This window comes from Panicum virgatum, chromosome 1N, assembly GCF_016808335.1.
Source record: "Panicum virgatum strain AP13 chromosome 1N, P.virgatum_v5, whole genome shotgun sequence".
Taxonomy (NCBI): Eukaryota; Viridiplantae; Streptophyta; class Magnoliopsida; order Poales; family Poaceae; genus Panicum; species Panicum virgatum.
In genome coordinates this window covers 34,980,957-35,125,135 of record NC_053145.1, presented here as the reverse complement: position 1 = coordinate 35,125,135, position 144,179 = coordinate 34,980,957, and the positions used below count along the sequence as shown (strand labels likewise).

The 144,179-nt window shown below is 44.5% G+C and overlaps 4 protein-coding genes, 2 long non-coding RNA genes, 1 other non-coding gene and 1 pseudogene across 11 annotated transcripts; 5 read left to right on the top strand and 3 right to left on the bottom strand.

The window, feature by feature from the left end:
- The first annotated feature begins 4,023 nt into the window (after window positions 1-4,023).
- Window positions 4,024-10,326, top strand: LOC120653472 (annotated as a pseudogene).
- Window positions 10,327-33,618: 23,292 nt separating this feature from the next.
- Window positions 33,619-37,473, top strand: LOC120655690 (gamma-glutamylcyclotransferase 2-2-like). The gene is made up of 9 exons (XM_039933633.1): window positions 33,619-34,256; window positions 34,541-34,679; window positions 34,808-34,884; window positions 36,259-36,315; window positions 36,419-36,475; window positions 36,547-36,587; window positions 36,663-36,734; window positions 36,835-36,914; window positions 37,094-37,473. The coding sequence occupies exons 1-9, from the start codon at window positions 34,023-34,025 to the stop codon at window positions 37,255-37,257; spliced, it is 921 nt and encodes a 306-aa protein (XP_039789567.1). The 5' UTR covers window positions 33,619-34,022; the 3' UTR covers window positions 37,258-37,473.
- A 16,511-nt stretch (window positions 37,474-53,984) lies between these two features.
- On the top strand, window positions 53,985-75,059 carry LOC120655689 (protein Rf1, mitochondrial-like). Its single transcript, XM_039933632.1, has 3 exons — window positions 53,985-54,119; window positions 55,090-55,093; window positions 73,129-75,059. Exon 3 carries the CDS (start codon window positions 73,803-73,805, stop codon window positions 74,727-74,729), a length of 927 nt encoding a protein of 308 aa, XP_039789566.1. The 5' UTR covers window positions 53,985-54,119; window positions 55,090-55,093; window positions 73,129-73,802; the 3' UTR covers window positions 74,730-75,059.
- A 480-nt stretch (window positions 75,060-75,539) lies between these two features.
- Window positions 75,540-76,598, bottom strand: LOC120654060. The gene is made up of 3 exons (XR_005666962.1): window positions 76,504-76,598; window positions 76,360-76,434; window positions 75,540-76,277 (listed from the first exon to the last, which is right to left on the bottom strand). It is a non-coding gene; the product is annotated as an uncharacterized LOC120654060 (long non-coding RNA).
- A 2,700-nt stretch (window positions 76,599-79,298) lies between these two features.
- On the top strand, window positions 79,299-88,496 carry LOC120655687 (oligoribonuclease-like). Of its 5 annotated transcripts, none has more exons than XM_039933627.1 (9): window positions 79,299-81,955; window positions 82,357-82,485; window positions 83,008-83,118; window positions 83,747-83,823; window positions 84,499-84,580; window positions 84,679-84,734; window positions 85,514-85,600; window positions 87,618-87,708; window positions 87,988-88,496. In XM_039933627.1, the coding sequence occupies exons 1-9, from the start codon at window positions 81,913-81,915 to the stop codon at window positions 88,107-88,109; spliced, it is 798 nt and encodes a 265-aa protein (XP_039789561.1). In that variant the 5' UTR covers window positions 79,299-81,912; the 3' UTR covers window positions 88,110-88,496. The 5 variants fall into 5 exon arrangements, with proteins under 5 accessions (XP_039789561.1, XP_039789564.1, XP_039789562.1 ...); XM_039933630.1 differs by having other exon boundaries at window positions 82,323-82,485; XM_039933628.1 differs by having other exon boundaries at window positions 82,034-82,485.
- A 6,210-nt stretch (window positions 88,497-94,706) lies between these two features.
- Window positions 94,707-100,017, bottom strand: LOC120655686 (7-dehydrocholesterol reductase-like). The gene is made up of 13 exons (XM_039933626.1): window positions 99,647-100,017; window positions 99,280-99,505; window positions 98,823-98,878; window positions 98,106-98,208; window positions 97,954-98,019; window positions 97,755-97,868; window positions 97,467-97,593; window positions 96,246-96,346; window positions 95,872-95,997; window positions 95,720-95,784; window positions 95,540-95,621; window positions 95,383-95,465; window positions 94,707-95,177 (listed from the first exon to the last, which is right to left on the bottom strand). The coding sequence occupies exons 1-13, from the start codon at window positions 99,787-99,789 to the stop codon at window positions 95,111-95,113; spliced, it is 1,359 nt and encodes a 452-aa protein (XP_039789560.1). The 5' UTR covers window positions 99,790-100,017; the 3' UTR covers window positions 94,707-95,110.
- Window positions 100,018-101,039: 1,022 nt separating this feature from the next.
- LOC120655685 lies at window positions 101,040-103,778 on the bottom strand. The gene is made up of 3 exons (XR_005667692.1): window positions 103,397-103,778; window positions 101,778-101,842; window positions 101,040-101,675 (listed from the first exon to the last, which is right to left on the bottom strand). It is a non-coding gene; the product is annotated as an uncharacterized LOC120655685 (long non-coding RNA).
- An 8,692-nt stretch (window positions 103,779-112,470) lies between these two features.
- On the top strand, window positions 112,471-112,577 carry LOC120657777. Its single transcript, XR_005668315.1, has one exon. It is a non-coding gene; the product is annotated as a small nucleolar RNA R71 (small nucleolar RNA).
- Window positions 112,578-144,179: the final 31,602 nt, after the last annotated feature.

Here is a 144,179-nt window from a genome sequence, read left to right as displayed (position 1 = left end):
GCAGCGGGACTGCTCACAGGCGTGAAATATTCTAGAGTAAGGGATAGTGCATGGATGTACCTTACCTCCCCTGTAACTACTTGTATAGCAATAGGACTAGTTGATGTACAAGAAAACTATCCGACCTCATTGGAGTAGGACTCTAGTAGTGCTCGGCTAGGACTTTCTATGTAACCTTGTCCCCCAAGACTATATAAGGGCGGGCAGGGACCCCACCACAAACATCTTGACACCTAAGCCAATACAAACAACCACACCGAAGGTAGGGTATTATGCTTCAGCGGCCTGAACCTGTCTAAATCTTTGTGTTCCTTGCAGCATCGCGTTCTGATCTCGGTGAGTCCCTGCATACAATCAATCTCCTCGGGGTATACCTCGGAGAGCTTGGCAGTTAAACACCAACAGCTGGCGCGCCAGGTAGGGGAGCTCGCCAATGATCATTGGAAGAACCCGATGGCATCCTTCAAGTTTGACCTCCCTGCGATTGATGCAGGAACCCCACCATTGTCTTTAGCTCATGGGTCTGCATCGCCGACGGGTCTGGCGGTTTTGACAGCTACTTGACCAACACCATGAACTCGGAGGCACCTCATCATGAACAATTCGACAGAATTGTTTCCACCAAGTTCTTGTTCCCTGAACTCACCATCAAGATCAAAAGGTTGTCCCTCTCGGACACGTCTTCGACTCACCTTCTGCCACATGGAATAGATTCAATATACTCCGAGTTCTTTGGTCCCTAGACACCATTGGGACTACAAAATGTGTCTGCATTGTTTCTAACAATCAAGCGCTGCAAAATCAACGCAAGGATCGCAGACTTGGAAGCCACCGCTCGCCGAGAGGCACCTATCTTCGACTCCTACCCCGACTTGGATGACGAATTCGATCCAAAACTTGCCAACTGTCCGAGATTAACCATCATTGCTACCTTTCAAGGCCGTTTCGTGTACTGCTAGGGCTCTGAGCTCGCCAAACTACTCAACAACGCTCGTCTTGTCGTCTGTCTCCATGATTTACCTTACCAACCGGGCAGACCTCTTTCCCCTATCGAGGAGGAAGGAGTAGGCGACAATGTTTTGGTTGATTACAGAACCACTTATGACTCATCACCTGATCGTCAGGTGTATGTCTTGATTCATGGAGAAAATAGCAACCTCGGTTCTCAGGCCTTAAGTGTTGACAGTCCTTAAGTGTCATATCTGACCGTCAACTCTGGCAAAGAACAATGCCAAAACAAACACCAAACTAGAGAGAGGAGTTAAATACTAATCATTTCCACAAGTTTTGGTGAATGACCATTTTCAGGAGACGGTGTCTTCATACGGAGGGAAACCATGCTCAAATGAAGCCAACAATACATTTCAGAGCATGCTACACGAGGATGAGAATTAGAGGGCCCACATCCAGAAGCAAAATACAAGCCAACAATGGGAGCCCAAGAGAAAATACACTTTCGACAAAACCAAAAGCAGACACAAGGATCCAAGGGCCAAATGACATGCTTAACCCACTTAACATTTGGGAAACACCCAAAAGCCAACACAGGAAGCCCACACGGAGTCCACAGACTGAAGATGGAGCCAGACGGCCTCAGAAAAGGGTCGGTCAAACCCCTGGGTCACCTGACCCGTACTGGGCCCAATCAGGCCATCTTTCTCCTGCAAACTCCCACCGCGTCCCCTACGCCAGCTCCAGATGGTACCACCTCGAAAGTTCACCCAAGGATCCACTCTTGGAGGGCTATATAAGGAGGAGGAGAGCCCCCAATTCAACACACAACAAGAGGGGAGGAAGAGCTCCACTCCAATGCTTAGGCCTAGTACTTAGAAAATAGGTAGAGGGTGAGGGGTAGTTTAGAGGGGCGCCGGCCTGTCGGTGCTCTTGTCCGGCCTTGTACCTCGACAGATGCTTCCTTTCTTAAGTATTCGTGATCTTCTATGGTAGCTAGTCTTTTAGTAAAATAAGTTTTATCCTTTATTTGCTTGCGGGGTCATCGTCCGTCCTCGTGATGGGTGCTCTAGTCTGATGGCTCGAGTCATGGACGGAGTCAGGGCTAGAGTAGTAATCGTTAGCATAGATGTGGTATCTAGGCTAGAGGTTACCTTTGTTTGCATACCTTCTCCACGGTCTGTCGGGGTAGGTGGCAGGTGGTGACAGCCCTGTCCGTCCCTTGTAGTCCCCCACGTGAGGGTTGGGTGTAGAGCTAATAGCCGGATACTCTTGGTAGACCAAGAGTAAGCCGGTGCCCGAAGTAAGCAAGTGGAGGTAGAACCTATTTTTACTAGAGCTCTAAGCCATAGGAATCATTTCCACCCTTGCCTACCTACCTCTTGTTTGTCCTTGGACGAACCAGTTAGAATGCTAGTACCTCCGTTCCCCATGGAAATACGATACCCTTGAATACTCATGGGTGAAGTGCTACAACGGTATCTCCGTACGCTTGCGGATTATTCTGTGAACATTAAGAAATACCAACAAGCATTTCTGGCGCCGTTGCCGGGGAATGATTGACGTATTGCCTTTGAATCTAGTTCGTCCTTGTATACTTTCAAAATAAAAAAATGTTTTATTTTTCTTTAGCTCTACCTTCAACCCTACTACCCATTCAAGTCTCGTATCTTTTTGCTTTTCTTATCTCTACCTCTACCCCCGCTACCCTTGGAAGGTTATCCTTGTACACACCTTCCGCCCCTTGGGGTGAGTCTTTAGAGCCATCCTCTCTGGACTTAGTTCCTCATTCGGCTAAGAGATTCACCCTCACGCCTTACCGATCGAATCGAGTGAAATAAATTCACATTCATATTCTCGATTATCGATCGATGTCAATCAAATCAAGTGAATCAAAGTTCATTTCTTAATCCTTGATTTTGATTGATGCCCAATAAAAGTTATGTTCACCCTTCTTATGAAATGAACTTCTACTGGAAGCTTAGGATGGATTGCTTTGCCACCACGTTCATCTTTGATGAAATGCAAAGCTTTCTACCTAATGAAGGGATGAGTTGAAAGAAATTCATTTCCCTCATGACCCAAAGTCGGAATTGTTCATTTGGCCCACAGAGTTACACATCCTCTTTCACTACGGGGCCATGAACATTCTTGAGTTGCTCTATCCGGAGATCAAGCCACTCACTCCATGAGCATGAAGTTCCATTCTGCCTCATCACAAAAGCCATGCTCATCCTTTGATATCTCCGAGACCTTTCTTCTTTTGTGCCAAGTCGCTGCGAGTCTTATGATCATCTCAGGGTTTCCTACCATATATGCCCTTTAGGATGGTTGTTTGTTGTTATTCTTATCATAATATCTTTGCATGGCTCATAGTTGTATTTGTGCAGTAACCTTGCAGCCTAAGCATCGATAAACAAAAAAAAAGGTGGTGGTGAAGCTCGGAACTACACCACCATTGATGGCTGCAGGAGGAACCACCATGGTCGAGCTTGCAACCATAAACAAAGCACTGCCGAGAGATAGTCCGGAGTAACTTAACAAAAAAAACTTTCTCCTAAACAAAAGAAAAGTAAGCATATGTTTTTAAGCGTAGTATGCACCTTCGGGTATTCTTGGTTCTAACCATTTCAGGTTAAGATTAAGAGGAGCCGGGGGCATACGATGCCCGAGAACAGGGGGACTGCACCAATTGTAAACTTTGATGCTCTTTGGAGTTAGAACACACTCAAAAGGAGACCTCGATATTGCACACTTGACTTTTACACAAAAGTACAAGTGTGGGGGAATTTGCTGAGGGTCACGCTACAAGTTCCAGCCATAAGGAGTATCTTTGTTTCAAGATGGTGTCAGCTCTAGCTTGCTTGACAAAAAAGAGAGGTGAAAAAAAGGGGAGAAAGACAGAAAAAAAGAAAGAGAGAGAGAGAGAGAGAGAGAGAGAGAGAGCCAATCTTCACATAAAAATCCAATCCTGGCTCCAGGTCGCTTCACCCTAGCAGCTCTACGCATATAAGAGGAATTGCTCATCTTCCTTTCCAGGACTTTGCTGCTCATCAACAACCTCACGTGACCATGCCACCACCGCAGCAACTTCAAAACTTCTATCCACATATGCTGTCGGTGAGAATACTCAGGTACGTGAAATGGTAAGACAATATTCACAAATCATTTACTCATGATCATCTCAATATGAACTTGGCTTGATTATTTTGCATGCTTCCTTTTTCTATGCTTGTTTTGCTTGGGTTTGAGTGTATGGTCGACATACACTCAAAGGCTCTTTAAATTAAGCATGGTGCTTAGGTTAAAAAGTCTTCTTTAATCAAATTAGACACGGTGTCGAGTTTGATTAATGAGCCATCAGAGTTAATACAATCATAGAGTCTGGATGCATATCTTTTGCGGACTGACCCCTACAGAAAAATTTCAAATAAGACGGGTAACTCCTCAAGCTAAATTGATACTGAAGATAAATCAAGGCAAAGGATACACTTCAACAAAATTTGCACAACATACAAAGGAGGCACATGTTAGATTTCAAGGGTTCACCGTAAGTATTTTGTGAAAATGCCTCTTTATTTCGTGCAGTTTTCATCACTACCTTGCTTGAGTTTTAATAAAAGATAAATTGGTGAACAATAAAAAAACTTTTAGTTCAAAAAAACTCTCTCAGAAAAAATAATAAATAAATAAATAAAAAGGTGGCAAACATTTTGGGATCCATGCTAATTGAACCCTTTTGAATTTGGTTTTTCTTAACCATGGATGTGAACAACAAATCCAAAAAAAAGAGTTCTTTCAGCATCCCTAGAAAATTTGTTGTCCACTAACCTTTTGCAGGGAAGAAAATAAACAACCAAAAAGCAGCACACAGAACTCCAATTCCACCACAATGCTCCTTGGTCCTATGAGAAGATAGATGCACGAGGAACCAAGCTAAACAAATGTAAAGCTTTGCTTCATGTATATGAAGCTTAGCTCTTCCACATTTGTCCATTTCTTGGAGAGTTCTTTCAGGTACGTATCCCACACACCTCGTGCATCCTTGCCTCATGTGTCCACCCTGCTAAGTTACCCATCATGTTTAGTTTGCCATAAAATTGAAAATGAAAAAGGGGAATAAAACAATATAAAATAAAACTAATGTAAAATAAAACTAATAATAAACAAATTAGTGCTCCAAACATTAACATGATTTGATTCAATAAAGTTTAGACTCCCCAGTGTTCAAAACTAGCAGAGTCCTTTCTTGTTTCCACTTTTGTTTTTCTTTTGAATAAAGGCAGGTACAGGAATAAGTGTGGGGGAGATCTCTCAAAATCACCACTTGCAAACTTGTTCGAGATCTCTCCCCCAAACATATGCACAACATCGACAATCCAACACGCCAAAGAGCAGGACAGAAGGAATCCAAGGAGGGATGGCCAAACCCTTGGTTCGACCAAACCACCTCTAATTTCCTTCAGCTTCTCTTCTTCCCCTTCAACGATGGTATGTGCAACTCATCCCTCACAAACTCCTTCAAGGTCGCTAAGTTCTTGAGATTAAGCAAATTTCTTTGTTGATCACTAAGGCTAAACTCATTGATCCTTGCCAATACACTTTTGCACTCCATGTGCTTCCATTAATAATCTTGCGTACTCTTTATTCCTTGCTTTCTTTCTAGTTCTTGTGAACATATATCTTCATAGGGACTCCATGCTATCTAAGTAATTGACTAATGTGATATGATTGGATGAATGGAACCATGCTCTTCCTTGCAAAGTACTTGGGATTTCTTTTTTAAAAAAAATCATCAATAGCTTGTCTCCTCAAAATAATGAAAATTCCTACCAAAGCCAAAGTTAAATTTTCCTGCTCAAATCTTCATATGCAGTTTGACTTTGCTTTGAGTTCTATCAAATTTTATGACCCTTCTTAGAGACTTGTCATTCTCACATGATCAAGATCACATACACGTCCACTAACGTGCTATACTTCTACACTGGAAGATAACAAACATTATCATCCGCCTACATAATAAAACTCCATGACATACCATGACTCTTTCTGTCTAAAGTGACCATCAAGGATGTTAGCTATGCAAAAAGAAATAAAAGATGCATACCCAAAGAAGGTATGCCACGTGCTCGAAAAGCATGTCAAAAAATGAGAAAGATGCCACATGCCCGCAAAGCATGTCAAAAAAAAGAAAAGAAAAGAGAAAGATAGTCCACATCCATGGAAAATAAAGAAGAGAGAGGGGTCATGCAAAGGAGTTCATCCACCCTCCACCAAAAATTCCCACACACTTGCACACCTTGATCAGATTATATGACTCGTTTCTGCTTGGATCTTGTTTTTTACTTAACAATATAAGCAAAGCAAACATGCATCTTTACTCCTGCCCTGAGCTCCACATAAGCCAGATTAGATGATAGAAGAAAAGAAGGCAACAACTTTGCCTTGGTGAGGATCCAAAACAAAAAGAGTGATTAGAGAGAATAATTTGAGGAGCAAGACTATTCTTTCTGTTAAACAAATAAAATAAAAACCCAAGTTCCAAGAAGGAAGAGATAGGAACCTGAATTATGTATAGTTCCATTCTTCAATTATCCAAGAAAGCATGGTAGCCACTCAAAAGTTCACAGAATTTGGGAGAAGTTTGGAATAACTTGTATGCAGGTTTCATAAAAAAGAGTTGCATCCACCTTAGTCCTTCAACCTTTACTCGAGGACGAGCAAAGGAGTAAGTGTGGGGGTGTTGTTGATGGTCCTTAAGTGTCATATCTGACCGTTAACTCTGGCAAAAAACAATGCCAAAACAAACACCAAACTAGAGATAGGAGTTTAATACTAATCATTTTCACAAGTTTTGGTGAATGACCGTTTTCAGGAGAATACCAACACAAATATACGACGATGAGCTCTCAGTAAATACTCCTCGAGGTGAATCTCAAAACGACAAAGATGCCCAACATCTGAGGAATCGTCGATGCAACATTCGCAGAAGGAACGTCACTGCGTGAGCACAGCGTGCTCTTGGACCTCCAATTGGCCCTCGCAACCTACAACACGATTTTGATGCAGCGGGTGGTCTTGCTTTCCACCACCCAATAGTCATCCTAGCGGAAGCAGCGCTACTGGGGTAGAATTTACTATTCACACCGGAGATTCGTCGAATGCAGCGCCTCACTAGGCAAGCTCTACACCAGATCGACAGGCAAAACCCGATCCCTTCAGGATCCCGAAACAACCACACCCTAGCAAGGCAGAGGGGTGATCAAGAGGCTAATCAGCTACCACATCCACTTCACCGCTAGCAGCCAAGATTCCATGACAAAAGCTACCACTCAGGCCCTCCAAGGGATCGGGATCATGGTCGCGGTAACTTTTGCGATGCACACGAAATCATCAACGCTCGACATGACGGCCTCCCGGTGGATGAGACAGATCATTTCCCAGCTTACAGTCAAAACATCAACTACGCATAGTACCTACATGGATTCAACCTTGCCAATATGCATAACCTAAAGAAATATGATGGTAAGCAAGACCCTCGCGAATGGCTTCGTATTTACTCAACTGCTATTGAGGTTGCAGGTGGAACGAACTCTACAAAGGTGATCTACTTCCCAATGGCCCTGGAATCAGCACCCCTCACATGGCTCGAAAGTTTAAAACGCGACTCGATCCACTCATGGGAGGACTTGAAGAAGCTGTTCGTCGACAACTTCCAAGGGTCCATCCATCGGCCAGCTACCCGCCATGGCCTGCATCTATGCAAATAGGAGAGTGGCGAAGCCTTGAGGTCATACCTTACGAGATTCTTCGACATGCGCTCCACCATCGCCAACATCGTCAACAACAACAACATCGACTGCTTCCACAACAGCCTTTCCACTCAGCAACTCTATCGCGACTTCGGAAGAAACCGACCTCGATCGGTTATGGCCCTCCACGACATGATGTTGGAGTGGGCCGACCAAGAAGAGCAAGAGTGCATCAGTTAAACTGGTGCAGTGAAGATTGCTAACTTTGATTCCTTTCTGCACAATGTAATGCATCGGTGCTTGGTTGTCGATTAAACCGGTGCAGGGTCATCGAAAGAACCGGTGCTACAAATTTTTCCAGCATTGACTGATTTAGTCTGTCAATTGCATCCGTCAAAATTCTCCTTGCTTTGCTTCATTTCTTCATGGGTCTTTTCATACTTGACCATTTGAGTGGCTTACATTGCATCCTTGAAACCTAACAAACATCTTCAAAGTATATCTTAGCAAAATGTTAGTCTCATGATCATGTTATCACTCAATCACCAAAATCACAAACAATGACCTAATGTGTCATGTTCCTTACACTCAGCCATTTGCCATGTCATCAATCCGAGGGTAAGAAAGAAAGGCGGGCGCACCCAACTGAGAGAAGGAACAAGAGCCAAGTCTCCCTTGTTGAACATGAAGCAGCCAAGCCACGGCAAATGGCTTGGCCAGGATTCCTACAGCTAACTAAGAAGGAGCACAACACACAATTACATTTTATCTGGGAAGATCGTCATAGGCTCATACAGTATTGGAGTCTGTCCAATCTATAACTCTTATAAAAAAAGCCACTACAATCCATTAATGCTATTTCTCTAGCACGTGGTGCAACCACATCACCTTGATATTTTTTAACCACTCGATCTTTGATCCAACAGTCCATCTATGTGTGTGTGGCATTCTCTGAATCCTTTCAGCCGTTTACAAGCCACGGGTGTACAGCAATTTTCAGAAAAAAAAAATAATGCACCGTTCGTTTTCACGACGCCCAGCCTCCCTCTATCATTCTGGCATGATCTTTTCACTTCCCCTCCATAGTTGTTACTTCTCTTGCAGGCCCCATCTTCAATTTAGAGGGCTCTTATATATCACCGTAGTGGGATCTTCGTGTACCATCCATAGGCAGCCGACGCCCGGCTACACGATCGCTAGTGTCTACCCTTGCTGACCCTACGCGGCCATTTTTGGAACGGAGGAAGTACATATGAAAGGGACAACCATACGTACAAGCTATTTTCAGTGGAGAGGACTCCAAGACCACCAATGAAATTAAGTTAACTTTATTACAAATCATTTTTATTTATTAAAAAATTAATATTTTTATTCCATAGATAACTCAGTCTGTATTGTGGCAGTTATCTCTTAATTCAAGTAAAATTAAAAAACTTAATAAATAAATAAATTCACATTTGTGTCCAAAATATGTAAAACATTTCTCCTTAAAAGACTGCATCCAACAATAATTACTACAAATTAACCAAACATGTCCTGTATTATTTCTCTCAACATGCAAGCTAGCTACCACATCATATAGAAACTCATTATATCAAACACCACACCACCATCCACTAGGATCATCTATTTGTGTTCCACCAATTTTCCGTGAATGTTGTCATGCAATCACCTTAGTGTTTCTATTTTCAATTTTTGCCTTAAAATTTTGAGGCCTTTTACAATGCTTGGAAACGCTTCCTAACTTCTCTCGACGCTTCCCAATGCCTACTCAAAATAGCTATTTTGGTTAATTTTATTCATCCAAGGGCAGTATGGTCATTGCATATCTTGACCCACTCAGTCACCCGCCCGGTCACCCCACGCAAACAGCAGCCACCGCCGCCGCGCCCTCGCCCTCTGCCTTGCGCACCGCCCTGCCCTCGCTCTGCTTCGCACAGTCGCACGCCGCCGCCGCTCTGCCCTCTTAGCAGCTGACATGCATGCGTGAGCAGGTACGAGACGCAGCAGATCCTGCCGGACGGCCGCTCCATCGTGCTCGGCGGCCGGCGCGCGTTCAGCTACGAGTTCGTCCCGGCGGAGGGCCAGAAGAACGCCCAGGCCAACAACCTGCAGCTACTCCGTGACACCATTGACGACGTCGAGAACAACCTGTACCCGTTCGTCCACCTCCTGATCGACGGCACTCTGTTCATCTTTGCCAATGACCGCTCCGTTGTGCTCGACTGCCGGACCGGCCAGGTCGTCCGCGACCTCCCGGCCCTCCCTAGTGCGGGCACGAACTACCCCGCCTCCGGCATGTCCGCGCTCCTTCCCTGACCTCCGCCGCGATGACATGCTCAGCCCCGAGGTCATCATCTGCGACGGCACCCCCAAGAACGCCTTCAAGTTCGGCGAGACCAACATTTTCATCGCCGCTCTTCGAGACTACGCGCGCATCAACCCGCTCAAGCCCGGCGCCCGGTGGGCGACCGACCAGATGCCCGTGGCCCGCACCATGGGCGACCTGCTCATTCTGCCCACCGGCGATCCTCTCATCCTCAACGGCGCCGCCAAGGGCTGCTCCGGCTGGGGCTTTGGTCGGCCGCCGGTGCTGACATCGCTCCTCTACTCGCCGCGGTAGCCGCGGGGCTCGCGCTCTATAATTGTGAATTTAGTGTAATACCCTTGATTGAAAATATAACTACGGAAAAAATTGCTATGAATTTTTAATCTTCTTTACTTTGGAAGCATTGTGAGGTGTTCGGAGGCATTACGGAACATATGGGCCCACCGACCATAGACACATAAAATATCTCCGGACGCCTCCTCATTGGCGCCTCCCAACACCTACCTTATATTGGACCCACAAATCATAGACACATGAAATACCTCCGAACGCCTCCCCAAACATTGTAAAATCTTTCTAAAATTTTACTTAAAAAATTCCGCAGCAACGCGCGGGGTATCACCTAGTTACTAATGTCCAACATAGCAATGGCACCCATAAACTATTCATCATGCATGACACTTGGTTCTTCTCAACTTTTTGTTATTAGTTAAAAATCTTATCACGTTTATCATCGTTTGTGGGCGCGCTTTACTGGTTATAATAAACTTAAAGCCATATGGTCGTATACCAGAAATAAAAGCAAGGCATCTGATGCTTTCGCGCACTTGTTACCTACCAGAAATAAACCAGGCCGATATTGTTAATGCCTGCACGCGACCAGCGCGCTTGCGCTGGATTGCATCGGCGAGTATGCATGCCAGTGTTAAGGTGAAGAATGAGATGGGTTGCATCGGGTTGGTAAATCGTTAGTATGCTGATTTGGCGCCAATCATTATCCAGGGCATTAAAAACTTCTGCAACTTCTTGCTGGGTAAATCGTTTAATGTTTGACAGCGTTGCATGGTTGGAGCTAGTATGCTCGAGGACAACAAACAAGATTAATAAAGGAATAGGATAAGGATTTGCTACGTGAATAATGAGTTGATTGGGATAAACTGAGGAGGTGTTGATCTAAGTGTTAATATACAAGAGTGCTAAGTTTTAGGACTAGTTCATCCAAACAGAAGTGTTAATAGGGTAGGCTAAAGTTTAATAAAAGTATGAGTAGTGTTAATATAGGTGTTAGAACTCAACTTTAGCTCATCCAAATAGGGCTTGAAGCCCATAGTAGTCAGGGCGTGTTCTTTCATAATGATGTTATATATGATTTCTTTAGCAAGCACTATGCTTTTGATACCATGTTATTAAAGTTCTCGAGGAGATCTGTCACCCATACACATGAGCAATTGAAAACTCTTTATTAATTAAATACCTTCTCTACCTTTGGAGGGCCGTACAGGCAAATTGGGAGGCCCGTGCGAAACTATGAACTGGACCCTAGTGCCTAGCAAAATCCGGAAGATAGAAGTACAGACATCGCGACTTGCGTCGTGTCTGGCGAGCGGCGATGGCGGAAGCGGAAATGATCACGCGGCGGTACGCAGATTGGATCGAAAGACAACGATAGAGTAGCACGTTTCCTCTTCTGTGACATATTTGGATCACAGTTTGCTTTATATTAGACCAAAATACAACTAAAACAAAGACTATTGTATAATTATACCTAGTATACTAGGTATATTTCGGGGGGGGGCTAAAATTTGGGGGGCCTGGGCTGTCGCACGGGCCTGACCTTTGCTATATCATGCTCTAATAATTTCTGACCATCGAATCGGGACTTCTTGCATTGGAGTAAATTCCACTTTAACCCCCCCCCCCCCCCCCCCAAAAATTATGACCGAGTTTGTCTCTCTTTTTTTCCCGAAGACTGTTGGACCTGCTGTTCTTTTCTTTTTAATATATAACAAGTAGAGGACACAAGTAGAGGACCTATACCCATCCTATTTTATTAAAACATAGTTTGGAAAACCCTCTGGATTCAAAAACCAGACAACTAAACTCTCAAACTTTATAAAACCGGACAACTCAAAGTGCTTTATGGAGTACTCCCTCCGTCCTGCTTTAAGTTTCACTAGGAAAGCGCGCCTGGGAGAGGAATCCCAGGCCATGTTTGGTTAAGGGTCACATCACAATTTCATAAAAAGACGAATGTCCGCATGGAGTACTAAATGAAGTCTATTTGCAAAACTTTTTCAGGGATGAATGTAACTTTTCGAGACGAATCTAATAACTCAAGTTTCAACATGATTGGCTACAGTGATGCTACAGTGACCGCGCTCAATTATTCACTAATCTTACGGTCAAAGGCCTCATTAGTTAGAGTAACTGCTACAGTACCATAGTTGTGGAGATAATTTTGTAATTAGACTTTATTTAATACCCTTAATTGGTGGTCAAAGTACCAAAAAGTTTTCATGAAAACTAGAACATTGCGCGGCGTTGCCGCGCAGAAATATGCCTTCGAGTTCAGTTTTATTTTAAAAAATTGAACTACAAAAAGTCCGGGGGGATTTTTGTAAAATTGGTAGACTGCGGGGGTTATTTGGTAAATTTGGCGTCGACGGAGTACCGATCGATTACTGAAAAGTTCAAGGGGTTTTTCATAAAATTGATGGACTTCAGAATCATTTTAACAAAGTCTAGGGTTTTTTTTACAAAATTCATGGAGTACGGCACGATTACTAAAAGTTCAGGGTTTTTTTGTAAAGTAAGGCTCTACGAAGTCCGAGGGGTTTTCCATTAAATTGATGGACTTCGTGTTCATTTTAATAAAGCTCGGGGTTTTTTTACAAAATTTACGTCCCTATCTATTTCTGACCGTCGGATCGCGATCCGACGGCCAATATTTTCGGAGCTGACGTGTCCCATCTCCCTGGCCGCGAGCGCGACCAGGGTTTAGTATTGAAAGATGATGTCTGTTTGCAAAACCTTTTCAGGGATGAGTGTAATTTTTCGACACGAATCTAATAACTCAAATTTCATCATGATTGGCTACAGTGACGCTACAGTGACCGCGCTCAATTATTCACTAATCGTACGGTCAAAGGCCTCATTAGTTAGAGTAACTGCTACAGTACTATAGTTGTGGAGATAATTTTGTAATTAGACTTTATTTAATACCCTTAATTGGTGGTCAAAGTACCAAAAAGTTTTCATGAAAATGTTTTCACGAGTAAACCAAACATGGCCCCAGTTTCTGGGCGACAGTTAAATCAGGACTGAGGAGTAGTTTGGGTACACCCCCGCCCCCCCCCCCCCCCCCCCCAAAAAAAAAAAACTATACATCGCGCCCATCACAGCGACCTCATCCGTCACTTGAAGGGAATACCTGGTGGGCCGCTGCATTAAGTTAGCCGAACAACCTATTACAGCCATACTCCTACATGCATATCCGCACCACCCTTCTCCATTGCCTGCACCATGTCTGACAAGCTCAATTGAATTTCTATACACTCCATCATGCTGCACGTGCTAAGAAGTGAGTACTCCTCTGTGACGTTATATGCTATCTGATGGCATGCATGCAAAGCTAGTGCAGTTTTTCTATCTTCTCTTTCGGACTTTTTTCTTTCCGTTTTTTCTCTTTCAGTTTCTTACTTTTTTCCCCTATTTCTCTCCTTTTCTCTTTTTATATAGATTCTTTAATAGATTTTTTTTACTATTTCCCTTCAAATTAATGCAACAAGATAAGACCACATATGAATATATTTATTTTTATTTTTTATTTATTATTTATTTTCTTCTTATGTTTATTTCTCTTGTCCTTTTCTTCTCTTTCATATTTCTTTCCTTCTATTTTTATTTTTCCTTTCTTTTTCCAATCCTTGGTATTTATTTATTTATTCTCTATACATAATATTTATTTAAATTTATAATTTAATTTTTATAATGTATATTAGCCATACTTTTTTAATTATATAATCATATGTTAAGAGACTTCTACTTACCTGTACTATACTATAAACTGTTAGCTCACTTTTAAGAGCGAGTCATGCTCAATGTATAGTAATTTATTTGTATTGTACACTCATAAGTTAGGGTGTGAAATGATTTATTTTCTTTATATGCTAACTTGTTCAGAACGTGTATGTATGTACTATGTTTATAAAAATAAATTTACATTATAGATGCATTTGTCTTCATGTAAAATTATATATCTATGTGTAATTAATGAATTCGTAATGACTAACTCATTTGTTGGTGATATGCATTTTTGTTATTTATCCTATACAATCAAATGTTCACGATGTTTAATATTTTGTTCGTAACATATTATTATTTGTTCGTCATGTTTAGTTTTTTGTTCGTAGAAAATAATTATTTGTTTGTGTTGTTAAAATATTTATTCCCTGTAGTATAAATTAATTATTTAGTACAAAAAATATTTCTAAAAAATATTGTGCAAAGATAGGCAAGTGTGTTCTTGTTTTGAAGATCTTGTCATAAGAAAGATAATGGTGTAATTGGAATTTAATTTGAATGTTTATCTTCAGATTTATAGATTTTTTTTAGTTTAAAACCCTCTGCATGTGGCTGATGTATCAATTTTTGTCTCCACTTGCATGCGTGTATGTATTATTCTCTTTCCCTCGGTGAAGAACTACTCATGATGCTAATTTTTCGATCAAATTTGTGAGTCTGTGAATCTATTAGATATAACAATTACTAATAGGCCTAATGTGAGGCCCAAAATAACGATCGCACCATGCATCTCTTTCAGGTGATGTGCACCCGTGAACCCGTCACCTGAAGCCATCTATAGTCGCCACCCCGCCCCCCCGCACCCACCCACCCACCCACCTGTCATGACGTCCTGTCTCTTTCTCTTTCTTCTCGACCATGGTAACCGCGCTCCGGTCAAACCAAGCTCTTGCACCGGAAACCATGCTTGGAACCTCATTGACGAAGAGCGAGTCGTGCTGTAGGCACTCATCCAGGAACCTGCACACCCACACAAAAGCGCCCACCGCCCATCACAAGTAGCGGCGCAGACGAGCGAATACGGTTACAAGGCAGTGCGGTGGCTGGAGTTCCCCTTCTCGTGGTCGGGAAGCAGCGCAGAATGGACATGGAATGACGCAGGAAGCCGGGATGTGGAGGAGCAGTTGGGGCGGCAATGCATGGGTGAGCAGAGTTGGACATAGGTGGTGGGAGGTGGACGCATTTTTGCTCTCGGTGAGGGGCTGGGCTTGGCCATGGTGGAGAAGGGAGATGAAGAGAGAAGATGTAGGTGATGATGATTTGGGACCAGTTGTAAGTGAGAGAGGGAAAAGCCACGCACAGCAAAAACCACTTCATGAATCATTTTGGATTAGGGGATAATTTGTCCGGTTTTCAAGTGTTAGAGAGCATAGTTGTCTGGGTTTTGAGTTCAAGGAAGGCCGGTTTTTCAAACTTGGTCATAAACTTAGGAGGTAAATGGACTTTACCCTTTGCGTTTTAAGTTATCTTACCCCTGTCATTTAGGGATGTAAATGGTACGTATATTTTCTAACCGACCAACAGACCGAGAGGGGTCGATATTGATTCGGATATTATTTACAAATATCCGAATACTTTTTGGATATTCGATATAAATTCGAATCCTTTATTCGGATATCGGATTTAGATACTGTATGGGCAATATCCGTCAAATATCGTATATCCGGTTAGATAATCCGGATAGGTGATCCAGATATTAAATTTGAATAGTTTATAATATATATTTTTTAATAAAAATTAATTTAAACTCTTAAAATTTATAACTAATTCATTTCAAATAAGAAAAATATAAAATTAGTACAAAAAGTTTTCTAAAAATATAATCTACCGCTAGTCTAATTTACAATACAAAATATATGTTGAATTTTTTCCAAAAAATTATAGAAAATTCATTTCAAATAAAAAAAGTATAAAATTAACACCAAAAAATTTCTAAAAATATAATCTACCTATTGCCACTCTATAGAAGTTGAATCTTATTTATTCTTATTTTAGTTGAAGAACTAAAGTCAAATTTTAGCAATAATTTGACGTTCCATTTTAATAAAAACTCAATACTGTATATTAATTTGAACTCTAGCAATAAATTAATATCTCCTACATATTTATGCATGTAATAAATTAGAATGTCAATGTTGTGTAATTGAGTTCCTAAACTGGTATGTCATCTATTGTTAATTTAGTTAATCAATTATGATTTTAGTTCAAATGTAGCCTCCAAAATAGATGAATCCATTTGAGTGCTTCAAGTATCATCAATGCAACAAGTTAAAGTATCAAAATAAAAAATGCAACAAGTTCTAATATCGTATAACTGAGTGTTTCCAATCTAAGCTATGCAACAAGTTAGAATGTCATGTATATAATCAAATCTCTCTCATCTATGTAATCATTGGAAAAGTTGTTCATTAATTTCTTTCGTTAAGTATAATCTAATTAGAATTTGGAATCTTACAATGTTGAGTGTTGCAACATGTGCCCGGCATGATCCGCATCCGATTCACTCCGTATTCAATACACATCTATTCGTATTCGTAACTAAAGCAATTTGGATCCTTATTTGTATCCGAGACTATCCATCTTCGAGTCCGAATCCGATAAACATGGAAACAAATACAATATCGACAATATTCATCTGTATCCATCTTCGAATCCGAATCCAATAAAAAACATGGAAACAAATATAATATCGACAATATTCATCTGTATCCAATCTATTTACATCCCTACTGCCATTGCACGCATGCTCTGTATTAAGTATAATATTTTTCACTTTACTCTTGGACGGTTAGCACCAATTTAAATGCAAGATACATACTACAAAATGTTTTTTTCCGAAACATAGTGGAAACCCAGACAATCACATATGCATATGCCAGCTATTACAAAGGATGCACATGCTATCCTGATGAGCAGCTCCGGGAGACTTATAATCATCTGGTACATCTTCAGATTGCAAAGTCAACACAGTTTTTTCAGAGTCAATGCCTCCACATCGCCTAAATAACATGCTCATTTGTTCTATAAACATAAGAAAATTGAGCGCTTATGTTGAATTTAGGCCTTGAACCCGGATGAGTACATCAGTTCAACAAAATATCTAACAAAAAATCTAACCAAACAAGTTGCACTCACTCTATTTTTTTTTCTTGCCTTTCATTGGTACTGCATGTACTTTTTCTGAATCTTTTGCAAGTTGGTTAAGTTATTATTGTATTGAATCCTTCTATGGATAAAGATCTTATTAAAAGGAAAAAGTCTAAATTACTCTCCTTATCCATAGGCAAAGTCTGGATAACCTCCTAAACTACTGCCCCCCCCCCCACCCCACTATGCTATTCAGTTCATTTTACCCTATAATAAAATTTGTTTTTTTTGTTTCTTTATACACAAGTTGAATTTTGATTCTAAATTTTGCAGGATAGTAGTGGATATCACAATGAATATTTTAAAAAATTGTTAGAATTTTTTCATTGTTATTTTTCATGTAATTTTGAACTCCAATGATTAATTTATTATTAATTATCCTAAACTATCAAAATAATAATAAAAAATTATGATGTATTTTTTCTAATTATGATGTGTACTATCATCTTGTAAAATTGGTGTAATTTGAACCAAAGGGCATAGTTTGAGAGGTAAAATGAACCAAACGATAGTTTAGATGGTTATCTAGACTTAAGCTATAGTTGAGGAGAGTAATTTAGACTTTTTTATTAAAATATATAAATAAGATTATGTGCATCAATTGTATAATTAGTGATCTAGCACTGGTCTGATTTTCCGATAGGTTTATAATTTTGATTGTTGGAGACTCGACATTACCGATCCGGGCTTCTAATCAGACACGATTCGATGTTTTGGAACCTTTACACCGCTGCTCCATTGGTTATCATCCAAGCACAACAGATTGATCTCGCCAAGAAGGTTTTTCCTGCAAGCGAATCGAAGACACGAGTCGAACAACTTTTTTCTCATTTCATTAACAACCTGGGTCGAGCTAGGTCGCGAGTTGCTCACGAGCTAACCGAGTTAGAGGGACCAAGAGAGCCAAGCTGAAACAGCCCAATCCTCTTAACCTCCAAATTACTTTTCGGCTAAAGTTTTAAGCTACAACTCATGTATTTACTGTTGACTCCTGTTTTATGATTTTGTTATTGTGTCATTGAAGTCTGGTAATTAGAATAAATATAATTAGAAAAATGCTCACCGGTTGCAGTTTGTGCATGCTTGATATATGGTGGATTTTGAAAGTTTGGAACTTTATAATTGCTTTACCTTGGATATTTCAAATATGTTAAGGTGATAATTCTAAATTTACATCTAGCTCGCAAGTCTAACGAGCTAGCTCGAACTATTAACGAGCCAAGCCGAGCCGAGCTGCTATTTTTACTTGTTTTGTTAACAATTAGTGGCAACAAGAACGTGTCATTAATTAGTGTCAACAATAAGTCACTTTTGGCATTTCAACGTTTCACAACTATGTGATTTTCCTGCACGTTGCAAAGGTAATTTGAGGAATAACTTCCATACATTTGTTGCTCCTGGTATTGATTCCCCTAGTTCTGCGGGTTTTCGTGGCAAGACATGGATCGTGTTCTACAATAACTCAAAGTAGTTCAGTCAATTTGCTAGGACGGAAAAACTAGCAGGTGACCTGCTGTAGGGGACAAAAGGCTGTAGATTTCCCTCGATATGTCCTAGACAATCAGTTTGGGGAAAGCCAACCTAGAGCAATAATTTTCACTGCTCTTTCAATCGAGAGTTCGAGACAAACGAAAAAATACTGGGTGGGAAATTCGAAGGAGAACAAAAACGAAAACAGTAGGTTACTACTTCGAGACCTACTATGTGGGCTGCCAAACTAGCCCATGCAGCCATCGACTCCGGCCCTTTTTCCAGTGGTGCGGTGCGGCGGTCTTGGAGCTGCCACCGCCTCGCCGCTTCTGTTCTTGTCCTTGGCGTCTTTTTCTTTTTTTATATTTAAAAAAATAAAATTTCAAAAATATATGTCCATTTTGAAAATTTTCGAAAATACCGGGGTATATTTTAGGTCCTGTCGCCCCCATAGGGCGACCGGGTATATTTTTGAAATTTTCCGAAACAGACATATATTTTTGAAATTTTAATTTTTTTAAATATAAAAAAGAAAAAAGCGCTTGTCCTTGCTATGGGCTAGCCAAAAGCAGTTCAACCAGGAGGGCCAAAATCGTCGATCATATACGTCTTTCCAAATATTTTTTTTCTTCATCAATTTCAATATTTAAGATTCGTACAATTATGTACAATCTTTGAATCAATAAACTCAAACCCAAACCCTCACTCTCTCTCACCTGCTCCTCCCATGACCCCGCCGCCACCCCCAACACCAGCCCGTGCTGCACCGCCGCGACCCTTCCATGCCCTCACCGCCACCTCTCCTGCACTTGGCCGGCCGGCGCGCCCCGCATCTCTGTTGCCGCCCATGTTGACCCTACGCCCTGCCGCCGACGGCCGGCGCCGGATAAGGTGGTGGGAAAAACTATTGAGATTCAACATTCTCAAAATATTGGTCAACATTTTCAACATACTGATTTAATATTTTTCAACATTCTTGGGTTTTGGTGGACTTTATAGGTTAGTTACTAACCATCTTTCACAAGATATATAGGAGCCCCGACCCAAAATACTATGCTAAAAAAAGAAGATTAGGCTGATTCTTAGGAGCTTTTGCATTGGTCATGGCAGCCATAACAGAGCCGGAAATGTTGGAAGCATTGGCATGTAGGGAAGGGTTATCCCTGGCCAGCGATCTCTTGCTACACTGCACCTGTCTGGCACGCGATTGTGCGAATGTGGTTCGCGGTAGCCGGTATCCATGAAGAAGCTTTAGGACCATATGGTCATGTTGTTAAGGAGATCAAAGAAGGATGGCAGGCTTCCAGAAGTGCGAGATCATCCATGAAGAGAGGAAGATGAATGTTGATGCTCATATACTAGTGAGGAAATAACAAAATGACCTACAGTTTAGAACCAAGAAGACGGTATATTAGATCAATCAGCTTTGCTCACTACGTGCATATTGTTAGATTCTTTAGAGAAAATAATGATTTATTCCGGCATCCAAAATATGAGGGCTACCCGCATTTCAAAACTAAAACCTTGTACTCCCTCCATACTTAAAAAAAGTCATTTTGGATAAGGTTTGGACCAAATATTGAGAATATAAATCATAAATAACTTTTAAGTTGTTGATCGAGTTTCAAAATATAAAAACCATATGAATAGATTTGTCTTGAAAAATATTTTCATAAAAAAATATAAATATATCACTTTGCAATAAATACTTTTATAAAATAAGAAGTCAAACTTATGCTTTGAAGACCATGTCGCTGTCCAAAATGACTTTCTTTTTGAGTACGGAGGGAGTATTTTGTGTTTTTGCCAATAATTAGTCCTACATAACATAAATATTTTTATAAATTAATATAATTAGATCGACATTTAGAATCAGTTTTCATATGTTTATTATTTTTTTGCTATTATAAGCTGTTGACGCAAAAATCAACACACTGGAATCCGAAGGCAATTGTTCGCCAAGCTTCGGAAAGTAAACCAAGCGTGCCTGTCAATTTGACCTGCAATTGACAAGGGAACAGGGTAAACGTTAAATTCGAGGGCTTATCAGCTAGATTTCCGAAGATCCCTCACAGGTCGTATCGACAAGCACTGCCGATACAGAGAGCGACAAATTGGCTAGATCAGCCAATTTAAACCAGACGATCAGCTAGGTCAGCCGATGTGCGCAAGGAGCGGTATAAAGGCTACGAATATGTAACCTAAACAATGTTATTAGACAAACACTTGGAATAGATCTAATAGGCTATATAATGTTTTGAATAAATTAATACGATAAGCGGCCGATCAAAAGTATTCCAAGCTGGATAGATATCGATAAGAGCTAAAACAATAGGTAAACCCTATAGAGCTAGTAGATATCGATAAATTGTGAATAAATCTAGACGAGAAAACGAAAGAAATATCTAAACCAAAGGAAATATTAAAATACATGGACTTTAATTTCCCTTCCGTAGAGTTCTTGCCATGAGGCTCTCTGTCCGAGACACATGTGCGTGACTAATCTGGACTCCTTCAGTACTCCACGCATGAGAACCTTCCCTCAATAAAATAATCCGGCCATGATGCTAATCACAACTTTCTTTATTCTAACCATCTTTCCTGGCTTTCACGTGTAAATCCCAACTAGAAAATCTTTGATTCCATCGGCAATGGCCTGTTGTCCATCGGGCTTCCTTTACTTCATCGGCTGATTTCTTTCAAATAAAACATTTTATCCTTTTATTTTGATCGGCCTGCTCCCGTGATGATATCAGCCCTGTAAATTTCGGCCGATAGCCAATGGCCCTTTCTTTATTCGGATCATACCTGATTGCCTCTTTGGACAGTCCAAACTTGTCAATCCTCAACATGCATATCTGCTCGCATGTGTCCCTGCCGATATATGCAAATAGCCAACGATCTCCATACTTCAGAATACATCGGATTTAGTGACAAAATCTGGTATCAACATAGGCCCCCCAGTTCCGTAGTATGAAGGACTCATGCTTCGAAATTTTGTAAATCCATTACCTCAATCCGTATGATCGCCTTGTGGACTGAACACCTCGGCTTTTTTGATGCCGTTCTTTCATAGCCGATGTCTTTCTTTAAGTTCCTTATCAATTTTTAAAGCCAACTTGAATAATCACGTCAACCTCAGTGGTCCTGCTAAATAACTTGGGTCTTTAAAAGATTTTTTTTAAATTAAAATAAAACTTTGCTCCTCAAATGACTCTCTCACATCGCTCAATATGTATGATTCCTCACCAAGGCATTGGTCGCCTCTTTCTTCCCTATTTTTAATATGGCTTTTTGGTGGAGCTCAAGGTAGGGGATGAAGAGGAAACATACTTGTACTACATATATTGCAAAGTCAAAAACCAGATCCAATAGAGAAAACAAGTCATACAATCAGATCAAGATATGCATGTGTGTGGAATTTTTCTGGATGGAACTCGCACTCGTTTCTGCATGACTTTATTTTTTTATTTTGGAATATGGGCTATCTCTCTACTTTTTTTCCTTTTCCCATGCTTCTAGGCACAGACACTTTTTTTTGCATAGCCCATATCTTTTTGCAGGATGAATATGATGAGTCATGTCAAAGGGATGGAACATTTTTTTATGTGGATGGGAGGCATGTTCTTGCTAACTTCCAACCTAGAAGCCAGCTCAGGAATATGATGAGTCATGTCAAAGGGATGGAACATTTTTTATGTGGATGGGAGGCATGTTCTTGCTAACTTCCAACCTAGAAGCCAGCACCTGAGCGGCAAGGTAGGTGAATCTAGATAAAACAACAGAGATGGAAGTCAACATCTAGAATACCTAGCAATGGAAATATTTGTGGAGTGTACGTGATCTTGATCTTAAAGTATAAAATGAATCTCACAAGGGCCACAAACAATTTGACAATACTCAATGCAAGAACAAGTAGCATATGTGTAAGGTTTTCAAAGATATTAACATATGGCTCTAGTAGGAATTTTATGTCACTGAGGAGTTAAGCTAATTTATTTTTTTACAAAATAAAATCCCTAAGTATTTTTGCAGTAAGAAGTAAGGTTTCTTTGATCATACCAGCATCGGCAACGGTGCAGCAGCATCATAGTCTTGTGATCGTTAGTTCTTACTGCTCGACAGTCATCGGCTGCGGTATAACTAGAGCACTGACTGATCATCGGCTTCTTGTATCCGTTGGCTGATGTCTGAACCCTGGGCTCCTTCTTGAGTTGTAATCACTGACCCTGATCTTCGTACAACATGGTTGGTTAGCCAAGTGACGAGCGTTGGTTCATCAGGCGATCCTGTCGTCCCACCCGAGCCGGGTTAGAGTAAGCAACCAGCCACAATGCCTCTCGCTTCGTGCAGTGCACGTACGTGCCATTACACAAGTAGTGATTTGCATATATTGGACTCCAACCTTGTAGCTATCGCAAATCATATTTTCATCGGCTACATGGATCATTCAGGATGAGCCGATGAATAGAGACTCCAAAAGTTAATTAGCCGATTGCCTCGCCTACTGCATCATTGGCTTTTCTTTCTGTTTCATCAGGAGACCCTCATTTGATAAGGACAAAGTTATCTTCAATGGGCGGTCATCATGTTATTCTCCGGTGCTGATCCGATCAAAAATAATCTTTTCCATCCTTTTTTATGACATGCATGATACTTTTGCACAGTCCGGACCAAACAAAACATGCCGTATCTGTAGCTTCCTGACTTCACCGCATTAGCCAATAATAAGAGACTTTCACCGGTAGCTGATCAATCAGTTAATGTATAGTTCTTCAACGGATGTCAACCAGGATACCGTCCAATTTGCTCATGACAAATTATCTCATATGACCAAATCCAGCCAATGAAATCTAACTGACGAAGATGCCACTCAGCTCGTTACCAACTCTGCTAGCCATCCCTCGAGCCGGCTTCAGCTTTACAGTGTGGGGTTGTACTCCCGCGGTCACCACTAACCCATCGAATAGCCATGCTGTCGCTTTGCTACTTTCTGATGATAATGACCGATGGAGAGAAATAAACCATGGCCTGAATGAACCCACCAGCTTCACACCTTGACTTTTGATTACCAACAGTCAGCGCCAATTATTCCGGCCTAATTCAAAGATATCACCAACATCCGACAAGCCGATATACCAAGAGGACGTACAAAGAAAATATGCTTCGACAACCCAGATGCAGAATCATTGGCTGATACTCTACTCATTCACGGGCGACTCATGGCAGGTCCTTATACAGTTGTCGAATAATCCCACACTGCTGATCACCCGGCTCCATAGCGGTGTCTACACATAGCAGCCGACTGAGCCATCAGCTATCCAATTTCATCGTGATGGCTCTAGCTAGCTATATATTTCTTGAAAACAATGGCATATAATTGTCTACATCGGCTGTCTCTATGGGACATATTCCCAAAGTGCAAATAGCCAATGGATCAGTACTAACTGGCACCTCTTCAGATTATTGCAGAAGTACTAGCTGCACATATAACTGCTCACTGTTGTGAACGCTGCCAATGTCCTCAAAGCCGATAGTTCTCTTTTAGCTTTCTCTCAGAAAATCCAATTATCCATCTATATCGGCTAATACACTTTTCACCTTGCTTTTTAAAGTACATCACGTACATGTAGCCTTCTCTTGACTTCCAGCATTTGATATGCATTTGTAACTTAATTAATTCTCCAAAAATAAAATCATGCAGCCCTCATCGCTGGAGGTTCCATTAACAGTAGCCGATGAGATTATCCAACAACTGTCGTGTTCTTCTGCATATTTCTCATCGGCTTTCCATATTCAAAACTGATGATCCGACAGCTCTACCGCTCTGGGGAACAAGACACGCAAGGGGTGAATATCTCAGCTTGCATGCAAATTTTCTGGAGGGATTAACTCACACGTGCCGATGTAGTCTGTCTCCTCGCATGCAAGTCATTTATTATTTCTCCAACCATACGACGCATGTATTTTTTTCATCCCACGTGCCTGCTTACTGGTTTGCTGGGCACCCTGAGCCTGGTCATAATCAACTTCAGCCTACTCCCCTCTTGACCATGCAGTCTGAATCTTCCTTGTCATCTTCACCTCGATCATTATGTGCATCTTCGTGATCTGCGGGAAGGACGAAAACCATTTTTACTTTAGCCGATCGAATATACCCATCACCGGCTTTTGTCTGACCAACTATAACGGGAAGGGAGGCCACAATATTTCTCCGGGTGGAGCATAGAGGTCACCCTTCGACTTTTATCACTTGGCCCAATCCGTCACCATACACCATAATCAATACCATGCAGATGGCATGTAACCAAACAGCAACGACTTTTTCTGAGATTCTTCAATTCAACATGATGCACCTAGACTTGCTGATATGTGCATGCAAAGCCCTCTATTTCTAATATAACCAGCCAATGCCTGATCACCACATACGCTCCGTCAGGTTAAGGAGCAAACAGTTCATAGTTTTGGGGCCATGATCTTGATTCTTGAATCTTCAGGTTAGCAGCTGATGCTAGATGCTTTCATCCAGTATACATGTTTGTGTATGTCTTCTGATTTCTTTCCCTGGATTTCTTCTTTGCAAAAGAGATCGACAGCTCTTCACTTGTATGGGAGTCAGACTCATCAATCTTTCTCTTATATATATTTATTTCGGCAGCCACCCAAAATATTACGCATGCACACTATTGACCAACTCCTTGCTATCGGCCATCAGTTATATATTTGCTTGTGTCAAGCCGATAACAAAGTAATGACACCTTGCACTTGGTGTAGATCAGAAAATCATGTAACATCTTCCTTGCTATCCAGCAAACCATCGGCTTTATGGTAACTCCTGCCAATCAACTTCCATTGGTGTCCTTGGCCCAAACACTTGGTTCTTGTAATGTAGCTGTTTTCTAGACCAATAGCATCGAACCGACCATATGTGTAGCCTGCTAACATATAGGATATGATAAAATATTCTGGCAAGACTACTAATGACAATATGTTCCACCGTGGAACCGATAGATAGATGTATCGTCTATCTCGTAATAAATGTTCGTACATCGTTCTTGAATATCTGCACCATGGTGAATCTTCTACAGAGATTGCATCGGCTAATGCCCAAACTGGATCATCGGCTGCATATCATTGGCCAGAGAATTATATGTCTTTTGTTAACGATCAATCCTTTACAGCTGAAAACATGACAGTCGATGAACTAGTCCAACAACTTCATCGGCCCATCTTATTATCTGTAGCAGAAACTCAAACAGCTGGCTTGTCATATAATATATTTTTTTGTAGCAGTAGTCGACATACCAACAACTGAAGCCCATGTTGCCGATTTGATTAAACAAACGAATCTGAATTCAGTTCATGGGCTGATGATCACTGCTACACTCGTAGCTTCGTCCACCTAGATCCCATAAACTTAAGTAGATCAGCGAATATGATGGCCAATACTCTTGCCGGTATCACTATATTGGCCTTCCCAGTCGAAATAATATATTTACCCAAATTTTCTCCAACACGCCGATACACACTCCCATGCTGCCTGCATTCTTTATTATATCGGCTATTTTCTCCCTGAAAATATTCATATCTATAATCACCACTTGGTTCATCAATGGGTATTTTGTTCAGGTCTTTTAAAACCAACGAATCAGGATGAATCTCTTTATTCCCAACCCTAACCAATTTTTGTTTAATGGCCAATTCTTCTGCAGAGGACCTTTCAAAATCTAGCTTTTCTTCATGCCGGTCTTGTCTTACTGGTTCTTTGGCCAACAATTGCACCCTAGAGTCGGTAGATTTCAACTCTTCAGACTTTTCAGAGATTAAAAATTCAGAGGGAGCCTCCTCATCCTCGACATTGGCTGAGATTTTATCTTCAATATTGTCATCCTCTGATTTTCTAGACATTCCAGAAGCCAATACCTCATACTTAGACTCCCCGTCCTGGCTGTCGGTGTTCCGACCCGAGGGGCCTGAATCCCAACTAGTAAATGCTGCGTGTTTCCTCGTCCCAGATGATGATGCAAGAGGCAACACAGTAACGCACAATTTATCCTGGTTCCGGCCGTGGGGCCGTACGTCCAGCAGAGGGGGTGTGCGAGGGCACTGTATTATCTTGCACCCGGGGTGCTTGCAGTAGGGGATACAAGCGGGGCGAGAGTGGGAGGAAAGCTCCCAAGTCTCTGCTAGAAGTGGAGTTAGTTGAGATGAGTACTCAATCGTGCTGAAAGTTCTGAAAGGGGAAGTTCAGGGAGCCTGCTTCCACCCTTCGATTGGAGAGATCCGTCCCCCCCTTACAAAAGGAAGCCCATCCTCTCCTTTTATAGTTGTAAGGAGAGGCGGTGTACATGAGTGTAGGGGCGCGGAAGTCGTCGTTCTCCCTTGAATCGCGGGGTACAGTGGTCGAACACTGTAGAAAGTGTACTGTGGGAAGGCGGCGCGTGTCGCTGTCGTCCTGGATTTTCGTCCTTGGTCCCGTGGAGATGGCGGCGGCCGTCCTGTAGTGTACCAGTGGTAGTAATGGCGTGGGACGGTCCCGGACCCCCTGGCCGGAGTGCGGGTGTGCACACTAGAAGGTCCGGGGGCGCGTGGAAGTCCCGGACCCCACAAGAGGGAGGCCCGGGGTCCCGCCCGCGCATGCGGAGTGCCCCTCTCGGAAGGGCACGTGACATCGCCAGACCCCTTCCCCAGGGGGAGGTGTGTTCGGATGGTTGATGTCGGCGTGACAATAACGGGGGCGGCGCCAACTTGTCTTGTACCGCGTTGAATGCTCCACAGTGCTGCTACAGCGGCTGGGGTGGCAGAGCGGTGACCGGGGTCAGTGGACGGGACGCCGGTCACATCCACTGCGGGAGTGGCAGTCTGACGCCGCCCGTCCTTTGAGCCGTGGCGGAGTAGCTGGCCTTTAATGCCTTTGTACGGCGGTCGGTTGGGCGGCGGGGCCATTTGTCTCTTGTGCCGAGAGATGGCCTCGAGCGAGGCGGAGATTGGCCACCCGCTCGAGGGCAGGTCCGCTGTCCTCGAGCGAGGCGGAGATTGGCCACCCGCTCGAGGGCAGGTCCGCTGCCCTCGAGCGAGGCGGAAATGCGATTGCGCGGTCGAGGGTCCCGAGGGGAGCCCTCGAGCAAGGCGGAGATGAGTGACCCGCCTGAGGGTAGATCCGCTACCCTCGAGCGGGGCGGAGTTTGTTTGGTGGGCCTGAGAGGGGCCCTCGAGCGAGGCGGAGATTGGCCACCTGCCCGAGGGGGATGTGGCTGGGCCACATGCTGGACTTCTTTGAGTCCTTTCCTTTCCTCTGAGGGAGAAATAGGCCGTGGGCCTTCGTGGGCCCAGTTGCCTTAACATATGTTTGTGTTTTTGAAAGTGGTTTTAGTACTACAATTAGGGTGTCCCTAATTGTGGCACCCGACAGTAGCCCCCGAGGCTTTGGTCGAGTCAAGGGATTCGGCCAAAGGGTATTTCGGCGATTTCTCCTTCGATGTGATCGGAGACTGCCGTGCCCCCGCCAGGCGCTCCTGGGCGCCGGCCCCGCGGATGTGACAACTCGTCAGACGGGGTAGTGCGCCTGCGGGCAGGGTGCTCGAGGCGCGTGCCCTTTTGTTTGTTTGTTTGAAGGACGAAACGTGTCCACGCACTGAGGGGGGCCAGGGCGACGGTGGCACCCGCTGCTTGGCAGCTGGTGCTTCCGTCGTGCTGTCCCGTACGTAGGGCCTTGGCCCCAGCGTTCCTGGTTGCTTTACGGCGCGCCGTTCGAGGGCATCCGGCCCGGGCCGATGCTGCACCGCTTAGCATCCGGGGGCTCAGCTCCGCTTTATTTCGTTCGGTCGTGTCTCGATGCAGGGACCGAGGATATCTTTCGCTCGTGGTGCGCTGTGTCGTCACGGGCGATACAAGCCACCGCTCTTCAACAGGCTTGAAGCTTTACGCCTGGCGCAGCTATAAATAGGGATCGTGGGGTTCCCTTTCCTCTCCAACCTCCCAGCCCTTTCTTCCAGCATTGCCCAATTCTTGTAATGTTTCCTTTGCCTTTTTGTGACCGCCCCCCAGATGGGGTGGCCTGGCTTTTTTAGGCTTTTGGTGCTAGAAGAATGCTTGCGAGCGGTTGGAGAAGACCGGAGTGGGCGTGCGCACCATCCCTCAGCTTCAGTGGGATCAGCGGAAGAGCATTGGGCCCGTGGGGTCCTGCTCCTGCAATGTCCCCTAGCCTGAAGGGGGATGGAGACGCCTGACCGGGGCGCTGGCGCCAGGTCCGGCGGCTGTTTTTCGCATCGTCCCCCCCGGCGACAAGGTTGCTCTCGGGGAGACGGTGCGGAGGGCGCTGTCCGCCAGCTTGACCCCCCGCGTGGTCTTCGGTGGAGGAGACGCTAGAAGAAGGCTTGCGAGGAGAGCGTCCCGCTGGACCCGTGAGGTCTGGGGGCCGCTTCTCGCATCCCTAGCAGCCTCGCCGCTGCGTCAGCTAGGGGCTTGGTGCCTTTCTTCGTCGCTCGCTCCTCCCCAAGACAGGGAAAATTGCCACATAGGTGGCAAGGTGTTTGTATCTTTCGATGGCTTCGCGCCGGTGACCCTTTGTAATCTTTGCTTGCATTTGAACAATAAAGTTCCCTTTCTCCTCTGCGGGGAGGATTACCGAGGGTATAGGGGTGTATATAGAGTCACGACCCTCGAATATGTGTGAAGTCACCTTCGCGGGGGCGCGTCAGCGCACCCGCGGGTGTAGCCCCCGAGGCCTTGGAGGAGAGTTTGTGCTCGTCCAAGGGCTATAAACGTTGTCCCGCTGGGTAGCTCTACTGGGATGGCCGTCCAGCGTCTTTTTCAGCCGGCATCGGCACTTTTTCAGCCGGCCCCGGCACTCTTAGTGCTGGTACGGCGATCTGGCGTTCACCTTTAGCTGTTAGGGGGACGTACGCTAATAGCGGTGGGTTCGGTTTACGCGTGGAGCTTCATAAGTGATGGTTGTCGATTTATTCGAGGGTGTGGTTTTGAACCATGGTGTGCGAGGAGCCCCCCGAGCCCGGGCCCATGTGAAGGCGACAATTAGGGACACCCTAATTGTGGTACCCGACACTGGCTGTTCGCAATATACTGCTGATGGATTATTGGCTCCGATTGTTGCATAATCGGCTGACAACTATCTGGTTGAAGTTGTTGCACGATCGGATATTGTACAATTGGCGACTCTACAATCAGCTGTTGCACACTTAATTGTTGAAGTTGACAAGTCGTATGACAAACCGACGTCTGTGGCAGATAATAATTTGATTGTAGTGGAATGGCCATCAACGGTTGATAACTCATCGGCTGATAAGCCGATGCCTGTGGTTGGTAACCGTCTAACTATTGTGGTTGATAACTCATCAGTGAAGGGGTCAACATCTGTAGCTGATAGCTTGTTGGCTGTTCTAACCGATAAACCATCGGCCATGGTTGCTGAATCACAGATTGTGGCTGTTGAACTGTTAGCTATGGTTGCTGACAGGCCATCGGCTGCGGAGCCGATGCATAATACTGATAATCGCTTGTCTAAGCCGATATTTGATGCTGAAAAACCATCGGCTGTGAGATGTGATAATCGAACTGATGAACAATTTTACCAGCATCCGCACGTTTGACTGTATTATTCGCCGTATTCGCTAGGCTGTTAGTCCAGTTGATCATTGCTTGTTTCATAGCTTGCTCGAACATCTCCGTTGGGAAACTCATGATGATATCGTCGGGTCCACCGAGCGTGCCAAAAGATGTGTTGACGCAAAAATCAACACACTGGAATCCGAAGGCAATTGTTCGCCAAGTTTCAGAAAGTAAACCAAGCGTGCCAATCAATTTGATCTGTAATTGACAAGGAAATAGGGTAAACATTAAATTCGAGGGTTATCGGCTGGATTTCCGAATATCCCTCACAGGCCGAATTGGCAAGCACTGCCGATATAGAGAGCGACAAATCGGCTAGATCAGCCGATTTCAACCAGACGATCAGCTAGGTCAGCCGATGTGCGCAAGGAGCGGTATAAAGGCTACGAATGTGTAACCTAAATAATGCTATACACATGGAATAGATCTAATCGGCTATATAATGATTCGAATAAATTAATACGATAAGCGGCCGATCAAAAGTATTTCAAGCTGGATAGATATCGATAAAAGCTAAAACAACAGGTAAAACTTATAGAGCTAGCAGATATCGATAAATTGTGAATAAATCTAGACGAGAAAACAGCGATGCGCCAGAGATCAAAGCCTAGATAATATTCAATAAATTTTGAATAGATCTGAACGAAGCAACAGCGATACGCCCGGAAGCTAAAGCTCAGATTTACTCGATAAAAGAAAATTTACCAGCAGATCAAGTCGCTCGAATGTAAGGCGTCCTTGATCAACTCGAAAAAACTTGCAGAAAAAAATAGCGAAGCCGCCGACAATAAAGTAAATTGCAGGTAAAACATAGAGTTTGTTGATTGATCGTGTGATAAGCCTTTTACAATAGTCAGGGAGTGTATATTTATACCTTGATGTCTACGACGTACATAACTTGCTAAGAAAGAAATATCTAAACCAAAATAAATATTAAAATACATGGACTCTAATTTCCCTTCCGTAGAGTTCTTGCCATGAGGCTCTCTGTCCGAGACACATGTGCGTGACTAATCTGGACTCCTTCAGTTCTCCACGCATGAGAACCTTCCCTCAATAAAATAATCCGGCCATGATGCTAATCACAACTTTCTTTATTCTAACCATCTTTCCTGGCTTTCACGTGTAAATCCCAACTAGAAAATCTTTGATTCCATCGGCAGTGGCCTGTTGTCCATCGGGCTTCCTTTACTTCATCGGCTGATTTCTTTCAAATAAAACATTTTATCCTTTTATTTTGATCGGCCTGCTCCCGTGATGATATCAGCACTGTAAATTTCGGCCGATAGCCAATGGCCCTTTCTTTATTCGGATCATACCTGATTGCCTCTTTGGACAGTCCAAACTTGTCGATCCTCAACATGCATATCTGCTCGCATGTGTCCCTGCCGATATATGTAAATAGCCAACGATCTCCAAACTTCAGAATACATCGGATTTACTGACAAAATCCGGTGTCAACATAAGCATTGAAGTATATGACGGGATGAAGAGTCCAATACTAGTACCACACGTCATATTTTGAGGACAAAGGGTATGCATGACATCACCACCTACGACTGATTCACATGTTGTGAGCACCTATCGGTTCAAGTCAACATTTTGTCATATTATTAGCCATGGGTATTTCTGTTACCCTTTTACATCTAATGCTCATAACATGCTATATATATTGTATTTAAAAAGGTATAAAAGAGAATTCATGGTTGGGAGAAACACTATAAGGGTGAAAAGAGACAACAAGAGTGCCAATTATTTTCAAAATAAAAAATGCAAATGCCCCAGATTAAAAACAAGAATTCTTAGAGACCCAAGTAATAAATTTAATAAACTTAGAAACTCCGAGCAATGGTTGTAAAGGAAACCAGTTAAATACTCCCCCAGTTCCAAATATTTTGACATATTCAAATATATAGGCTTTGATATGTATTAAAATATAGTGTATTTTTATGTGCATAGTAAAAACTATGTATTTGAAAAATCTAAAATGTGTATAATTTAGCACAGAATATAATCCCTCGCTGACATAAGACCTCTTAAACAAAGAGCCCATTTGGCACGACTGCGACTTCTCCAAAAATGATTGTGGTTATGGCTCCTTTGGTGAAGCAACTTCTCTGGTGGAGGTGAAGCCATTTTGAAAAATATTTGGCGAAACGATTTCTCTCTTTTTTCATGAATGAATTTAAAGAGGCTGAGCCTGTATATTTGACTCCTCCACGGTCCACGTAGTGTAATTTGTTTCCGGCTATAGAGGGTGCTTGGTGCATAAACCCGTTTCTAAAATGCTTCTTTCATACAGCTTTAGGTAAAGTGTCCATGGAGCCATTCCAAAAGCTCTGCTAAGGAAGCTCCAACAAGTGATTTTTTTCAACGTAACATCTCCAACAGCTTAGGTATAATTCTAGTCAAATTTAGACTTTTTCAAAGGGTTCTAAAAATATAGAAAGCTTTTTAGGGTATTGGAAAACCAACAGACTCGCTATTTAACTCTCCATATCCTACTCAAATTTGCCGATTCCTTTTTTCTTTCTTCCGTTCGTCCGTCATCCTCTTCGAGCAGGTGTGCCGCCGCCCATGCCTCCACAACCCCGCCCAATCCAGCTCCACCTCCTGCTTCCTCAGACCCGCCGCCACCTCCGCAAGCGCGCCACGCCGCTTTGGCCGATGCGCCGCCACTCATGCCTCCGTGACGGTGAAGCGAGCCGACAGCGACAGCGACAGCGACAGCGACAGCGGCAGGGCGCGAAACCGGCCGAGGGCGACGGCAGCAGGGCGGGACCTCGGCACGCACAACGATGGCAGGTTGTGCATACGGGATAGGGTGTGACGGCGACTGCGTACGGGAGAGGCCACGGCGCGACGGTGACAGCGCAAGGTAGAAGAAGGGCGGCAGGAGGGCGTGCAGGAAATTGCCTGGCGCGCGTGCGATGGGCTGATAGCGAGTCCAACCTGCTCGACATACATTGCTAGCGGGAGGGGGGATAGCTAGTCACATAGAGAAGCAAGTCAAATAGAAAGTCTGTTGGATCTCTGTTTTACGATTAATTTTTCATTTTTACATAACAAAACAAGTTTAGCCAAGTTGTTGGAGAAACTAGCTTTATTGAAACAGCTGCGCTCCTCAAATGCCATCTTTGTACTCTACTCACGGTTTGACTTTGACACGGTCGACATGTGATGGAACAGGCGTGGCCGGCCTCAACCCCCCGATGAGCAAGAAAGAGCCCCCCGTCCATTGAACTCGCCCTCCCTCCCCTCACCCGGCACACAACCCCGTCCAGATCCATCGCGCCCCCGCGCAGGTCGTCAAACCAGCGACGCGCGCCGGTGGGGTGGTGAACCCTCGCTCGCCCAACCTCCCACCGTCCGTACCCGCGCCCCATGCCCCCGCTCACGTGCGTGCCCCGCCACGCGGGGAAAAAACACAGGGGGGGGCTCGTGTCCCTGCGAGATCCCGTGGAAAACGGCCGGAGAAGCGGCCACGCGCGCGGGCGGCGTCACGTGCCGGCGACCACCAGCCCCAGCCACAGGCCACCCGCCGCCACCGTCCTGATTCCTGGGCATCCTGCTCCGCGATCCTCATCCTGTCATCCCCTCGCTCGCCGCGACGTGAGCCCGTGACCGGGACCAAGTTGGTGTGCTGGCGTGGCGTGTTATAAATGCTGGCCGTCCTCGCGCCACCGGCTTTTCCTCCCCCCTCTCTCGCTCCTCTCCGAATCCCCGCGCAGGCAAGGGCGGCGAGGAGGAGGGCAGACGAGGCAGCAAGACCGAGCCGCGCCGGGGGCTCGGGACGGGGGAGGCCGAGGAGACCCCTGAAGTCGCAGATCCTACCTCCTCCTTACCGCCCGCCCGTGCCCAATCAGCGCGCCGTTCTTGCCGCCGCTTCCTCCGAGGTGAGGCGATTCCTGCACCCGGCCCTCCTCTAACTTTGGGTGGGTGGGGGGTAGTGCCAGCGGTCGCGTAATGCGGCGGCGGCGGCGGCGGCCGGATTTGGTGTCTCCACGGATGCTTGCCGGAGCAAGCGTTTGTTCTCTCTTGGTCGGTTGCCAAGTAGGGGTTTGGGGTGTCAGGGATTGACTGCGACGCGGACATTGTCGGAGGGTTCTTGCGGTAGCACCATGGTTGGGATTTGGGATTGGGACTGTGAATCTGATGACTCTGTTTTCGTTTGTTGCAGGGACATCGCATAAACAAGAAGCTACACAGGATGGTGCTCTGGGTCTTCGGCTACGGGTCCCTGATCTGGAACCCCGGCTTCGACTTCGACGACAAGATCCTTGGCTTCATCAAGGGCTACAAGCGCACCTTCAACCTTGGTATGGATGCTTGCACGCGCCTGATTGGCAATCCTAGTTGACCAGCACCTGTAATTTTTTTTTATGGTGGCGCCTCTTTGACCTGAACCTCAAGGTTTATGACGCCTACTTTGTTTTTCTTTCTACAGCATGCATTGACCATAGAGGCACACCAGAGCACCCGGCGAGGACCTGCACGCTTGAAACCGACGAGGAGGCCATCTGCGTAAGAGAACACTTTCTGTTTATTTGCCCGTTGTTCAATATTCTTGTTGCAGAGATGGATTATCTTTCTTACCAATTGTGACTGTGTACTTGCAATGGCATTCTAGAGTAGGCCACTTCCTTCAGGAGATGCATCTTGTATTGCAATTGTGTCCAATGAGTGGCACTTATGCTGGAAAATGGTTGATTTGGAAAATCAGATGGAGAAATAAATCATTGGCTGAATTCTCCGAAATGTCACTGTTTCTGTTGGACTATGAAACAAAATGACTTCTCATTTTACTTGGTTTAAAATGGGGGAAAACTAATGCAATATTGTAATCAGCATTTACATGTTGCCTCTTTATGGTATTATGATGCATTACAGTTAGGCTTGGTAAACAGCCTAAACATTTAGCCTATAAATTTTAAGGATTGGGCTAAAAAGGGCCAGACATAAATTTTTATATGTGAAAGGGCATTAGTGCCAATGACCACCTCTAATTGCCACCTGTGATTTAATTCACATAAGTTTTCTAAACTCCAGCTTTCTCTTGGCAACAGATTTCAACATGGACTGTTGCCTCTTGGCAACAGATTGAATTCACTCGAGTTCTCTGAAATCTAGTATTCTCTTGGCAACAGATTTCAATATGGACTGTTCCCTCTTGGCAACAGATTGAATTCACTTAAGTTCTATGAAATCTAGTATTCTCTTGGCAACAGATTTCAACATGAACTGTTGCCTCTTGGCAACAGATTGAATTCACTTAAGTTCTCTGAAATCTAGTATTCTCTTGGCAACAGATTTCAACATGGACTGTTGCCTCTTGGCAACAGATTGAATTCACCTAAGTTCTCTGAAATTTAGTTTTCTCTTGGCAACAGATTTAATTCACTTAAGCTCTCTGAAATGCAGTTCTGGATCCTGATTTTGTTGTGGGCCACCCAATTATGTTCCAACATGCAGTTTCTTGCACTGTCCTGAGCCTCATGTCTTATTTGATTCATATCTTTGTACCAGTTGTTCAAAAATATTGGCTTGTTCAACCACACATAAGCTGAACTCCAGTAACAGACTCAGCACTTGTATATCTGACATTGACACATCCAAGAGGCTATAAACCTATTCAGTGATCATGCTTTACCTGTTTGTATGCTAGTTTGCTCCACACTTCTGTGAAAGACTTGTTCTGCATTTTAGTCCTGAATGTATAGATACAGTTTCTTGCAAAGTAAAAATGCCTGATTCTTGTTCTAGTTTTATGATTCTGATAAGTATGACTTTTTTTATCCATATCATATTCTTAAAATTGGAGTGATGTAATTTAGTATTCCCATTCTGATTTTCTTATGTAACTTGTATTAACAGTTGATATAATATAATTGTTTGTAGTGGGGTATCGCATATTGCGTCAAGGGTGGTATAGACAAAGAGCAGAAAGCAATGCAGGTGCAGTGCATTATCCCAGTGTGTTTTGCAGTCCAAAAGGGAAAAAAAAACCCAAGATATTTTGGGTTAGGTTTACACTGAAAATCTATTTTTCACATTTCAGTACTTGGAGAGAAGAGAGTGTGAGTATGACCAGAAGATATCTGTTGACTTCTTCAAGGTATTATTCATTTATGTGCATTAATTTGCCTTTCCTTTCAAAACTCTCATTGTCCCTTGGCGAAATGTCAGGAAGGAGATTCTCTGAAGCCAGCTGTGACAAACGTGCTAGTGTAAGAATACGAACCCAAAAATGTCAATTCTGTGTTAAATTTCTCGGGAACTCACAAAGCTTGATTTTCATGCAGTTTTGTATCCACACCTGATCCAATCGGCAACAAGTACTATCTTGGTCCTGCCCCTTTGAAGGATATGGCAAGGTAGGACATTGCACTCCCTTATTGTTTTTATGGCAAGACAGGTGCGACAAGTACATCATCAAGCATTTTGTCTGACATGTTCTCTTGTTTGCAATGGCAGACAAATTGCTACAGCCAATGGCCCCAATGGCTATAATAGGGATTACCTGTTCTCCATGGAGAAGGCACTGGCCAGCATAAGTACGGGAGGCTCCCTTTTATTGTAGTTTTATTTGGCTAAGCACTTCTTAGCATTCATTTTTTTCTCGAACGATGCCTAACATTCATCAATTTCTCTAAACATGGTTTTATCCACGAAGTTCAGTTCTTATGGTTCCATCCTTACCAAAGGGTTCTGAGTTTTTGACGTGCCTCTGCAGGCCATGAAGATGATGCGATAATTGAGCTTGCTAATGAGGTGAGGATGGTGCTGAACAGAGCTAAGGAGGCGAAGATCACTGGCTCCGACATAACCCTGAAATCTCATGTTCCGCTGGTGCACCTGTCTGCTCTTCCCGAAGGCACTGTTGTGGACTCGAGATAGCAAGAACCTTGAAGCCCAGCTGGATCAGCGAAGGAGATGAATGTCCTCTGACCATACTTTTGATGTTGTTCCATCGGAGACTCCAAATTTGCTTTCACCTCTTTCATGTTTGTCTTCTGTACCTTTCAGTGTGGAAATGCTAAAGACAGCACTTGTGATATTTGTTTTTGAGCTCTTTCACAGTGCATAATATTAGGTTATACAAATGTTTGATAATACTAGGTTATACAAATATTTGATAAGGATTCCTATATAAATATAGGACGGTTTAGATTAATTATATACTATTTAAAAAATTTAGAATCTCTAGTAGCGAAAAGATCAAGGGAGCTGATATATGTCTTGTTGACGTGAGATAAATTGTTAAATGTCTTATCTCTACTTTACTATTTCTAAATCAAGGTTTCCTTGGTTCGTCAATTGTAATTCTAAATTGTAATTCTAATCGGAACTAGACAAATCAATTATATCAGAATTCTAATTGGAGTCCGGATAAATTAATTGGAATTCTAATTAGAATCCAGACAATGAGTGCCTCATAATAAGAATACAGACAATGAATGCCTCCCATGATTACGAAATGGTCTGTACAAGAAGTGAAAGAGTATAAAGTTAATTTCGTGTTTTGGTTGCTAATCGTAACTTAAGTATGTCTTTAGCGTTTGATCAAGTTTTTCTCCCTAAATCCAAGCCTCAATTAAGTTTTGTTCAATACCAATTTTGTAGATTTATTCTTCCTCTACAACTTTTGTTTTGGCCAAAATTTAAGTTTCAATATAAAAATTTTGAACAATTATTGTCCAAACTTGGTTTTGGCTCAGCCCTGACCGGTCCGACCCGGCCGGTCCGACTGGTAGCGCGCCGAGCAGCACGCATTGCAGCGGGCCGCGCGTCGAAGGCGGGCGCGCCGTGGCCACGCGCCCCGGCCAAATCCGTCACTGCTCAAGCCGTCCCGATCCACTCGCGAGTAAAATCCAATTTGGCCTCTCCACTCTCGCTTCTCAGAGCCAGAGCCCGAGCTCACCTCCCCGTCGCTCAGCGTGCCGCAGCTCGCCGTGGAGGTTCCTTCTCAGGCCCTCCGCTGCCGCAACCGCGCCCCCAGGAAGCTCTCCCTCCTCCCACTGATCCTCACCGGTCCGTTCCCGCTCGCCCTCGCCCGCCTGAGCACCTTCCGCTGCCGCCATGGTCGCCGCCGCGGGTAGCTCGCCGTCGAGCTCGTCTTTCCGCCCTCTCCCCGCCCAAAACAACCCCGGGAATCGCCTGCCCACCTCCTCAAGAAGCTTCCCAGCCCAGTCACCACTGCCCTTCCTCGCCGGAGCGCCGCCCCATGCCGCCACCACCACCGTCAAGCCCCTGCTTCTGCCGCGGGCCCTCCTCCAGCCACCCCAGCTCCAACCGAGCGCACCTAGAAGTAGCTCTCGAGTTCCTCGTGCTCCTCCACCCCTTCCTCGCTGCCGGGAAGCACCCTCGTCACCGGAATTGTAGCTTTCCCATGCTCCTCTGTTAGAAATCGCGACCAGAGACTCCAGGCAACAATAGGGACGAACCCAGGGGGCTAAGTGCACAACCATAGACTCGTATGAATAGTGCCCCGAAGGGTCTTTTTCGAAAAATTTGCTGAAACTTTAAAAATCCATTGTAAATTGTAGAAAAATGTTAAAAATACAAAATCAGTTTTGTTAGCGGCATCTTTTAATCCTCTATATGGTAGAACCATAAAATGTGGTGTTTGATAACTTTTTCTGTGGAGTTAGGAGCATGATAAAAATATGAAACTAGTTGGGTTGGCTTTGTTTCATCATGTAGTACCTAAGAAAAATATTAAACCTGCTGTATAGTTACTGTTTCTGTGATGTATTGATTTAATCATGTTCAATGCTCGTTTAAGCTTGCTTATTTTGTATCTACAGTTCTGGTGTTCTAAAAATTATGAAATTTATACAGTAGCTTACTCTTTGCATGTCTAGTTCATCGTAAAAATTTCATGTCTAGAATCTATGTGCATGTTTTTAGATCTTTATTTGTTTAGTTTGTCATGTTGAGGCTAATTTAAATACTTTCTGTTATCAATAAATGTTGGAAAAATTCTGTAGCATGCCTTATCAATATCATGTTAACCTGGTAAAGTTTTGTTGCTAGATCATGTCTGCAAGTTAGGTTTTTGCTTTTGATTAGTTCCTAGCTATGGTCTTTTCTTTTATAATTGTTGCTAGTTAATTCTTGTATGCATGTGTAATCTCAACAATATCATTGATTCATATGTATGTCATGCTACCAGATTGTTGCTTGTCTTATGTACCTTGCTTATGTTGGCTTGTTAAGCTAAATGGCCTTAGTGTGCTCTCATGCTTACTTTTGCTTGCTAGTTAAATAAAGTTCTATTCTAACCCTTCCTACTTTACTATGTGGCTTAACTTTTATAAAGCAAGTCTAGTAATGCTTTTTGTAAGGAAAAACTTCACACTAATGAGTTCAATGAACTCTCATGTTGCAGCCCCGAACTGTTTTTCATTTGAGCTTGTTTGTTGTGTATACTTGATAAATGATTGCCCAGTCTTGTCTTTCTTTGTAATCGCATTGCATAGCAGTGCACCATCAATATCCATGCAATTGTGACCTTATGCCTTGTATGCCTTTTAAATGCATCATGTGGTATTTTCCTTAAGTTCATGCACTTGCATCATTGCATATCATCTAGGTACGCTAGATGTGCAACGCGTGGAACCGGAAGACGATTGGAAGCTGAATCCACAAGACGAAGTTACTGGACGTATCCTGAAGAGAAGACCAGCTGGAGAAATTGAAGAACCGACCCAAAGTCGGAAGGACCCAATACTTTATTAATACTAACACTGGTTTAGTGTTATCACAGGCAAGCCCCAGAGCATATCCCTTACTTTTAGTTATGTCATGTTATATCTAAAGTATTGTGCATTTACGTTCAAGGAATTGATTGGAACCATAGATGCATAATCTCTTTTACCCAGTGTCTTACTAATATGTTGGATCGATAGAACTGCTACGCTTAATTAAGATCCGGTAGAAGACAGGTGATTTCCTGTCACCCGCGAGACATAGGGTTTGTTACTTAAGAAGGTTTTTAAGAAAGAATCCTATGAGAATGAAAATGGAGACTAGGCGGAGAGGATTTGGACATGATCATGACATTAAGGAAATTAAACCTCTGCCTGTGTCGATTGAGGACCGTACCGTTGTTGGCCCTTTCACTGAGGATTGAACAGTACTAACCATATGCCGGAAGTAGGAGGTAGTCGAAACCGATAAGCTAATTACCTAATTGCAATGAATTCTGACTCTCTACCCGCTACTCTGGCGTGGGGGTGAGGCGCGGATGATGTTGTCGTCCACGGGTTCACCGAGTGTTTGCACGTGTGGGACTCATCATCTGAGTCGTCCACGGGTTCACCGAGTGTTTGCACGTGTGGGACTCATCATCCGAGTGTTTGCGGACGTGAGTCAGACTTCGAGGTAATTATGGGAACAGTTGCTCGGTGTGTCCCGACGCGGTTGCACTTGGCGTGTGAGTTAGGTCCACCTTGCAAAGTTAAATCGGATCGATTCGCCGTGACTCGCGGATATGAGAGCCTTGGTCAATGCGTCGCATCGTAGTAAAGATGGAAATGACAGAAAGATGGAAGTTGGACTTATGATTGTGTTTCTCTGATAAGATATTATGTTCAACCATGTTTGCTCTAGAGAAGTAGGTAAACCTAATTTATAGCTAATAACTCAATTTGGGCTAAAATATTGAAAGTAAGGATCCAGTACTAGTGACTTTTCAGCAAACGAACTACAGAGCCAAAGAGCCTTGCATGTTTAGGAGTCGGCTAAGTATATACCATTAGTAGGGTAAATCTTGCTGAATATTAGTATACTCAGGATTTGTTGTTACCTTATTTTCAGGTAGCTGCTGTTGGTGGAAGCTGACCAGAATTTATATCGGTGGGCTCGATGTGACATCCTCACGACTTCGTAGATAACGTTGTTTTCAAACCAAGCTTTTATTTAAATTCTGCTGCTTCTTGAACTTTGATAATTACTTTAAACCTTTTGTAACTCTCTGCTTGATAATTTGAGTTTCAAAACCTCTGTATGCTTGTTATTATATGTGCTCGCTTTCGTGCGAGACATCCAGTGTTTTCGATCCTTAACTCAACAGGCTGTCGGATTACACCGTTTTAAGTGCGCTGTAATTTGATTAACGCTTAAAATGATAGTTAGCACACTTAAACCGGTTTAATTTAGGCGGTTATGTGACATTAATGGTATTATGTAAGTTTATTATATCAGTGTTATGGTAGTCTAATAAGAATGCATAAGAGATTGGAGAGCTCTTGGCGAAGAGACCTTAGGATAGGATAATTGAATAGAATCCAATGAGATAATAATTAAGCTCCGATAACTCTATATCTCTTTCTAAAGCGAGTAAAGTTTCTATCTAATTTTTTGGTTTGATCTGTCTTGTGTCATTGATATGTGAGCCTTAGTCCATCCCATATACGAGTCGGGTAAGTTCTCCATCTATGACTTGATTAGGTAGATCTTTACAAATTAACGCATAGACAGCTATACGTATCTGATATTTATATCAATTTTATCCGTAGCAACGCACGTGGATAATAACCTATATATATAATATAACCGCTAGTTGCCCACGTGCTTTGCCACTGTTGCATATCTGCTCTACATATGATAATAATATATACTAGCTACTACGTTACCTGGTTGCTGCATCTTTTTAATAAGAACGAACCTGATAGCATCTTTTGAAAACTGATGAGCACGCACCACATATAGCAGCTAGCTAGATTCGATGGTGGCCGGCCGGCCCGCCAGCTTTATTCCTCGGACGGTGGCGGTCGGCGGCGGCATGCGTATCGAGTCGGTCCCGGCCCGTTGCGCGAGACGTATCTGCCGTCGTAGTCTCAGCGACTACGACGACTCGTCGTCCAGATGCATATGCGTTGGCTCATCTCGATCGATCACCTGGCTTGAATTAGTAGTATATAGCTGCTACTTATATATCATGCGTTTTCTAGCATTCACAGAGTCATCATCAGTGCGGTGAATGTTCTTTTGTTGTCTGAATATCTCCATCATAGTAGTGTAGTAGCTTTATTCAGGCAAGGAGTATGTCGTCGTTCGTGATCCCTGTTGGACTGGACAGCGTTGATCGACCGACATTATCAAGACTACAAAGTACGTCTGATTCAAGAATTCTTTTGAAAAGATTCGAGGGGCCCAAAATTATCGTCAAAATAAACTCTAACTACTGTTCTTAATTATTAGCTATAGTTTTTCTTTTCTTTTTGGTAAATCCTTCTCACGAGAGAGTGCTCCTCCTATAGATGAGCTAAGTCAAAGGGTCGATAAGAATTTCAATCTTCATCTCTGCTCGGTAACGGGGATATGTATGATCGATCGATGGGAATCAATCACGATGTGTGGCCTACATTTTGATAGATGCATTGCACACTAAATCACGACTCGATCGATCTTACGAATTAACGAATAACTATACATATCCGATACTTATACCACCTCTGTTCGTAGTACAACCATAATTTTCTTATCTCTATCTCTACTATTTGTAAAATAGCCAATGTTTCCTTGGTCCGTCAATCGAAAATTTAGTCAAAACCCGAACAAATCAATTTGAATCCTAATAGAAACCCGAACAAATCAATCTGAATCCCAACATGAACATCAACAATCAGTGTCTTGCATGATCATTGCACGGTCTATAATGAAGTGAATGAACACAAAGTTAATGGTATTACGTAGGTCTATTGTATTACTCGTAGCAACATACATGCATATATGCTAGTAACTCCTAAAGGGTTGTTTATGTTAAGGTCGGTATTGTGATGGGTAAATATCCGTTTGTGGGTAGATCATGTTGATACTATGCTATGCTAAAGAATGGAGAGGTATCAGACTAAGAAGAGGTTTGTACTGAAGTCGGTCAAAGCTATAAACCTATTTGTTAGTTTCAGGAAACTGGTACATATTTCTAATAATAATAATAATAATAATAATAATAAGTAAAAAGGAGTCGCAGTGACTAGGTCCGGACGACTGATTACCAAAAACACAAGTCTCCGCAAAGTCGTAAGACCATGTATGGACTATGGAGGAGTTATGGACCCAAAGGCAATCGTTGAGTGAATTCCAATAATCTTCTTTCCTCTAATATGTCACTAGTATTCAAGTATGTGTCTCGTATTAGTATGTCATGCCTTCGAGAGACAAGAATTCAGGACCTCCGCTAGGCACCCTACTGGACTACAGCTAATTAATAGGCTTCAATAGACCGCCGGTGTTAAGCCGGAGGAAGGAGAGGGTGAGACCAAGTTATCATGCCCCTTATGCTCTGGGCGACACACGTGTTACAATGGACGGGATAAAGGGTCGCGATCTCGTGAGGGTGAGTTAACTCCAAAAACTCATCCTCAGTTTCTAGTTACAGGCTGCAACTCGCTTGCATGAAGCAGGAACCGAGTTTTAAAAGAAGATAAAATGAACGTAAGTCCTCGCTCATGGAAAACTCAAGAGAGGGACTTTTGGTTTCTTCGGTACTGGAGCTTCAGAATCCGGTGCCAAGCATTGTGATCTCTCTCCGTGAGGAGAAAATTCCTAAGATTGATGCTCAATTAGATAGTTGGTTTGATTTTCTATTACTTAGAGCTTGGTAGTAAAGGCAGTGCAGCACATTTTTGCACTACCGGAATGGGTCCTTATAATTCTCAAAGAATGATGAGGGGTAAAGCTGATACCCGGCACATCTGCCTTGGCTCGCTACCAAACTCGTAAGCAAACAGCGGGACGTGAAGCAAGCCAGCTACAGGTGCTAGACGGTTTTCTTGTCAAAGAACATTCTATTTGTAGGGAAGGAAGTCTTAATCATCCGTAAAAGATGGATTAGTTTATAACTGACCCATTTTTCATATACCACCCAACTACTCACTCATGGGAGGCTTCACTTGTGAACTACAATTCCGGCATTTTTCCTTCATTCATTTTACGGTAGCTTACGCATCAGAAAAAGGCCTCCTTTTCGGCCCGAAAGATCGCTTCACTTCTAGTGCCGTACTGTTGACGCAAATCTGGTCAACACACGAAAGCGCTAGCATGCGCGGATCGCAAACGATTCTCACCAGCGAAGTCCTGTGCAGGCCGGTCAGACAAGTTCTTCAGACCGGTGAGACCGCTTGAGGCAGAGATGCCGCAAAAACCTAAAACCACGAGCTCGGGAGGGACTCCGTCAGAGCTCGCAGATCTAGGGTTGTCTTGAAGTCGGCAGACCACCCAGAACGCCCTTGAACGCCGTAGAGACGAGCGAAGAAATTGGACTCCAAATTTCCGGAAGGCATAATTTCCTCATCTGGACTCCAAATTGGACATTCTATATATGCATTTCGATCGTCTCGACGAGATCTACGCAATGGTGTAGTCCAATTGGCATTTTGACAAAGTTACCCAGACCAGTCTGACCGTTTATAGGACCGGTCTGACCGGTTCGCCTAGATTGACCAGCAAACTCGGTATTTACCAATTTTGGATGTCAACATATGCCCCCTGTTTCTTGGTAAAGCTTGCGTACCAAGAAACATATCTCAAAGCCCAATTGCACTGAAACAATGAGAATCACCTACGCCAATCATGTCTTTCTTCCAAGGGCGATTGTGTATATCGGCCATATCATTTGATTCTTGCACAATATCTTTACTTCTGTCCTGCTCCATACCATTAATGCATCTTGTGTGAGTAAACCAAGCCTGAGTACATATTACCTCGGTTGTAAACTCTTGAAACACTAATTAAAATAATTCTCACACTTGCAAGCTATTGTGGACGTATAACATGACCAAATTGCTATAAAGTCAATCGATCACTGCAATATCTTGATTGGATGATAACCAGATTACGCTTGAACCTTTCTGATTTGTTCTCACCTTGTCTTCCAATATTTCTTAGATTATGCAAAAGTCCAACAACAAGCTTTTTAACTACTAACCTCGGCCTCAATAAGTTATGAAACCTCAATAGCCGGAATAGCAGCCCAACCGGTCAGATAAGTGTCAAGGGCATTAAGACCGGTTTGTTCATGATGTGCCCCCATGCATAATTAAACATCGGTCTTTAGCATGAAAATATATTTTTAACATGATGACCTGATGCTTATTGATTTAAAGTATCTCTACATTTTTCTTACTGGCGGTTTGCAAACTTTCTAGCTCGAATTGAAAAACTTCTAATTCGACTTTATTTACTAATATTAAATTCTTGAACTAGTTCAAGACTTCATAATCAAAGCCTTGAGAACCATTTGCAAACTGATCTATTGAATAGAAACTTCACGAGGTAAATTACCATTTGCCGATTTTCTGCCCCCTGAGCACTAAAGTCTCGTTGAGCTCCGCGTTGCCGCATTCTTGGTGTAGCTTCATGATCCACTAGCTCCTTATCATCTTGTACCAAAGGCGCCAGTAGTATTTCTCCATTGCAAGGAGCCGAAATGGGTGTTTCTGATTCGGCTTTCTGCTCAACTACACGCTAGACCGGTCTGCCCGGTTGGTCAGGGCGGTCAGACCAGTCGGCTGTACCAGTCAGACCGGTCGGTAAGGGCGGTCCAACCGGTCCTGCTGGTTGGTCAGCTGACTTGACCCACCACACCTTGCTCTGAGGGATGATGGGCCTGCATTTGTTAAGTTGTCCAACCTTCACCTTTTCGGCCTCTTGTCCCTTCTTCTCTTGACATCGTAGACGCTGCAGCTTCCTCTTTTGAGTACGAGTCAACCCAGATGGACACCATCTTGGTTGAAAGTACTTCGATGTTGTAGTGTTGTCGCTGCTGGCCTCATGATCATCAGCTACGATCGGCCTCTGGACAGAAGTATCAATCGATTTACGAAGAACCATCGGTCTTATGCCCGCCTCATTGACAGCCACCTTGATATTGCCGATCTGCAGAACAGCATCGGCTTTGATCTTCTCTGAATTAGCAGTGGACTGTACCTCTTTTTTATTCTCCTTGACACGATACACCTATCTTAGAGAATGAGATTGACCTGGTCCCTGATGGGACCGGTCTGACCGATCGGTGGTAGCCGGTCTGACCGGTGCAGGCTGTTGCCTCTGTCCTGATCGGTGATATCCCGATTGGTCATGCACCGGTCATGCTAAGGTGTCAAACACAGGTCTTCTGAAGTTTCCTTCCCTCTTGTGAGATGGTGGATGCGGCATCGGATAGCATTGCATCCAAATCCCTTCGTGCTCCCACGTTGGGCAAGAAGAATCTGATACCTGCGGTGCCCATGGCATAGTATAATACACCTTTTGAGGAGGGAACAAGGTGGTGACATCTCCTCTGCGCTTGCTAAATTCTCCTCTAGGAGATGCATATTTGCCTTGATGCAGAGGTGACCTTGGTCTCTTTTTTAACGGCCGAGCTTTCGGAATGGCCTTTGTGTACTTGTTTAGCAACTGATCAAAGGTGAGCTTCTGCTTCACGACTCCTTGCACCTTTGACTCATTCACCTTCCAATATCCACTTCTGAGCACTTGGGCTTGAATGTTTTGTGTCGGCCCTAGGGATAACCGGTCCGACCAGTCGATGAGGTCGGTCTGACCTGTCGAGCCTGAGTGATAGGCTGACTCGAGTTCTGCGAGGAACTAGCTTGCCCCCCGGGTCTTGAAGCTTTCAAAGTAATTTTCAATGACTCCTTGCCATCTGGAGTCTTTTCTAGTACCACTTCCCTGGCCAGAATTTTGTCATTAACATTCTTCGGCCTTTCTTCACCAATGATCACATTCTTTCTTTTAGCTCCTTCGGCTTGCTCCGGCCGAATGAGTACCTTAGCATTGTTCATATCAATAGCGTGAAGAGTGAACGGCACTTTGTCAACTTGCATCTCATGCAAAGCTAATCGACCTTCATTAATGGCCGATTGTATTTGTCAACGGAAAATATTGCAATCATTAGTCGCATGAGAAAAAGAATTATGCCACTTGCAATATGCACGCCGCTTTAACTCCTCAAGCGGCGGTATGGCATGAGACAACTTGATGTTCCCATCTCTAAGCAATTCATCAAATATGCGATCACACTTAGAAACATCAAAAGTAAAACGAGCTTCTTCTCGCCGATTGTTTTTAATCGGCTCAAGTGATGAACAAGAATAAGGTATAGCCTCAAAAGACCATACATGCTCAGCAACATAAACTCCCTTTCTCCCATCGTCCGAATTATCAGATTCACAATCAACATGTATATTGGACTGATGAGATTCACAAGTTTCTTTGGCCCATTTAAATCTGCACTCTTGGCCAAAAGCTGCAACTTGAAGTTGATTAATCGAAAAATAAGTATAACCCTCAAGCTTTTCTTTAAAGTGAGAGCATAAACCACCAAGAGCCAAACCAGTCAAATCTCTTTTAGAAATTGACAAATTGAAACATCGGTTTTTTACATCTTTAAATCTTGTAAAGCAATCATGGATAGACTCATCTCTACCATGTCTAACCGATGTCAAATCTGTCAATTTCGCTTCATTGACTCCACTATAAAAGTGATCATGGAATTTTTGTTCTAATTTGTTCCAAGAGTGGACCGAATTTGAAGGCAATGAAGAAAATCAAGAGAAAGCAGTTCCAGTCAAAGACAAAGAAATCAAGCGAACTCGCAAAGCGTCGCTAGAAGCCTCTCCAAGTTGAGCCACATATTGACTAATGTGTTCCCAAGTTGTTCTAAAGTTGAGCCACATATTGACTAATGTGTTCCCAAGTTGTTCTATTATCATCACCGCTAAATTTTATAAAACTAGGAACACACCAGCCAACAGGATAAGAAACCAAATCAAAGTCATCAGAATACGGTTTTTGATATAAATGAGATCTTCCCATATCCACTCTGAGTTTGGTTTTAAACACATTAGCCAGATCTCCTGCAAGATCGGCTTTGTAATTTCTACTTGTAGATGCTTGTGCGTTGAAGCTAAATGATGTGTGATAGGATCAGTTTGTGTCATCGTCTGTACAGAACTAACGGGTGCACGCCTTAACAAATCATTATGCACATCGTCTGGAATGGGCCCATGATGGACATCCGATCCTCGTGGAAAAATAGGAGGCACACTGCATGCTACAGTAGTATATGAGGAATCAAAATTTGCCAATTCATTCATTCGGCTAGGGCCAGCCGAACAAGGAAATGATGCAAACGGTGTTGGTGTTGCCAGGCTGGCCACCGCCACACCGGTCTGACCGGTCGGTGGAACCGGTCTGACCGGTTCGGCCATGTTTGGTAGGGCCGAACGTGGTGGCAGCGACTGCCCAATGAAATAGTTCGGTGGCATACTATTCAATGGTTGTGATATAAATGCAGATGCTGTCGATAAACTAGGGTTAAGGGTTTCAATAGAATAACTATGATCCACGACTTCCCCCTCACCCAAACCTCGCACTTGATCGACAAGATTGCGCAATAGATCATTTGTACGTTTATTTGAATCACCAATCCTATCTCCTATGGTGTACACAAGTTGTTTAACCAGATCAGGAAATGGAGTGATTACTTCGCTTGTTGCTGTAGATGGGAACGTCGGCATGTTGAATTCTTCCTTCTGGACCACGCCTTGCTGAGTCCTCTCGTAGTATGCAAGCAATCTCCTTGTGGCCTCTTCTTGCTCCTTCTTAAGTTGGGCCTCGAATTGCTTGCGGCGCTCCACAGGTATGTCGTCGTACTCAGCATCAATGATGTCCTCGGGGTCGATCTTAGATGCATCTATCATATCATCGGCCATGGCTGCCGATGAAGATTTCTTCTTCCCCAGCAGAGTCACCAAAATATGTTGATGCAAATTTGGTCAACACACGAAAGCGCTAGCATGCGCGGATCACAAACGATCCTCACCAGCGAGGTCCTGCGCAGGCCGGTCGGATCAGTTCTTCAGACCGGTGAGACCGCTTGAGGCAGAGATGCCGCAAAAACCTAAAACCACGAGCTCGGGAGGGACCCCGTTAGAGCTCGCAGATCTAGGGTTGTCCTGGAGTCGGTAGGCCACCCAGAACTCCCTCGAACGCCGTAGAGACGAGCGAAGAACAGTAAGGGGTTGGAAAAGGTAGAGTTTGGAGATAAAAAGTAAAGGGTAAATGTATTGATTCGATTGGGATTACCTCAATCGGCCGTGGCCCATCATATATATAGGTTGGGGAGGTCTTCACTCATTAGGAGTCATAACCCTAACAAATCCCGTGTTAAAATACAACTCCTAACTCGGATTGGCTATTTCGGACCGGTCTGACTGGTCTGACCGAGGTGCAGTTCTTCCGGGAGGCATAATTTCCTCATCCGGACTCCAAATTGGACGTTCTACATATGCATTTCGATCGTCTCGACAAGATCTACGCAATGATATTGTCCAATTGGCATTTTAACAAAGTTACCTAGACTGGTCTGACCAGTTTATAGGACCATTCTGGCCGGTTCGCCCAGATTGACCAGCAAACTCGGTATTTGCCAATTTTGGATGTCAACACGTACCAATGAAACTATCAACCTATCGGTGTGGTTTGTTGTTCACATGTTATGATCTCGCTCATCAGATTGTCAACAACGCCCCCCCCCCCGGTCAATGGCGGTAAGTTGATTGACATGGATCAAACAATAGGGGACCATAGCACTAACCTTTATTTTGCAAGACAATAGGTAAGCTAATCCACTATTAGGTTTGGCCCTGCCCTTGCTTGGATTGAATTGACGGATGGTAGCTATTACCAGGCTTTTCCTCGAGGAACTAATCCACCGAGAGTTGGTTTTCATTTCCGGAGATACAGGTGGTAAGTTAGAAATGAAAATAGGTTAGCTGCTGATCTTCTAACCACTCAGAGCCAGAGTAAACATCAAACAAAGGTGATTGATGACCTAACCAGTAGTTCAAAAATGCAAAAGTGGCCTATTCCATAGGATAAAGTTTAAAGAGCCCTTGCTATACAGACACTTTGTTACAAACAATCCCCATCTGTCTATTAGTGATAGCTCCAATCTAAACTTCGATTGAATGAAGTCCTTCTGAACTGAATGAATTGGACTCGAACCAATACCTCTGTGGGGACTTAGCTTCTTCCTTTCTTTTTCGTATCAATGAGAGAAAGAGTTGCAAATCTAGGAATTCTTCTAATTACCTAGTCCAAGAGCTCTTCCAGATGAAGTAACCGAGGTCCTGTTTGGTTTCTAAAAGTCTCTGGGCTACTAAAAGTCCCTGGTCTAAAATATTTAGCCCTATCCTGTTTGGTTTCAGAGACTAGAGGGACTAAAGGTCATTTAATGAAGTTGACAAAGTACAAAAATACCCCTGTATGTACAGTAAATGAAGGGCATTTGCTTTCTCTAGGGACTGACGGAGCAGAATCGGCATCCGCGTCGGCAGGGCCGCTGGGCATCACCTGCGATGGAGAGCGCCGGTGATCCTCGTCGGGGTGCCCTCCGACGGAGAGGCCGCTGCGCCTGTAGCCTGCCGCGCCAGGGAGGAGCTCCGGCATGCTTCTGCGATGGGGAGGGGCGGTCCGCATCCGCACCAGGGAGGAGCGTCACATGCATCCGTGCACCGGGTTGCGCTGCCCTGCATCTCCGCCGAAGAGGAGCGCCGCAGCATCCGCATCGGCTTGCATCCACACTGTGGAGCAACGACGTCGCAGGCCGAGCCGCCGACACCTCGGGTCCACTCGTTGGAGAGGGAGGCCGCGCGCGCTCGCCGCTGCTGCCCGCGGCGCTCCGCGGCGCGCTCCCCCCCCCCCCACCGCGGCCAGCCGCCGGCACCGCGCGCACTCGCCCGCGCCGCGCCGCGCGCATGTGCACGACCGCCGTCCTGCGCGCCGCGGGCGCCAGTTCGCCGTGGAGGAGAAGCAGGAGGGGGGCAAGGGAAGCCTGTTCGCCGGCAGCGGGGCCTTGCGCGGGCGGGGACGGCGGGGGCAGGGGCGGCGGCGGCTGCGGCGTAGATCTAGGGTTCGGGCGCGGCGGCGAGACCTTGCGCGGGCGGCTTGCGCGAGCGGCGTCGGCGGCGAGCGGCATGCCGGGGAGGAGGCGCAGAGGAGGGGGTGAACGGGTGACAGTGGTGGTGGTGGTGGGGAGGGGTGGGGTCCGCAGGGGTAGGCTGGAATTTGGATCTTTTAGACCCAAAAAGCTCCTGAAGAGGGTTTTTTTTATTTTTTAGACTCCAATCATTTTTTAGAGTCTTTTAGACTCTACTGTTTGGGTTTTTAGACTCATAAGACCCAGGGACTTATGCAAAAGACCCATGAAACAAACAGAGTCAGAGCTATACAAAAAAAAGAATTTGAAAAGGTATGTAAGAAAGCCTTATGAAATATGACGAAAATCAAATTTTGTCCACCGAGCAGACGATTGAGGTCTACTTTTGAAATTTTACAGATCCCGGATATTATTGCATAATTACGGTATTATTTCGTATTAAAAATAAAAAAATCCAATGACTCTCGGTTGGCAAAACAGATGTCACGACCAAGCATGCTAAAGCTAACCAACCAATCGTTGCTCCGACTCCACCACGAGTGCGTTTCTTTTTCTTGTCAAATTGTATGCGGATTTGTTCTAAAAAGCGCCCCGCTCCTTCTGGTTCAGGAACTGTTTACTCTTTTTTTTCTTGTCAAATTATGTGAATTTGTTCGAAAAGTGATCCCAGATTTCTTCCAGATTCTTTGATGTCCTGAGCAGTGTCAAAACGTTTGTTTTTTGAGGGCGTGTCCAAACTATTTCATCACGCACGTTGTCTACATCTTAAAACAATATCATCCGAGTGTTATTTTGAAATTTTGAAATCTTTGCTTCCAAATATAAATATTAATTACAAAACAAAGGGCAGACGACAGACACACACCGTGGTTCTCTTTCTGCACTCTGTTTCTGTTCCCCCTCGCCGCCTCTGATCCTGTTCGTCAGGTCGTGTGGAAGGCAGGGTTAAACTTTCCGACGAATTCCGTCCGGTAAACCGGAATATATTCCGTTTCCAGTAGTAACCGGGAAATGGAATTACGGAAATTTTCAGAATTTTTCGTTTTAAATTTGAAAAAAATTAAAAAATTGTAAAAAAATGGGAAAAATATGATAAAAAACTAGGTGTTTTTCTAAGCAAATATGACCGGAACACACTCAAATCTAAGATCATTTGATAGGCTAAAATTACATTTTAGTTGAAAAACAAGGTTATTTGTAGTCTAATGAGATAGTATTTATAGCTTTTTAGTATCCGTACTATCAAAGGGTTGAAAGAATATACTTTTTGAGTGGAATGAGAGGTCTCCTTTACTTCTCCTTGCATTTTCATCATATCTTTGTTACTTATTAAGTACTACGTGATATACATAGACATTGTTTATTAGATTGAAGTTGGGCTTTCATATGCACTATGCAATTTATGTATTGTAAACTTATATTATGATCTATGGATTGTAACTATGTACTTATGTTATTGTGATAAATTTAGTTTTCATGCGTTTTATTTGTGATTTCATGTGACAATATGCATTTGTTATGAACAATTTATGTGTAATATATTTAATATGCATTGTACATCGCAATATACAAAAGAGTCAAATAATATTCTATCAAATTATTTAATTCTTCATATATTTGGAGCATTTTCTAGTAAAAAAATACCATTTTTCACCGAAAAGTCCGGAATTCCGCCGGAAAGTAGCGGAATTCTGCCCGGAATTTCCGGAATTCCATTTTTCAAATTTGAATTCACCTTCCGTTCGGAAAACACGGAATTCGGCGGACGTTCGTCCGAAATTCCGATACCGGACAAGGCCGGGATTTGTGTTGAAAACGAAAAGGTAATCCCTAGTGGAAGGTGGGACGTCCACCGCCCGGCGGCACCTGACTCGCGGCGCCCCGCCGCCCCACCAGCAAACGCATAAACCGCCGCCGCGGCCACCACCGCCCACTCCACGGCGCAGCACGCACTCCTCGCCACGCCCAACCCTGAGGCAGATGCAGGGCCGCCCGTCCGTCTCCTTGCCGAGCCGCTAGCCGTGCCGGGCCCCATCGGCATGTCCCGCCGTGTGAGCGCCGCACGCGACCGATGTTTGGAGCTGGAGTGCGCCATCGCCGACCGCGTTCGCTCAGGAAGCCTCGGCCTCGACGATGCCGTCAAGCTGTTCGACGAATTGCTCCAATACGCCAGGCCGGCCTCGATTCGCGCCTTCAACAGTCTCCTGGCCTTCATATCTCGCGCCCAGGGAAGGGACTCCTCAACCTCCGCGCTCGTCGTCTCCCTCTTCAACCGGATGGCCCGTGCCTCCCAGAACAAGGTGGCTCCTGATGGGATCGCCTGTAGCATCCTCACCGGTTGCTTCTGCCGCATGGGCCACCTGGAGCTTGGTTTCACCTCCCTTGGCCTCGTCCTCAAGGCGGGTTGGAGGGTGGACACAGTCATCAATCCGCTTCTTAAAGGTCTCTGTGACGCGCAGAGGGTGGGTGAGGCCATGGACATATTGCTCATACGAATTTCCGAGTTTGGCTGCACGCCAGATGTAGTTTCATACACCACAGTTCTAAAGGGTTTATGTGACAAAAAGAGAGTTGAGGAGGCGCTTGAGCTGCTCCAGATGATGGCTGACGGTGGAAGTGGTAGCTGCCCACCAGATGTCGGGGCGTACACCACCGTCATCAATGGATTGTTTAAAGGTGGACAAAGCTTACAACCTATTTCGTGAAATGGATGACGGGGAATTTTTCCGACTATTGTGACCTACACTGTAGTCATTGATGGCCTGTGCAAAGCTCAAGCAGTTGACGGGGCCGAGGGTGTGCTTCAGCAGTCCGTGGAGCGGCAGAACTTCATTCGTGAAGAGCTACACAAGCTACTACACGCTGGCTTCATCGAGAAGGTCCACCACCCCGAGTGGTTGGCCAACCCGGTCGTCGTCCCAAAGGCCAACGGGAAGCTTTGGATGTGCATCGACTACACCAACCTCAACAAGGCATGTCCTAGAGACCCCTATCCTCTTTCACGTATCGATCAGATCGTGGACTCCACCTCCAAGTGTGACCTTTTTCCTTTCCTAGATGCATACTCTGGTTTCCACCAGATTCAGATGTCTAGAGAGGATATGAAGCATACTGCTTTTGTAACAGTAGATGAGCTTTATTGCTAAATTGTCATGCCATATGGTCTGAGAAATGCCTTACCCACGTTTATACGAGCTATGAACAACACCTTCTGTAATCTAATTAGAGATATTGTTGAGGTGTATGTTGATGACATTGTGGTCAAGACTAAGGTAGGGTCAACACTAGTTGAAGACTTGTCCCTCGTCTTCGACCGACTGCGCACCACGCGCACGAAGCTGAATCCCGAGAAGTGCATCTTCAGCGTCTCAGTAGGGAAGCTGCTGGGTTTCCTGGTCTCACATCGAGGCATCGAGGCAAACCCAGCCAAGATCAAGGCGATCGAGGTGATGAGGCCTCCTGGCCGCATCAAGGACGTCCAGAAGCTTACTGGATCTCTCGCCGCTCTTAGCCGCTTCATATCGAGGCTGGCTGAGAGGGCCCTTCACTTCTTCAAGCTATTGAGGAGGTCTGGTCCATTCTCATGGACTGAAGAGGCTGAACAAGCCTTCCAGGAATTGAAGCAGCATCTCACCTCGTTGCCAGTATTGGTGGCTCCAGAGCCAGGTGAGACGTTGTTTCTGTATCTCGCTGTGTCTACTAAGGCGGTCAGCATGGTGCTGCTCGCCGAGAGGATGGAGCTAGCTCGCCAGGGGGACACCAGGGTCTCCCCGGCCAAGGATGGTGAGCCGGACCCCAGACATGGGGGCCCGTCAGCCTCACCTCTGCCTGAAGATCCGGACACCGGACAAGGGGGTCCGGAAGAGCCTCGTCTCAGTGGGAACCCAGAACCGTTGGGGGCCCAAGGACCTGACGTGGTGGATAAAGGCGAACCGGACCCGGTCGCCAGGGTCCGGACCGTCCAGAAGCCGGTCTACTACGTCAGTGAAGTCCTCCACGAGGCGAAGGCCAGGTATCTTGAGACGCATAAGCTTATCTATGCCATACTTATTGCGTCCAGGAAACTGCGCCACTACTTTCAGGCACACCGAGTTGTCGTAGTGACCTTTTACCCGCTAAGAGCGATCATGCACAACTCCAATGCCACGGGCAACATCGCCAAGTGTGCAGCAGAGTTGGCTAAGTTCCAGCTGGACTTCCAGCCTCGCCATGCAGTCAAGAGCCAAATCCTGGCTGATTTCATAGCGGAATGGACTCCTTCCCCAAGCAATTATGGGGGTCCGGACTTCAACGCCGGATCCCCGGAGCTGGAAATCAGGACACCAGTCTTCACCGAGCCCCATTGGACACTCTTCTTCGACGGGTCCATCCGCAAGAAGTGGGCTGGAGCTGGTGTGGTCCTCATCGACCCAAATAGAGATCAGCTGAAGTACATGGTGCACCTTGAATTCAAGGCCACCAACAACATGGCGGAGTACGAAGCTCTGATCTTTGGCCTGACACAAGCCCCTGACCAACAAGGGGGATTCTCAGCTAATCATCAAGCAGGTCCGAGCGGATTGCAGCTGCAACAATTCCCAGCCCGTGGCATACCTCATCCACGTGAGGAAGCTCGAGAAGGACTTCGACATCTTGGAACTGCAACATGTTCCCCGCGAACTCAACTCAGCAGCAGATGATCTTTTCGCGAGAGCATCTACCTAGGCATCCGTGCCCGATGGCATCTTCGAAAGACGGTTGCTGAGATCTACCGCCCAGCCTACCGAGCTGGGTGAAGGGGATCAAGCTAGCACCTCGAAACTAGCGGTCCCGGTGGCATTCCACCTGTGGAGCCCGCCCTGGGTTGTGAGCTCTGTTGAGGATCCTGGAGACCTCATAGAGCCACCCCCACCTGCTCAGGGAAGTCCCGATGCATGGATCTCCGAGATCCGGGGCTACCTGAAAGACAACATCCTCCCTGATGACGATGTGTCCACTGAGCGCATAGTACGATTGGCTAAACGCTACGCGGTGGTAGAAGGGGATCTCTACCGCCGTGGCGCCAATGGTATCCTCATGCGGTGCATTTCCCAGGGAGAGGGCCGCGAGTTGCTCGCGGAGATCCATGGAGGCGAGTGTGGAAGTCATTCCTCATCTCGCACGCTTGTTGGCAAGGCCTTTCGGCATGGCTTCTACTGGCCGATAGCACTCCAGGATGCGGCTGAGCTGGTAAAGTCCTGCAAAGCATGCCAGTTCCATGCAAAGCAAATACACACACCGGCTCAACCTCTACAAATGATTCCGCCCTCATGGCCATTCGCCATATGGGGGGGGTGGATATCCTGGGGCCGTTCCCCCGGGCCGCCGGCGGGTACCGGTTCCTCTACGTCGCCATCGACAAGTACACAAAGTGGCCGGAGGTTACCCCTGTGGTGAACATCACTAAGAAATCAGCAGTCGCATTCCTCAAGTCCATTGTGTGCAGATTTGGCGTCCCAAACCGCATTATCGCAGACAACGGGACCCAATTCAAAAGCAGACTCTTCCAAGAGTACTGCGAGGACATCGACATCCAGCTATGTTTTGCGTCCATGGCACACCCCCGTAGCAATGGACAGGTCGAGAGAGCGAATGCAGAGATCCTCAGGGGACTCAAGACGCACACCTACAACTGTTTGAAGAAGCATGGTGCCAAATGGGTTGACGAGCTTCCATGCGTATTATGGGGCAACCGGACCACACCCAGCCGAGCCACCGGGGAGACTCCATTCTTCCTGGTCTACGGGGCTGAAGCATGCCTTCCCCCGGAAATTCACCTAGGCTCACCACGGGTCCAGGCTTTTGATGAATCCATGCAGGAACAGCTGCGGCGTGACGATGTGGACTTCGTTGATGAACGAAGGTGGCGAGCAGCAATCCGAAATGCAAGCTACAACCAAGCGCTCAGGCGCTATGATCAACGGTTCGTGCACAGTAGGGAGCTCCGGGCTGGCGACCTCGTCCTGAGGTGGATCCTGAACCGAGCAGGGCTCCACAAACTCTCCCCCAGCTGGGAGGGGCCCTTCAAGGTTACAGAAGTATGCCGACCCGGATGCGTTTGCCTTGCCACAGAAGATGGAGTGCCGCTGCCCAACCCATGGAACATAGAGCATCTGCGTAAATTTTACACTTAGACAGAGCAGGGAAATAAATTTTTCCTTTGTAATAAGATAGAATTAGTGAGCGGCCAGAGCGGTTGGGGTCCACCCTCGTAAACCCGGCTTCTGGCATCCATCGCACCGTCGGCTAGCATTAACACGCGGCCCAAAGCGATAGAGGTCCGCCCTCGTAAACCTGGCCTCTGGCATCCTGTTGGCGCTCCTTAAGTACCCCTTTTATCCCTCGTTTATCCTTGGTAATGGCATGAACTTAATATCAATATCACTAACCGTCCTAACCCCGACCTAATTATTGGTCATTTTCACACTTGCACATATATTTTGGAGGAACTTCGTTTCTGCAGGTTTTTGGCCTATTTTGGAGCATGAAATGACGAGGCCCGTGATCGAGCGCTAACACGGAGAAAGACGAAGGCCAAAACCCAAAGGAAGGACCAAAGCCCATGTTGATTCGAAGCCCATTCATGCACATCCATCCTCCAAGATAGCCCAAAGGACCAAGCCCATGAAGATGAGATCAAGATACTTCGGGATTAAGCAAAGCAAATGAAGATTTAAGGAAGGATTCCCTATCCTATCCTTTCCTCGAAGATATCTCCAAGATAACGACGTCCAAAGGGGTGCAATCGTGAAGGACATAAACTCTAGAAGATGCGAGGAGTCTGCACGCAAAAGATGAGACCAAGGCGAGCCCGAAAGGGGGTAGGCCGGCTGGCCTAGGCCCATGGAGCCGGCCAGCCTAGCCCGTTTCCAAGGCGGTTCGGCCTCCTCTTCGACCGGTGGCTTCCTCGGCTTATAAATAGCTCGCACCTTATTCAACTCGCGGCATTAATCCACCCAAAACTCGACGAAACCCTAGGGCCAAGACCGGAGGAGGCTGACGGCCGCCGCAATTCTTCGAGGGTACCTAGGAGATGGCTTAGGCCACCCCTAGCCGCCATGGCCTCCTTGCGAGGTTGTGACATGGTGGAGTTCGGGAGTCACCCCCAACATTCGTCGGGGTATGTACACACACGATGGTGATATCAATCTACTCTTTATTCTAGTTGTCTCGACTTTGGTCTACTTCAATGCATGCTTTCTTTCTCATATGTGATGCATCCATATGTTCATAGTAAGATTAGATCTATTCGTGGTGATTAGTCTATATCTTGCAGATACGTTAAGGTAGCGTGTTTTAGCTAGTTGGTTGATTACCCTGGTGTGGTGACAGCATGGCGGAGGGAAAAGCCCTAGCGACGACATGATGTGGAATAGGATCGATGACGAGTATCATGGGAGTCGTGGCGCGGCCACCAAGAGGAGAGCTTCGAGTAAGAGTATTTGGTGGGCGTTTGGGGTAAAGCTTTGGGAAACTTTAGGCATTAACACGCACCTCATACCGGCGACCTTGGGAAAGTAGGCCGCTTGCGAGCAGCCTTTCTAAGAGATGATTTCGTGTACCTTTAGTTGAGATGCAATCTATGTTTTGATCACCTTTTTGACTAGAACTGTACCGATAGGCCCTAGCTCCTTGGTTGCGTTATCTCATCTACGGTTGTGGGTGTGATGAACACTTATGCTTCATTCATATCTATCAAGTGTTCAGTTTATATGCAATCTTCGCTTCATGTTTAGGATAGGTTCGATAGATTAGATGGTAAACTCTAGTCGGTTCGCTTCCGATCCACAGATTGATAAACCTTGGGGGAGTACTCTAAGGGAAAAGCTACCACGATCCGTGCGCTTGCGGTACGTAAATTGGGGCTCTAAGGAGTGTCAACAAGCTTTTCTGGCGCCGTTGCCGGGGATCGGCAACTCGAACCTTAGGGCGATCTATCTAGTTTTTTGGACTAACCCTAATTTTTTTATTTTTGCATATACCCTTGTTTTCTTGTTTGTGTCCTTGAAAGCAGGTGGAAAAAGTTAGACACCAAACTTGGACTTCGAGAAGTCCATAATCCACTTCGACAAATTTCAACAATCAGCAACAAGATGATCGAGGAGCCTCGACATGGAACATCGACAACGTCCACATCAACATGACGGCAACAACATCAAGATTCGCTCTTTAGTGGTAGGTGCTAACTTTTGTTAGTGGCCCATCATCCGCTATCGAGTCCCCACTCCCCAAAGCAAAAGATGATAAATAAGGTACGCCGCCGTGTCAATTGATTTTAAAGACTGATGTTTTTGGGAAGAATTGTTTGTTCAAGCAATAGGTGTGAAGCATGCCCGCGAAGAAAATCGTGCGATCATCATCATCTATGAAGTGTTACTGTTGTGATGAGTTTTTCATCCAAGATCAGAGAAGTACCATGATAAAATATTAGATTATTTTGAAGATCCATCAAGTCTTCTTTCCAACAGATCAAGAACCATCAACTTTAGAGATCGGTGTGAAGAGTTATGGTAAAATCTTTCAACGCTGCGCGTTCTGAAATCCCTCTGGACAGACTGCAGCGCCGTAATAAAACGAGCATAACTTCTTTATCTGGAGTCTAATTGGGGGTGAATAACCACTTGTTGGAAAGATAATTTGATGCACCTTGCAATGGAGGATAATTTTGGTACATGTTCTGCACTGGATGAAGGGGAATTCAATGAGGACAGAGGCAGTAGCATCCGACGAAGAAGGTGATGATGATGTCAAAGGATGATTGGAAGGTTGTGTACACAAAAGATGATGATTTGAAGTTGACCAAAGCAGGAGGCAACAAGATTAGAAGAACCACGACACCACCTATCTTCTCCAGTGGGATGCTCGATATACTTATAATCGAGTGACGCTATCAAGGAAGGAAACCGTTCGGATCATCAACACGAAGCACAGGAGCATCTTCGATCCCGACACCTTAGGCAAAGCAAGAACTATGGAGACAGACCATTGGAGTAATGATACTCGCTGGTGAAACAATGGCGATGACCTTGAAGCCAAGGACACACGACACTACGCTCCAAAGACCACATGATCGAGATCATTGACATCTTTGGGCGAATTCACAAGAAGATATTGTTCTCATCAATATCCAGCCCGACCTCAGAAGCAAATAGCAGCATATTTTTTGATATTAAAAAGCTCCACGAAGTTCCCGTTCTAACGAATCAAGAACCAAGTCAATCAGAGATTCCTACAAGCGGGTATGGTCAAAACATTGAAGGTTGTGCACTCTGAAAATTTCTGGACAGCACGCAGCGCCAAAAGTGAAATGGGCATAACTCTCTCGTTTGGATTCGGTTTAAGATGAATGACTACTCGTTGGAAAGGTAATTTCATAAACATTTCAATAGATCTATATTTTGGTATATGTTCTGTTGAGTATACAGAAGAGATTCCACAAAGAAGAGGCAGGAGCAACGCGATGAGAACAAGATAGAGAAGATGACGATGACAACAATTAAGGGGAGCTTGGGCGATGCTTTCATCAAGCGTACGTGATAAAATTCAGAGGCTTGGAGTAGAGGAAGAACCCCAATGACATTGGCAAATGAAGACACAAGCGGTCGACTTTCGACAAATGAAGATGTTGCAAGCAAACCACGATGGATTACAAGAGGTGACATCAAGCTGCATGGACACTTCGGATTCTCGCACGAAGGACCATGGCTTCACATCAATGAGAAGGTATGTGAGAAAGTCAAGCTCTATGACTTTAAATGAAGCGCTTTGCGGGAGGCAACCCGTTCATTTTATTTATATATATTAATATAACCGTCTACATTGCACTCTTTAATCGGAATATCAAGTAATATTGTACCGTTGCTCTAACAAAAACCACAACTTCATGTTATTCATTCTAAATGTTATTGAGGGAGCACTTTGTTATTTGATCTTGGGAAACTTGTAGACCTTTTTGTGTGCCTGTTAGCGTTTTGAGTCTTTTTCTTTGTGTCTTTTTAGAGAGATTTATGAAGCATTGCACCACCCTTTGATTCTAAACTTGTGGCTAGTTAACTTAAGCTAACCTTTTGTTTTGTTTTAGACCACCTCATCATGTCATATCATTTTGTTCACCCACCCCGTGTTGCATTGCATACCATGTTGTTCGTCTCACCCTTGCATTGCATTGCATGTTGCATTTTAAAAAAAAAACTTTTCTAAAAACATTGACTAGCCTTGTTTTTTAGATCCTAAAACCCTTAGGAAAACCACTCATAGAGCAATCCTAAAACATTAGGTTATGTTCTTCATTCAAAAAAAATCTAACTTTTGTTTCTCTCTAGTTTTTTTTAAAAAAAAACCCACCTTAGATAGAATTTCTATACCCAACACTCTGTCTTCAAAATTTTTGTTTTAAGCCAAAAAAATATAGGAAACCCATAAACCTACTTCTAAAACCTTGTTAGCTCGGTTGCTTGGTCCTTTTCGATAAATAACCTTTTCATTGACAAAAGCGTCACTTCTTATGAAGTGTCGCGAAGGCTTTTTGTCACTCTTAGCAATTATTTTTGAATAAGCTAGTTGCGGAGCAACATCGAAAGGTCCTTTTAACCTGGCTAACGCTTGTTTTTGCTTACTTTGCATTTGCACTTTGCATCCATTCCATTGTTCATGCACTCATTTTGCTAGCTTGGTCTCAACTTCATTGATAAAAGCTTTCATATCCATGTTAATGCTTCACGTGAGCATTTTCCTTTTGGCAATCTTGTGTAAACATGGTGTTTAGACATGATTGAAGACCATCATCATTTAGTTACCAAGCTATGAGGTTGCATTTGGTTGGTTAATAAGCTTTGCATTGCGCTTTATTTTTTTCTTGTGCTATTAAGGCCTATTGATCTTGGGATAGACATGGTGTTTTGACCTTGGTTAAATAAGTCTTTTTGGCTATGGTGAAGTTCGGCAACCTAGTTGTAAACATGGTGTTTACAACTAGGTGTAAACATTGTCTTTGTTTATATACCTTCCTCTCATTTGCATTTACACTAGCACACACGTACACTCACTAGTTTCGCTAAGCTAACTTTGCCACAAATTAAGATCTTAGGAATGGTAGGTTTGTTGGCATTTTTTTCTACTCCCGACCATCACCCCGGGGGTAGTGTGTGTTTAAAATGTTTTGCAGGCATGAAGAAGTGTTCCCATGAATTCGTGATCAAAGAAGAAATCAAATTCGTCAACGTCTCCAAAGTTCGAGAGCAAGGCCCGCTGTTTTCATCAAATTTTGCGCATGGACAGAGACATACAAGGAAGAAAAAGTTGATATTCAGAAGCTCCATGAAATTCCCATTCCAACGCATCCAAGGTCAATGAATTTTAAGACCTGTACAAGGAGATATGGCAAAAACTTTGGACGCTGCGCATTCTGAAATTCGGAACAGATTGCAGCGCTGGGATAAAATGGACATAACTCTCTTGTTCGAAATCAATTTTGGGCAAATAAGAACTCGTTGGAAAGAAAAATTCGTGCACTTAGCAATGGAGCAATGTTTCAGTACAGGTTCTGTTCTGGAAATTGAAAGAAAAATTCGTGAAGATGAGGTAGCAATGGGACGACAAGGAATTGAAGGAGGCGACGACGATGAGAAGCAAGGATTGGGACCATGACTTAGTACAAGAAGAAGTTGAAGGAAATTGAGGCAACAAAGGTGAAGACACATTGAAGATGATATTCATACACATGAGGGAAGAACTTCAAGAATTGCAAGATGGCCCATCTTCTCCTTCCACGCCTAGCATCATGTTAAGCATGGGGGAGGATTTTGTGGACAAGGAGTAAGATAATCACGGTTGCCACAAGATGCTCATGATTCTTCTTCCATGCTTAGCACAATGCTTAAGTACGGGGGAGGCCGCGCTACACTTCATTACGAGCATCGAGAAGGACGGTAATTCTTCCTCAACTCTCTCTTTTTCTAAATGCTTGTACATATATGCCTTCAACCATAGATGCAACCTTAGTATATCTCTCCCTATAATAACATAGCTACTAGGAGTACAACCTAGATTTATTTTTGTTTTCAATGAATGATAACCACCATCACCTTGAGCTCACCATGATGATATTCTTATATGCTCTTGCTTATGGAAAAGTGATGAAAGTTGCTGCTTTGTTTTACCTACGCTATGATGTATATGACTTGACGCTTTGCTCTCAATTAAATGGAATTAAAATGATTAAATACCGGCTCTTTTATTTGTGGAGGTTAAATGACTAAATTTTAAACCCACATATTCTATGTTGCTCTTTGATTTAAGTCTACCGATGACCTTACACCTTGTATTGTTTAATTTGAAAACTTAATTCCTATGCTATCTACATTTGTGAATCTCTTGCAAAGTTCTACCTACCAAAGCGTATACATACATATTCTTTCATGATGAAACCTTTCGATTGCAAACTTATATTTTGATGAGTTGGATTAAGATTGATTTCTTTGGTACGAGACTAAGAAGCTAGTCATTTTGTTTTTTTTTTGTAACCTTCTTTTTGCTAGCCTATTTATCCATGCATTGTGAATTTCTACTTCGGGAATTTTGCAAACCTCGCTGGATATCCACCCTAAACCAAAAATATCTTTTTGTGATTACCTCCTTGACCACAACCCAATTTGAGTATGGATTATCATTTCGACAGAATCAAAAGAATCAAGGGCACCATATAAAGAAAAGTTTTGGGAGACAAGGCTCCCTGGAGATTCAAGAGGTTCTACGAAGAAAAATGTGAATTTGAGATACTTACCCTAGCTAGTTGGTTCTCCCACTATTCATACTCGAGGACGAGCATTCGTACAAGCATGGGGGGATGGCTGGGTAAGTATTCTATGTTATCAAAAGTTCTAAGGAGCAAAAAGAGAGAGAGAGAGAAAATAGAAAAATAGAAAAATGAAAAAGGAGAAAATAAAAGAAAAATGATAGAAAAAAAGAGAGAAGAATAAAATGCTCCTTAGCTCTTTTTGGCTTCATTAATTTTCCAAGTTATTTTGAAGAATTATTCCATACTCAAATCTTCCAACCATGTGCAATCCAATAACGAGAACTTCATTTGTGTCTCGGGATCATCATTTGCCACTTGCACATGTCCACCTATCTAAATGTGTGTATTTCATCTTTCTCCCTCTCCAACATTATTTTCCAATGGCCTTTTTGACTAGTCTCGGTAATTCCATTAGATCTCTCTCTTAGTTTGACAATATTTCAGATATAATGTTTTGCTAGGATTGTTTTTACCTACAAAGCTCCACATAAGCCTTCCACTTTTATATATGAGTAGAATAGGTTGAAGACAATCTAATGTAGGCTTGAGAGACTTGATGAGATGAGTATTTCCATGATCTTTTGCAAGAGAACCTCACTTATGTTTGATATGCATTTTTTTGAAAACACTTCACGATGAAACGAGGTAAAGGTTTGAAGTTCGCTTAAGTTTGAGATCATTGCATTTATCTATTATTGTGGCTTGTTCTTTAATCGCTAGTATATCTCCCATAATGAAAAAGTAGCCGGTCACAACATGAACTTAAATGCTAAATACTTGAGAGAGCAATATGCCTTATTATGTATGACTAAGTGCAGAGAGGACATTGAGGGGCAATGCTGATTTCTTTATAAGCAAAGCTCCTGGACTTACTCGAGGACGAGCAAGGTTTAAGCATGGGGGGAATATTGGCGCTCCTTAAGTACCCCTTTTATCCCTTGTTTGTCCTTGATAATGGCATGAATTTAATATCAAAATCACTAACCGTCCTAACTCCGGCCTAATTATTGGTCATTTTCACACTTGCACATATATTTTGGAGGAACTTCATTTCTGCAGGTTTTTTTGCCTATTTTGGAGCATGAAATGACGAGGCCCGTGATCGAGCACTAACACGGAGAAAGACGAAGGCCAACTCCCAAAGGAAGGACCAAAGCCCATGTTGATTCGAAGCCCATTCATGCACATCCATCCTCCAAGATAGCCCAAAGGACCAAGCCCACGAAGATGAGATCAAGATACTTCGGGATTAAGCAAAGCAAATGAAGATTTAAGAAAGGATTCCCTATCCTATCCTTTCCTCGAAGATATCTCCAAGATAACGACGTCCAAAGGGGTGCAATCGTGAAGGACATAAACTCTAGAAGATGCGAGGAGTCTGCACGCGAAAGATGAGACCAAGGCGAGCCTGAAAGGGGGTAGGCCGGCCGGCCTAGGCCCATGGAGCCGGCCGGCCTAGCCCGTTTCTGAGGCGGTTCGGCCTCCCCTTCGACCGGTGGCTTCCTCGGCTTATAAATAGCTCGCACCTTATTAAACTCGTGGCATCAATCCACCCAGAACTCGACGAAAACCTAGGGACAAGACCGGAGGAGACTGACGGCCGCCGCAAGTCTTCGAGGGTACCTAGGAGATGGCTTAGGCCACCCCTAACCGCCATGGCCTCCCTGCGAGGTTGTGCCATGGTGGAGTTCGGGAGTCACCCCCAACATTCGTCGGGGTATGTACACACACGATGGTGATATCAATCTACTCTTTATTCTAGTTGTCTCGACTTTGGTCTACTTCAATGCATGCTTTCTTTCTCATATGTGATGCATCCATATGTTCATAATAAGATTAGATCTATTCGTGGTGATTAGTCTATATCTTGCGGATACGTTGAGGTAGCGTGTTTTAGCTAGTTGGTTGATTACCCCGGTGTGGTGACAGCATGGCAGAGGGAAAAGCCCTAGCGACGACATGATGTGGAATAGGATCGATGGCGAGTATCATGGGAGTCGTGGCGCGGCCACCAAGAGGAGAGCTTCGAGTAAGAGTATTTGGTGGGCGTTTGGGCTAAAGCTTTGGGAAACCTTAGGCATTAACACGCACCTCGCACTGGCGACCTTGGGAAAGTAGGCCGCTTGCGAGCAGCCTTTCTGAGAGATGATTTCGTGTACCTTTAGTTGAGATGCAATCTATGTTTTGATCACCTTTTTGACTAGAACTGTACCTAGAGACGATAGGCCCTAGCTCCTTGGTTGCGTTATCTCATCTACGGTTGTGGGTGTGATGAACACTTATGCTTCATTCATATCTATCAAGTGTTCAGTTTATATGCAATCTTCGCTTCATGTTTAGGATAGGTTCGATAGATTAGATGGTAAACTCTAGTCGGTTCGCTTCCGATCCACGGATTGATAAACCTTGGGGAAGTACTCTAAGGGAAAAGCTGCCACGATCCGTGTGCTTGCGGTACGTAAATTGGGGCTCTAAGGAGTGTCAACACATCCATCGCGCAAGCCATGTATATCAAGTTGCAAAGAAAAGATTTGCCCCAGTTCTGTCTTTGTGTCAAATTTTATTTCGCATTTCGATTCTCGAGATTTTACTTTTCTAACCCCGCGCGGACTTCCACTCTGGTCGCTACAATTAAGATCTGAATTGAGTTGCTGGACTACCGTACAGGTCCGGACCCCCTTTACTGCTGGGAAAGGGGTCCGGACCCCTAGGGATCTACTCTGGAGAGGGGGTGCTTGTTTCCTGGGGTGGTCCGGAGTCCTGTGTAGCCGCTTTGCCGGTTCCGTACCCAAAGCCTACACACTCCACCACCCTGTAATGAGTGCTCTAGTACCCGGAGCTGGGTAATTAGGGGCCTGGACCTCGTTCTAAGCTCAAGGGTTGGTTTCCTAAGTCCTACACGGCAAGTCCAGCTCCATATCTCAAAGGATCAAGTATGACAGAATGACCTCACCCACTGCTAGGAGGGATCTGGAGCGTCGGAACCAGGTCCGGTAAAGTCGTGTTGTTTTCTGGAGTGGTCCGGAGCCCTGTGTAGCGCCTTAGCCTGGTTCCGCACCCTGCCTACACACTCCACCACTCTGTAACAAGCATTGAACTACCTAGACCTGCATATCCAGAGCTCCGGACCTCGTACTAGCTTGGGGGCGGTCCAGAATAAGTCCCGCGAGCCTGATACTAAGCTGTGACTTTGAAGTGATATGCAGGTTAAGCCTTGGCTGGTGGTAGCTAGCCTCAAACCATTAAGTCTACCTACCAGGGGGTCCCGGCATCCGCTTTAAAGGTTTCATGCAGATCGAGGTCCAGTCTCGGTAGTAGACAGACTCAAAACAATTGAGCCTATCTCCCAGGGGGCCCGGAGCATTCCCTTTGAGCCAGACATCATGGATCGATTCTGCATGCGTCAAACAGCTAAGTTGCAGTATCATTACTATCATATAAGCGAGTTTGATTCTCCTCTCTGTAGTTCTTTCTGCTACACAGGGAGTAAGACGCTCGTTCGACTTGCAATCTATGCTACACCTATGCCCAAGGAGGCTTGCTCAACCTCATACGGGGGTCCCGACTGTCTTCTTCGGCTCGGGTGGCAGATAGGTCCAAACAACTGAACCTATCTGCCAGGGGAATTGTCCCATACTGAAAACCGATTGAGAGCCAGACCAATTTAAATACCGAGCCCCGGGAAGCGTATTAATTCCGGATCGATCCTTTTTGCGCGAAGCGAGGACGAAAGCGCAAGAGGATTAATTAGCAGGTGTGGTTTACTCAATGTGTAGAGTAGATCTTAGCCGTTATCCCGGGCCGGGTCGTTACAGGGCCAGGGCGCCGGGGTGCTGCATACCGCAAACCAGCAATTGACAAACCGCTAAGTTGAAATTTTCCTCCTCTATTTAAAATTTCAACATGGGCGATACAATGTTTGTTTCATAACGCAAAAACAAAAGTACAATGTCCAGCTCAGGAGTCTGCAGGTTCCTGCTTGAAGTAGGCGGCGACAAAGTCGACGACGTCCCGCACGCCTTCTCGAGCAGAGGCCTCCGTCTCCGCCACAGGACCGTCGACCACAGGAGCTAGCGAGATGGCCGGGTCGTGGCTCCGGAGGCAGGTCAGGATGTGCTCCGCCACCATCCGGATCAGCTCGCGGCCCTCGACTTCAAGCTGGCCAGCAAGGACCGGCTCTAGGCACCGGAGCCTATCCGAAGTGGAGTTCAGCACTGGGAGAGCGTCAGCAATCGAAGCTGGCGGCTCCGCCACTTGGATTGGGCTCATTCCAAGTGGCACTAGCGCTAAGCTCGCTTCGCTCGCCCAGTCGACGATTCGCTGGGCCCCCATGCGCTGGTCCTCCTACAGCTTCCGGACCACTTCCTGGACTGCCTCCTGCACCCGGGTGTCCAGCGCTGCCTTGGCCGCCTCCACCTCGCGGTACCTCTCCTCGAGGTCGGCCTTCCTCTTCGCCGCCGACTCCTTTAGGGACTTGAGGGCCTCGCGCTGGCGCTCGAGCTGTTGCTCCATGTTGGCAGTAAGGGATTCCCACCTCGTGAGGGACTTCCTATCCTCCTCAAGCTCCAACTCGGCAGCAACCTGCTTGCTGGCGGCCTCCTCCAGCTACTTGCGCCATCCTTGCAGGGTCCCAGAGAGCTTGTCTAGCCCCTGCTTACGGGACTCGAGACCCTGGCTGCAAGCCTCAAGCTCGGACCGCTGAGCCACGAGGCGAGTCTCCAGCTCGGACCGCTTAGCCGCGAAGCTGACCACATCCTTGCCAAAAGCCTCCTCCAGCTACGCCAGGGCCTTTTCCCGGCTCGCTACCGCAACCTCCCGGTCAAATACCTTCCGAAGATTAGCTCGATAGGCCTCTTTGGTTGGCCTTGAGTTTGGACCGAACATCCGCAGCATAGGAGGCTTCGTCCTTCGTGCGCGCCTCCAGGCGGGTGTGCCAGTAGCCGAGGCGCTGGCGCTCGCTCTCCAGAGCAGCCCACTCCCGCCGGAAGGCCGCCTCGGCAGTAGAGGTCGCCTCCTCTATCGACTGCCGGATCCGGACCAGCACCTGGGGGAGGGGAGCCGCTTCCTCCTCCGGGGGACCCTGCAGGGGCCGCCTGCCGCAGACCTCCTCTAGTTCTTCCTCTGCCGAGGGTGAGCAGTGGGGAGGGGACGTCCGGTACAGGCGTCGGGACCTCAGGAGCCAAGGAGCTCGTCGTTGCCGCGCCCGTCGCCGCTGCGCTCGCTGACGCCAATTCCGGTGATGGCGCGACTATCGCCGTAGCCGAGGCCTCGGGGGCCACCGCGTCTGGTGTGGCTGCGCCTGACACTGGCGCATCCGTCGCCACCGCGTTGGGTGTGCCTGCGCCTGGCACAGGCGCATCCGCCGCCGCTGCGTCGGGAGTAGCAGCGCCTGACGTTGGCGCACCCGCCGCCGTCGTGTTGGGCGCCACCGGGTTGGCGGAAGCTGCTGCACCCGGGCTCCCCGCACCCGCCGAAGCTCCCGCCGTTGCGTTGGGCGTTGCAGCGCTAGCTGTTGGCGCACCCGCCGCCGCCGCCGTGCTGGGCGCCACCGGGTTAGCGGAAATCGCTGCACCCGGGCTCCCCGCACCCGCCGAAGCTCCCGCCGTTGCATCGGGCGTTGTAGCGCTAGCTATTGGCGCACCCGCCGCCGCCATGTTGGGCGCCACTGGGTTAGCGGAAACCGCTGCACCCAAGCTCTCCGCACCCGTCGTCGCACCCGCCGTCGCCACCGAGGCCCCTGTCGCCTGGACCCCCGCTGACGAGCCAGCGGCGGTGGAAGAACTGCTTGAGCGAGAAGTCCTGGCAAACAAAGAGAAGAAGCTTTCAGCAAAAAGCGGAGCACCGAGAATAAGGGAAGTGGATAGAATAACACTAACCCTGAAGCGTCGGGTCTCCAGCGTCCACGGAGGCTCGATGACTGCCTCTGCTGCTGCTGATCCCATGGCGGCGGCTGAGGCGTAACCCGAGGCTGCTCCTGCTGCTGCTACTCCCGTGGCTGCCGCTGCTGCTGTTGCTGCCGGGGGGAATTATCTCTCGGCGGCGGTGGTGGTGGTGCGGCTACTCCGGAGGTCCCGCGAGGGCCGGAGGCCCGGGAGCTACCCTGGCCCGCGTCCTTATCGGTCCTCTGACGCTTCGCGGCGGACTCCGTGACTGGGGTCCCGTCGCCCAAGTGCAACCTGCGCCGGCCTGCTTCTCCCGACGATGCGCCGGAGCTGCTCCGGGCCTGGCTGGGACCGCTCGTGGCGGCGCTACCGGCCACGGCCTGCTTGCCCTTGGCAGTGGGGCCGGACCCCGCGGCGCTCGGCACAGCTTGTTCCCCGGACGCACCAGGGATCCGGAGCCCACGGTCCAGGTCACCTCCAGTCTGGCGCGCTGCCAGCCCACCGTCGTCGAGGGTCGGCAGGGTGGCCAGCACCGCGGTCCTCAGGCTTGAGTCCTCGCAGAGGGGGACGACACCCTGAGGGAGGATCAGGTGCTTCGGGATGAAGATTTCCCCCATCACCGCCCGCACCAGGACCTCCAGGGCTTCCTGGGTCAGGTCGCTCCCCTCTCCGCGGTGGGTCCTGCTGCAGTCGTTGAGGCTGGTGAAGCTCCAAGCAGGGCGCGGCCGCTGCTTCAGGGGGCGATCCGGTGCTTCAAGAAGTCCCCGAGCACGTGTAGCGAGGTGAGGCCGCTCTCCGCCAGCGACCGGATCTTGCTCAGCACGGAGTCGAAATCCGGCGGCAGGGATGGCTTGGCCCTCCAGGACAGGCGGTCAGAGGCGGGCCCCCCGGTCGGCATGAAAAGGCGCTCGTTGGCTTCGGTGGTGGCGATCACCCACTCCCGGCGCCACTCCTCCCACTTTCCGCCAACGAGTCCGGGGATGTACGGCGTCCGCAGGTCGCTTGTCGACTGGAAGTAGTACGCCCCCACTTCGTCTTTGCCCTTCCCGGACTTAACCAGGACGAAGAAGTGGCGGAAGAGGATGACACAGGGCCACACCCCCACGAACATCTCGCACAGGTGCACGAAGATGGCCGTCAGGAGGATGGAGTGCGGAGTGAGGTGTTGAAGCTGGAGGCCAAAATCTTCCAGCAGCAGCAGAAAGAATGAGGAGATCGGCAGCCCCAAGCCCGTGGAGATGTGCGAGATGAACATCACAAACTCCCCGGCGCGCAGGTTGCCGAGGGGAAGCGAGCCTGCTCGAATCCCCAAGCAGTCTCTTGTGCACTCCACCCAAGTAGGCGGCGCACTGTGTTCAACTCCTCCTCAGTCTGGAAACGGCGGGGACGACCAAGGGATGCCATTTCGCTACGGAGGTAGGGAGCAATCTACGCAGGAAAGCAAGGTGCGAGGAGGCTCGAAGGCAAAGGGGCGCAAAAGTTGGAAGGAAGAAGGCGAATGCGGGAAGGTAACCGTGGTATGCGGTTCGCCCCTTTATGAAGCCTAACCCAACCGGCACGCCCCGGAACCGTCACTAGAACCCAAGCGACGCTCACACCTGGAGTTAACCGCCCAGTCCATGACAAAGGGGCTCAGGCCCGCCTGTCAGGGAGGGCGGGTAACAAGCAAATGTGTGAAAAGGCGGGATCTGAACCGTCGCCCGCGCGTGAAGTGAGGCAGAAGATGAGCTGACGTGCGCACATTAAGCGCTGGCATGACCCAGCTTTTCGGGAACTGCGCCGATGGTAAATATCCCGTTTACTCCGGTCGCAACAATGCCGAGTGTCGCACACGTGACTAGGTGAACCACTATGCGTGGGGCCACGAGTCAGTAAGCCGTTGCGATGTGATGAGGCAACGAAAAACCCGATGGGTAGTCAAAGCCGGACAAGACTCTTGCAGTGAGAGGCTTCAAGTTATGCAAAGCCAAATCCCAGTAGTGGCCCCACCTGCGGGTTCGTCACCTCTCCCGAGGTGGGCCCGGGGGCCACTGTCGGTACCCTGTAGCAGGGATACCCACTCTAACTGCAGCTAGCCAAGACGCATGTAATCATCCGTAACTACACCATAAGGGGCCGAGTAGCTGGGCCCCATGGGTCAGGCTCTTACCTCACCGGGCCAACGGCCCCGGACCCGCTCCCCGCTCTGGGACGGGTCCGGTGATGCCACGTGACCCTGAGGAAGGGAGGCTCCGAACCAACAGCCGAAGGCTCGGACCCCCCTAGGGGTCCGGGACCTCCCGCGCCCATCCGGACCTCCCACGTGAGTAGAACCAACATACCACCGGGGGGGTCCGGAGCCGCCACGTGTTCCGTGGGCGCGGGCGCGGGAGCGAGTCTTCCGTTAGAAGACTCGCCCACCCACCGCATTCAATACGGGTGGTTGAGGCATGCTCTGCCGCCGCGGCACGCGGGACAGCCTTTGTCAGACCTCACTGTAGACCGCGTTTTACCGAGGTACACAGTGCAGCCGCCTGCGTAGCCGCCGCGCAGAGCCGTCTGCCGCATTAATTGGATATAACGGCACGACACTTTTCCATCATGCCGTCTACGCCGCAAGCTACATGGCCGTTCAGCTACACTGCAGGCGACGCCGCAAGCTATGCCTGGCGCCGTTTCGACAAGACAGCGCCTGGTCATGCTGAACGGGGGATTCCAGGAGCAGGCAAGAGAAATCCAGGAATGAGATCTTCTCCGCCTGCAACGCCATAATGTATGAACAGTACGTTATTTTATACTACATCGTGTGGGCTCACCTGTCGGGGACCCAATGGCCATGTACGCGCCTCCCTTGAGATATAAAAGGGAGGTGCTCGCTGTACGCAGAAAAGGCTCTCTCGAGCACACACAGACGCACACTGGACTCAGCACAAGCTCTCGCAGACTCTCTCGAGGCAAAGGCAATACAACACACAGTGGACATTGGGTATTACGCTCCAGCGGCCTGAACCACTCTAAACCTGCTGTGTTCATCGTGTTCTTGAGCGAGATCGAACTAATCCTAACTAACCCCCGAGTACTCACCATCTGGGCTTAGTCGGGTGCATTCCGCCACCTGGCTGTGGTTTGCCACACCTCGACAGATTCATAAAGGTGTCAAGCCAAATATTCAAACATATACTTGTCTGATCCATGGATATTGCTCTTCAAGACAGGGGAAAGAGGTGGTTCGAATGCTCAAAGAAATGTCCGCACATGGTCATCAGCCAGATGTTGTCACTTGTAATTTGCTGTTGGACTATCATTGCAAGAATGGAAGATGCACAGAGGCTAGAAAGATTTTTGACTATATGATTGAAAAGGGCATAAAACCAAATGTAACTACATATAACACTCTGCTTCATGGGTATGCTACCAAAGGAGCTCTTTCTGATATGCATGGTCTCTTGGATTTGATGGCAGGAAATGATATTTCACCTGACCATCATACCTTCAACATTGTTCTTTGTGCGTATGCTAAAGGTGGTATGATAGATGAGGCAATGCATATATTTGACCAAATGAGGCAGCAAGGGTTGAATCCTAATGAAGTCAGCTATGGAACAATAATAGATGCACTTTGCAAGTTGGGAAGAGTGGATGAGGCTATGCTTAAACTCAATCAGATGTTCAATGAAGGGGTGACTCCAGATATCGTTGTTATTAACTCCCTAGTGTATGGACTGTGCACTGTTGACAAATGGGAGAAGGCCGAGGAATTATTTTCTGAAATGTTTATCAAGGAATCCATCCAAATGCCACATTCTTCAACACAATAATGTGTAACCTTTGCAGAGAAGGTTGGGTCACGGAAGCTCAGAGTCTCCTTGACTTGATGGTACGTGTAGGTGTGCGACCTAATATTATCTCATATACTATATTAATAGATGGCTACTGCTTAGCTGGTAGGATGAAGGAACCTATGAAGTTACTTGATGATGTGGTCCGAGTTGGCTTGAAACCTGATGCCTTTTTTTATAATACTTTGCTTCATGGCTGTTGTAGATCTGGCATGATAGATGCTGCAGTTAGACTATTCAGAGAAATGTTAAGCTGTGAAGTTAGGCCTGGAATTATCACTTATAACACAGTACTTCAGGGTTTATTTCAGTCTGGGAAGTTTCCTGAAGCACAAGAACTCTATCTCAATATGATCAAAAGTGGAATGCAACTCAACCTTTACACGTACAACATAATTCTGAAGGGTCTTTGCAAAAATAAATGTGTTGATGAGGCATTTAAAATATTTCAGAGTCTATGTTCTAAGGGGTTTCAACTTGACATCATTACCTTCAGCATTATGATTGATGCTTTGCTCAAAAGTGGCAGAAAAGAAGAAGCTATGGATATGTTCGCTGCTATCTCTGCCCATGGTTTAGTTCCAGATGTTGGGATCTATCACTTAATGATACAAAATCTCATAAAAGAAGGCTTGCTCGAAGAGTCTGACAATCTGTTTTTGGCAATGGAACAGAGTGGATGCACTCCAGACTCATGTATGCTAAATTCTCTTGTTAGGAGGCTGTTGTATAGAGGTGAGATAACAAGGGCTGGGGCTTACCTCTACAAAATTGACGAGATGAACTTCTCACTTGAGGCATCTACTACTTCCTTGCTAATATCAGTTTTCTTGAGGGAGGAATGTCAGCACCAAATGATGTCCCTACCTAAAAAGTATCATTTTCTTGTGGATGTCAAGAAATGAGGATTATTCAGAGTAATTGGATTCTCAACTGTGTTGAGACATGTTATCTCCAATGCAGTTATTATTTCTGTCTCAAGCTCTAATTTACTTGCCATATTCTGTGGTCTCCTTTATTTAGAGAAATGCTATCATAGTAGTGCTCTTCAGTATCAAGTTTATCACCAAGTGAAATTATCTTGCTTTTAGTTGCAGTTATGTTTAGAACAGGAATCAATTTACTAGTTAATGGTACAACAAAGTTCAGATGCTTTTTGTTGCATTGTTTGTTAAGGAATCGCACACTCCGAGGATAAAATCTATCAAAGTGTCTACTGCTTGCAAATCAATGGTTCCGGTAAATTCAATACTATAAAAAAAACTCGGCCGGGTGGGGAAAGACTGCCCCACCGGTATTAACTTTAGAAGAAGCCTCGGCTTCCCCGACCGAGAAAATCCCCGAACCCTGGCCCCGCCCTGACACTGGGAGACGTAACCCCTGGGAACTGTGCCTGGGCCATGTAAGGGTCCTCAGGCCGACCTGGGCCGTCTCACAACCAGTGCTTTGACACACGGGGCCAGCGAGGGGATTTTTTTACCCTCAGCCTGAAATTCGCTCCCACGGGGAGTCGAACTCAGGACCCGAGGGGTGCCGCCGGAGTGACTAACCAACTGGGCTAGCATCCTTCGGCTAAATTCAATACTATCATTCTATGGATTAGGAACATGTGCCCATTTCCATAATACATAGCAACATGTGCCCATTTCCATAATACATAGCAACAGACTAGGTAGGTAAATTTCTGATCAATTACACTATCGTATCTGCTTCAAGCTATTTGGGCTGTGATATATAAGAGATTCTGCACATAATCTATTTCTGCAATAGTTACAGTTCCAACTAGGTACACTCGAAATCTTTGCAGTGTAGTACATCTGACTATAACCACAGAACAGGGGAGCTGTATCACGAACAAACCAAGGATCTGAGCTTTGCAGTGTAGAAAAACGACAAAGGAAGAATTACATTAGAGCTACAGCTGAACGCATGGCTTCATGCTAGTTGCTTGGCATAAGCTCCTCTAAGTTTCTAACTTGGCTGGAGCAGGAAGTTCTGCATTGCTGCGAGTGGCAATGTTGGTGAGGTGGCTTTTGTCAGGGACAAGCATGAAAGTAGCCTCCTTGAAGCCGATGGTGTTGACGCCCTTGGTGACTGATCCACCATTTCCAGAGCCTGCATTCTGAGCTCCATTGGGTAGCCATTGACACATCCAATTCTTGGACCAGCCCCAGTGCTCCATTTCAGGCACAGCCTATGGCCAAGTTGATAGGACTTGGACTCGACCTTGGATTTCATCCTCTCAGGAATTGCCTTTTGCGAGGCGTCGGTGGACCTGGGGCTTTGAGGACCACCTGACAAGGTTATTTGTATGTTGGCTTGGCTAGTTTTGCAGGAACATTCTCGCCTTCATCACCTTCTATCATGTTTGGAGGGGAATCCACTTCTGGAGTAACTGAACCCTTGAATTCAGCAGTAAGGACTAAGGTTCTGTGAAAGCGAATCTGAGAGGCCTAAAGCAAGAACATTAAATGAATTCATCTGCAATTTGGTGAGGCAAGACTATTTTAACTTGTGAATGGTTAAAATAGTTACCTCAACTTCTTTGAGATCAACTCCATTCTCTTCAAGCAAGTTCATGAAATTGCTGGGTTCTCTGCACTTGGTTCTCTGCACATAGAAAGTAAAATACTTTGATCGAATTCTAACATTTAATAGGGTATGGTTGCTACAAAATACCTTGACAGCTCCATTTTCTGCTGTAAATCTTCCAGCAGCTATGGTAGTGCCTCCTGCTGAAAAGCTGCAATGCTGGAATACACCTCTCTTTTTCCTGGATGGATAAATCAGGTTGTACAAATATATTTAGTGGTGCAAAACGTAATGTAACAAAATGAGACATAAGATATTTTATCTTTTCAGCAGAAACGCAAGTCCAAAGACCTTGTAGGAGTAGAAAAGTTACCTTCTCACAGCATAGAGTCGTTTTGCTTTGCTCATAACAAAAATTCACTTAGTCCATTTAGGACCATGGCTTCTATCAAGTGGTTCTCCAGCTGTTTATGTATAATCTTTCCCTCATTAATGATGTATTCATAGTGCTCACGCTCTTGCTGCAAGACATTGGATACATGTTAGAGCTTGGAACCATGTGGGAGGTTTATATCAAGAAAATAATAAGAGAGATTATATTCTTGACAGAATTCTGAAGAGAATGGGATGCAACCCAAGTTTTGATCATTTTTTATATTTTTTGTTTTCAACTTTCTTGTATTTCAGTTTTCCAATAGCTCGAGGTAACATGCGTAGGAGGGGAATATACAGCAAGTGACTTGCAGTTACTTGTTTGTTGTTTTTACTCTGGGTTCAGGTGAAATGAATTAGTCTAAGAGGTTGGTTCAAACATCGTGATATTCAGAGTTTTCAGTAAATTGGAATATTAAAAACTGTACCAGATATTGTTTGCTACTGAACTTCAAGTAACTGAAACAACTCAAATAGACAAAAAAAAAGGGCACACCAAAATTCAGAGTGCATGCAGGAAGAAGTTAGAACCTCCAATGGTCTAAAATATTCAGTCTTCAGTTCAGACAACATGTTGTCGCCTTTGCAGTCCAAAGAGAACTATAACCAGCATTTGTGGTACCAGTGTACAACTCAAAAGGTAGTGTTTGTACCAATTCATTTTGTCCTGAATCCAGAACAAAACCACCAGTACCAGCAAATCTGAAAAATTGTTGTGTATTAGTAGCATATATAATTCACAGTCGCCTTGTTTGTTGAGCTCATATTTCTTGCTGTTTCATTTTGGTCTGGATCCAACTAGAAAAACTCTTGAGGGCGCTAGCTATTGCAAAACTGAAAAACGATCAAAACGCAAAGAAGGGAACCAGTTCAGCTGACCAGAACTCGTATCTCTGTGCTGAGGCCTAGATGCGCTCGAACTTGGCGTCCATCTTGAGCGCCGCCTCCTTGGCCTCCAGCGGGTTGGCATGGCCGCGGCCGCGGCCATCAAGCGGCACCCGTTCTTCGGCGGCGTCAGCTGGGCGCTGCTCCGGTGCGCCGCGCCGCTGTACTACGTGCCAGCGCCAGTATAGCGCGCATGATTCCTATCCCAAACGGCGTCGACCTTCGGCGACGGCGATGGCGGCGACTGGCGAGCGCTCGCAAGGTCCCTGGCCCCAGCAGCACCGGTTGCCTCTCGCGACGGCCTCGCTCCTCCTGCGCGCCAGAACAGCGGCGCCAAACGACGGCCGTGCCGGCCGGCACGCCGCGACGTCGCCTGTCGCCACCAGACACCGACGGCGATCCAGGGGCTGGCAATGGCAGAGGGAGGAGGGAGCGGAAGGGGATTTGTGCGCAGCAGCAGGAGCATGCGAGAGACAACTCTGGGGTGGGTCGACTATGGCAGAGCCGCGGAGGAGACTGCTTTCGTCGAGGCTCTTCCAGCAGTTCTAGCTCTAGACGTGTTTCTCTTCGCTCAGTGATGCCGGCTGTCAAAAACCATGATGTGCTCAAAAATCGAAAGCACAAAGGAAACATGAGAATGAGACTTCCATGTGGCTGCCAGCCGCGTTCGTTGGGTGCTCACCTTGTGAACAATTGAATTTCAAGGCAGGCATCCTTTTTATTCAAACTTCACGTTATTAAGCCTAGGCCCTAACAACGTAATAGTGTTGTGTGGCATTAGTCCGACTCCACGAAAGCATCATTCACGAAGATTTCTCAACAAATTCCTAAAAAGAAACAATTCTTCTTTAATTCCCTTTATTTTAGATGTCTTCTAACCGGCCGGCCACATCTTCCGCAGCCCTCCCTTTTCCAATAAACTATTACTATTAGAACAATATGTACTCCAACATTTCTCCAATATATTTCTCTTTTTTCAATAGTTACTGATTTGTCTTAATATTATACCCTAATTTCTCTCAAAAAAGGGAGAGATGAACTCTTCTAATACAGTAGTTCTTTTAACACAAGATTATTAGGAGACGGTAAAAGTATCTTTTCTAATAATCCATAAAAGTGATATTGAAACATTAACACTATAATGGAAAAGTGTTTATTAGGGACTGTTAGAGATGCTCATACCATTGCCTCATTTCCTCTCTTTTCACCCACGCAATGGACAAATAATGAGCGCAGGGGTGGATTTGAGACGCGTGGCGTGGTGCTAGAATAATGGGTACCATACTACTTGCCATGATGAAGTATTGGGACTAGGTTGAGTCTTATTTCCTTTTCTTTTCGTTTTCCTTTTCCAATTGAAAAAGATTGCTGATATTTTTAATGATATTTTTCCAAATTTTAGATTAAAAACATTTATTTTAGAAAAATTTCTTTTGTTTCCTTTTCCAATTGTCTAACATAAGTGTTTAAATAATAGTTCTTAAATAAACTTTAGAGCTTTCAAAAAATTATTTTTGCAAAAATTTATGATGCTTTTTACAATATTTTTAATCTTCAAAATATTCAAGCAATTTAAATATAAAGTTTAGTCATATATATTTATAATAAAAGCTCTATAGGGCTGATATCCCGTCCCCTGCTTCGCTCCTTCTGGGGGCGGCTCGGGCGGAACCGCAAGCCCGAGCGCCGCCGCCCCCCGCAAACCCGGCCACCCCATCTCGCCGCCGCTCGAGCGGCCACCGGAAGTCCGGTCGGCCGCGAGGAAGGCCGTGGCGGGGCTCCAACTCCCCCTTTTTTCTCTCCTCCCCCCTCTCGCCCTCTCTCGGTGGCTGCCCTTCTGCGGCGGCGGCGGCGGCCTTCTCCCGGCGGCTCGGGGCCGGATCCGGGCCCCCGGTCGCCGGATCTGCCCTCCCTAGGCTTGGCTCGGCGGGGCGGGCGGCGTTGCTCGCGGCCTGGCGCTTGGCGCGGTGTGGGATGCGGCCTGGCGGGCGGGGCGCGTCCTGGTGCGGCGGCGGTGGCGGCGGCGCTCGCGGCGGGGCGCGGTGGTGCCGGTCGTGGCGGCGCCATTCGGCTGGCGCGCGGCGTGGAGCGGTGGTAGCAGCTCCTGGCGCGGCGCTTCTCCTCCTCCTCGTTTGGCGGGCGTGACCGTGCGGGGGGCTGCTGCGGCACCTGTCGGGCCGGATCCGGTGTCTCTGCTACCGGATTCGGCGGTGGTGGTTGTGGATCTGCGTCGGCGGCAGCTCTGGCTTCGGGGCTGCGCTTCATCGGGTCGGCGTGGCTGCGGTTGTTTGCGGCGCACGCCTCATGGCGGCTGACATTTGGCACCCACGGTGGCGGGTGCCGGAGCCGGCGTTGTTGGTCATCGACAGACTCGAAGTTTGGCGGGGTTACGCATACGGTGGAGTTAGGCCCGGCTCTACAGGTTGTTTCCTCGGAGAATGGTGATGGCCGACGCAGCTGTGCGGCTGCTTCGCGCAGCTGGCGCGTCGATGCCCTTCTGAGGAACTCCTGTACAATGGCAGGACAATGGCAATGGCGGTGCTGGTTGGGTGGAGGCCCAGCTTCTTGGCTGACAACCGTCTAGAGCGAGGGCTTCTTTGGGCGAAAGCCTCGACGATAGTGACGCCGGTTGGCGCCACTTTCCCTGTTGGGGGCATCGTTTTCCCCTCTAGCGCTCTCATACAAGGGTGAAAACCCTGTAACAGCGGCGCCATCGGCGTCGCTCCCTTCATGAAGGCATCGCGTTTTGGATTTTCGTCGTGGCTTTGAAGTCTCCTTTGGCGGTTGCGCTTGCTTCTCGGCGCTTGGATCATGCGTGGACGCGGGGTCTTGCAACGTGAAGTCGGAGCTGCTGCGCGGGGGGCGTGGCTTGGCAACGATGACATGTGGTGAGACTCCTGTCCATTAATGGCTGGGACTTTTGCTGGGGGTTGCAATAGCCGGCGGCGAGGCGTGGGCTCGTGTTTGGAAGTCAGAGCTGCTCTTTGCGGGGTGCTTGAGCTTGGCAACGATGACCGGTCGCGGGCGTTTGCTTTGGGGCAGCTGGTGGATGTTCTGTGGATGGCCTGCTATGAGAAGTCGGAGCTGCTGGAAGCATTGCTTCCATGCTTGGCAACGATGACCCATAGTTGTGTGTCGTGTTGTGCTCAACTGTGTCGCGTGGGTTGGTTAGCCTCCGGGGTGCTTTTTTGGCATCACGCCGACTAGCTTTCTTGTACATAATTATTTCTTTCGTCTTAATTGAGCGGCAGAGCTCCTGCCTTTGTTTCAAAAAAAAAAAGTTCTATCGTTTAGGTTTTTATAAAGATGTTTTTTTCAGCCTTTTACCATTGGTGAAATTTTTCCTTTTTTGTTTCTTTTCAAAAAATCTTGCTAGAAAATTTTATTTTTAATTAGGAAACATTTGGTTTCCTGAGCTAAGTGCATCTTTAGAAAACTCTTTATATTTTTCTAGTTTATAGGAATAGAGATTTGGTGAAGAAATACCCTCCATCTGCTTATTCAATTGGATATCTAAATATAGACATTCTATATTTTGGGTTTTTTGGTAGTCGAATATGAAGAGCCAGAATAACTTTTTAGACTACGCATAAGATATCAAAAAACTGTTAGGAAGTACAAAGATATACAAAATAATTTTATTTAAATAACTCTCTAAATAATGATTTAAAGAGGAGTAGATTTTAGAAAAACTTTTGAAGGCGCTCTAACCATTTTTCTCTTCTCCAAGAGTCTTTCTAAAATTTACTCTTTAAATTATTATTTAGAGAGTCATTTGAGTAAAAATTATTTTATATATCTTTGTACTTCCAACAGCTTTTCTATATCTCGTGGGTAGTCTAGAGAGTCAATCTCGCTCTCCATCTTTAGCTAGCGAGAACTCCGAAATAGAAGATGTCTACATTTAAATATCCAATTCAAGTGGCTGTTCAAAATCTCTATTTCTATGAACTAGAAAGAATATAAAAAAAATCTCTTGGAGATGCTTTAAAATCGGCTACGTCTCTAGAACATCCCAGTTGCTTTGCCCTGTTGCGCACCGCACCGCACCGCACACCCACCTCCCCGCGAGACAAAATAAAATTACCTCTTCCCGTTCCACGATTTACTTTTGTTTCCTTCCCCACTAAACAATTTGTTGCGACTCATCTTCGGCAACCTCGCCGCCGGCGACTTGACGGAACAAACCTGGCCTCCGACTGAAGTCTTCTCTCGTTGGCAAGCGTCGCCGCCGTCCTCATGCTGTGCCCCCTCAACTGTACTGGACTCGCGTCGAGTGGAGGTCCGTCGGGACTTGGATTGATTTTTTTCCCTTGTTGCTAATAATAGGGGAATTGATTTGCTCGGTTATGGCTTCTAGGTGACCTTTCTTTCGCTGTGCCGGAGAATAATCAAACGCACCAAATCAGCATTCAGATTGCCGCGTAGTTGCAGAATTGTTTACTTCGTGCGGCCATGTACTATATATTCCGTCATCTATCCATCCATGGTTAACATGAAAGTTTATTTTATAAGAAGTTTGGAGGTTCAGCTGAACCCACATGCCCTCCCTCGCTTTGTGCCCCTGGAAAAAAGCAAACTTAGATGGCCTTGCGTGATTGGATCCAGATGAATCTGACTGCATTAATATGCTTGTATCTTCAATACAGTGTTAAGTTGAATTAGCTGAAGGTCGTATTTCAGAAATGAGGAAGCTTGGGAACATGTTTTCGGCTCTACACCTAGATGCTGAAAATAGTGGGGAAGATAACAGTGGAGCTGAAGTTGCGCAGGCATTTTCCACGACAGAAGAAACTGCTTCCAGGGAACTTGGTTAGTACTCCTGTAACCTCTTTTGGTCTTTGAATGGAGCTTGTGTATAACATGTGAAAGTTCTCTTTCTTTTCTCTGCATGGGGAATTGCCTGTCTAGCTCATGTCAGTCCCTGCAATTTTCAGCAGCTGCATAGTATTTCGTGGTTTATGGGGGTCTCCTCAATGACAAAAAATGTATGGACAAAAATTTACCAGTGGCATAACCAATATTTTCCTGAAATGATTTGGTAACGTGCAGCAATTTGCCAAGGTCATGAGCCCTTATCTCTTTTCTTTGAGATAAATTAGTCCATGCACTGCTATGCAAAATTTTGGTACTGCCATATTCGCTAATTCTTTTTTACCAAAATTTCCAATTGACTTTTGCAGTAACAGAATGAAAATTAATCTACTTCTTTTGGTAGAGGACCCTCAGTTTGTACTTCTGATTATTTCATGTCTTTGTTTATGTCCACATGCTGATTGTAGTCATTTTAAAGCTTCATTGTCTCAAAAGTCATTGATGTCATTGCCAATGCAGGTAAAACTGAGCAGAATGAAACAATTGCAGTACACTATGAGGAAGGGGCACTTGTATCATCCTCTGGTGATTACAGGATGCCTTTAGTATGGATAGACTTGGAAATGACTGGTGAGGCTTTTAAAAATTTCTACAATTTGTTTTATCTTAAACTTTTTAGAGAAGTCAGTTTTGGTGTTGCGTTGTCATTTACTCGGTTCTTTCAATTTTCCTACTTTTTTAGTTTTTAATCAAGAAGCTAGTCTATATATTTGAATTTTGAAGAAATTAGTTATGTATTTTGGAATAGTTCACCTTATACTTTCAGGACTTCAAAATTATGGTGTTATTCATGGTTTCTTATGACGTGATTTTACATAGCAGATATGTTCCAACATAGAATCTACTGAGCAACTGGACAAACTACAGACCGTGGAGGGTCCAATCTCATTTTTTTTAATAACCTTTTGTGTTGGCCTGAAACAAGAAATGCTACTTCAGTGCAATATAAATATTTGGGAATATTTTATGATGACTTACTTTCCTGGAACATTATTGATCCTGAGTATTTTTAACTCTGACCTCATAAAAGGTTTTGTTGCTTGTAAACTAGTTATTTTGTTATCTCTTCCAGATAGTTTGTTTTATTAATAGATGTACAGGAAAAAATGTTACTATTTTGTTATCTTTGTATTCAACCATGATAACATGCTTCAGCCTTAAATGACTAATGTAAGCGCACACTTCCTGGATTGTTTAGGTTTGGATATTACGAAAGATCGGATTTTGGAGATTGCTTGTATCATTACGGATGGTAAACTTACAAAACAAATAGAGGTTGCTGGTTAACTGAAGTACCTTTGTTGGTTTGTTCCATATTGGATGGTGTTGTTTTCATACTGATGTTTTTGTCTGACTGTACTATAATAATATCTTAATCCATCTATTGATGCGCAGCTCTCCTGCGTGTTCGAGAAAAAAAATATTAATCCCTCTGCTCCTAAATACTTCTGCTCGTTAAAACTATGTGGAGTAGTAGATGTCCAATCTTGATAGCTGATATTTCTGTGCACACAAGTTATTGGTACTGAAAAGCTTGATTGCATAAGGATGCTTTTATGTTTAATAATCGAGGGACCAGCGATTTTAAATAGAAATATGTTTACAGAGTTGACCCCAATTTTCACACTAGATTGTGGTGATAGGTTTCATTGTGTTAGTTCCATCATCATTTTTGTAGCTAATTTTGAATATCAGGTCACTGCTAACTAGATGTTTATTGACACATTATCCCATTGTTAATGTTAACTGATGTTCCATGTGGAATGTGATACTTTGAATGCTTTAGTACAGTGTCCATGCACTCCATGACAATGCTCCACGAGTAACCAGATCACAGTCCAAAAGGTGTTTTATTTATAGTTCTCTGGTCATGTCAGTGTTGCATACATGTGTGTGTCAGCACCTTCTATAAATAGAATTGTTTAATATGTTTTTCTTGGTATTTTGCAGGGTCCTGACTTGGTTATAAACCAGAGCAAAGATTGTTTAGATAATATGGATGAATGGTGCAAAACTCACCACTCAGCTAGTGGTAAATAGCACTCTTTTTCTAAAATTTTTCTAAGGTAGCATTTGCTGTTGTATTTTTATGTCTGAATATGAATCTGATACCACTGATTTCTGATTTAGGTTTGACAGAAAAAGTACTGCAGAGTGAACTTTCTGAATGTGATGCAGAGGCACAAGTATGTTTCTTTTCATTTTTTGGTAAACATGTCATCTTTTTTCCTGGAATTTTGTTTGTAGACATGTCTGAAGTTACAGCACTTAACATTATTGAAAATGCTAAATCCTAGGCTTGTTTGCCGTCTCCAGTGATGCATCTGCAATACTCTAGTAATCTAGTTTAATTTAACAGCTTTGTTATTCTCAAAGTTCAGACAAGTTCACATATTGTTTACTCATTTGTACCTGTACTAAGTATCGTTAAACTCTATACCTGAATCCCTGTAGTTCAGGAATTTGGTCGTGTTGCAAATATCAATGCATGATTAGGCACCACTCTCCCACATAGCACGTAGTCAGACAACCAAGACACCTATGTGTTGAATCAGGAGCTGACCATGTAGTGATGCGAACATTGTAACATATATGTCAATTTGACCTAGAAATATGCTCAAACATTTTTTTCATTTTGAAGTTAAGAAGGTTCACTTTGGGAAAATAATTTGTTGAAATGTTGATCAAATTGTGTAGTTCACGAGGGCTACTGCAAGCATTTCATTGCCTGTGAATTTGGAATTCGTATATGAAGTTCATCTAAATTCTTTCTTTTGGCTAACAGTATTGCATTGTTTTAGTACAGCAATTACATCAAATCATAAATATTCCCACCTCTTTATATCTAACTAACTAGTTGTCATACTGAAGACACTAGATCTCAAGAGTTCGCTCTCCTGAATTGCCATAGTCAATGTAATGTTTTTTTTCTTGTTTTCTTCTACTGATACTGATGCATTGGCAGGTGTTAGACTTCGTTAGGAGGCATATAAGTTCAGGCACCCCATTATTAGCTGGGAATTCTGTTTATGTGGATTTATTATTTCTGAAGGTTAGTATGAATAACTTGAAATCCTTCTTTTCTCTCTTTGTTGGTACGGTATCTTTTACTTCTACTCTGCACTTTTATTAAGTCTAGTGTACCCCCAAGAACAATGAAATTAGTACACTTGACCTTCAACTTCTGAATCAAATATTAAACTCCCTCTTTTTTATAGAACCAAGTTATTTTTACCGCGGTGCTTTCTTTGGAAATTTGGAAATTGTGCAGCTGATATTGGCGTGGTTTTGCTTTTCCCTCTAATCATTTAGTCTCAAATTCACCACCTAGACTATATAGGGATGTTAAAGTACCTGGGTTTTAGGTGATGAGGTGCTTAAATAACATTTAAGGATGTTAAAAAAATGCTTGTTACGACCTGTGTTCACAAATTATCACTATTTTCTTCTGGAGTGTGCCTATAAAGTTAATAAAGTTACAGTGTTAATATTTCTATTGTCATTAATTTAAAAATATTGATACTCTGAACAAGGGAGATGTTCAGAGTTGTACTAACTACCGTGGGATTAAGCTGATGAGCCATACGATGAAGCTCTGGGAGAGGGTTATCGAGTACCGCCTAAGAAGAGTGACAAGTGACCCAAAACCAGTTTGGGTTCATGCCTGGAAGGTCGACCATGGAGGCGATTTTCCTAATACGACAGTTGATGGAGAGATATAGGGAGCAGAAGAAGGACTTGCACATGGTCTTTATTGACCTCGAGAAGGCGTATGACAAAATACCGAGAAATGTCATGTGGTGGGCCTTAGAGAAGCACAAAGTCCCTACTAAGTACATTACCCTCATCAAGGATATGTACAAGAATGCGATGACGTTTGTCCGGACATGTGGTGGCGATACCACTGACTTTCCTATTAACATAGGTCTACATTAAGGGTCGGCATTGAGCCCTTATTTATTTGCTTTGGTGATGGATGAGGTCACAAGGGACATACAAGGTGATATCCCTTGGTGTATGCTGTTTGCTGATGATGTGGTGCTAGTGGACGAGAGTAGAGTAGAGGTAAATAGGAAGTTAGAGCTGTGGAGACGCACATTAGAGTCAAAAGGGTTCAGACTTAGTAGGACCAAGACCGAGTATATGATGTGCGATTTCAGCGCATCTAGACAAGAGGGTGGTGACGTTAGTCTCGATGGGCAAGTGGTGGCCCAGAAGGACACTTTTCGGTATTTAGGTTCGATGCTACAAAAGGATGGCGACATTGATGAAGATGTTAGGCATAGAATCTCAGCTGGCTGGTTGAAATGGCGTCAAGCTTCTGGTGTCCTCTGTGACAGCAGAGTGCCACAAAAGCTAGGTAAGTTCTACAGGACAGCGATTCGCCCGGCGATGTTATACGGTGTTGAATGTTGGCCTACAAAAAGGCGACATGTCCAACAACTGAGTGTAGCAGAGATGCGGATGTTACGGTGGTTTTGCGGGCACACAAGGAGGGATAGAGTCTGGAACGAAGCTATTCGGGAAAGGGTAGGGGTGGCACCAATTGAGTAGAAACTTACCCAACATCGGTTGAGATGGTTTGGACATGTCCAACGCAGGCCTTCGGAGGCGCCGGTGCGTAGTGGGGTGCTAAAGTGTGTTGATAAGGTAAAGAGGGGTAGAGGTAGACTTAAACTGACTTGGGACGAGTCGGTTAAGAGAGACCTTAAAGATTGGGATATCTCTGAGGAGTTAGCTTTGGATAGGAGCGCTTGGAGACTAGCTATCAACGTGCCTGAACCTTGACCTTTGTGTCTTTTGGGTTTCATCTCTAGCCTACCCCAACTCGTTTGGGACAAAAGGTTATGTTGTTGTTGTTGTTGATACTCTAGGTTTTAAGGCTTTGGAAACTTGGCAGAACATGTCATCTAATCATGACTGTAGGGATGTGGAACACATTAACTGTAACATATTTCTCATTATAAAAAGGATGGGTATTCCCACTTTGTGAAAGCATTTTCCATCTCAATTTTGAGGTATTTTCAGCTCTTGGGGGATGACATTTCTGTTTTCTGTTTTCCTGCCAGAAGTATATGCCACAGCTTGCAGCCATTTTCTCTCATGTAATTGTTGATGTGAGCAGTGTGATGGCTCTGTGCATGAGATGGTATCCCAAAGGTAAACTAAATCTGATGACCGATGGCCCATTTCAAGTTTCTGAAGTTGGTAGTTACAAAATGCTTAAAAGTGGCAACACGTTACATGTTTTAGCATCGCTGTAGTTTTCATTCGTAGCTACATATACCAAATTAGAATTTGCAGCAATCCAGTAAGGTAATGCGGCTGTGGTTTACCATCTGCTAGCATCCTTAAGGACCACTGTGAATGTAAGTAATCTTGCAAGACTTTGAATTGATGAAACCTGAACTTGCTCTTTTGTCATTTTACTATCAACAGAAAGGAAGCAAACTCCAAGAAAGCAGAAGGCCCACAGGGCAATGGATGATATCAAAGAAAGCATCAGAGAACTGAAGTACTACAAGGACAACATTTTCAAACCACAGAAATCTAAGCGGTAGCTGCATGAGTGAAGTATGCAGAATTGGTGTGGAATTTTCAGGTTGAAGGTCTCATGCCGCTTTGGAGCTCACATGCAAGGTTCCATTGATGTTCTGTATAATTTGTTTAGTGTTTGGGACTTGCGGCATATTCTCGATGGGATTCTGAACGCTACTAGATGAACCTCCTCGTCACTGCATCACGTACATTACATGTATTGATGTTCGCAATTACTTGGCTACTTCCAATGTTAAATGGCATGGTGTCAATGATTGGCACTGATGCCACCTCAGCGTAGCTTCTGCTATCCAGTGAAGCATCCTTCTAAGCAACTTGAATGGCCATGCAATAACTGGTTCTATAGGGAAAAAAATGCACATAGTTTTATGGGCAATTACGAACCCCAATTGTGATTTTACCTTTACTTTTTTTTTCACTTTGCAAATTTACTCTTACTGTTTGGATGTGAAGTCTCGTTTTACCTCTACTCCGTTAACCAAACAGTGTTAAAGAAGATAATTTTGTCCTTGCAAATATACTCTATATTTTTTTAGAATTTTGTGATATATCCTTGTTTACCATTCTATTTCAGCAATACTTAAATAACAATGCGTGTCGGTCTCTACTTTTGCCCAGCGTGGCCATCGGAGGCAGCGACGCGCTCCTCCAAGAGCTCGACACCTGCACGTGCCCCTGCCTCAACCCTCCAAGTGCGGCCCGAGCCTCCACGCGCATGCCCTTGCGCGCGTGGGCCGCAGCCGCCGCGCCAGCCACGCGCCGCAGCTGCTGGCCACGCCTGCCGCTCCCGCTCCTGCCCGCCACTAGTAGCTCCCGCACCTCCACGTCGTGTGCCGCCCGCCGCTCGCTAGGGTTAGAGGTGAGCAGGACCTCAGGAACGGGAGGGCGAGGGGGGAGAATTTTTTTTAATTTTAACTCTTTTTAATTTAAAATTTTAATAATAATATATCTGAATCTAAATTTTCAAAAACTAGCTCTTTTGGTCCCGCCAAAACTCGTGGCACGACTCACTGAAGGGTCGCGCCACATGCTTTGGCGCGACTAACCTGCCACGCTGGTAGCTTAGCTGACCTGGCAAGGCTGAGTCGCGCTATATGCTTTGGCGTGACTCTTCAGCGAGTCGTGCCATGCGGCGTGGCGCGACTTTTGAAGGAGTCGTGCCGTCTGGCGTGGCACGACTCTTCAGGGAGTCGCGCCGTGCGGCGTGGCGCAACTCAACTAATGGTCAGTGACGATTCGCCCACCCGTACTGAATGCAGACTCGGCTGCAACAGTAGATGCTGTTACAGGCAATACATCACAGGCCATACCAGCTAGAATTGGATATTTTGGTGCATGCATCTTCTACCAGTGTAACATGTCAAAGCTATCATTATCACACAGGAATAAATTGCCATACGAGTGAACTTTTTCTCAACTTGCAATCTCACCTTCTTGAGCAGAAGAATTAAAAGACTCACATTTCAAATGAGATGAGTATCCGTTGTACAAACTTCTTATAGTTGTACCTAGTTAATCAATATGAAAACTAACTATGTCTCCAAAAACCTTGTTTAATCGAAACTCAACAAATCCAAACTTGAATAGAGGATCAAGTATAACTAGTATGCAATTTGAGTATGAGATTTTCCAATATTTCTCAAATTTCGTCTTCATTTTTGTGTATTGCTTAGTGTGCATTTTAGTTCATGTCTCATACACAAGGTAGATTTCCTTGACATCGAGAACTGTTTTCTACATTCAATTTTTGTATATGGTTTGATCTGCACATATTACATGTATAGATTTAGTGGTAAAGAGGTTAGCAAACTGCTCTACAGAAGCCCGTACGAGTGGGCAAAATATGTGGACTTAAAATTTTAATTATCTTTAAATCCGTCTAACAACAAACACTTTCTCCATATCTCAGTTACCAATGGAGGTGAAGGTTCAAATGACCACGATGGCCTGCTAACTCAGTCGGTAATGTAACATTACGACATCTCCAATAAGCGAAAAGCATATTACGCATTCAATATTTTCAAGATATTTTGCCATCTGTACAATGAAGGTAATTGTTCTTAAGAAATGCAGAAATTCAGGTGGTACTTCGACATAATTGAATGATTTTTTTTCTTAGAAAGTTTCTCTTCTAAAGAGTGGTGTTCATGAGCAGGCTGAATTAGATTTTTCACCATAAATTATGTTAAGTGATGGTTTAATATGCTTGCAAAAATGTCCGCTATAGATAGAAAACTAGAGCCGGTTATCATTTTTCTTAGTTTCCCCTTCCAGCATGTAGGCTGAGAGCCACTAGCAGTTTTTCTTCAATGTGACTAGCCAAATGAATTTGGGCATCATGATTATCTTTAACATGTCAAGTGTGTTTTGGTCATAAAATTTTGTTTTGGCGATTCTATTGGTTACCAGAGAAACTTATGATTTGATAATGAACATGAAGTTTGCAGAAAAGGAAAGAAAAAGAGGTCACGGCCTACGGTCTACGCGCCGCTACACATGCGATTTCAACGTAAGCCTGACCAGGACCTCCACTGCGCATCGCATCAGGTTATCATGAGCTTGCTTGTTATATGTCAGTAGTTCTTAGATCCTGTGATTGCTGCGGCTCTAAGTTTGAGTCTATAATTCTCCAATATCTTTGATCATTTGGCAGCAACGAACACTGCCTTGGTGCCCAGCTGTCGGTGTTTTACCGTCGGGTTCTCCGATGGGTATCCCGAGGAGAGTGATTATGAGTAGGGACTCGCCGAGATCAGAATGCGATAGTGCAAGGAACACAAGAATTTAGACAGGTTCAGGCCGCCGGAGCGTAATACCCTACGTCATGTGTGGTGGTTTGTATTTCCTTAGGTGTTGTTCGATCTGTCTTGTCCCTTTTGAGGGAGTCCCTGATCGCCCTTATATAATCCGGGGGAACAGGATTACATGGAAAGTCCTAGTCGAGTTCTGTTAGGATCCTAATCCGAGGGGTTTGGCTGGTTTTCGAGTACGTCGACTAGTTCTACTCCTATTCAGGTAGATACAAAAAAGGTAGGACATATCCATGTGCTACTCCCTACTCTAGAATATTCCGTGCCCGTGGGCAGTCTCACTGTCCCGGGTCTGACAGGGTGTAACTATTCGCGATGAATTTAATGATGATAATTAATTCATGATTTGCTACAGTGCTGCTACAGTAACCATACTCTAATCGTGCGGTCAATGGCCTTATTAGATTGGTCTCGCGAATTTACCAGGAGTCCTGAAGGTGGTTTTGTAATTAGACTTTATTTAATACTCTAAATTGGTGGTCAAAGGTGCAAAAAGTTTTCGCGAAATTTTTTCACCCCAAACCAAACAAGGCACACAATTCTTCTTTATGTTGAAAAGTTTATGATGCCAATGATCGTGCCATGGAGGTGGAGGATAGAGTAGATTTAGAGGGGGGAGTGCGGTGCCATGGAGAAGTTGGGTGGGAGGGCCGGGGGAAGAAACAGAGGAGGAAGAAGAGGTGATCGTTTATTAAGATGAGTCATGTCACGCCACATGGCGTGGCGACTCCCGGGTGGCACGACTTGCTGAGGAGTCACGCCAAAGCATGTGGCGCGACTCAGCCTTACCAGGTCAGCTGGGTTGCCAGCGTGGAAGGTTGGTCGCGCCAAAGCATGTGGCGCGACTCTTCAGTGAGTCGCGCCACGAGTTTTGGCGTGACCAAAAGGACTAGTTTTTGAAAATTTAGATCCACATAGGTTATTATTAAAAATTTAGATTAAAAAGGATTAAAATTTAAAAAAAATCGAGGGGGGAGGGGATGGAAGAGATAAATGGTAGTTTTATCTTTTCACTCTATTAGCAAGGATTTTTTATTTTTTAAATTTGCGAAACTTTTACTACAACAATGTCAAAAATAGGGGTAAACAGAGAGTTCACGTTTCAAAGTAAGGGTAAAAATGTAGGTTAAAGAAAATAGAGGTAAAATTACTAGTTTAAAATAAGAGCAATACCTCATTAACAGAGCCAAAGCCAATGATCAAGGACTGGGAGTGGTGCCACACCTAATCGATGGTGGGCTCTCTATCTTACAGTACGCTGACGACACAATATTTTTCATGGACCATAATTTGGAACAAGCTCAAAACATGAAGAACATTCTTTGCACTTTTGAGCAGTTATCTAGTCTTAAAATCAATTTTCACAAAAGTGAAATTTTCTGCTTTGGCGAAGCTAAGAACTACAAAAACCATTACATGAAACTGTTTGGTTGCAACTCAGGTAACTTCCCAATCAAATACTTAGGCATTCTGATCCATTATAGGATGCTGCCTAATAATGATTGGGTTAGGATCCAAGAAAGATTTGAGCAACGTCTCAGTAGTTGGAAAGGGAAAAACCTTTCAACTGGAGGCAGATTGACACTTATCAATTCAGTCCTTAGCAGCCTTCCCATGTACATGATGTTTTTCTTTGAAATCCCAAAAGGGGTTCATAAAAAGCTGGATTACTTTCGGTCTAGGTTTTTTTGGCAAAGTGATGAGCACAAAAGAAAATACCGTTTGGCAAAGTGGAGTATTCTGTGTCAACCTAAGGATCAGGGAGGCCTAGGAATACAAAATCTAGAGCTTAAAAACATTGCTCTGCTCAGTAAGTGGCTATTCCGTCTTCTAACGACAGATAGTACTTGGCAGCAAATCCTACGTAATAAGTACTTGGAGAATAAACCTTTAGTACAAGTCCAATGGAAGACTGGGGATTCACATTTCTGGGCAAGCCTAATGAAGGTCAAAGCAAACTTCATAAAATTTGGCACCCTCATCATTAAAGATGGGTCTCAGATAAGATTTTGGGAAGGTGCATGGTTAGGTAATAGATCCCTTCGCGAACAATACCCGCAACTTTAAAACAGGATACGGTGGCTGAGGTACTGAGTTCAGATACCCCCAATCTATCTTGGCGAAGAGATCTAATAGGCAGCAAATTAGTAATGTGGAATAACCTTGCTGCACGTCTAGCTAACATTACACTTAACCACGAACGGGATGAGTTCAAATGGAATTTAGACCAGACATGTATTTTTACAGTAAAATCACATCGCCTCGGACTAATACATCAGAATATCCCAAATACAAACAAAAGGATATGGAAACTTAAAATCCCACTCAAGATCAAGATCTTTCTATGGTACCTAAAACGGGGAGTCATACTTACAAAAGACAACCTAGCAAGACGTAATTGGCAAGGAAGCCAACAGTACTGCTTTTATCAAAAAGATGAGACAATACAACATCTCTTCCTTGATTGCCGCTTTACATGGTTGGTATGGGCCTCGGTCTACGCGGCTTGGGGATTGCCTAAACCAAGTAGTGTATCTAATATGTTTGGAAACTGGTTGAATGGTATACCAAATGATTACAAACCACTTGTCCTTGTAGGTGCTGCAGGCCTCTGCTGGTCTGTTTGGCGTTGCAGAAATACAGTGGTTTTTGATAACAAAAAACATTCTTTCTTGCAGGTTATCTTCGCGACTATACATTGGCTACGAACATGGACTATCCTACAACGGCATTTTTCGCAGGACACTCTTGTGGTCGCGTCGCATTTTTTGACCCAGGTGGCCAAGGACTTTTTCGCCCAGGTGTATGGGTGACAATCTAGTCTTAGGATTGACAGTTATTAGTGTGCTTGGTTTCTATCTAAAACTTTTGTAGGTTTGTGTGTCATTAGGGCAGAGGCCGGGAACTTTTCAACGCGATGTATCACCTCGATATATCAAACTTGAAATTAATAAAATTTCTCTTTTCCAAAAAAAAAACAATGAACATGAGCATGTCCCACGAGATTCATCTTTAACGATGCACACAGATAGTCCCCTCTACATTTATATATACAAATATTTAGGCATATGTTATGATGTTTCAAGTAATAGCGCACCTCTTTTTTATATATATTTCAGACTCAAGCATATTATGTATGTATTGTATTAGAACGATAGCTGGTCACATCCTTAGTTAAAATTGTGCCTTTTGCCTAATTTTTTGAGTCCCTTTTTCTTGTTAAGCACTCATTGTGACTCCTGAACAAAGAGATGAACCGCTTAGTGTACCACAAGCTCTCTCCGTTCCCTCCGTTCCGCAAAGACTGTTTAGCCTTCAAATTTTGTCTCACAAATGCTATTTGTTTAGATTGTAGTAAAATCCATCTAATTAAAACAATAACAAATACTAAGAAACAATTGCATTGGGAAGGCATGGAGCTAATCAAATGTTTAAATAAATGTTACTTTTCTGGTTCCATACATTTGTATTTATTGAGTATCTAGAAAACCAAATAAACATTAGTCTTCAATCACCACCTCTATAATTAATTAGAGGTCATATGATTATTTTTAAGTACTAGTAATATGTCTCAATTTTTCTAAATGAACGGTCTTCGTGGAACGGATGAATACAGACGATCTTTAAGATATCACTGATGCATGTTATTAAAATAAAATAACAAAACAAATGCATTATTTGAACTAGCTGAAACTCCAACCTGGCAAGTCAACACTTTTTTCTCAAGCAACATGTTGCAAACAGGAACTCCAACTAGCTGAACTAAGAAGCAAACAGCACCAGCATACAAGGTATTACAAACCCATACTAAATATCATCATGCACAAAATGTTTCGGCAAAGATAAAATATTTGAACCATAGCAACTATAGTTACATTTCGTGCAGCACAGTATTATTCAAGCGAGCACAGGGGCCTTATTGTTGTGCTGCCTTGTGACTCTAAGCGAAAAATACCCGACAAGGCAGACTGTCCTGCACTTTAATTCCTCCCGTACTAGGAACGGCGAAAGAAACAACAAAAGCAGCTGTTCCAGTCCTGAGTACATCACATTCAAGGTAGATGCCAATCTGCCTACATCTAATACTGCATACAAGGGAAGCTAATGGCATCGAAGTTACACAAGCTGTAGCAGATGAAGTTGAAGACTGGAAGCATCTGCTGAGCTAGAGAGAGTTGTAGCATCTTAGATGCTCAGTAAATGCCAGGGATGACCCTGTAAGGTACTTTGTTGCAGTACATCTTCCAGAACTTTCCATACCTGTGGGAACGGAGGCAACTTGCATCAGATTATTTATCAGAGATATACAAAGTGCTGAATTTGTAACTAAGTATCCTGGAACATTAATCTTTCTTGATAGAATGGGTACAATATTTCTAAAATGAACATTAATCTTGTGCCAATGCTAACAAAGAAGAAACACAAATATTTAACTGATCTGTTAGCAATTGTCATGTTTACTTACTTTGATGAGCACCGATCATCATCCCTCTTTGCTCGGTCAAACAATAATATTGTAAGAAAGATCACGTAGAAGTATGGTAGGAACTGCAAACACAAAAGGACCAAGTTACAACAATTCTGAATAAATTTGTCGTGCAGCACAATCTAGACAAGCTTACATGACTGAAAAGAGCAGGAACAGTCCAGAAAAATGCAGATAATATTTCTGGGACGTAGTGGAAGTGACGTGACAGGCCCCACCTGTTAAAATAGATAACAAAATTCGTGACAGTTACTTTTCATTCAAACACATGGTTACAAAATTTTCTACGAACCATGTAAAGAATTCTCAAACTCACCATCCAGAAGTCAAGAGAAGACTGGTTTTAGTTTCTCCCTTTGTAGTCTGATACGAGGCAACAATCTGAAATTTTGCTCCAAAAGAGAAGCAATTAAGGCATGAAATTACTATGGATTAATTTTGGAACCAGTTAGGTCAATATGTTCTAACCTTGGATGGAGCCTTGCCCCAGACTGAGCATTTCCCATTCGTCCGTCGAAATTCTTGGCGCTGGCGGTCACAATCATAGTTTATGTATATGCACAAAATTCCAGCAAGAAGAATTGAGAGTGCTAGCTGCAGAAATATTTGCACAGGACAAAATAAGCCTTTGAGATTAAGCTTGTAAATAAGAATGGATAGAAAGCAAACAGCATATCAAGAAATTACAAGGTGGGGGTCCTTGTATAGTTTCCCTTTTTTTTTAAAAAAATATATCTTACCAGGGGGGGGGGGGTTTCTCCCCGACTGTATAGCTTTCAAAAAAAAAGGGGAAACTACAAGGTACAGATAAGTATATCAAAGAAAAGGCTTTCGGAGAGAACCTGCGGACCCAAATTCACAGGGTGGTTTACAAGGTACATTCCAGGAGAGGTGTATATGGATGGAACCCAAACCAAGCATCCCCAGCAAATATAGAAACCAGCTGGTGGGAAATCATGTCAGAAAAATAATGAGAACAATAAAATATTGATGATAAAAATAGATAGGAAAATAGAGTGCACTTCATAAATTTAAAACTAATTTTTTTATACAAACTTATCTAATATATCACCAAGCAAGTTATGAGGGTTTCTTATGAATCCACTATTTCCCTGGAACAGTTGTGCTATAGAAGAAACAAAGAAACATGTTCATTATAGTAGGGCCATCCATCAATGCTTTTGATTCACACACCAATGGAATTGATGGTTCAGGCCCTTATATAACTATATAAACTCCTTTTATCATTGTTTTTAAATAGATTCTAAATCATTTAGCATTTACTATCTAAAGAGTTCAAAATCCTTGTTCGGCAGGATCAATTTTAATAAGGATTTTGCCTAGTGCCCGATGATTCTACGGCAGTGAAATGGTTGTGATCTTATTAAAAATGATCTATTATGTGGGTGTGTGGGGTGTGTTCGGGTCTATGTATGACTCTTTTCTTCTATGTATACAATGATACACAGCTCTTCTACTTGTTCGAGAAAAAAAAAGATCTATTATGTGTGTACACCAAAATTCTATGTTTATTACATACAAACTGAGTTAGGATCAGTTAGTTGAGGCTTGAGAGTGAGAATGTACGCCCAGTCCAAGTTCAAGCCCCTGTTGAGGCGAATTCTGATGGTTATTTCTTCTTAATACAAAGCTGCCTCGTTCCTCCTAGGTTGGTCTATTTTTTTTTTGGTTAATTTTGATAATATCGCTTGTCCTTTGAGTTTATTAAATTATCACAACAATCCTTTCTTCATTACATGTGGCAGTAGACAACCAACATAGCTTGCAGTTTTGTGACCATATTCAAGTAATTACATTATGTGAGCACTTCCACACATGAAGTTAATGTTGTTCAAATAGAATCTTATTTCACTTTTTTTAATAAGAAAAATTATCAATGTGAAACAAATTGAACATTAGTTTTTAAGAAGAAAAATTATCAATGTGAAGCAAATTGAACATGCATGCAGAATTTTCGATGAAAAGATAGCTAGTGGATAAAATAATCATATATCATTTAGCGAGAAAACAATTGCACTTAAACCCACAATAGAGCTGTATACCTCTGTCGTGAGCAATGTCCATGGTACACCAATATCCAGATTCCCACCAAAAGAATTTAGTGATATAGATCAACATCAGTGCAGTATTCACAAGCATAGAATCTGCGACTCTGCCATTCATTTCATACTGCAAGTTTCAAAGGAATCAACTTAAATCCAAGGATAACTTCATTATATAATGCAGACTTTCTATTTTTAAATAGGCAAGGTATTACAAAAACACATCAATGAGCAATAATACCAAAAAATATGAAACTAGCACAAGAGAAGATATTATAATATTCTGACCTGCTTTATGCAGTAGGTTACAGCAAGAACAGCCCAGGACATCATGCCAAAACGACAGTTTGTGAAGACTTTGATGTCAAAGTACTTGCCAATCCGAGGGTACAGTTCCATACCCTGGAAAATTGTGCGTTATAAGAACGGGCCAGCAAAGAAGCATGCAATTTTGTTATCGAACACATGTATATTTAACAATGCGTACCCAGTAGAAGTCAATTATCAGATTCCCTGATGATCCAGAGTCAGATGAAGATGGAGCTACATGACCCTGGCAAGGAAAAGAAATGTTAATGAAATGAAACGAAACATCTAGTAGCTAATGAAGGAAACAAAGATCTTTTTAACTAAGCTCACCTTTATGTACAGAAAAATACAGAATACCAAGCTTCCAAAAACAAGAGCAGAGAATATCTCCCCCAAGTGGTCATATACTATTGCAGGGTTAAATATTCCAAACCTGACACAAAACTCTCTTTTTGGTTAGTGTGTGGTAACATATGCTAATGTACATAATCTAAGAGGCTCAATACCAAATTTGAAAATGGATGTGCGTTAAAAAGTTGGGGAGATATAGCAAACTACTCTCTGTTTTCGTATAACACAAAGACTCATAAAAAATGCAAGAGGAATTAACAAGTATCAGAAGAGAAAAACTACAAGGATAACTACGGGGAAATAATTGACCACTTAGAAAATTACACTGTTACTTTGATGTCCACAAGATTCAAGGTTCCAGAACTTTATTTTGCCCTAGTTGCAAGATGGATAATAGCCAAGATACATGCATGGAGTGGTGATTAAAGGTAAACTGTAGGATGCCAACATTTATTCATCTCATGTATGCCCTTCAACACCTCTTGAAAGGAAAGAAATGGCAGTGCAATAATTTTATATCTGATATGAGCCAGATCAACATTCTAAGCTTGTAACAGTTGACATGGGAAGAAATGTTTATGGAGAATGATCTATGATCTATCCAAGATCAGTTAAATACTTTTTACCAAAAAAAAACAGAGGGACAAGTTGATTTTACAAGGAAAGCAGGTTCACCAAAGAAAAGGATAGCCTTACCACCACAAACCGAGATAAGTTATCAAGGTCACTGCATATGCTTGCAAGCCATTTGCCTGACAACAAAAGACAAGGGTAATAAACAAAATGTTAGGCAAGTATTAAAAGCTTGACCTATTATGGACTAGTTTGCTCAGAGTGAATCCAACGAAACACACAACAAGATTGGCCATGATACATATAACAATTAAACATGCTACTCCTATTGTCACTGATGCAGCAGGTAGTCAGGCAATTATTGTTAAATGTTGTTCAAGTTAGTAGTAATTAAGATAGAAAAGCATGTGCAATTTTTTTTAACACTAAAAAGCATGTGCAATCACCAGGAAAAATATGCTACAAATAAGCTAGCAATGGGCAATGGAACCTCTTCCATTTCAGGCAATGTGGAACAATTCGATTTTGGCTAAGGGGCAAAATTCATATAAAGTTTGACACCAGGAGTGACAGCACGAACCTTGTAGACTGGCACATTCCCCGTGGGGGAGATGGGGCCCTCGAACCGCTTCCCGGGGAGCAGCAGCTGCAGGACGGCCTCGAAGAGCCCGAAGCCGAAGATGATCTTCCACGCGACGGCGGTGGGCATGGGCCAGATGGCCTTGAGCCCCTCCACCAGGCCGTGCTCCCGGAGGTGCTCGTAGGTCTTCAACACCGATCCGTCCGCGTGCACCATCGTGTACCACCTGCACCGCGCCGAGCAAAATCAATGCTAACAAACAGCCGAATTCGTTGTTAGTGTGTGGGACTCGGGGTCGATCCGAGCGGGGGCCCAGGAACGCGGCGCGATTGGAACGAACAGGGGGAGAGGAAGGAGCTGCACTCACAGGAGGATGACGAAGGGCGGACAGAGGGAGAGGAGCGCGAGCATGGAGCTGTAGGTGACCAGCGCCGAGTGCACCGTGGCCGGCGCCGCGGTGGCGGCCGGCTTGGCGGCGGCGGCCGAGGAGGAGGGCTTGGCCTTGGCCATGGCCTCCTCGCGATCTCGCGCGGCGGCTGCGGTGTGCGCGGGCGCGGGGTGCGAGATGGGTGTGGGAAGGGGAGGGGAGCACCAGGAGGGGCAAGCGACTTGACTGGGAAAAAGATCTTGGAGGGGAGTGGGTGCAGGCAGGCGGGGTTGATCCCGATCTGGGGCGCCACGCCGCTCACGTGCGACAGCGAGGCGCAGGTGGGCCCGGGGATCTGCCACGGGGGACCGCTGTGAGCACGGCTTGTCGTGTCTCGTACTCTCGTGCAACTCGTGTCTATTTTTATAGCGTGTGCTTATTGATGGGATACTGTGCAAACAGTGCCGAATCTAGGAATGGATGGAGGCTGATTTTCTACTTTTTTTTTCTTCTTCCTCCTCCTCTTTTCCTTGAATTTCCTTTTTTCTTTCTTGTTCCTTCCTTTCTTAATTTTACTTTTAAAAATAGAGGGAGACTCACTCAAATAGAGAGAGACTCAAAGGAGACTCCATTGTTTGTGGGGATCTAGGCGATCATGACCTTCTAGACCCGTCGCTGGATCCGCCTCAATATGCAAGTTTGGGAGAAAAGAATATATACTACTCTTTCCATTTTGAAATGTAGGTTGTTTTAAAAAATCTAGATATATAGTTTTTGTTATGCATGCATATGTGTGTGTTGTGTAAGTATATATATATATATGACACCGCTATTCCATACCGTGGGTATGGAATATTATTCTGTACCCTGGCCAACCAGCGGCGCGCGGCGCGTCCACCTCGCACCTGGTGCTCGCACCCGAGCGGGGTCGGCTCCTTTGTTTTTTTTTGGCCGCGTGTCGCGTCCACCCAGGCGGTTTCCTCCGCGTACGCCAGACAGTCAAAGCTGCGGTTCTTTTCATTTTTTGAGAATGGCCAAAGCTGCGGTTCACTTTCCCCAGCGTGCAGGAGGCAAAAGGCAGATGCTCTCTTCTCACGGAGATGTGAAACATGTCAAGTGTGACTCAAAATTTTTTTTTTGGCGATAAAGTAGTTCTGGAATTGAGTGATATGACAACTAATTGAGTTCCCATTTGTTTGTATCAGCATGTCTGGTCATGGATTAAATTAATTACTCTCTTACATAAACAACCATGAAAGAAAGCATAAAATATTTGAACTTATCACTAATACCATGTTGGATTATAAAAAACCCAACTTGAGAAAGGAACTGTCTTATATTTGCTCTCGTTGTCGCTGAAGACATTGATAAAACAGTACGCATTTGTAGTAAATAGTGAAAGAAAAGTCGTATGAACTGTTGGTATTTATGTTTCCGCGAGGAAACACCAAGGAGGCTTCTGCTGAATATTTTTAATCACAAAGAAAAGAACATACATACAGAGATACATGGCCCTTGCCAAAAAAGAGACCCTATCAGAGACTAGCCACCTAACGAACAATAGTTTTTACAAAATGTAATATTTTTAATAAAGCAGGCTAAACTTTCAATCCTGAGGAACGCATCACTAATACAACACAGACTTTGTAACTCAAGGAATAAGTTTATGCTGTCACAATCTGTTTCCTGCCCAGCCGACCTGTTGTGCTTGCCATTATCATCAACCTTGCAATGACAACAGAGCTTTGCTCCTCCCTCCAGGATGCGCCAGCAGCGAGCTCCTCTCTCTCTAGCAATTTTATTTCCAAATGTACTTTCCAATAAGGAGTCAGCATTGTGTTAATTTCATAGTTGCAAATAACAAATGTGAATGAAAAAACTAGTTAACATGCAAAATACGATAATAATGATAGTGTAATATTTTCAATTGAGATGCACGTATCCCCGAAGACAAACTATCATCTTTTCCACATAGTTTTCTCAAAGAGCAGGCTACCAAACTTTGAACACCAGCAAGAACAGCAAATATCTAGAGCAGAGAAAGGCAAAATTATCAATATGAGATATTGGTAAACACTAAACAATAGCCTCAACAGTGGTATCCACATGTGAAAATGCATATTCTTTGTACCTTAGCAGATGACGCAGCATTAGGAAATGATCCGTTAAAACCCTTCATTGTAACCAAACCTTTACCTGAAGAGTTAACGAAAATAGCAAAGCAGAGCTATCAGAATATACATTTAGACTTAGCAGCAAAAGATCATAAAACAAACAATGAAACTGCAATCTGGTGCTAGAAACCACCAGGCACAAACAGCCAATCAGGCACGTTTTAGAACACCGGGTCAATTAAAATATAAGGTCCAGATTGGCATTCACTCTACTGACAAATCCAGTAAGTCATAAAGGTGATCTCTCTACTGGTTCTATAATCTTTTAATGACTATAAGAAAGACCATAAAATATGTTGATACTATATCGAATGGAAACAAAATAGATTTTTTTTCCTTCTTAACACCCACAGGACCTAACAGCCAGGCCAGAGAATATATGGTTTAAGTAGAGGTATACTGATCCACTACTACTACCAGTACTATAAAACAAATAAAAGCAAAACCATTTGTGGACAGATTTATTATGAAATTTTCCTTCCATGTGGTATGTGACCATATCGTAAGTTAAAGGATTAAGATCTGTATATCTCAATATCAGTTTCTGTTTTCATTTTCACAAATCAAGGTAGCAATTACTTAGCAAAGAGACTCCCAGCCTGGCAATCCCGTGAAGAATCTTTTCCTTTCATGTGTGTTGATTCAGATCGGGCCTCCATGGCTCAGGTTGAACCATATATGCATTTGACAGGCTAGCCGGTTTTGGAAACAGTTCATTAGACTAGACCTAGAGTATTAGACCCAATTACATAGTGAAAAAACAAGTAATCGAGATAATTTATGGATTACTCAAGTTTATTATAGCTCCAGTAATATCAATAGTATTTGACACAATCATCTTCTGTGGTTCCTATTCCTGAATTTCTATATAAAGCAATTATCTTTGAATTTCTACAAGTCAGGGTTGTTTTGTTAGGTTAATTGTGTGTTGTGATGCAGGATGAACCACAAACACAAGATGTTGTCTGGTTGGCCTGATGGATGCTGTAAAAAGGAGATATGATCAAAATGTAACGTGCATTAATCCACTTATGAAACTTAAATTCACTTTAGGACTTATCTTTATCCAAATCTATCACTAGCGCAGATCCCCAATTGCATAGAACTGTAAGAAGGCCCATTTTCACATACCCAACTATCCTCATACTTGCAGGGTAGGTAGACTAACAGAGCAGCAGCCTCGAACACACAATCTCGTTAAAAATAAGATCTAGTATAAGACAAATATGCCAGTAGCATCCAACCCACCAACAATTTAACTATGCACATACTAGTTGAAAACAGATAGCCAATAATTTGGCATTCTGCAAGCTCTTTAAGATTAACAAGAATTGAACCTTTTCCCAGGCTCAAATATCAGCACACGCTAGCAGATTAACAAGAATATCTGACTGGAATCGAAGTTTCTCCATCTATAGTTTGCTTTTACATTTGTTCTTATTTCTTGTTTCATGAACACAACCAACAGTAAACCTCTGTAGGGTTACATGGTCAGGACCAACACGGCAGCGACTATGGAGTAGGAACAGCAAAAGATGAGGAAATTGAAGTGGATCTTGAGCCGACGGGGAATCACCTGATCGGAAGGCAGGCAGAGAGGGATCGACGGTGACGGGAGGACGGATCGGACTCGCGGAACGGCGATGGGAGGAGCGAGCGGCGTCAGGAACGGGAGGGCATCGCCTTGAATGCGGGGGATGGTCAGCAGCTGGCGGCGGGCGGCGCCAGTCACGGGATCGGCGACGAGAGGACGGCGGAGCGGTGTCGGGAAACGGATCGCGAGCTGGGAGGAGGGAGCGCCGTCGGAGGAGAGGAGCGCCATTGGGAGGAGGGGCGATGTCGGGAGGAGGGAACGCGCCATCGGGAGGAGCGGCGGCGTCGGGTGTCGTCGGGATCTGGCGATCTGCTCGCGAGCTGGGTCTTTGTGTGTGGGTGGGCTGGGGGGTGGGGGGCAGAGCAAAACCGCCTAGGAGGTGGGGCACGACGTCAGAAAACCGGGGCCTGGCGCGCCCCCGGATGGCGGAGCCGCGGAGGGCGACGGTGCGGCTCGGGTACAGAATGCTTATTCTATATCTAGGGGGTAAAATAGAGCTACTATATATATATATGATACGTCTAGATGCATAGTAAAATTTATAAATTTAAATATGCTAAAACAACCTATATTTTAGAATCGAAGAAGTAACACGCATCTATTGGACATTTGGATTCGAAATTGAGATGTCATTAAATTAGATGCAGTTATTGCAAACCTACCCTCTTTTTAAAAATCTAACACACTCCTACCTAACGCACTCATTTCGGTCCTCCTTGTGCAAGAACTTCTTCAGCGGGTACAGGTGAAACTGCACAAGTGAAAATAGATCTGTTGAGGAATCTAATCGGAGACTCCTCTACAAAATGAACTAGATGAACCGAGGTGAAAATCTATGTCAATCCATCAGAAAACACCCTTGAAGTTGGCAGTAAATACTGCTAAATTGCTACCGCCTCGCCTAAATACATAGCGTCCTCGTGAATGCGTCCCTTTCCATTAATTTAGTGTACTATTGTCTTCGTCCCAAACTATAATTTGTATTACCTTTTGATCCTAAGTTTGACCAATCACCTTATTTAAAAATTTAAACAAAATATTAATTCTTTTCTTGTGGCTTGCTTTAGTAACAATTTTTTTTAAGAATGACTTAAATTTTGACTATATTTGCACACATTTTTTTGAATAAGATGAGCAGTCAAATTTAAGATTAAAAAAGTCAAATGAATAATATTTGGAATGGAGGGAGTACAAGGGACACTAATTATTGCTTAGAAACTATTCTCTTTTTATTTTTCATTGTTTCAAATGAATTGAAATTATAAACTGATGTAAATCCATCAATTCACCCGTTCAACAAGCCACATAGGCATGGGTATATCCGACATTTCACCTCTCACATCAAATTTACAAAATACAGCTGATGCTATTTTATCGAACACTTTCCAAAATAGTTTATGCTCCACCAAAATGGTCATCCCACCAGAGAAGCCACAGCCGTAACTGTATTAGCCATAGCCAGAGCCCTACCAAACTAGCTATCCTATCAAAAACAAGTCATTCTGCAAATTCTATGATAGATTAATAACAAGGCAAAATGATCGTTCCTGTCTCTATTAGTCATATTTGGCACTAATTAATTATTGCATTACTAATTTGGGAAAAAGACTTGTTTTGGGAAAAAAATAATCCTAGAATAACTTATTTTGTATGGTGGGAGTATGAATACTCACTCTAGAAAGAAGATGCACGCTCACCTTCTGAAAATATCATTAGAGGATGAGCAGATAGACTTGAAAACTTTTTTGTTTTATTTTAACCACATATCGATGGAAAAGTGTTTTTCATCCAAATTCTACCTAGGATAATCTTATCTCTTCCTCGATATAATTTTATGGTAACCTCCAAGGGAAAAAGGCAATGAAAAGACATGTCATCATCTAGGGACTTTACATGATTCTTCAATGAAAAGACCGGATTTGTCTAGATAGCTTGTTGATTGCAAACTAAGACGTGATGATGTTGTAGATATAGGGTCCACTTAAGATGAACAGATTTTAAGGGAAAATTGACAGTGGTTCTCTAGCGTTGAAGAACACGGTTTTCGGAAACCACCACCAAAAAGATCTTCGTTAAGTAGAATTCCGCCCAAAGATAAAACGTTAGCTTGATCTAGCATTCCATCTTGTTTGGATGTTGACGTCGTGAACTAGTGACGTTAATGGCATCTTGTAACACCCTTGGTGTTAATCTTTCATTTTTAGTCGCTAACCATATGCATATACGTTGACTGACGTGCGGATAGTCCGCTGGATTAACTTTTGAAACTCAGTAGAACTTGGGATTCCGGTGTTGACGGGCAAAATTGGCAGGCCCAGAGGCCGACCGGTCGGGCCGACCAGTCAGACCGGTCTGCCCAGTTCTAGTCCGAGTAGGAGTTATTTTATTGTTGGAATCTTTATGTAATCTGACTTGAAAAAGGAGTACGACTTCCCCGGCCTATAAATATAAAGGCTAAGGCCGATTGAGGTATTCCCAATCGAATCAACATAATTTACATCTACTTTTGTCCTCTCAAACCCTAGCCTTTTCCAAACCCTAATTGCTATTCTTCCTGCGTCTCGATGGCGTTTGAAGGCGTTCTGAGTGGCATGCCGACCTCAGAGCAACCCAAGCTGCGCAAACTCCGACGGGTCCCTCCCGAGCTTGTGTTCCTAGGTTCGACGTGAAGCTCTACCCCGACCGGTCAGACCGGTCGGCGCAACCGGTCAGACCGGTTCGCCCAGGGTTTCGCTGGTTCTAGTCGTTTTGACGATCAATCGCGCGTTCTAGCGCATTCGAGTGTGTTGGTGCAATTCTATGTCAACATACTTTTTGGCGACTCCGCTGGGGACAGATTAATCTGATTTTGAAAACCGATCTAATTTAGTCCTCGAAGAAGATGAGCTCTTCAGAGATCAACATGGACAACATCATTACTGCTTCGCTGGAGGAGCTCACCGAAGAGGAGCACAAGGCCTACCTTCTGGTTGAGGAGCATGTCAAGACTCAATTCTTGAAGGGCTTCAAGAAGGATCGTGGTGGCCTTGTCAAGAGGGTCGAGGAGTTCGTACTGCCATCTCTCAAGCTTAACAAGGATAAGATTGAAGAGATCCCCAATGTAAGCCTCTCTCCCTCTGACATGTTTGAGAAGATGTCGCTCATGGTAGATCAGAAACTTATTGCTGCACAAACTGCCGTGGGCGATGTTTTGTCTAAGATGAGTAATGATATTGATGCGCTTAAGGGTAAAAAACCTATGACAGATCCTAACTCATCAGATTCGAGTTCGGCTACTCCTGAGTTTACATCTGAACAATTTTATGGTATGCTGCCGAAATCGTTTCTAGGGCAAACCCTGCCACCATCGTCCGTGTACACAGCACCAGCCGGACCGGTCTCACTGACCGGTCAGACCGGTTACACAACCAGTCAGACCAATTACTCAGGGACAGTGCCGTCACCGACACCTCTTGAGACAATCCCAAGTTCGGCTGCCCCTGGCCGAACCAATGAGTTGTGTATACACACACCACCTTGCACTACTACTGTAGCTGGTGGATCACGAGGATCTGGACCTAACCAAGGACTGTTCCCAACCTCTACACAGATGATGACACATGGAAATTCTAATACGCATCGTCAATATTCTGAGTTTTATAACAGCCAGCACTATCAGGCCGATCTCCTTAAGTTCAAAGAAGATCTGGCTAATGCAATTAAGAGTAAACTTGGGGTTGATATGGGTACTTCGCGTTTGTATCAAAAACCTTATCCTGCTGAGTTTGATTTTATTTCTTATCCTGCTGGGTGGCATGTTCCTGAGTTCACTAAATTTAATGGTGATGATTCTCGTACAACTTGGAAACATGTGAGTCAATATATCTTGCAGTTGGGAGAAGCCGGTTTCAATGATGCTTTGTGTGTGTGTTTGTTTTCTCTATCTTTAACTGGAACGACTTTCTCTTGGTTTTCCTCGCTCGCTCCAAATTATATTCGCAATTGGAGTCAGTTGGAGCATAAGTTTCATGATCACTTATTTAGTGGGGAAACCGAAGCGAAATTGTCGGATTTGACATTGGTTAGGCAAGGCCGAAATGAGCCTGCCTCTGATTATTTCAAGAGATTTAAAGAAATTAAAAACCAATGTTTTAGTTTGTAAATTTCTGAAAAGGATTTGACGGATTTGGCATTTAATGGTTTGCATTCTTATTTGAAAGAAAAACTTGAGGGCTTTGAATATCATATGATTAATTATTTGCAAATCAAAGTCATAGGTTTGGAATTTAAGCTTAAAAATGCCAAAGACACTTACAAGCCACATCGGTCCAATACTCATCTTCTTGATCATGATTCCGATAGTTCGAACGATGAGAGCAAGGAAGTGTACGCTGCTGAATTTGTTTGGCCATCAAAGGCCAAACCTGGTTCAGTTCCGTCCCTTAAACCGATTCAAAAGAATCAGCAGGAGGAGCTGAAATTTACCTTTGATGTTTCTAAGTGTGATCGGATCTTCGATGAATTGCTTAAAAATGGTAACATCCGATTATCACATGCTATACCGTCGCCTGAAGAGCATAAACGACGTGCATATTGTAAGTGGCATAACTCTACATCTCATGCTACTAATGATTGTAATGTTTTTCGTCGACAGGTACAATCGGCCATTAATGAAGGACGATTGATACTTTATGAGATGCAAATTGACAAAGCTCCTTTCCCTGTTCATACGCTGGAATGGAACAATCCAAAGGTACTCATTCGGCCGGATCAAGCCGAAGGAGCTAAGGGGAAGAACGTTGTCATTAGTGATCCAAGGCCGATGAATGCTAATGACAAGATTCTGGCCAGAGAGGTTATCAAGGAGAAAATTGATGATGGCAAAGACACTCTGAAGATCACCATCAGAAATCCAAGACTCGGGGGGCAAGGAGGCTCTCCATCAGATAGTCGGTCTGCTGCTCAGGCACGACCGGTCAGACTGGTGTCCCCAACCGGTCAGACCGGTCCCTCCAACCGGTCAGACTGGTCTGGTGACCGACCCCGGACTTTCAAGCCGAAGCGTCTGAAAGTGGATACTTGGAAGACTAATGAGGTGAAGGTGCAGAGAAGAGCTGCTAATCAGAAGCCCACCTTCAATCAGCTATTGAACAAGTACACAAAGGCCGTTCAGAAGGATCGGCCGCTAAAAGGGAGATCACGCTCACCACCGTGCCAAGATCGTCCAGCATCCCCGAGGAGGGAATCCAGCAGGCGTAGGGGTCATGTTGTCACACTGTTTCCTCTCCAGAAGGTGTACGCTACCATGCCATGGGTGCCGCTGGCGTCTAATGCTTCAAATCCGGCGTGGGAGCATGAGGGGATTTGGATGCAGTGCTTCCCCATGCCTTATCCTCCACACTATCAAGGGGAAAGCTCCAGGAGGCCAGTACATGACCTTGTCCTCCACACTATCTAGTGCAGCAGGCTGCACCGGTCAGACCAGTCACCACTGACCGGTCAGACCGGTCTCATCAGAGGCCGGGCCGAGTTCCTGTTTCGAGGATGGAATACTGCATTAAGGAGAAGAAAGAGGAGCGAAAGCCTGTTGTTGATGTAGACAATAGTAAAGCCAATACTGTTGTTAAGATCGGTGAAATCAAGGTAGCTATAAAAGATACGGACAAAAAACCGATGGATATTGAGAAATCGGTTGATGTTCCTGTGCAAAGGCCGGTCATGGCTAATGATCATGAGGCCGGTAGTAGCAAGAGCGTAGCAGACAATTACCACCAACCTAGTTGGTGCCCTTCAGGCTTGACTCACACACAAAAGAGGAAGCTGCAGCGCCTTCGCAATAAGGAAAAGAAGGAACAGGAAGTAGAGAAGATGAGGGATGAGCACTTCAACAAGTATAGACCCATGATCCCTCAAGGCAAGATTTGGCAGATCAAGACGGCTGATCAGCCAGCAAGACTGATCGGACCGCCCCCCCCCCCGACCGGTCCATCCGGTGAGCCAGACCGGTCGAACCCAGTGTAGAGCCAACAACCGAATCTGCAGTGCCTGTTTCGATTTCTTCTGTTGATGAAGCCCCAACAGTTCCTCTGGTACCAGAAGAAGAGGAATTGGTGGATTATGAAGCATCTCCTGAGCGTGCCAACTTGGAGATCAATGTGTTGCATTTGTCTTTGGATTACTTTGTGGGTCCGGAGGAGGATGTGGCTCATCTTCAGTTTGGGCCCCGTGAAGCTGTGTTCCAGAAGCAAAGTGAGAAAGACAATCATCTAAAGGCTCTTTACATGAGGGGGTACATCAACGGGAAGCCGGTGACTCGCATGCTAGTGGATGGTGGGGCCATTGTAAATCTTATGCCCTACTCATTGTTTCCAAAGAATCGGAAATGTGTTGCAAGATTTTTCAAGGGAAACTGGCAAACGGTCACTAAACCCAAGAAGGTGGCTGAAATCTCGCCAAGCATAGTAGTATTTGTTTCCAAAGAATCGGAAACGAACACCCTTAGCTTCCTCCCGCAACGTGCAAAGAAACTGGATGGTGAGGAGACAAGAACCATTCTCCTCAACGGGCACAAAGCCATCCCATCCGACTGCATGCCAAACACGAGCAAAGTCAACATCCATACCTATTTTCTCGAGGAGGTCCGGGTCGAAGGCTTTGGTATGACCAAAGCTTCGAACCTTGAGCATGGCGTAGGCTTGATGTTCGCGATCATTCCGCAAGTCGAGGTACGGGGTGTCTTCATCATCAATCTCCATGTCCTCGGCTTGCGGTTCTGCAGCTTGCTCCTTCATTGGTTCTTATTGTTCGTCTTGCTCATAGTCCGTCGTTGTCGGTGTTGGTATAGGTTCAAGAGAATGACGGGAGCCCGACCCACCCTGTTAACGGGATGAGATCGACCCCATCATCTTCTTAAAAGCTCCAGAAATCTTCTGTCCTACACCCTTCATGCTTGCATCAAGAACGAACAAGAACGAACCAAGAACAACTTGATTCGAGTTACGTTAGTGAAAAATGAAATCCTTGCCCAAAAGTTGTTCCTCCAAGTGTGTGATTATTCTTGTAGCAAGAAAATGAGAGAGAGAGAGAGAGAGAGAGAGAGAGAGAGAGAGAGAGAGAGAGAGATTTCTGGAAATCAAACTTGAGCCAAAATCCAATGAAAACCCGAGCAAGAATTTGTGAGAGGGAGTGAGAGTGAGAGAGTGACCATGAGAGCTTCACACCCCTTCTCGGCCTCTATTTAAAGAACAAATGCAACATGCAAGCAAGGAGAGGCTAGGAAGCCATTGGAAAACATGGGGCCCAGGACCCGTTGGCCCTGGGTCGGCCGACATGTGGGGTTGGTCGGCCCCAGGGTGGGCCCCCTAGTGCCCCCTTTGGCTAGATTCCCCTCCAACGGCCGTATGTTTTGAAATTATGGTGCACGGCCAAAGTTTTGCTCGAAAAGATGTTCAATAAAATTTTCCAAAGGATTTTGAAAATTAGAAAATATTTTTGGTATTTTTTGTAAAAGGAAAAAGGTACTAGAAAAATTCTAGCATGCAGAAAAATATTTTTGTGCTTTTTTAAGTCATGCAGTGGAGAAAATTCAAAAATGGTATAAAAATCAAATGGTAATAAATAAATAAATATGGGACATGTGCCATTTACCTTTGGCGAGGGCGCATCATTTAGAGTCCGACGTGCAAGACCTTTCTCCGTAGTTAATTACCATTGTTCGACCCGTCCTGAAGAATTGGACGAGGCCGTACTCTCAACCTTCCGCCACAATGTCTTTGATCTTCTTTTCTTCCTTCGATGTGTGGTCGGCTATGGTTCCGTCTGGGGGAGTGGTTCACCCCTGAGTGCTTGCCCTTCGCTATCCTGATGGATCAGGACGCGGAATCGGATTTCTCCTCTTCCGACGACGATCCTTGCCTTGGCGGCCCTCAGGAATGGTCGCCCAAGAATGAGTTGTATTCCGAGGTTGCCCTCTACTTCCATTACCACAAAATTGGCAAGGATGAAAGATTCATGCACTTGCACCAAGATGCTTTCAACTATCCCTTCGGATATAGAATTGTTGAATCTGTGAGCTGCACACACATATATGTTGGGGCAAGAGCAGGGTATTGATGTTTTTCATAGATTACCTTGGGCATTATATTCACGCTTACCCCCAGATCGCATAGCGCGTGCTCATAGTATTGGTCGTAGATTGAGCAGCTAATCATGGGGACCCCTGGATCTTCTTGCACTGCTGCCACAAGGCCATCCCAAGAGTCATTCTTGGGGATTGTGCCTGCCTGCATGGTTAGTGCATGATGACCACCGGGATGGGTTACCCCATCCAGTGGATACCATGCTGACATTTTCAACGGGAGCCTCGGGTTGCCCCAGGATCTTCCCATTTTCAACAGTAGGTAAAGAAGCAGCAATTTGTGCAAGTTGAGTTTCTATCATTTTATTGAAACCTAACTGATTTTTAAGAGTTGAAGACAAAATTTCAATTTTCACATTTAAACTTTCTAGGGTTTTATCATTGGCCAAAAGCTTTTTATTTATATTTTCATTAATTTTAACTTGGCCTAGAACTTGTTCTCTTAAGGGAGGTTGGTTTTAATTGAAATTTGAATTAAAAGAAGAGTTATAGTTATTACCTCCCTGAAATGGTGGACGCAGCTGGTTCCACCCCTGGCCTCCTTCTTGTGGACGATACCCGCTGTTGTTGTTGATGTACGCACAATCTTCACGGGTCTCGGGGTAGTCGTTCCATGAGTGTCCATCATTGCCACAGACTTCGCACGTGAAGTGCAAATTCATGGTGCAAACGGGAGCCTGGATCTGTTGTTGGCTCCCTTCTCCCAACTTGTTGATTAGGAGGTCCAGCTTCGCGGCAATCATATCTGTCTCCTTGATGGTATGTGTGCCCTTTGTTCGGAGTTGGAGTCGTTCTTCACTCCACCCCTGGTTGGAGACCATTTTCTCGACTAAAGCTTTGGTTTTTGTGATCGTCATGTCGAGAAAAGCTCCTCTAGCAGCAGCGTCGATATGGGCTCTGGATGTCGTTGTTAGTCCATTGGAGGATGAGCCATTCGTCCATCCCATGATGAGGACAGGCTGTGATATATTCTTGCAGCCTTTTCCAAGCTTCCGGGATGGATTCCATCCCTGTCTGCTGGAAACTTGATATCTTCCCGCGCAGGGCATTCGTCTTGCCCAGCGGGAAGAACTTTGTGAGGAATGCCTTGGAGCATTTGTCCTAGGTATCGATGTTCTTTTCCTTGTAAAACCACTGTTTCTCCTTTCCCTGCAGGGAAAAGGGAAACAACCTAAGCTTGATAACATCGGTGGTGACACCCCATATCATTGGTGTCGGAAAGCTCCAGAAAGTTTTGAAAATGTGCGTTGGCATCCTCATTCGGCTTGCCACAGAATGCGCTAGCCTGCACCATGTTGATGAGGCTGGACTTGAGTTCAAAGTTCACGTCCCCAACATTGACGTTGGGTCCAGTAGCCACTTTGGCGGTGGAGGGGACGGAGAACTCTCGGAGAGTCTTCTCAGCCATAGCCTCACGAACAATGGGTGCTTTCGAACTGGGTTTCTGTACCGGAAGAGTAGCGGGAGAAGGAACAACACGAGGTCGTGACCTTCTCACAAGCTTCTCAGGATTTTCTGTGTAGTTTTCTGGCAGGGAGAAACCAGTCATCACTACCCCTGTCTTCTTTCAAATAAAAAAAATAAAAGAAGACAAAAAGTGACATTAGCCTGAAAGAGTAATGACTATATCTCGTACAAAGCCTAGATTAATATCAGCACAATAACTTTGTTCACATGCCATCCCCGGCAACAATGCCAGAAATGCCTGTTAGCATTTCTTAACATCGCCACCAGGAGGGGTTAGTTCCCGGCAACGGCGCTAGAAATGCTTGTTGACTTTTCTTTGCGTAATCACTAGGAACGGGGATGTTAAACCCATCCCTAGCAACTGCACCAAGGAATTCCACTCTCTTGGTATAGTCTACACGATTACAGATGGGATTCACAAGCGCACGAATATACCGTTGTAGCATTTCACCCGAAGAGTAAGGGTATCATTATTTATATTTTCCGAAAGGATGGCAGTAGCAAAGGTATTGTACTTAACATTAATCATGACATCATTCCTCAAGTAATAGGCAAAACTCTAGCAGGGGTAAGTCGTGAAGAAAATAAATAAGGGTAATGTGACACTGACACAAGCACACAACCAACACCCAAGGGAGAAAAGAATAAAAGAATAAAAGAACAAAAGAATAAAAGGATGAATTAAACTATCATATGTTAAGTTAGCTAGAGCTTAGGCCACGTTAGGGGTCCTAGTGTATCTATTCAAAGCAAAGGTTATGTTAGAACATGGTTAGAGCTACAGGTGCCAGGAAATTGGGATAGAGGGTAGAAGGTCCCGCACTGGAGAACGTCCAGTCCTGTTACCTCTTTGCGTGAACTCCTACACCGTACTCGAATGTCGGGGAATGCACTAATTGCAACACAGCTATTACGACGGACGGACAGGGCTATCACCTCCTGCCGTCTACCGCAGTCACACCATGGAACACGGTCATATCCGAAGGATCCCGCATACCCGAGCACCACGCCCGTGTATGAGGTCACTACTCTAGCGTCCCTGGGTCTCCCACCCTTCGGATGGACATGTAAAACACTAGAGCAAGCCCGAAAGCACAACGAACTGATATCCGTACCCGGATCATCTGGCCTAACCATACTCATCACACAACTCATGATAACCAGAAGCATGGATTGATAAACTATTGAAATAGTAAAGCAACCATGATCAAGCTCTATATTATGAATGGAGTATTGACAGATAGAATACAAAGTCATACCGAGAGTCGAGGATCGCTCAAAGACTCCGAGGACGACTTGCTTCACTAAAGGAAAACTAGCCTAGCTCCACTACCTAAGCAAGAGAGCAAGAGAGCCTAGAGAGGGAGTGGGTGTGAAATGGGGTGTGTGTGTGTGTGTTGAATGAGAGGGAGAGGGGCTATTTATAGTGTTGGAGGTCGGTTCTTGCCAAATGCAAGTATGGACGGAAATCAGGCGCCTTGGTTGTGACTCCTCCTTGAGATGCACCTGGACTGGTGCTTGTCCAGGTTCTGCCAACCCCTAGGATCAGCCGACCCCACCTGGCAGCCGTTTGACCTTAACTTCTTCTAGCAGGCTGACAGGTGGGCCCTCAACCTTATCCTTTCGTGCATCTTCCGTGGCGCCCCTGTTTGCTCTGCCAGGTGGGCCCTCCTTGTAAGGGTGTGATGCCAAACATGATCTTCTGCATAGTTGTGTGGCGTTTTCATCTTGTTTTCGTCTTATTCTGCTCTTGCTCATCCAAAATCATGTAAACTCCAAAATAGTTGTGGAACTAGGTTAGTGATACAAATATATGAGCAAGGCGTATAGTTTTTAGTTATTATCAAGTCTAGTTGACGGTCAAAATTAGCACTTAACGACCGTCAATAGTCACAATACTTAAAAATTAAATAGCTTTATATATAAAAGGATTAGTGAAAGCTTAAATAAGCTTTTGAATGCCCCTTGTGATGCTTCTAATGATTGTTGTTGACTTTGGTATGCTGCTAAGTTGTGGTAGTTTTATTTGAGTTTGCAAATGATATGTGTATGCTCTCTTTTAACAAAACAAGCAATGCACATGATGTCTGTTTAGTGATTTTTTGCATGGGTTGCTTGAGTAATTTAAAATGTGGCTTAGGTTAATGGTTAATGCTTAGCTCCAATGGCATGTTTAATGTAAACCTTATGTGCATAGATGTTGCTCATGCCACCTTCTTAATAGGTGCCTTAGCTCTTCCTTAATCTTGATATTCTTTGCATGTTTGCTAAAGCTAGCTCATGACCTTCATTCACATGGATGCTCATGCCTAGGCAATAGTGACCTTGTGCTTGTCTTGCTTGCCCTTTTTACTGCATTGTCCATGCATTCATACATCATTTTTGTTGCATCTCATTTAGATACGCTAGATGTAGAACGCATGGATGTGGAGCACGTGAAGACGGAACCACAAGACGGTGTTTGGTGAACGTATCCTAAAGTGTGAAGGACTAGCTGGAGCAACCGAAGACCCGGCCCAAGGTTGGAAGGGCCCAAGGCCTTGTTAGTACTAACACTAACTTAGTGTTACCCCAGGCAAGCCCCGGAGCATAATCCCTACTTTCAGTATTCAATGTTTACTTAAATATTTGTGCATTTACGTTGCTAGGAGTTGTATGAAACCCTAGTATGCATGTTTCTCCCTAGGTACCTATGAGCCTCTACTAGTATACAGGCGCCGTTAGAAATGCTTTGCTAAGTAAGGACGCGGTAGAAGTCGAGTGGCTTCCTGTCACTCGCGAGATATAGATCTTTTTACTTATGGAAAAGGTGCTTGAGAATGAGCAATTGAGGAAAGAAACATGGAGACCGGGCGGAAATGTGTTGGATTAAGGTATGAAATGGATGGAAAGTAAGACTCCGCCTGTGTCGGTTAAGGACTGCATCATTGTTGGCAGTGTTGATCGAGGATTGAACCGTACTAACCACATGCCGAAAGTAGGAGGCAGTCAAAACTGGTAAGCTGTGTACCGATTTACAACGATATTTTGAATTGCAACCTGCTACTCTGGGCATGGGATGATGGTGGGTGTTGGATCGTATGTCGCCTTCGGGTTCTCTGGGAGTTTGCCGTGAGGGGCCCTTCACCTGGGTTTTGGCAGGCGTGGTTCAGATGTCGAGGTAATGATGGGAACAATTGACTTGTGTGGTCCAGTGTGGCTTGCATGTGGCATGTAAGTTAGGTCCACCTTGCAAGGTTTTGATTCGCCGTGACTCGCGGATATGAGAGCCTTGATCTCTTTGTCACATTGTAGTAAGAATTGGAATGAGAATGGAAGGATGATGATAGGAATAAGATGGTGTTATGGTTGGAGGCTTAATGTGGTCCACCATGATTGTTCTAGATGTTGGTGCAAATGTAGTTGGTATTTGTATAATAAACTTGAGCTAAAATACTGAAAGTAAGGATCCACTATTAGTAGCATTTTGGCAAAATAACTCCAGAGCCAAAAAGCTTTGCATGTCTAGGATTCGGCTAAGTATATACCACTAGCCGGGTAAGTCTTGTTGAGTATTAGTATACTCAGGGTTTGTTATTACCCTGTTTTCCGATAGCAGCTACTGGTTGAAGCTAACTAGAATTCGCATGGTGGGCTCGATGTGACATCCTCACGTCTTCGTAAATATCGTTGTTTTCAAACTAAGCTTTTATATAAATTTCCGCTGCATGTTGAACTCTGATTGTTACTTTAAACTAATTTTGTAAACCTCTTCTTTGTAATTTAAATCTGAAAATTTATGTCTGTTTGTAATCATCTGTGCTCGTCTTCGTGCAAGACTTCCAGTGTTTTCAATCCTTAACCCAACAGGCTGCTGGATTACACCATTTTAAGTGTGTAGTAACTTGATTAACGCTTAAGATGATAGTTAGTGCACTTAAGTCGGTTTAATTTAGGTGGTTCTGTTACACATCTGCTGTAATGCACCTCCCTCCTCGCTGTTCTCACCGTGGCCGTGGGCCCGTGCCGCACGGCTCCTGCATGCATCTCCCGAGCACCTGCACGCACTGCGCACTAGCATCGCTCCTTGCCTCTTCCGGCTGCTGCATGTTTGTGGTCGTCTTGCTGTGCCGCCTTGATGTTGACATCTAAAATTAGGACGAGTCAGATTCGACGGACAATCTGAGCAAAACAATCACGTAAACTGATTAGACTGGTCTAGAAGACATTGCCAAATCACCAATTGGACTGCACCATTGCGTAAATCTCGTCGAGATGATCGAAATGCATATGTAGAACGTCCAATTTGAATTCCGGGTGAGGAAGTAATGCCTCCCGGAAGACCTGCACCACGGTCTGACCAGTCAGACTGGTCCAGGGGCGGTCAGACAGGTTGGTGGACCGGTCATACCGGTCCGAACAGCCCAATCTGAGTTAGGAGTTGTATTTTGACACGGATTCGTAAAGGTTCCGACTCCTAATAGGTACAGACCTCCCCACCCCTATATATATGAAGGGCCACGGTCGATTGAGAGCGATCCCAATCGATTCAACACATTTATCCTTTACTTTTACCAAGAAACCCTAGTTTTTGCAACCTTATTTGCTGTTATTCTTGCGTCTATATGGTGTTCAAGGGCATTCTGAGTGACCTGCCGACCTTAGAGCAACCCTAGATTCACGAGCTCCGACAGGGTCCCTCCCAAGCTCAAGATTTTAGGTCTTCTTCGTCTCCCAGAAGAACCGATCAGACCGGTCTACCATACCCGTTTGACTGGTCAGCGTAGAGAGGCACTGGTGTTCGCTTTGATGATCTTCTATGAGTTCTAGTGCATTCGAGTGTGTTGGTCAGATTTTGCATCAACATAATTTTTGGCGACTCCGCTGGAGAATGAAAGATCTAGATTCTAAAACCAATCTAAGAAAAACATACATTGATTAGAGGTATGTAAGCCACATTCCCTGGTAAGGAATACATACATTGAGTGATTCGAGAGAATCATTTGAGAAACTTTGCCTTGTTTTTTAAAACCTTTCTAAGAAAAACCTCCAGATGGATTGCTGATCTGTGAACAAGGGAATGTGGCTTTATGCACTATTCTAACTCTCAACAGCTCAAGACGAAAAGAAGGCTACAAGCCCCATGGATGAGTATGGGATAAAGCAGAGGTATGTGAGCCAACTGATTCAAATTCATAGATAGGCCGCTTGTTATAAACCCTGACATGACAAGTAAGTATGACTTAGAGTGATTTTCTGATCAACAACCTGATTTGTCCTACTTTGTTTGGGACGAGCAAATGAAAGCTTGGGGGATCTTTTTGATGCTTGTTAGCGACCAATTTCAAGCGTCAGTTTCATCAAAAAATCTTTAGAGTTTAAATATTTCATATGCATATTTATCTTGAATAAAGCCAAAACCCACTATGCTCCTAGAAACTATACAATGTTAGAAAAAGAGCTAAAGTGTAGGTTGTGAGGGCCTTATGATCGACGGAAAAAATCGTCGACCAATCAGAGCGCAGGATTCAGGCTCACATGGATCAAAGGGCCCACTTACAGCATCAAACCGAGTTACCAAAAGACTAGACACGTGGAAAAGGGACAAGGGGACACGTGGGAGGCCACCAGAGTAGAGGGGGACCAGTGGGGCCCACTTGCCAGTCGGCCGGCCATAGTGGTTGGCCGAGTGGGCCCTGGCGCCACCGCCTTCCCCCCTCTGCAGGAAGCTTCCGACAGCCTTCCTAAGGTCGGTTTGGGGTGCCAGGTGTCTTGCAACTAGGCCGTGAGACCCCCTCTTGCTCTTCCTATAAATATGAGAGGGGGGGGGGGGGGTAAGAATAGGACAAGCACGAGTTGAAGCACTTCTCCAATTTTTCACTAGAGTAGTTCTAGGCTAGTGGAGCTTAGGTAAAGTAGTTGTCGGGCCGTCGGACGTGCTTCGAAGAATAGGTATGGGTTCGCTACTAGTTCTCTTTTGTAATGTTTGGTCATGTATACTTGACATATCTTATAGTTATTTATATTTGCATGGTTTATGCCCTACGGTGTCAGACATAGATTTCATGATTAGTTTATTTTGTGACTATATGCTTTGCCTGGTTAGAGACTTTGTTCTAGTTAACTTTTACATGCTCCACTATTTGTATGTTTGCTCTAGTATGATGTCTGTCCATCTGAAGGGTGGGGGCTCCGCGCGGGATGCTAGAGTATCGTTTACTAGTGTAGACATGGTATCTGGTTAGTTAAGTGTTGCTGGATGTTGCCCTTTCCTATGGTTTGTAGAGGTAGTGTGCAGGTGGTGACAGCTCTGTTTAGTGCCATCGTAATCCTCCACATTCGGTTAGGGGGTAGGATGGTTATAAAATGCTGTGATGGCTTGGCAGTCATATTTATGATCAGCCATTTGCACAGTTCTCCCTTGTATTAGGAATAACTAGATAGAAACTAGTGTAAAGTACTAGTAAACGGTATAGATTTCTTAAGAACTTTAGATAGACCTTGACTAACTAACTTCTACCTAGCTCCCAGCCTCTTTTTACTTTTGTTAGAGCTGAGATTTGCTTGTGTTTCACACTACCTTCATCCATATTTATCTTACCCCTGTTTATGCATTTAAATATTCCATTGATATTAGTTCATATTGCCTACCTCACAACTTAGTCACCGCCTTCCCTGCGGAAATATAAATGACACCCCAAAATACTCATCTGGGTAAAATGCTGCACCGGTGATTCCGTAGTCCGCTTGTGGAATGATGTTTGGCTCATGATAGTTTGGTTTTCAGTAATTGCTGTATTAAATGTCGAGGCACTTGTTGGCGCCGATGCCAGGCATTTCTGAAGCTTTTAACGGAACCAGATTGAACGACCCTGTTTCTGAAGTAGACATTATGAAATACTAATAGTAATATCTTTACATCGCCGCCTTCCCTGCAGAAATATAAATGACACCCCGGTATACTCACTGGGTAAAATGCTACACCGGTATATTCTGTGCGCTTGCAGAATAGTTCATGATTCAAAATACTCTTGCTCCTTGGTAATTGTGCTAAGATATGTTCAACATTTCTTGGTGCCGTTACTAGGCAGGTATTTCAATTATGTTTCTATAGTTGACGTTAAGAAATATGAAATATCAGGCCATCACAGCATTTTACTACCCTTCTACTCCCTAACCGAACGTGGAGGATTACGATGACACTAAACAAGCCTGTCACCACCTATAGGCTACCTCTACAAACAGTGGGAAAGATCAACATCCAGCAACACTTAACTAATCCAGACACCATATCTACACTAGTAAGGGATACTCTAGTATTCCGTGCGAAGCCCCCACCCTTTGGATGGACAGACATCATACTAGAGCAAATATACAAATACTGGAGCATGTAAAAGTTAACTAGAACTAAGTCTCTAATCAGGCAAAGCATATAGTAACAAAGTAAACTAATCATGAATTCTATGTCTGACACCGTAGGGCATAAATCATGCAAATATAAATAATTGTAAGACAAGTCTATTACATACGACCGTTACAAAAGAGAACTAGTAGCAAACCCATACCTATCCTACGAAGCACATCCGTCGACCCGACAATTACTTCACCTAAACTCCACTAGCCTAGAACTATTCAAGAGAGAAATGGAGCTAGAGCTTAACCTTGTGCTTGTCCTCATTCCTACCCCCTCTCATATTTACAGAGGGTGCAAATGGGGGGGGGGGGTCCTGCGCCGAGTTGTAGGAGTCCTAGCACCTTGAACCAACTTAAGGAAGGAGGGAGGAAGCTTCCTGCAGAGGCTGGAGGTCGGTGGCACCTGGGCCCACTCGACCGACCATGGTGGTCGGCCGAATGCCAGGTGGCCTCAACCGCCTCCAGGTTGCTGTAGTGGCCTCCCACGTGTCATCTTGGCAATGTTCCACGTGCCTGGACCTTTGGTAAGTCGGTTTGGTACTGTAAGTGGGCCCTTTGATCCATGTGAGTCTGAATTTTGCACTCTGATTGGTCGACGATTTTTCTTGTGGATCATAAGGCCCTCACAACATACATTTTAGCTCTTTTTCCAACATTGTGTAATTTCTAAGAGCATAGTGGGTTTTGGCTTTATTTAGGATAAATGTGCTTATGAAATATTTAAACTCTAAAGATATTTTGGTCAAACTGACGCTTGAAATCGGTCATTAATAAGCGTCAACAAGATCCCCCAAGCTGTCATTTGCTCGTCCCGAGCAAAGTAGGACAAATCAGGTTGTTGATCGGAAAATCACTCTAAGTCATACTTACTTGTCATGTCAGGATTTATAACAAGTAGCCTATCTATGAATTTGAATCAGTTGGCTCACATACATCTGCTTTATCCCATACTCATCCATGGGGCTTGTAGCCTTCTCCTTGTCTTGAGCTGTTGAGAGTTAGAACAGTGCATAAAGCCACATTCCCTTATTCATAGATCAACAATCCATCTGGAGGTTTTTCTTAGAAAGGTTTTCAAAAAGCAAGGAAAAGTTCCTCAAATGATTCTCTCGAATCACTCAATGTAAATATCCTTACCGTGCCTTTTTGCTTCCTACTAAAGGGATTTTGGGGAGCTCATGAGTAGGATAAAAAAATTGGGCATACTTGCACTTCATATGTTGTAAAGTCAAAGAGTGAATCCATGAAGAAACTAAATCATACATGTGTGATCAAGATATGCATGTGTGTCGAATGAAATGGAATGAGTGGTGATATTACTAACTCCTAGCCATGAATCATCCCTCTCCTTTATTTTTCATGGACATGTCTTTGGGCATGCATATTTTTTTTGACATGCCTTTTGAGCATGTGGCATACCTTTCTTGGGTATGCATCTTTTTATTCACTTCATTTTTTTTCATAGCCCATACCATCAATAACATGGAGAGAATGATCACGACACAATCAAGGAGCTTTTATTTTATGGATGGATGATGGATAATGCAAATTCCCAATGTAGGAATTTCGCACATGAACATGGGCGTGTACGTGATCTTGATCACAAGGTATGAAAAGATTTTTGCTAGGATCACACAATTTGACAAAACTCAATGAAATAGCAAGTAGCATATGGATAAAGTTTTGGAACACTACTCATATGGCTCCGGTAGGTATTTTGCACCATTGAGGAACTTGCCTTTCTTATTTTATTTCTTTGCAAAAATTAAACTCCAAACTTCAAGATTTTCTTAGAAAGAGATCATATTGCTTTAATTACCATATCTAAACTCACAACGACTAACTTGGATTAAACATATGCTACCCATAGGATTTTCAGGTTTTTAGCAAGAAGTTTATAAAGCCAACAAACTCGAATTTAAGAAAGCTCCAAAGTTATAAACTAGGCAGACGAAATAAGCAGAAAAGAGCAACTTTTCATCCCTTCAACTCTAAAGAGATTAAGCACTTTACAAGCATATGACAAAAGGGAAATATGATAAAGGAAATAAATTTTTACTTTATTTTATTTTATTTTAACTACGAAAAGCAGTAAAGGATAAATTGACTTGGGGAAGGGAACCTCCCCCAAACTAGCTCTTGGTTATGATGAGCAGGACCTTTCTCCATACCTGATTAGGTTGAGGTCGATTCGTCCATACCTGCAGAAGTGGTGGTGGACGATGAAGTCTTCTTCATGCGCCACACCTTCTTGGTCTTCCTTGGTGTTGTAGGTGGCGCGGGAGAGAGATCTTTGGACGGTTGGCTGTTGGTTTTCCAAGCTGATTCCGTTGGTGATTCACGAATCTCGTCTTCCTCCCAGTCTGGTTCCGTTGGAGACTCGCGGATCTCCCCTTCCTCCCATTCTGGTTCAGTTGGAGGCTCATGAATTTCCCAGTCCTCCCAGGCTGGTTCTGTTGGAGGCTCATGGACTTCCCAGTCCTCTCAGCCGGTTTCAGCGTGCAGCCCTTCTCTTTTGTCATCCTCATGAATCAGGAACAGTTCTTGCTTTTTGTTTTGGAACTTGAATTTCATGTTCTTTCCCATGATGAGGAGGCTGATCTTTCCAGTTCCAACATCAATGATTGCTCTGGCGTCTCTCTGAAATGGTCGCCCAAGAATGAGAGATATCCCCGGATCTCCTTCCATATCGAGAACCACAAAATCCGTGACGATGAAAGTATCCTTGACTTGTACCAGAAGATTATGGACAATACTCTCAGAGTATTGTATGGTAGAGTCAGCCAGTTGAACACACATCATAGTAGGGGAAAGAGCTGGACAACTAAGTTTCTCGAATATGGCCTTGGGGATAATGTTGACACTTGCCCCAAGGTCACATAGAGCCTGCTCAAAGTGGCAATCATAGATCGAGCAGCTGATCATTGGTGTCTCGGTGTCCCCTCCGATTGATGTTGCTAATTCACCCCACGATCATATTCTTGGTCGTGTGAGCTTCTCAATATAGCTGGAGTAGGGTGCCTTCTATGGTGGCTTCCCCCATCTCGCAGTTACTACGTTGGCACTTTCTAGAGTGGACTCAGGTTGCCCTGGAATCTCCCTTGTATTAATGGCAGGAGTAGCAGTAGTCAGCTGAGCTAGTTGAGTTTCAAGCATTTTTTGAAGCTCAGCTGATTTTTTATAGGGGTAGAGAATCCATCCAATTTGGCCTGAAAGATCTTCAGGGACTTGTCATTGGCGATCAGTTTCTTTTAGATTGTATCATTTATCTTTGTCTGACCATAGATTAAATCCATCAAGTAGGCTGATTAGAATTGAAATTTGAGTTCCCATTGCCTCCTTGATAGAATGGGCATGGTTGGTTCCACCCCTGACCTTCTTGTGGATGAAACCCATTGTTTTTTATGAACATGGTCTCTTCCTAGGTTTCTGGGCAGTCATTGCCCGAGTGTTCAGTATTTCCACAGACCTCACATGTCATGCGAGCATCCAAGGCTTGAAGTGTTTACATTTGAGCCTTGTCTTGTGGATATCTCTCAAATTTCTTGAGGAGGAGATCATAAATTTGAGGAGGAGATCAATCTTTGCAGCGAGCATGTCAGCTTCCTTGACGGGGTGCATGCCCCACTAATGTGATTGGAGTCGATCATCGCTCCAACCTTGGTTGGAAACCATCTTCTCAACTAAAGATGTAGCTTTTTGCAGGGTCAGATAGAAGAAAGCTCCACCAGTAGCAGCGTCTACAGGATCACAGGCTGTCTGAGTCAGCCCATTGTAGAAACTTTGTAATATGAGCCAACTATCCATCCCGTGGTGCAGACTATTTTTCATTAGTTTTACCTTCTCCAAACCCTAGATCTTCCAACCCCGTATCCGTTGTTCTTTTCTCATCCCACGATATTTAAAGGCATTCTACGTGGTCTGCCGATCCTAGAACAACCCTATGTGCACTTGCCTTAACGGGGTCCTTCCCGAGTGAGTGTTCATCGGATCTTCGCCGACCTCCCGACGAAGACCGGTCTGACTAGTCTCCATAACCGGTCTGACCAGATTTGAGCAGTAGCAGAGCAACGCGCGTCCTTGCTCTCTGCACACTCTAGTGTGATCGTGTGTTGGCTCTAATTTGTGCCAATAGTTGGGTACTTGGCTTGGCCACGACTTTAAACATCTGAATTGTTATTGTTCTTGGTAGACCTGGTTTGGTGGTTCTTCCTTGACGAGCTGAGGCTTAGGTCCCGCAGAGTATGGCAACTGGCAAGTCGAGGCATCGGGACAATCTGCAATCTCCCTGAGCGGTCCGAGCACAAGTGGATGTTGAATTATTAGGCAATTGCATGATTAAATTCTGAAATAAAATAAATCATGAACATGACAAGATCTAGCATGAACAATTCTATCATACTAGCTTCAAGACATAAAAGGATCATGATATCAGAAAATATGATTATGAACTGATTTAAACAACAGCATACATACTGTGTCTTTGCCTTCGGTAAGACGAACGGCGTTGACTGGACAAAGACGGTCCTGTTGCGGAGTGAAGCAACCAGTGTCGCAGACGATGATTTGCCGCAGCACCTGACTTGGATGGAGGACGAACTATGATGAAGATCGTTGAGCAGTCGCAATGAACGCTTTCCAAAAACCTTATTCGCCCTCTTCCGGTGCAGGATCACAAGGATAGAGGTTCCGGAGACCTGCTCTCTCATTCACTGGTGCACGCTGGCGCTCGGGATGGTGCAGACTACAAAGGCAGCGCAGCAGTGAGAAGGAGGCCAAACCCTAACTCGAGTTGATCTAATATTAGATGAAGGCCGATGGGTCATATATATAGGGAAGCCAAATCGACCTCGTGTCAAAACTGATTAGGTTTAGGATTTATATTTCCTTATCTCACAGACTTGGAGCCCAAGTCACCAAAAAATAAAAACTGCAAAAGGAAGCTATGCCCCCGCAAGGCGAGGAACCGGATTTTGGTGGTTGTGTGAGATGGAAATCTCCTGCACGGTTTTGCATGAGAGAAATAAGTGTGGGATCCTCTTTTCAACTCTAACTTCCCCACTCCAGTCGTTGCTTTTATTTCTGTTACTTCGAAAGTAGCTACTTCAGCTTTAGCCACGCGAATTCTCGATATTCATTTTATTTCTCATCAAACGAATGGCATATTCTTCTAAAAATCCTCCTTGCTAATACTCAAACAAGCATGAAACATACGCAGACGTCATGCGCCCATGGCTTTCGCCACGCCACGCCACGGTGAGTCAAGCGAGAGCGCGCGTGCGGAGGTTCTCTTCTCTCCCCACACCATATCTTGAGGAGGTGGAAATAACATCCATATTTATGTTGGTCATCCTCCACTTCAACTAGCAAGGTGGGAACAAAGGTTTACACCACTCCTTCACTTCCTCATGCCCAAATTCCAACAATCCCCCACTAGATCTCAAATGCCCATTTAAAGATTTGTCTGTTTCTCACTACTGTTTGATATACCAGCATTTCGATGAGGACTATTAAGTTGAACTCTCACCTAGAACTTCAAGCTACACTTATCCACAAATTGAATAATGGACTACGCCTTGAATTGCAAGTTTAGTGCGAACTCAAAGTCATGACCGGTACACGGCTGCCAGTAGCCTACTCTGCGGGTGGAGCACATATGTCGTACTCCCTGGTGTCTACATGAGCTTTCTAGAGATTACCCAAGTCTCATAGCCTACGACGTTCAATAGTCAAGCTCATATAGGTGTGTTTCTTTTAAGAGTGCTCTGTAGGACAACATCTTTGCTTAACTAAGCCTAAAGAAACACATTAAGACACATAGCCAACCTGCCATATAATTTTTTAGAGTATTGCATCTTGACCTAGAGAGGGTTCAGAAAGAAATTACTCTCCTTAGTTAACCAATAGCTTGTTCTTCTCAGGTCCTAATTCACAGAATCTCCGATCACATAGGTTGGGTTGCTACTATAGCAACTTACACGGGTCTCATACCCATCTCCTACGATGCACTTTCTATCACATTCCATGATAGCCCTTTTGTAAAGGGATCTGCCAGATTTTTGTCTGTTTGATATAAGTCACACTTATTACTCCAGATTTTCTCATCTTCCTGATAGAATTCAGTTGTTTTTTAGCATGTATTGGTGATTTTGCATTATCCTTAGCACTGTTCACTTTAACTATCACCGTTTGATTGTCACAGTTCATAAGGATAGCCGGCACTAGTTTTTTTACCACAGAAAAGTCCATCAAGAGCTCACATAGCCACTCTGCCTCAACATTGGCTGTATCCGAAGCAGTAAGTTCTGCTTCCATGGTTGACCTTGTCAAAATGGTCTGTTTGCGATACCTCCATGATATTGCACCACCTCCAAGGGTAAACACGTACCAACTCGTGGCATGAAGCTCATCAGCGTCAAAAATCCAGTTTGAATGACTATATCCCTCAAGCACAGCGGGGTGCCTAGAATAGTACCAACTAGATAGCGCATAAACCTTTTAAGTGCATGCCAATGATTAGTACCCGAGTTGGACAGGAATCTGCTCAATTTGCTCACAGAAAAGGATATGTCAGGTCTTGTTGCACTTGCTAAGTACATGAGCGAACCAATTATCTGAGAGTATCTCAGTTGATCCTTTGCAATTTCCTTGTTCTTTTGAAGTATTACACTAGGATCGTAAGGAGTTGGAGAAGGCTTGCTATCCTCATAGCCAAAGCGACTCAAAATCTTCTCCACATAATGAGATTGCAAAAGAGTAATCCCATTCTCGCCCTTAACCAAATCGATGTTCAGAATCACATCAGCTTCACCCAGATCTTTCAAATCAAAACTCTTTGATAGAAAAGACTTGACATCATTGATCACATCAATATTCATGCGAAAGATCAGTATGTCATCCACATACAAACACAATATAACTCTTGCACCCTCACCATAGCGATAGTACACACATCTCTATCAGTCTCATTTATGACAAAGCCCGCAGAAGTTAAAGTTTTCTCAAACTTCTCATGCCATTGCTTAGCTGCTTGCTTCAGACCATACAAAGACTTCAACAATTTGCATACCTTGCTCTCTTGACCCTTCACTACAAACCCATCAGGTTGATCCATATAAATCTCCTCATCTAACTCTCAATTCAGAAAAGCTGTCATTATGTCCATCTGATGAACGATAAGACTGTATGAAGCAGCTAGGGAAAGTAGTGCTCAAATAGTGATCAACCTAGCAACAGGTGATTATGTGTCAAAAAAATTTTGCCTTCTTTTTACGTGTAACCTTTGGCCACAAGGCGAGCCTTATACTTCTCAATAGTACCACCAGGCGTAAGCTTCTCTTTGAACACCCATTTGCAACCCACAGGTTTGCAACCATAGGGTCGTTTAGTGAGCTCCACGTACCATTGGATAGAATCGAGTCCATCTCACTTTGGACAGCTTCTTTCTAATCATCTGCATCTAGATATGCATATGTCTCAGCAATAGTAGTGGGTGTGTCATCCACAATGTACACAGTGAAATCATCATCAAAGGAATTTGCAACCATTTGTCTCTTACTCCTTCGAGGAGCTTCACTATCATCCTTCTCATGGATTTCCTCACACTCAACTGGTTGTTCAGAAGATTCAGTAACAGTAAGAGCAACAGGTTCAGGAATTATCTCAAAAGAAAATCTAGAAGTGCTATGCATATCTTTCATGGGAAATATATTCTCAAAAACTGTTGCATCACGAGATTCTATAATACTATTAACATGCACATCAGGTGTCTAGGATTTAACTAATAAAAATTGATAAGCTATACCCCTATGAGCATATCCCAAAAAAACACAATCCATTGTCTTAGGTCCCAACTTGCGCTTCTGGCTGATTGGTACATTGACTTTTGTCAAACATCCCCATGTGCGCAAGTAAGAAAGTGATGGTTTTCTCCTGATCCATACCTCATATGGAGTCTGTTCTTTACTCTTGTTAGGAACTCTATTCTGGACATGACTCGCAGTCAATAGAGCCTCCCCCACCATGCTTTAGATAAACCAGCAGTGTCTAACATGGTGTAAACCAAGTCAATCAACGTGTGGTTTTTCCTCTCAGCAACCCTGTTTGACTCGGGTGAGTAGGGAGACGTCGTCTCATGAATAATATCATGTTCCTCACAGAATTCATCAAAAATTTTGGGAAAATGCTCACCACCACGATCTGACCTTACACATTTGATTTTTCTCTCTAGTTGATTTTCAACTTCGGTCTTACAGATTATAAAGTAGTCTAGCGCTTCATCCTTAGTTTGCAACAAATAAACATAGCAAAATCTAGATACAACATCAATCAATGTCATGAAATATCTCTTTCCACGTTTTGTCAACACACCATTCATCTCGCATCGATTAGAATATATGAGTTCTAGAGGTGCCAAGTTTCTCTCCTCGGTTGCCTTGTGAGGCTTCCGAGGTTGCTTCGATTGCACACAACTATGACACTTTGAACCTTTGGCAATGGTGAAATTCGGAATTAAACATATGCTGAAAATCTGAGATATCAAGCCAAAATTAACATGACATAACCGAGAGTGCCAAACACTCGCATCATTATTAATAGCACCACAAATATGGTTCACTGACTTATTACAAAAATCTGCAAGAGAAAGGCAGAAGAAGCCTCCGCAATCATAGTCTTTATCATTGAATTGTCCATGTTTTGACATGACTAATTTATTGGAGTCTAATACTACCTTAAACCCATCCTTACATAGAAGGGAGCCGCTCACTAGATTCTTGTTGATAGTGGGGACATGCTGCGCGTTCTTCAGTTGCATAATCTTCCCCGAAGTAAATTTCAAATCTATCGTACCAACACCACGAACAGAAGCTTGTGACCTGTTCCCCATCAGCATGCTTGAACCTTGGACAGCCTGATAAGAAGAGAACAAAGAGATGTTAGCACAAACATGAACATTAGCACCCATAACAAACCACCGACTCAAGGATTGAAATACTAAAAGAATAGTAAATAGATTACCGTATCCGTCCTCAGTGCTGCCTAGAGTTGCCATGTTGACATCCTTGGATCCTCTTGATCCATGACTAGCCTTTTGACCCTTGGGGTCTACACGTTTTGGACAATCTCTTGCGAAGTGTACCCCTTCACCGCATGTATAGCAGGCTCCTTTAACGTTTGTAGTCTTCTCCTTCTTGAAGGTAGTAGTCTTGACAGGCATGTGGGCTGTCTTTGTTTTGTTCTTGCTATGTGGGTGGTTCTTCTGCATCATGTTGGCGCTAGAGTGACCCTCGCCTCCTTTCTTAGAAGCATCCTTAGCCCGATCTTTCTCATTAACATCAAGAGATGCTATCAGGTTTTCAATTGATATCTCATGTCTCTTGTGATTTAGATCAGTGGCGAAGTACCTCCATGAGGAGGGCAACTTTGCTATTATGCACCTAGCCACAAGTTTGTCAGGTAAAGGGCACTTCAGAAGTTCGAGTTCCTTGACAAGAACATGTACCTCATGAGCTTGTTCTACAACAGAACAGTTGTTCACCATCCTGAAGTCATCAAAGCTCTCCATGGTATACAGTTCACTGCTCGCATCTGTTGCATGCTAGAAACCAATCCATCCCACAGCTCTTTTGCATCTATTATGTGCATGTACACATCAACCAGATGATCAGCAAGAACACTTATAACGTAGCCCACGAAGAGATTGTTGGCATCCGTGAACTCCTTCCTTTCCTCATGAGAATGTTCACCTACTGGAATACCAAGTCTCACTTCCCATGTATGCATCACAGTAAGCCATAGACGGACCTTGACTTGCCATCTCTTAAAGTGCACTCTAAAAATTTGTCTGGCCTCTGTGCATCAACAAATCCAGCCATTGTACAAACAACATATTGCCTATAATAAGTTTTTTGGATTGTTGAATTATTAGGCAATTACATGATTAAATTCCAAAATAAATAAATCATGAACATGACAAGATCTAGCATCAACAATTCTATCATACTAGCTTCAAAACATAAAAGGATCATGATATGAGAAAATATGATTATAAACTGATTTAAACAACAGCATACGTACGGTGTCTTTGCCTTTGAAAAGACGAACGGCGCTGACTGACAAAGACAGTCCTATTGACGGAGTGAAGCAACTGGTGTCACAGACGACGATTCGCCGCAGCACCTGATTTGGATGGAGGACGAGCTATGATAAAGATCTTTGAGCAGTCGCAATGGACGCTTTCCAAAAACCTTATTCGCCCTCTTCCGGTGCGAGATGACTAGGATGGAGGTTCCGGAGACCTGCTCTTCCGTTCGCCGTGGTGCACTGGCGCTCGGGATGGTTCAGACTACGAAGGCGGCGCAGCAGCGAGAAGGAGACAAAACCCTAACTCGAGTTGATCTGATTTTTGGTGAAGGCCGACGAGTCATATATATATATAGGAGGAGGGGCTATGATGAAAATCTTTGAGCAATCGCAATGGATGCTTTCCAAAAACCTTATTCGCCCTCTTCTGGTGCAGGATCGCAAGGATGGAGGTTCCAGAGACCTACTCTTCCGTTCGCCGGTGCATGCTGGCGCTCGGGATGGTTCAGACTATGAATGCGGCGCAGCAGTGAGAAAGGAGGCAAAATCCTAACTCGAGTTGATCTGATTTTTGGTGAATATATATAGGGAAGCCAAACTGACCTCGCGTCAAAACCGATTAGGCGCCCCCACAAGGGAGGAGGTGGATTTCCGCGAACCAAGCATGCGAACGTCGTGCACCCGCATATTTCGCCACACCTAAGCAAGGCAAGGCAAGCGAGTGCGCATGTGCAGCTTCCCTTCTCCCCCCACACACATAGCTTAATTGGAGAGGTGGAGATAACTTTCATATTTATGTTGGTCATCCTCCACTTCAACTTGCAAGGTGGGGCTAAAGATTCACACCACTCCTTCACTTCCTTATGCCCACATGGGCCTTTAAAATTTTATTTGGAATGCCTGAAATACTCATTGGGCCAAGCCCAAATTCCAACAGTGGAAACTTCTTGCGCGGCGGGAGTGGGATCCAGTTTACCTCACGAGGCGAGCAGTGCCGTGAGTTGCAGAGCGGAAACTGGAGCGAGGCTGTGAGGGTCAAAGTCCTGCTCTCATGCTGGAGCGTGGAGGAGGCTTAAAGTGCGCTAGGGTGTTGGGGAGAGGCGGGCGGGTGTGGCGGTCAGTGCGCAGGTGGCAAGGAGATGCAGACCGGAGAGGACAGCGGAGGAGGGAGGAGAGGTGCCAAAGATTCACAACTTTCACACAAACGTGACAGGCTGCCAGATAAAAACAAGAGTTCATTTTTTCAATAGTATTTTACGTAAGCATCGAACAAACTATTTTTTGTAATGTTTAAATGGTCCGTGAATCAGGTTAGAACCTTGTACGTTGCTTTTTAAATTGTAATCTAGATTTAGGATCAGCCACCCATTCATTTCAAGCTAACTTTTCATCCACTTCTCATTGTTTCACCATTTGTTCTTCATCCACGAAGCCTAGTCAGATGACATTTGGATATGAATTAGAATGGATAACAGAAATGATGAAGGGTTACAGCGAGTGGGTTATGGATTAGGAAACAATTGTCCTTTCCTATTTCCATGTTTAGTACCATATATATGGATGGTGGAAATGGAAGGATAGTTGGCTAAAAAGCCCATAGGATGTGTGTAATCTTTATTTTATTATAAGGGCAATGTAGTAAGTTTACATATTATAACTCATTTTCCACATAATAAATCACCCCATGAGCATGTCGTACTCCTAACCCAAACTATGACCTTTTCCATACCTATTATCAAATGGGGGGGGGGGGGGGTCCGTTGGAAAGTCCCCACCTGAATTTCTTTGGTGCATTCCCGCTTGCATCACCATTACTATTGGAACCGCTATACTTTTGGCCTCTGTCAATGCTTTTCGAAACTGTTATGAAGAAATTAGGATTAGTAATCAATTTCTATAACAGTTAAATAGATTAGTCATTAGGCGGTTACCTTTCATGAAAGGGTCATCACGAAAGGGTCAATCCCAAGGGACACTATGCCCTTTCGGCTTGTGTATATATATGTAATCAATCCTATCAATGAGGATCATTCCATTCTACTCTCATTTCTAAGACGTTATCAGTCACTTTTGCCAACCACTGAGCGCAAGAAGAAGGCACTGAAGAGAGTTCTCTGTGTCGAGTTCCTGCACGAAGACAGAACAGAGGCCAGAAGGCCTCATGACTCCGTGGAGGAGAAAAGCCCACTTCTTCGCCCTCCATGGCCGGCGTCTCGTAGTAACCCGTCATTGTCATGGCCACAGTCTCAACGGTGCTCACAGACTTCGCTTCACAAATGGACAGGGGCGCCACCATCAGAGCCCTTGCCTTTGAGAAGGGGCCAGACCCTCCAACAGCAGCGCTGTTGACGGCCATTATTCCATGTTTTGACCGTCAACTTCTCGGGAGTAATTCAGTTCTTGCACCATGTTCCATGCATATTTTGTTTAATTCTAATAAGTTCCATGAGTTTTGAATGAGTTGTGCTTGCAGGAATCCATTGTCCCAAGATGGTTGAAATCAGAGAAGATTCAGGCCGCCCAGCACATTCCGTGCCGACGGGCCTTACACCTCCACATACATGGTTCCAATATTTTTACCGAAGCAATGTGACACGTTCATGAGGCTCCAGAATGAGGCAAACATCACAAATCCTGTCGGTGGACCCGGAAGGCACAAGGATCAAACCAAAGACCCACATGCCACAGCCCAGAACGTCAAATGGGGAAACTACCCATCCCAAAGGCAATGTGGAGTGTTGATTTGCAACGTCGGCAAAACGGAGGGCCGATAGGCTCCGGAGGCAGGCCGCCCAGCCCAAGATTCCAGTATCCGATGAAAATACCTGAAGAACCAATGTCCAGGAGTGATCAGGAGCTGTTCATGGAAGGTCGGTGGCCATGTGGGACAATCCTAGGCCGGCCGGTCTAGGATGTGCCACCCGGCCCCACCTTGCAGCCTCCCGGCTCCCGGCTTCGCGTGGAAGTTAAGCACCGCCTCTACAGTTGCGTGCACCGGGCACTACCTGAATTACCGGCCTTCTACCGACCTTGGAAGCCTATAAATAGCACTCTCGTAAACACATACTCAAAGGAGCAATTCTCTCTTCTCAAGTCTACAGTAGGTTAGTAGTTGGGAGTTAGAGTCGAGTCGAGCTTGTCTCGGGGATCCGGAGTCGTCATTGGAGCTTGGTATAAGCTCTTGTATATTTTTCTTTGACTATTTTAATATAGATAATCTTCTTTATTTACTTGAGTCAGCTTTACATTTCGCAAGTTATTTATCTTCCCAAGTACTAGTACTTGTCTGCGGGAGTAGTTTACCTCTAGTTTAGTTTAAGTTACCTTTCTTTCTTGTCGGAGCTTGTCTTACGGGTATTCTCGCCCGTACTAGTGTAACTCAAGTTAGTTCACTAGGTTGAGGGGGATTTCTCTTGAAGGCCTCAAGAGAAATTCTAGTATCGAGAGTAGACGTGGTGTCTAACTCAATACTAGCTAGGAAGTGTGTTCCACCCCACGGCACCGCAGTGGTAGGCGGCAAGTGGTGACAGTTTTGTCCGTCCCACGTAGTCCACCATGTTCGGGTGTTTTCATAGCAGTAGTGCCGAAGGACGTCGGGCTCCCTTCTCATCCCTGTCAGAGCCCTTCTCTTAGGCCGCCGAAGTAAGCTCCTGGTTTCGACATCAAGATAGAAGCTTAGATTAGTTCTAGTGAGGCTAGCTCAATAGTTTAGAAGTGTTTCAGGAGTCCTTTCTCGCTCGTTGTCCTCATGTGTGTCAAACAGTCATAGACTGGCCATTTATCATTACCCGTTATCTGGCTTACCCCTACTGGATTAGTCGGTCGATAGATTCAGTAAAGGTTGCCACTACAATTTATGATACACTTTACCATAGTGCTTCCCTGAGGATTTCATGATATCCCGAAATACTCCGTGGTGAAGTGCTACACCGGTGGTTCTGTGCGCTTGCAGAATATCTATTCAGATTGAGCATAAGAGACACCAACAAGCATTTCTAGCACCATTTCTGGGGAAGCAATTGGCTAAAGTTATCGTATAATTGAGTGATAAACTTTACTATTTCGTCACCGCTAGTTTTAGCGGGCTTACCATTGCTCTCTCTCTCTCTCTCTCTCTCGTCTATTCGATGTAGAGCAGTGCATGACTGGTTTTGATCTACCATCCAACTTTGATCCGAATTGTGAGATGCCGCGTCGTCCCACCCCAGAAGAAACCCACTTGGAACCCTCGTTTATCCATCTCAGCACCACCCATGGACAAGACACTCAGGCAGTATGTGGCCCCGTCCAGCAGCCACATCCCTACTGGACTGAACAATGACCAAGGCAATGATGGCTTTGAGCTCAAATTGGGACTGGTGAACATGGTTCAAGAGAGTCCATTCTGCGAAAAGGCATCAGAAGATGCCAACGCTCACCTCCAGAATTTCCTAGAAGTGAGCAGTACTATCAACCCCAAAGGTACCATGATGGATAATGTCCGTCTTCGGCTATTCCCGTTCTCCTTGCTAGGCAAGGCAAAGACGTGGTTCTACACCAATAAAGCAGACTTCACCACATGGGATGCTTGCTGCACTGCATTCCTGACGAAATACTTCCCGGTGGGCAAAACCAATGCCCTTCGGAGCAAAATCTCTGGATTTCAGTAGCTGTCGGGTGAAGCCATTCCGGAGACTTGGGAGAGATTCTAGGAGTACAATGCAGCATGCCCCCACCACGGCATGGAAGAATGGCTGATCATTTAGATTTTCTTCCATGGCCTGAATATGCCAGCCCAGAACCACATTGATGCAGCATTAGGTGGCTCATTCCTTTCGCTCAGCATCAACGCAGCGAAAGCGCTGGTAGAGACGATTTCTTCCAACCAGAGTTGGAAAGCTGAAAGGCAGCAATAGCTCCGCAAGGGAATTCATCATATCGACAGTGTTGATATGCTTGCTGCCAAGATGGACCTTCTCATGAAGAGGCTGGAGTCTCCGCACCAGGAGGCCAACCGGGTTATGGATTCTCGTATGACATGCGAGACTTGTGGAGAAACTGGACACACGGGCAACTCTTGCCCGATCACCCATGAGGAAGCTCACTTCGTTGGAGCGAACAACTCCAACAAGTCAGGCTTCCGTCCTCAGCATGGTTGGAATTCCAAGCCCAACCTCCCCTTCGGTCAACAGCAAGGTACGGATTTTAATAACAATTTTCAGCCTACTCTAAAGGACCTAGTTTATGGCCACAAGCAGATTAATGATAACATTAGTAAGAAGTTTCTTGCTAATGATAAAATCTTGGAATCTTTGGCCGGACAACTAGAGGGCATAAATTTTGTTATTAAAAACCAGTTGAGCTTCAACAAAATGATAGAAACCCAAGTAGCTCAACTATCCTCATCTTTGTCCTAACAACAACTCGGGAAAACTTCCCGGGCAACCGGGAAAACTTTCTAAGGATAATGTTAGTGCGGTGACTACGCGGACAGGTAAGTCCACGCAGGAACCACCATATCCTAAAGATGTAGGATCTCGGCGGAAAGCCGTACCCGCCAGCAATACCTCTGCTGGAGACGAAGATCAGGAGGAGGCCGAAGAATCCAACACAACTGCTGCCCAGGAGGAAACCGTGGAACTCCCTAGAACTTCACAGGAGTTTCATGACACTACTGCCTTACCATTTCCAGAACGGATAAGGAAGCTGGTGGCCGACGAACAATTCGGCAAGTTCGTCGAGGTAATAAAGAAGTTGTATTCCAATATACCGCTTCTTGATGCTATGCAGGTCCCGACCTATGCCAAGTACAACAAGGATATACTTGGGAACAAGAGAAACCTGCCCACCACCGAGGTCGTGCAACTCAGAGAGGAGTGTAGCGCAGCTATACTCGATCCTCTCCTGGACCAGAAGAAAGATCCCGGATACCCCACAATCACACGTTCAATTGGGAGCCAACACTTTTCGCACGCTCTTTGTGATCTGGGAGCAAGCGTCAGCATCATGCCTAAGGTAGTTTACGATAAACTAAATTATCATGAGCTTGCCCCTACTATCATGTGCTTGCAGCTAGCGGACCAAACGGTCCGTTACCCCGTGGGAATTGCAGAAAATGTCCTGGTAAAAATCCGGAACTTCTTTATTCCCGTTGATTTCGTTGTCCTCGACATGGAAGTCGATGCCAAGATGCCTCTCATTTTGGGAAGACCATTCTTGAGTACCGCAATTGCACACATTGATGTTGGAGCTGGAGAAATCCAACTCAACATCAATGGGCAGACGGAGAAGTTCGCCTTCAGGCCAAAGGTCGAACAATGTTCCCAGGTCAGAACTTTTACCCGGAAGAAATCCAAGAAGGAGCAGGAGAGGTCATCAACCCCTACAATTGATATCCTTGCCGAGCTCCTGGAACGACTAAGAATCGACAAGGAGATTAGGGTGCACAAGTACAGGAATGCCAAATGAAGAATCCTTCGTAGAGAATTTGAGGAATCGGAGGCGAAAGCAATCAAAACGAAATCTGCCACCAAGAAGGTATGGCGGAGAAAAGTGTCTTCGTCAGGAACTCCATCCGGCGACGACAACAAAACCCAAGGTATGGAGAGTCCTGCTCCGGACTAAAAATCCGAGCTATCGCCATGAGAATCATGGTACGTATCCATTCTTGCATTTGCATATAGGATAGTTTTAAATTCTTGCATTGTTTTCCTTTCCGAATCATGGCATGTTTAAATTACTAAACTTTTTTTTTCTAAATTTTGCATCAATAGAAGTTTGGATAAAAAATGGCTGAATACTAGGCCAGCCAGCCCCTCCTAGGCCGGCCGGCCCCACCTCTCCTCATTTGGTCAGGGGGCAGCAAGAATCCGAGACCTTGAGTGCATCAGAAGCAAAGGGAGGAGGCCAACACCATTCACAGGGGGGAGACAGGCCGGCCGGCCTCATTATGGCCGCCCGGCACCCCTCCTTCGCTCGTGTCCCATCATCACCAACCAGAGCACTCATACCTGCATGTCTACAAACTAGACTTCGACGTGGACGAAGGATGGCCGCAGGAGGTGCCGCCCGAAGCCCTATAGGCCGGCCGGCCCTGCCCTGCGTGCCTCTATAAAAGGCCACCACACAGTCATCATTCATCGCACCGTCGCTCTGAGTACGCAGGTCACTCTCCTGAGCACACTTTCTCTCTTCCTCCCTCTGAGTTTTCTTGCTTAGTGAAGCTCATACGAGTTAATTAAGTTGAGTAACTCAAGTGCTAGACCCACTAAAACATAGTCTAGTGCTGGGATTAGCTCAGCACTAATCAAATAAAATTAGTAGTAACCCTCTCCGATAAATGAAAACCACAAAAATATTATCCCGTTGAATAAATCGAAGCTCTGAACAAAGAATGATTTGTGGTGGATTAATCCCCACAAGAACGACTAACCACTGACCCCTCTGATTATTTTCCCTGCATATTCTTGCACTAATCTTTTGCAGGAGTCATGTCAGTCTAGGGGAACATTCGGAACAAGGTGAAGAAGCTCGGCTCGTCATCCCGATCACAATGTTCGCGAGCGTCATTGGCCTCTCGGGATGACATGTCGATGGACTCAGTTCGCCGACCGTCACGATCCCAGGAAGAAGAGGAGGAAGCCCCTGCCTCTCCAGCAGTCCCGAGGCCCCATCTGAAAATCAGAGTTCTGACTTTCGTTGACCAGTTCGTAGTCTGGACTGATTATGAGTGGGATGCCCTCGAACTGCTGAAGAAGCAGTCGTACGGCCACGCCAAGCGATTCGATATAGAATTCCACATGATGACAGGACTCCGCTAGGACATGAACCGCACATTCACAATGGCGGGATGGTCACGCTTCGCTGACATCACCTAACCAGGTTCGCACCTTCTCACCATGGAATTTTTATCAACGCTGCATGTTGAAATCATTGGAAAAGAAACTAAAATTCACTTCCGCTTTTTCAACAAGTTCTTTGAAATGCCAATCAGAGACTTTAGTAATGCACTGGGCTTTAGTAAGAAATGTATCTTAGAAGCTAATGCATTAGCAGATGAACTTGATTATGACCGTAGTGCTTGGTGGAACGAAATCTCAGATGAACCAGTGAGTAGTAAGAACAGCATAGTTTCTATCCATAATCCAACTCTGAGAGTTCTAGCCAAGTACCTCACTATGGTAGTCTTTTCCCGAGCATACCTCAGGCTGTGTAGCTCCTCGGAGTTCATGTGCCTGTTCGCTATGGCAAAGAAGATTCGCTACTCACCTGTCATTGGCATGGTCGCACACTGGCAAAAAATGATCATGTGCAAATCTCCCATCGACATAACCTCACTGGTCACCCGCATTGCGCGGTATGTCGGTGCTTTGGAGAATGCACAAGTCACATATCTGCCCGCGACGGATGAGTACCGAATCTTCATCGGTCTGGACCACTTTATTCATGCGCACATGATGCGTGAAGGTCCCGGGAACTCGGTGTTCATGTGCTATCCGGGGTATGAGAAGGAGTTCGAGCTGCCATGCTCGAAACTCTCGCTCTACTCCGTGAAACGTCTGACCCTCCAGATGGAAAAGAAGGAGCCAGCATGCCACATCATAGCTGGTCCTATGACATGTGGTAGAACTCGGCGTGACACACAGTTGGCCGAGGGTGGCACATCACGGAGGTAGGAATTTCCCGTCAGGCAGGCACATCCCGCCAAGCAGGAACTTCTCGCCAGCCAGGAGCTTCACGGCAGGCCCGTGCTTCTCAGGAAGCCGGACCATCTCACGCTGCACACTCACCAGATGCCTCAGCACAGCCTCACCCAGACACGACACAGATGAGTTTCGAGGAGGCCTACGAGTATTACACCCAAGGAGGCCAGACCTCGTACCAGCCTGAGGGTAGCACAGGGTACGGACATGGCCAGGGGTTCTACTACCCCTCGGGCATGGGAGCTTCCCATGGCCCATAGATCGGCCCGTTTGCGTCAGCACGTTTCGAGTACGACAACCCGCTCACACGTGGGCTGTCGGATTTCACCGCCCGAGTCAATGCCATGGAGTTATGACAGAAGGAGATAGGACACAACCTTGATCACAACACCAGCCTCACAAAGGAGAGTTGGGGGATGTTATCCTCCATGTCCTATGATTGGCACCATAGTGCTTACTACCCCACGCCACATCTAGACCAGTAGCCCTGAACTTCATTGAAGCTTGGGGGAGAGATCGTCAGTACCCAGGTAAGCTGTCATACCCGCTCGTTCAGCTCTGCTTTGAAGTTAGTAGTAATTAAAAAAAATGAATTACCATGCTTAGAATAAATGTGTGGAAATCCATGCAAGCTCTTATCATGGAAATGATGAATAGTTGCTCTGATTGAGCTTTGCATGTGCCCCATTTATAGCTTTTTTCTGATCTAGTACTAGAGCTAGTTGGCACATAATAGACACATTCTAAATCTGTTTGCGTGGGAGCATTAACATGATTTCTAAGTCTAAGTTGTTGTGGGATTCGAGATGGCCTACATTGGAATTAAAACTGTATACCTTAGTAAGGGAAATTCTTGGAATAAAATTTGAAACATGGTAAAAGGTTTCCCTGGTGGTTTACATGTCCCATCCAGAGCCTTATTGTTATATCTTACATGAGCTACCATAGGCTATCTTGGTTTACTTTGAGCTTTGTCGAATGGTGAGTTCGCTTGAGGAAAGGTACTTGTCATCTTCCGGTCTTTCTCCTTTGCGTATCCATTTCTTTGATAGCCTCAAAATGTCTGGTATGACAATCACCTACTCCGGGTATTATCATCCACCTTTGCTAGACAATTCCACCACAACTCCAGCCCAAAATCTCCACTGTGTGCCTATTCATTCCAGCAAAAGGGTCAAGGTTCTTCAAAATTTCCATCTGAAAATATTCAATTCAGGAAGGACATGGAGTAATCTTCTTTGAAAAAAAGGGGAGATGATGAAAAGAAGTGCTCATGATCCTTAGCAAAAGAGTTCAAATAAAATGACCCGAAAATATTTCTAAAAAGTGTGAGTTCATTTCTCCCTCTCCCCTGGACATTTGTGATCCCATAAGATCGGAATTTGATCAAGTACTTACCTCTCGCGAACCACTCTTCGGCTCGGCAATATAGGTAAACAAGGTATGTCACACTCTTCATACCCAAAACTCCAGATATCAGCCTTAGAATAGAAAGAAGTTGGTCAAGTTTCGACCATGGTGAGGATCATACACTTTGAGCGATTGAGAGCACCTTCAGGGAACCTTAACCATATTTATACATACTTGTGAAACATTCCGAGAATGAACCTGAACAGGGAAAACAGGAAAATATTCCAGTGAAGGTTGTTCAGTCCTCCAACCGCTCAAGACAAGGGATGAAATGTGAAATAGGCCCCATCAATCAGAGCAAATAGGTATGAGCCAACTTATATACTCGACATACATACGGATAGAGTAATATGCTGTGCACAGGGTACCTGCAGAGGGCAAACATTGACGCAACTCCTGATCCACCGAGCCTCAGCATTAAGCTTTGCTCGAGGATGAGAAAAAGTTTAAGCTTGGGGGTGTTGATTGCCATTATTCCACGTTTTGACCATCAACTTCTCGGGAATAAATTGAGTTCTTGCACCATGTTCCATGCATATTTTGTTTAATTCTAATAACTTCCACGAGTTTTGGATGAGTTGTGCTTGCAGGAATCCACTGCCCCAAGATGGTCGAAATCAGATAAGATTCAGGCTACCCGACACATTCCGTGCCGACCGGCCTGACACATCCATATACATGGGTCCAATATTTTTACCAGAACAATGTGACACATTCATGAGGCTCCAGAAGGAGGCGAACATCTCAAATCCTGTCGGTGGACCCGGAAGGCACAAGGATCAAACCAAAGACCCACATGCCAGAGCCCAGAACGTCAAATAGGAAACTACCCATCCCAGAGGCAATGTGGAGTGTTGATTTGCAATATCGGCGAAATGGAGGGCCGAGAGGCTCCGGAGGCAGTCCGCCCGGCCTACCCCAGGCCGACCGGCCCAAGATTCCAGCATCCAAGGAAAATACCCGAAGAACCGACGTCCAGGAGTGATCAGGAGCCGTCCACGGAAGGTCGATGGCTAGGCGGGACAATCCTAGGCCGGCCGGCCTAGGATGGGCTGCCCGGCCCCACCTTGCAGCCTCCCGACTCCTGGCTTCGCGTGGAGGTTAAGCACCGCCTCTAAAGTTGCGTGCACCGGGCGCTACCTGAATTACCGGCCTTCTACCGACCTTGGAAGCCTATAAATAGCACTCTCGTAAACACATACTCAAAGGAGCAATTCTCTCTTCTCAAGTCTACAGTAGGTTAGTAGTTGGGAGTTAGAGTCGAGTCGAGCTTGTCTCGGGGATCCGGAGTCGTCATTGGAGCTTGGTATAAGCTCTTGTATCTTTTCCTTTGACTGTTTTAATATAGATAATCTTCTTTATTTACTTGAGTCAGCTTTACATTTCGCAAGTTATTTATCTTCCCAAGTACTAGTACTTGTCTGCGGGAGTAGTTTACCTCTAGTTTAGTTTAAGTTACCTTTCTTTCTTGTCGGAGCTTGTCTTACGGGTATTCTCGCCCGTACTTAAGGATGGATAAATTTAGGCTCATCTGAACCTAATCAGAAAAGGCAAATGGCAGCCAAACCATTTTGCTTGTGAGGCTAACATAAGCAGTGGATTTTTTTTTTGCTTCAATCCTACAGGATTTTGCATAAATTTTTCCACTACCCAACCATAGCACTTCGTGCTTTGTTGTTGCTAAGTAACCACTGAATATTATCATTGTACATAATTTGTGGTTTGATTACATTGTATTACAATGTCATCTTGATTCTATTATATTTTTGGAATATGTGGTGCATCTCCTTTGCGCCACATACATATGAAATTTGTGACTTGATATTTATCATGGTATTTGTTGGTGCTCCAAAACCCCCTATTTTGCACCAACATATAGGTTGCATTTGTAATTATATAATAGATTTGGGTATGTTGGTGCCCCCAAACCCCTTTTTGCACCAAATACAAGTTAAATTTGCTTGTTATGCAGATGCAACTTAACAGTATTATCCTCTGATATAAGAAAACTTTAATCCTTATAGGATTATAGGATTAAAAATGCAATATAAATATCTTAATTATTTTGGTTAAGCAACACAAGATAATGGAGTCTATGGCATTGGCTGCGTTTAATTCCTTATGAATTATCATATCTTGAGACCGTGCCATAGCAGTGATCTAATCACCCATTACTGAGAGGTCTACATCTTGTTTCTATGAAACTTGATGATTACCTACATTGTGTTTTATCCAAAATAATGGTTTTGGATTGTGGTAAATGGTCATCATCCTAATGATGATTACCATTTTTCATCATATTACTTTTGCTACTACACAAGATAGTAGAGTCCTAAGCAAAGGCTGCATTTAATTCCTTACGAATTATTCTACCTAGAGACCGTGCTTAGGCAACAATTTATTTGCCTACTATAAGATCTACTCTTTGTCTTTGACATAGAGATTATATGTCTTGTGTATATCCAAATTTATGATGATTTGTTGTATGGTCTACACATTTCTGTGGTAACCTACAATGATCCAAAACTATGATGAGATATACAATTGTAAAATATTGCATTTGATATTACAACATCACCATAGAGATTTGAGTTTACCTTAGGTTCAAATTCATTAAATCAGTGGTTTGTCACATGTTGTGGATATTGACTTCAGAGAAGCCTGTTGAACTCGCTCTCGATGGCATCAATATCTCACATGGACAATAGAAATTAATTAGTTTTATCCCATAGACTAATAAAAGAACTTAATGACCCTTAATTAGGGGGTCATTTATTATAGATCAAAAAAACTATGCCTTACTGCTGTTAAGGAACAATATCCATAAATATTATCGATAAGAATATCTTATGGAAGGAATAATTGATCAATATCAAACATCAATAAGGGATAAATAGGAACTATGATATAAGATTTGAAAGGTTTTTCAATCCTACATTTTAAGCTCTCTAGGAAGTTGGTTGTTTTTGCTGGATCTTATAAGATTGCATAACAAACACCACTATTTCTATCATAATAGAACCTAAATTCATGGACAACAAGCTCATCAAATATAATTCGAAAGACTTACTTCAAAATTTGGAATAATCTCATGGTCCATTGATATTATTTAATATTGTCCATCGAAATATGTTGTAACACTTGTTGTCAATGCATAACTATTATGAGTATCATATTGATGGATTTGATACTCGACAATATTTATGGATTTCTATATATTAGATTGAGAATTTCATTGATTTCTTGTCATATATAGATTATACGGGAATCATCCCAATGGAATGATATATGCCTAGTGGACATTTGTACCACAAACTCTATAATAATGGAAGCAAAATATTCTTGTTTCTTATGATAAGAAGAGGGAATAATTTTGGTCATTGCTGATGCGATGCATTGATAGTTTGGTCAATTATGCCACTATCATTCTTCCTATGAATACTGAGTTAACAATTAAAGATATTTAATTATATCCTACTTAAACTTGTATCTAACCAAGTTATAGAGATATCCAACATGTGTTTCGTAGGAAAACACATAAGACAACATTGGATATGGCATATAAGTAATGAGATGGATCTCATTTTGGTTATAATATGCATACAACCATTCTTGT

Bases quoted from the DNA above. Each gene is read 5' to 3' on its own strand.
- LOC120655690 (XM_039933633.1), top strand. From the start codon at position 34,023: ATGCTGGCCGTCCTCGCGCCACCGGCTTTTCCTCCCCCCTCTCTCGCT. The intron at 34,257-34,540 runs GTGAGGCGATTC...CGTTTGTTGCAG, and splicing joins TTGCCGCCGCTTCCTCCGAG to GGACATCGCATAAACAAGAA. The intron at 34,680-34,807 runs GTATGGATGCTT...TTCTTTCTACAG, and splicing joins CAAGCGCACCTTCAACCTTG to CATGCATTGACCATAGAGGC.
- LOC120655689 (XM_039933632.1), top strand. From the start codon at position 73,803: ATGTGTAACCTTTGCAGAGAAGGTTGGGTCACGGAAGCTCAGAGTCTC.
- LOC120655687 (XM_039933627.1), top strand. From the start codon at position 81,913: ATGCTGTGCCCCCTCAACTGTACTGGACTCGCGTCGAGTGGAG. The intron at 82,486-83,007 runs GTTAGTACTCCT...TTGCCAATGCAG, and splicing joins AACTGCTTCCAGGGAACTTG to GTAAAACTGAGCAGAATGAA. The intron at 83,824-84,498 runs GTTGCTGGTTAA...GGTATTTTGCAG, and splicing joins AACTTACAAAACAAATAGAG to GGTCCTGACTTGGTTATAAA.
- LOC120655686 (XM_039933626.1), bottom strand. From the start codon at position 99,789: ATGGCCAAGGCCAAGCCCTCCTCCTCGGCCGCCGCCGCCAAGCCGGCC. The intron at 98,209-98,822 runs GTAAGGCTATCC...GTTTTGTGTCAG, and splicing joins ACTTATCTCGGTTTGTGGTG to GTTTGGAATATTTAACCCTG. The intron at 97,594-97,754 runs GTCAGAATATTA...TGAAACTTGCAG, and splicing joins TAACCTACTGCATAAAGCAG to TATGAAATGAATGGCAGAGT.